Raw genomic sequence first — 115683 nt, 5'->3', positions numbered from 1 at the left:
TTCTGAATCGGAGAAAAGTTGGTGTGTGGCTGATTCTCAAGCACTTGTAGCCTTACATCCATGTTTGATAAGACATTTTGAATTGAAGATAAGGCATTTAGGATGGTTTCGTTAGGCTGAGGCTCAGGACGAGATGCGGAGGACTTCGTTTGTTTGGAGATATGCACTGGAAGAGGCTCGATAGACGAATGTTTCCTTTTTTGTGACGCTTTCCGTCTGGAAGGTCGTGGAGTGGAAACTTCTGAAAGTGGAATAGACTCTTGTTCCTGTGCAGCCGCTAATCTAGAGCTTCGTCTTGAAAGTGGTTGGGCTTCTATGGATATTTCATCTATATCTTGGTTGGATTGAGCTTCTTCAGACAAATCCTCGGAGAAGATGGCATGTTCTTCCGTATCGGAGCAGACCATTGTCGCGCAAATCAAGGTAAGGAATAGGACTTTAATTAGTCGCATGTGGCTGTGTAGCTGACAATGATCTCTGGGGTGTTGTAAATGTCTGTGCGACAGACTGAGTAACATGAATTCGAATGAGCTTAAATACTATAGTTGATTAGAGTAGGTGGAGTTACAAATCAGCTGAGCGTCAGCTGATAACGTTTAGCGATCAGTGGTCTGCCTGAACTACGCTTGAATTCCATTCGATCACTCAAGCTCCATTTATTGCCGGTTTGCAGTTTTCTTTGGAGCTGATCGATTTTTGTTGCCATTTCTTCGCGCTGTCTAGCCCACCCTCGTTGTTCGTATGCTGCCGCTTCGACTTTTGCTCTTAACATTTGTAATTCGTCCGATCGCAATCTTTCAATTTCTTTGATATTTGTTATCGTTCGTTCATTCTCGGCCATTGTTTGGAGGTCGTTACGGCGAAGCAAATAAACAATTGCAGCGGGAATTCTCTTGTATTTTGATTTTGATTTTAGTTGCGCGCCCTTAGCAGAATACCAGGATATAATTTCGTTATTGGCCCACTTCATGTTAAATCCTTTGTAACTTAATTGAAAAAGGAGATCTTGTAGTTGTACGCCTAGTATTCCCATAATTTCCTCATCTACACTACAGCTGTGCTGTCCCTGGAAAGTCATGTTTCACGTCTAATTCTTACACAATATCGGATTTCTACAGTTCTGATCTATACTGGGTATACCGACCCGTTCTATAAATGTGTCTATATGTGTGAGTTGCAGATAAACTTTCCCTCAACAGTTCTAAAAGGCAATGAAATTTACTTACCACAGCAGTTGAAGAAAGAGAAGCTCAAACCTCTTGTTGGTTTTTAAAATCCAATACTTCGCTGAAAAGCTATAGCTAGCGAGCCATACTTCGTTGCTCGTAAGAGAGTTGCAACATCACGTCGCCGGGTCACCAAATTGTAAGGCCGCTAGTCCAGCCTTACACTTGCACAGTGACTACTAGCTGGCCTGTGTTACATATACTTTGGTTATTGTTCTTTACCTACTAAGTTTATATTGTTAATTATTTGGGAATCATTTTCTCCTTGTTTGCTGCAAATGCAGATAAACTTAATATTGCTTTTTTTTCACACAGAAATGCCCTTGGCAGTAAAGCACTGATGATTTTGAGCTAGGATACAGTAAAGTAAATGTACTTCTTTTAAATGCTGTCATCATTTACTCACTCTCGCGTCCTTCCAAACCTGTATGACTTCTGTGAAACACAAAAGAAGATGTTTTGAAGAATGTTGGCAACCCAGCCATTTTGGTTAGGCTACCCTTTGAATATTGTATGAACAAAAAAACAAACTCAAATCATTTTATTTTATGCTAAACAGAAATAAATTCATTTAGCTTTGGAATGACATTAGGGTGAGTAAATGATCACATTTTTGGGTTGAACAATCATATTTTTCAAGAGTTAACACATAATTTAAGTAAGACACTGATATCTACCTTTCATGAGGCTATTAAGTTTCATTAAACCTATTAAAAAAAGTTAATAAAACTTTTAAAGAGGAAAAAAAGCTTTGTCCTTAATTCATGGGATCCAAACTTTAAAGCTGTTTTATAGACTATAGTTTAACTGTAGGCCAGTTTCATTTAAATGGAAGATCATGGTAGTCACCGGGTAAAAAACATAGACTGTACAAACCTTGCTCCTCATTATATGGCTATATGGTTTCTAAAACTATATAGGCCTAAAACATATATAATAAACTACTATATTTGTAAGTAAAAAAAATAAAAAAACACCTGTAGAAAATACGAAAACAGCCTCTATGAAAGTGATTTATTTTCTGCAATATTAATTTAAGTAATATAGCAACATATTTTAATCAGGGTATTCTCACAAAAATGCGTATAAATAGTACGAGTGTGCAATGTCGTGGAATGTATACGCCAAAACTCATTTTGTGCATATGATAGGCATTTTATGGCGTATTATACATACGAACCAGTTCCATGCGCTCAAATACTAATCAATAAATAAATAGAAAAAAGCACCTAATATGGAGGGGAGGTCTCTCTCGCTTCGGCTTGTCAATTCAGAAGACAAACCAATGGGCCGCTGTCACTGCATGTTGTCAGTGGTACAAAAATAAAAAAAATAACAAAAAAATAAAAAACACTTTTTAAACTCTCTTTTCTAAGTGCGTCGGCCCACCGGGCATATGCCCGGTATACCAGATTACCAGTCCAGCCCAGGATAGAGCAACCACTGACTACCATAGAAGGGAAAAAATACTAGTGAATGGTTGCTCTATCTGCTTTGTTTCAAACATTCTTCCAAATATCTTCTTTTGTGTTCAGCAGAACAAAGAAACTCATACAGGTTTGGAACAACTTGAGGCTGAGTAAATGATGACAGATTTTTCATTTCACTATTGGGTGATCTATGCCTTTAAGTGTGAATTTACAGGAGATGTGAAGACATCATCATAATAAATGAGGTGAAAACAGGAACTATTGAGATGAAATAAAGAGTCTTTTCAGCAGCTCTGTTAATATTGATGAGCCTCAGACTATCAACACTCATTCAACAAGACATTCAGGATCATCAGCAGATCATCTCACTTTATTCTGACTGTTTGCTCTTACAAACACATTATTACACTCAGGGTCAGTGGTGGAGGAAGAACTGAATCTCAGTACTTATATATTTAATATATTTACTTCGGTAAAAGTAGAAGTACTACAACGACAACCCTACTTAAATAAAAAGTAAAAAGTACCTGATTTTAAATGTACTTTAAGTATTAAAAGTAAAAGTACTTGCATAAAAATGTATTCTCTTAATGTCTAATTCTAATAATTAAAAAGAAGAAAACAGTATGAGCGTTGGCATTTTAATTGAGTTAGTATTGGGTTAATGTAATTGTTCTTACCATCTGTTGCCCAGTTTACATTCGGACTTACAATTCTGGTTATCTGCAAAGTTAAATGTCATTTTTCTGAAGCAACATTCTCATCAGCTTTGATGTATTTAAATCTTAATCTTTATGATATTTTTACATTTTATAAAGGCCATTTTCCCCTAATCTTATTAAATATAGGCTTTGCTTCAGCTTTCCCTTTATATTCTTAAATTTGATTAATAAATTAAATGAGAATAAGATACAATAGGGTTATTACCAATCAAATTAAATAATTAACACTGAAAAATTACAACTGCACTAAATAATGCTATGAGATTGTTTTAACAAAAAAAAAGTGAACTAAACCACCAGTAGATGACACAGGTGAATCCTTATGAGCAAGTCATTGAGTCGATTCGTTCAAACAGCTGATTCGTTCATAAATGAGGCAGTCGTTTATGAATAGGGCATTGAATCTTTGATTCTGTCGCTGTGCAATACGTTATGGTTCGGATGTGGAAATCTGATCTTGGAAATATTTTCGCTGCTGAGATAGAACAAAAGCAATAAAGCAATCAATAAAATGTAAGTGACTTGATGTTAATTAATTGTTTATGGAACTGTCAAATGAAATCAGTGTCACATTTTCTGTCGTGATGGTATTCAGGAAAACTACACTCATTGGTCGTGTCATGTGATGTTTTTTTAACTGTTATAAAATATAAAAACTAAACATTTTGAATTTTTAATATAGTATGTTACTGAGTTTCTTTGTGTGAGCGGGGCTGATTTGTTTCCATTTCTCCTCGAGAGGCTGCGCGAGTCTCAACAGCGCAACCGTCAATTCATTAGCCTATAACGTACGTACATTATATATTATTATCCGGGCAAGCCTTAATCTCGAGCCCTGAAAGTGATCAGAAAATGTAACGAAAATGTAACGAAACGTTGCCAAAATGTAGTGGAGTAGAAAGTATAACAATTGCTGCAAAATGTAACGAAGTAAAAGTAAAAAGGATGGACTATTTATTCTACTTAAGTAAAGTACAGATACGTGAAAAATGTACTTAAGTAAAGTAACGAAGGATTTGTACTTCGTTACATTCCACCACTGCTCAGGATATATGACAAAACACTATTCAACTGCTTAACTGAAAGACAATACAAATGACATAATCATCAACCACTACTGCTAAGTAACTATAAATCGAAATATGATTTGATTTTATGATAACTACTTTGTTATAAATAATTACATCTTTATCATGTAACAGTTTCTAAGTGCAGGACACTGATCAGAGAGTTATGTTTCCAGTGGCAAACTGTATTCATATTCATCTGTATTGACATTTATGTATATGGCCATTCTGTGTCAAATCTACCAGCGATCTTCCCTAGCTTGATTTTGACCCATCAATATTAACAGAGCGGCTGAAAAGACTCTTTATTTCATCTCAATAGTTTCTGTTTTCACCTCATTTATTATGATGATGTCTTCACATGTCCTGTAAATTCACACTTAAAGCTCATTTCATTGGGCTCAGCAGACTGAGGGGATTTGATGACTACAAATATGTAGTATGTATACATAGTGCTTTATAAATAAAATGTATTATTATTATCATCATCATTATTATTTAGTTCTGTTGTAATGCATTCACCTGTGGCCCGTTTCAGAAAGGAGGTGAAGTGAAAACTCTTGAGTTTGTTAACCTGAAATGAGGGAAACTGCTGGGTTTTCTGTTTCAGAATAGAAGGAATGTTAAACGGGTAAATCAAACCCTTTTCTGAAAGAGGTAAACCATGGTAACTTACTCTGTGAACATAATCTGGCCTGGAGTTTCTTTCGTTCTTTTCCCCCTTTTAAAACGTCAGCAGTGTTTAAATACTTCACCTTTTACCTGAGCTATTTGGGAGCGGTGAGAAATTCACTTTATTTCTATTTGGACTCAAACATGTTATGGTTGGGCTTTAATTCTCTAACAAAGGGTAGTTGTACATTTTCCTTATTTCCTTATTTTCCTTATTAAGATGTGCCAGTTTGTATATAATTAGTATATTATATTATTTATTTTGGCAGATCAGCTCCTCCCATTCTGCAATTCAAACTCAGCAATGCTCTGCCCCCTGCAATTACATCATCAATGAAGCTCCTCCCACATAATTTATTGATGAACTGGTGTGGGAGGAGCTTCACGGTTCATCAATAAATGCTACATAAAGGGCTGAAATCTGCAAAGACTGAGTTTATTAAAGAGGACAGTGAGAACACGAGTGATCCAGAACCTGCAGAATGAAACACACTGAAGATCCTGAAGAACAAAGAGGTTGGTGTTTATTCTTCATTCATTCATGATGCTGGAGAACATTCATGATAGGAAGACTCAACACTTCAGGATATTTAGATAAATATAAATGGGATTTTTGTTGTTTTACCTAACCACCAAGCTGTATCAAGTAAATTAAGTTCAAAATGGTGGACAGGGTATGTAAGCATAACTCAAGCAAATACTGATGTTACAGATAAAGCTGTATTTCTCGTAAATGATAAAAGTCATCCACAGTAGCTTATTCTTCTTACTGTAACTTTGGTAAGAGGGTTTCTGCAGACACTGTAAACTTGAACAGGAATGAAGTGAGAATCACTTGAGCTTGTGTGTCAGTGTCCACATTCACAAGTGTATGAATGGAAGTCAATGCAACGGTTTGAAATTCAGACACTGAGGCCAGGGATACTTGACGTATCTTCAGTAGGATTCTTTGAGGATTGTTTGTGATGCTCCAGTCATCAATTCAACTAAAGTCTCATTGTAGTTTATATACACTTTCCGTGGTCAGTGTTTGGAGATGGAGACAAAGCTGGTTAAAGGCACCATGCAAATGAAGCATTGAAGTGTAGTTACCTGCCCCAGACTCTAGAGTTTCACAAGTCCTAATCCAATCTGCATAACTATTGAAAGAATGGGATGGGCTACACAAGCTAATAAAGACAATAGGTGAGAGTCTCTGTAATCCGGCTCATTTGACTTACAATTTACCAAGTCTTGCACTTTATGACCCAATCAATTTATACTATGACTCTTCAGAACCCCCTTCTGGAAAATGTATCATCTTTTGCAACGTCCATACTCAAATCCATCATGTAACACAATGGTGGACATTTTCAAAAACACATTCCCAAACCACAGTCTTTCTTCATATTGCCAGCTTTAAACAGCCATGTAAACAAGCTTAGGAATCAGGTGTGAAGGTGGAGCTTTCCACCACACATTGTTTGATTTACCTTTTCATCTCTTTCATTTGAAAATAAATACTTACTTTAGCATTACTATTAAGAATAAGGGGCATTAATTGTATTATGTGCATCAAATAATCATTCAACCTTTTAAACAAGGCTGGTTTTAGTCTATTACATCGCAGTTGTTTCATTTCACTTCATCTCTCTCTCTCTCTCTCTCTCTCTCTCTCTCTCTCTCTCTCTCTCTCTCTCTCTCTCAATTATTTTGCTTTACTGACAATAATTATTTTATCTTTGATTTCAGACCTGATGGAAGAGAGCGAGGAGAGTGAAGAACTGAGTGAAGTGGAGGAGGAACATCATGTCAAAGCTGGAGAAAAACCTTTGAGTCGCTCAAAGACTAAAAATACATTTATAAAGAAAAAAAGAGCCACACAATCTTTCATCTGCACGTGTGGAAAGAGCTTCCTCTACAGAAAAGATCTTGAGATTCACATGAGAGTTCATACTGCAGAGAAGCCTTTCACATGTGATCAATGTGGGAAGAGATTCACACAATCATCAAACCTTGAAGTTCACATGAGGAGCCACACCGGAGAGAGACCATTCTCATGTGATCAGTGCGGGAAGAGTTTCATGCATTCATCACACCTAAAAAGACACATGAGGATCCACACCGGAGAGAAGCCGTTCACATGTGAACAGTGCGGGAAGGATTTCAGAGAAAAACGAAGTCTTGAGGGTCATGTAAGAATTCATACTGGAGAAAAGCCTTTCAAATGTGATCATTGTGGGAAAGGTTTCATTGAAAAACGAAGCCTTGAGACTCATGTAAGAGTTCATACTGGAGAGAAGCCATTCAAATGTGATCAGTGCGGGAAGAGCTTCACAATAAAATCAAATCTTAGACTTCACATGAGGATCCACAGCGGCGTTTATAAGAAGGAGAAGCCACATTCATGTTCTGTTTGTGGAAAGAGTTTTGCACTGCTTTGTAATTTAAAAGCACATCAGAAAATACACACTGGTGTGAGAGAGTACATGTGCTTTGAGTGTGAGAAGACTTTTATTTCAGGAAGTGAGTTAAAACAGCACCAGAGGATTCACACTGGAGAAAAACCTTACATGTGTTTACACTGTGACAAGAGATTTAGTCGCTCTGGAAATCTGAAAACACATGAGAAGATTCACACTGGAGAAAAACCTTACAAGTGTTCACACTGTGACAAGAGATTCAGTCGCTCAGGAACTCTGAAAACACATGAGAAGATTCACACTGGAGAAAAACCTTACAAGTGTTCAAACTGTGACAAAAGATTCAGTCGCTCAGGAACTCTGAAAACACATGAGAAGATCCACACTGGAGAAAAACCTTACAAGTGTTCACACTGTGACAAGAGATTCAGTCGGTCATCATATCTGAAAACACATGAGAAGATTCACACTGGAGAAAAACCTTACAAGTGTTCACACTGTGATAAGAGATTCAGTCGGTCAGAAACTCTAAAAACACATGAGAGGATCCACACAGGAGAGAAGCCATTCTCATGTGATCAGTGCGAGAAGGGTTTCACAGATAAACGAAGTCTTGAGATTCATGTTAGTGTACATACTGGTGAGAAGCCGCACACGTGTGATCAATGTGGAAAGAGTTTTGCTTTCAAAGGCTATCTTAAGCAACACATGAGGATCCATACAGTAGAGAAATCTTATCACTGCTATCCATGCTGAGAGAGTTTTGAGACCTTACACCTGTAATCAATGCGGGAAGAGTTTCTCTAAGTCCTCCACACTGAAATCACATCTTCTCACTCATTCTGAAAAAAGATTGTTTAACTGTGATCACTGTGATACAACTTTTGTTGGGCCTCATCCCTGAAGAAACACCTGAAGATTCACACAAAGGAGAAGATTAATTTATAATGTTACAGCAGAAAAGACACGGCGGTGCGTTTCAGTCCAGGAAGTCTAGACTACAGATGATGAACTGAAAGTGCCAGAAGATTCACTCTGGAAACAAACAACACTGAAGTCCTTCACTAGAGATGATGAACTGAAAGCGCACCAGAAGATTCACACTGGAAACAAACAACACTGAAGTCCTTCACTAGAGATGATGAACTGAAAGAGCACCAGAAGATTCACACTGGAAACAAACAACACTGAAGTCCTTCACTAGAGATGATGAACTGAAAGAGCACCAGAAGATTCACACTGGAAACAAACAACACTGAAGTCCTTCACTAGAGATGATGAACTGAAAGAGCACCAGAAGATTTACACTGGAAACAAACAACACTGAAGTCCTTCACTAGAGATGATGAACTGAAAGAGCACCACTGGATTTACACTGGAAACAAACACTGCAACAAGAGATTCAATGTGTCAGAAAGGCATGAAAGGACTCTTGTCATGGATTCATGTCATTCATGTCAATTGTCATGTGTAGGTTGCAATAAAGTGAAAAGATTGATCAATTTACAGCAGTATCATATTTATTAAACATAAACCAAAGTTAATCTTCAGGAGTGTGTTCATTTTCTTGAATTTAATTCTTACTACAGTTTTTTTTATTCGCTTTGGTACTATTATCGCATGTATGTGGTAAAACCTCACAACTGTTAGTACAAAACTCAAAGCAGATTATCAAAAAGTCTGTTTTTTCAAACATGTAATCACATGTTCAATTGACTAAGTACAATGTACAAAATTACACATTCACTTTTTCACCACACTTAATCAGTGTCATCAAGAATTACCTTTCATATGAAGTAATTGTCTTTCACAGTGCAATGCTCACAATACTTTTGATATGCTTCTAATCTGATTTGTGTAAATACATTTGACCAACACTTAATCCAACTGATCTTAATGGTTAATCACTGAACCATTTGGTAATATATTTCTATTTCAGCAATACAGTATATGGATTGAGAACTACAGAAATAAAATATGTGTTTGTACAAACATAAAAAATAACCACACCTGTTGAAAACTCATTCTTGCTAATTGATTTCAGATGGGGTAAGCACAATTGGACATTAGATATAAAAGTCAGGGTGTAAACTTTTTACACTGGCAATTTCTTTCAACATGGACCAGGATAGACAGCAAGGAATTGGAAGAGCTCGTGGACGAGGGATCCATCAGAGAGGTGGGCATGGGATCCGTCAGAGAGGTGGGCATGGGGCCCATCAAAGGGTTGGTCATCGGAGAGGGGGAGGCAAAACTGTTGTCTCTAATGAAGTCCGGGCCATCATCGTTGATCATGTGCAGAGGTGTCAAAAGTACTCGCATTCATTACTCAAGTGGAAGTATAGATACTAGGGTTTAAAAATACTTCTGTAGAAGTTGAAGTATCAACTCAAGCTTTTTACTTAAGTAAAAGTGTAAAAGTACTGGTGTTACGACCCTCCTTTGACTGGTAACAATCTAGGGATTGGAGGAGGGGAACATTTTAAACCCAGTTCTGAGTTACTGTCTGCTATGACCACTGTGTAGTGGTGAGGAACGAGACCACACAAATAACTCCAAAAACAATCATTTAATAAAGAATAAACCCAATAATTAACCACAAATAAATAAACCCATGGTAAAGATAAAGAAAAACATACATATAAAGATGATCTAAGGAGAACCAAGGGAATAACTAAATTGTGCCAAATAAAAGAAAATAAGATAATCAAAATAGTCTTACTAAATGGTTTGAAACTAATCCTTAGTAAGAAATGAAAGAAAAGAAAAGTCTTCAGCGTCTATGACGCCTTAAACTTCCCTACTCTGACTAACAAAAACAGATATACAGGGTGTGGCACAATCCCACTAACCTAGTTTGTCTACACAATTAAAACTTAACCTGCGTGTGTCTATGTATGTCACGTGACATCTAACCTAGCCCCTTGTCTCCATCCAGATTGAACTGCTCTTTAACAGTGTTTAAAAAGGACCTCAAATCTCTCACATTAGAAAATCTTACAGTGTAGACATGAAAAGGCAAAAATGACAACGCAAGATAAGTTCAAACAAAAGAGAACCAAAAACAAAGATAACAAATCATAATCAGAAGAAAAAACAGTCTCTCGCTGTGCAGCAGTACGTCCCTTATGAAGGGTACTCCCAGGTGTTGAGCATCAGAGGTGATGAGAAGAGCCCGCCCTCATGGCAGCACAGCCAATCACATCCCCAGGAATGATTGACAGGTCGAAGAGCCAATCACCACCTGTTTAAGTGACAGCTCAGGAGACAGAAGGAAAAACCTTTAAGAAACAGGGAAGAAACCCCCCCCAAAAACTCTTATGTCCCTAAGGAAGTAACACCCCCACATTTAAGAACAAACTCCACGTTTGTATAAAAAACAAAACAAAAAAATACAAAGCAATGCAGCCCAACCGACGTATAAGCAGAGCCCTAATGCATTCATCAAAATTTAAACTCTAGAAAGAGCATCAGCTAGGACGTTCTCTGACCCTTTCTTATGATGAATTTCCAGGTGGAAATTCTGCACAAACAGAGCCCACCGCATCAGGCGTTGATTTGCATTATACATGCGGGACAAGAAAACAAGAGGGTGATGATCAGTAAACACAATAGTAGGCAAATTAGAAGAACCCAAATAGACCTCAAAAAACTGTAGAGTTAATAACAAAGCTAGAGTTTCCTTCTCTACAGTAGAATAATTTGCTTGGTGTTTATTGAACTTACGAGAGAAAAAGCAGACAGGATGGTCCACGCCAGCCTTTCCCTCCTGAATTAGAACTGCTCCAGTGCCCACTGCACTCGCGTCAACCTCCAGCTTGAACGCACGCTCGAATTGCGGAGCCGCTAGAACTGGACTGGAACACAAAGCCTTAGCATTCTCAAATGCAATTTGACACTCTTCCGTCCATACGAAACTCTGTTTAGGACTGAGGAGATTAGTAAGAGGGGTTACCACCGTAGCAAAGTTCTTACAAAAACTTCGGTAGTAACCAATCATACCCAAAAACCGTCTTAATTCTCGCCGTGTTGTAGGTATCGGGAACTTAGTAATAGCCGCAACTTTCTCTTCAACTGGCTTTACTTGGCCATATCCTACATGCTTTCCTAAATAGGTCACCGTAGCTTGACCGAACACACACTTAGCGAGATTAAGCGTTAAAGACGCATGCTCTAAACGTTTAAACACAGTACGTAACAAAGCCAAGTGCTCTTTCCAGTCATTTGAAAAGATCACCAGGTCATCCAAATAAGCCTTACAATGTGGTACTCCAGTGAGAACTGTCTGAATTAACCTCTGGAACGTAGCAGGAGCGTTTCGTAACCCGAAGGCCATAACATTGTACTGTAGGAAACAGTCCGGAGTTACGCAGGCAGATATGTCAGACGCACGTGAGGTCAACGGCACTTGCCAGTATCCCTTAAGCAAGTCTAGTTTGCTCACAAACCTCGCAGAACCAATACTGTCTACACAGTCTTCCATTCTAGGAAGGGGATAACAGTCAGGCACAGTGACAGCATTTATCTTTCGATAATCCGTACAAAAGGTTTCTTTACAAGAAGACATGGGGAACTCCACGGACTATAACTATGACGAGCTAAATCATTCTCTAAAAGATAGTCAGTTTCTGTCTTCATAGCGGACCTCTTAATCTCATTAACTCGATACGCATGTTGCTTTATCGGTCTTGCATCCTGAACATCAATATCGTGTGATAGCACGCTAGTCTGTGACGGAACATCAGAAAATAGAGCAGGGAATGAGGTGATAAGGTCCATCACATCATGCCTTTGCTCGTCAGATAACGAAGAGAGATGAGAAGTCAAGTTAGACAAAATAACTGAATAATCCAACTTACTACATTGTTGAGGAGTATTCCTTAGTAACAATCCATCCTCATCCACATTTGCATCTACTGCAACAGACAAAACCTCAGACGTTATCAATACAGGTACATTGTCAGTGACTTGCTTAAGTTCGCACTCATCTCGATCGTGATATGCTTTAAGCATGTTAATGTGGCAGACACGCGTCTTACGCCTTCTTTCCGGAGTACCGATCACATAATCTGTATCACTAAGTTTTCCAACTACATGATATGGACCAGAAAATCGAGCAGACAACACTGCCCCTGGTATCGGCAATAAAACCACCACCTTGTCATTAGGTTGAAAAGATCGTACAACAGCGTGTTTGTCATATCGATTTTTCATCACTGATTGTGCATCTTTCTGAGATTTACGCGCAAGATCACAAGCACTATGCAGTTTTGCTCGAAATTGACTAACGTAATTGAGAACATTCGTTCGCTGTTCTGTTTTACTCTCCATCATCTGATCCTTCAGAACCTTTATCGGTCCTCGAACAGTATGACCAAAAACCATCTCAGCTGGACTAAAGCTGAGTGATTCTTGAACACTCTCACGTATAGCAAACAACACTAAAGGAACTCCTTCATCCCAATCCTTACTTGTTTCCATACAGAATTTCCGAAGCATGGTCTTTAAGGTCTGATGGAACCTTTCGATTGCACCTTGGCTCTCTGGATGATATGCGTGGGAAACTCTGTGTTCTATGGACAAAGACTTAGTGACAATATTAATAATATTTATAAAATAAATATTAGTTGATAAGATTGATACTAAGTAATTTTATTTTGTTTGAAAACTTATTGGCTGAGATAAGACTAACCTCTATACTGGGCTTTCTTTCAATTTTCTTCCTTTCTTTTTTTCTCTTTCTCCGTCCCTGTGCATAGGCGGGTTTAGACGCCTCATTTTTGATGAACGCGCAAGATGAGCACTTGCCTAACCTAATGCCTGAACTAATAATCAATAATCACCATCAATTCAATCTAATAATCAGGTTGATAAGTAATAAAACATGTGGCTGAGGGGGCGCCCTCTGATGATCATGTTTAATGAACATGTTGTATTTCGCTTGTTCCGATTCTATGCTTAATGGGTAGTAATGGGCGGCTCTAGAGCGCGCTCGCGCCCCTAACACAATTGTCGCCCTAGGCAACCGCCTAGCTCGCCTATAGCAAACGCCAGCCCTGGCTTCACCTATAACTGGAATAGGATAAAGTGGAGCGGGTGAGATAACCTGATTAGGCTTACCTACAATTTGGCAAGCATGACACGTACGACAAAATTTTGAAACGTCTCGCTTCAATCCAGGCCAGAAAAAATGTTGAAGAACACGATGACAAGTTTTCGTCACTCCTAAATGTCCAGAAAACAAGTGTTCATGAGCCAAGCGCAACACATGCAAACGATATTTACTTGGAACTACGTTCCAATCCAAATCCTCCTCAACCCTAGAACACCACTTTCGCATAAGTAACCCATCATCTAGGAAGTATGCAGTGTTTCTTTCCCTAGCAGTTTCAGAACTAATCACAGCCATGAAACATTTACTCAGTGAAGAATCTTCATTCTGTGCACTGACAATCTGAGAACGACTAACGGGCAAACTCATTGAATCAAAACTCCCCAGCAAATTCTCAGTGTTTTTCACATTAGAAACAGGCTCTAACTTTCTCTTCGTTTCAAACCGTTTCCCACAATCTGCTAACATCGAACCTAACAGTGAGTCAGCCAAGTCAACTTCCCCTTTATTCTTATCTGCCCGAGCGCGAGTAACTGCGCAAGCAGCAAACACCTCAGGATGCGAACTACTGATATCCACAAGTGGACAAAGTACCGGGACATCAGTCACTTCTGGAGCTGCCAAGACTTTGCCTCCAGCTAAATCATTTCCTAAGATAAGAGTAATTCCTTTTACAGGGAGTGACGGACGAATTCCAACTCGCACGAATCCTGAAACTAGCCTACAGTGTAAATGCACATTATGCAACGGAACAGGCACTACCTGCATTTCTATCCCACGAACCAAAACATTTGAGCCGCAGAACGACTCATCTGAGAATGGCAAAACATCAGAAATCATAATTGATTGCATAGCACCTGTGTCACGGAGAATGCAGATTTCTTTCCGATCCTCTTCCCTTCCTGACAATGAAACAAACCCTGACATAACGAACGGTTTGTAGTTTGGGTCAATGACATCAGTACAACACGAGGGCTCAGATGATGATATGGTCTTTACAAAGGCAACACTTTTCGAATTTCTTAAACTTCCATCTTTGCATTTCACTAGGCTTTGGCTCAAAATTATTTTTCAACAAATTCTGGTATTCCTCATAACTCTTTGATCCTGGTTTCTCCGGACTCAACTAATTCCTCATCAGTGTGTACGTCTGTGCTCCAACACTGCTCAACAATACATGTGTCTGTAGTAACACAATGTTTTACGAATCCGTAAACACATATTTTGTGGTCTTTTTTTAAACACATCATTTTTAAGAGTGTGAAGTATTATGTTTGCTTTTTCAGTTTCCTGTTTTAAATTTCTTAATAAAGCTTTGAATTGCCTAATAAACTATAATTTACTCCACGCGTGTCTGAGATTGAATGAGATGGTTGTTTGCCTACATTAGTATTTTTGTGTGTTGTTTTATAGAGGTTGTTGTTTTAAATGGTTTTTGCGTTTTTTTTTTTGATGGTTTAACATTGATCTTGCCTCGGTCATCGTCGAGTGTTCTGAGGAGAGGTGAGGCGTTCACAGTATTGCACAGATATAAAGTGTTGTAAATACGCTTTACACGGTCGTTTTTGCCTTGTTTGAACCGAGTACAGCGCTTTAAGTGTGTGTATTTGCAGACTAGAGCAGCAGTGAGGGAAAAATGTTCGGTTTTGTGTGAACCAATGTTTCAATGTTCGGAGTCTTAATGTTGCTGTTACTGAATGTCTAAGAAAATATGAAAGCTAATTAACTTAAGAAATCTTAAAAATCGAGAGTCCAGCCAAAGTTGGTGTCAGGGTCTAAAAAGAGACTGAAAGATCCAAATGCGATAACTCATTTATTGACAGAACTGCACGAAGCACATAAAGTCCGAAGACCACTGAAACTCAGAACGGGCAGGATACAGGACAGTCAGGCAGGTCCAGAGAACGGTGAAGGCGGTGAGTTGGTCAGGGCTCGTGACGCAGGGGAAGCAGTGGGCAGAAGAGCCGCGGGAATCCTGGAATCCGGAACAGAGACGATCTCCCGGGAGAGAACAACACACACCAGGGACCACAGAGTCTGCAACGATCTGACAATGTTTGCAGTCAGTGCCACGTATATGAAGGGAGCGGTGATGAGTGCAGCAGGTGATAGTGCTCAGGCAATAATCAGAAACCACTACCCCAACACAACCACACAACACACAGTGAGTGAGACGACGGATTGATGAACCGTGACAGTACCCCTCCCCCTAGGAGCAGGAGGTAGTTTGAGGCGTACTGTCACCGGACTAAGAATTTTGGTGACAGGAAACGGGCCAATAAATTTGGGGGCCAGTTTATTACTCACGGAGCGGAGAGGAATGTTTCTGGATGAAAGCCACACCTTTTGACCCACGACGTAGACGGGAGGCTTAGACCGGTGGCGATCGGCTTGGGCCTTGGTGCGCGCACGCACCCGGAGCAGAGTCTCGCGGGCTCTACTCCATGTGCGGCGACACCTCTGGACGAATGCGTGGGCGGAGGGGACCGCGACTTCGGATTCCAGACTGGGAAAGAGTGGTGGCTGGTACCCTAGGCTACACTCAAATGGCGAGAGGCCCGTACCCGACACTGGTAACGAATTATGGGCGTACTCAATCCAAGAGATTTGCTGGCTCCAGGATGAAGGATTCTTGGAGGCTAAACATCGCAACCCTCTCTCAAGATCTTGGTTGGCCCGCTCAGTCTGACCATTACTCTGGGGGTGAAACCCTGAAGACAGACTAACCGTCGCCCCCAGTAATTTACAGAATTCGCGCCAAAATTTCGAAATAAATTGGGGCCCCCTGTCGGAAACCACGTCCATCGGAAGGCCATGTAAACGAAAGACGTGGTCAACGACAGCTACCGCTGTCTCCTTGGCCGAAGGTAACTTGGCTAAAGGAATAAAATGAACCATTTTCGAGAACCGGTCCACGACGGTTAAAACAACAGTCTTGCCCTGTGAGGGCGGGAGGGCGGTGATGAAATCTAGTGCGATGTGGGACCAGGGTCTCGAAGGGACTGACAGCGGTTGGAGTAACCCATCGGGAGGGCGATTAGAAGTCTTACCAATGGCGCAGACTGAACAGGCCAAAACAAACTCCCGGATGTCGCGAGCCATGCGAGGCCACCAGAATCGTTGCTTGACCAAAAATTTAGTTCTATTTACCCCTGGATGGCAAGCTACATTGGAACAATGACCCCATCGTATAACGTCGGACCGAACTCCCTCTGGCACAAATAACCGACTCGGTGGCCCGCCAGGCGGAGGCGTTACCCCTTCTAGGGCCGACTTGACCCTCGACTCGACCTCCCATATGAGTGTGGAGACAACCAGTCTCTCAGGTAAAGTGCACTCGGGAGTAGACGGGCGTTCGGAACGGTCAAAAACGCGCGACAAAGCATAGGGTTTGATGTTTTTGGAACCCGGGCGGTACGATAGAGAAAACTTGAAGCGTCCGAAAAAAAGGGCCCACCGAGCCTGCCTAGAGTTGAGTCTTTTAGCAGATCTGATGTACTCAAGATTCTTATGATCGGTCCATACGATAAAAGGTACCCCTGACCCCTCTAACCAATGACGCCATTCTTCCAATGCAAGTTTGACTGCCAACAATTCTCTGTTACCAATGTCGTAATTGCGTTCGGCTGGGGATAAACGATGAGAAAAAAACGCGCACGGGTGCATCTTGTCATCCGAGGAAGAGCGCTGGGAAAGAACTGCACCTACCCCCGTCTCTGACGCGTCAACCTCCACCACGAACTGTCTAGATGGATCAGGGGTCACCAGAATGGGAGCCGAAACAAAGCGGCTCTTGAGTTTGGAAAATGCAGCCTCGGCTGCACCAGACCACCTGAAGACAGTTCTGGAGGAGGTCAACGCTGTCAGAGGCGCGGCTAGTTGGCTGAAGTTGCGAATAAAACGCCGATAGAAATTGGCGAATCCCAGAAACCTCTGCAGGGCCTTACGAGAATCTGGACTTGGCCAATCTATCACAGCCTTAACTTTGTCAGGATCCATGCGCATTCCCTCGGATGAGACGATATAACCCAGGAAAGGAACAGACTGTGCATGGAACACGCATTTCTCCGCCTTGACAAAAAGCCCATTCTCTAGCAACCTCTGAAGCACTAGTCTGACGTGTCGGACATGTTCCTGGAGAGACGAAGAAAAAATCAATATGTCATCCAGGTAGACATACAGAAACTGATCGACCATGTCTCCCAACACGTCATTGACTAGTGCCTGGAAGACCGCGGGGGAGTTGGAAAGCCCGAAGGGCATAACCAAATATTCAAAATGGCCCCTAGGGGTATTAAACGCCGTCTTCCACTCATCCCCCTCTCTTATGCGCACCAAATGATAAGCATTACGTAAGTCCAATTTCGTGAATACGGATGCTCCCTGTAACCTCTCGAAGGCTGAAGACATCAACGGCAAAGGATAAGTATTCTTTACCGTGATGTTGTTCAACCCCGGTAATCAATACAAGGTCGCAGAGAACCATCCTTCTTACTCACGAAAAAGAACCCCGCCCCCGCTGGAGAAGAAGAGGGGCGGATGAACTCGGAAGCTAGAGAATCAGAAATATATTTCTCCATGGCCTCCCTCTCAGGTAAAGAAAGAGAGTATAACTTGCCTTTGGGCGGAGACTTGCCTGGCAGTAAGTCTATAGCACAGTCATAGGGACGGTGGGGAGGGAGAGAAGCAGCCCGGGACTTACTGAACACCTCCTTCAGGTCGAGGTACTCCGCGGGCACGTTAGATAAATCCGCCGTCTCCTCCTGAAACACAGAACGAGACACAAACGAACGAGCAGAAACAAGACAAGAGGCATGGCACTGATTACTCCAACCAATAACTGAATTGTGTCCCCAGTCAACCCTGGGATTGTGTTTCAGCAACCAGGGATGACCGAGGACAATGGGGATGAGGGGGGAGTCCGTAATGAAGAACTTGATAGTCTCAGTGTGATTGCCCGATATGACCAGAGTGAGGGTGTCAGTGGTGTGTGTGATGGTGGGAAGTGTCTGTCCGTTAAGGGCGTGCACAGCAATGGGGTTGGGGAGGGGGGTGAGAGGAATCTGGAGCTGTGAAGCGAGGTGGCGGTCCAAAAAGTTACCCTCTGCCCCGGAGTCCACCAGCGCCTGGCAGTGATGAGATCCATTAGCCCACTGCAACCTACCCGGAAGGAGAGTCGCGGACGAGGATTTCCCCAACGCAGCTCCACCCGACAGTAACCCCCGTTCTACTGTCGGGCTCGCTCTTTTAACGGACACTGGTTGAGGAAATGCCCCGCCGCACCACAATAAAGACACAAACCTCCCGTCTTCCGGCGATCTCTCTCCTCCCGGGAAAGCCGAGCTCTCCCCACCTGCATGGGCTCGTGATCGATGGGTGGGCTGACCGTGTCGTTAGCCAGATACTCCCGGTACTCTGTTAATCTCCCTGTCTGAAAACGTTGGTCACGGTACTCTAGGCGTGAATCCACTCGCACAGCCAACTCCATGAGTCCGTTAAGATCAGTGGGTAGTTCCAGTGTGAAGATCTCCCGTTGGACACGGTCAGCCAGCCCATGCAGGAAATGATCCCACTGCGCCTCCTCGTTCCATTTGCACTCTGCCGTTAAAGTCCGGAACTCGATGATGTAATCGGAGACGGGTCGATTGCCCTGGCGAAGCTCCGTCAGTTTCTGGGCTGCCTCACGGCCCACTATGGCGCGATCGAAGACCCGTCTCATCTCCTCCGAGAGTGCTTGGAACGAGGAGCAGCATGTGTGTTGGTTCTCCCAAACCGCCGTTCCCCACAGCGCAGCACGGCCCGCCAGCAGATTGAGAACTAATGCCACTCTGGAATTCTCCGTGGCGAATGTCATGGGCTGTAATGAGAAGAACAGTGAGCATCTGGTTAAAAAGGATCTACACAGATTAGGCTCGCCTGCATAGCGTTCCGGCGTAGGGATGCGGGGCTCGTGCTGGCCGCCGATGTTGACTGGGTTCTGGGGAACCGGCGGTGGGGCTGGCGCAGCGGGTTGTCTGAGTTGTTGTAGCTGGTTGGAGAGCTCGGACACCTGCGCCACGAGAGCCTGTACCACCTGGGTGGTAGCTGTCACCTGTTCATCCTGGCGATCCATCCTCTGATTACTGTTAGCGAGATACTCCTGCAGTCCTGCAACTCTCGCTGGATCCATTTGTGGTCAGATCGTTCTGTCAGGGTCTAAAAAGAGACTGAAAGATCCAAATGCGATAACTCATTTATTGACAGAACTGCACAAAGCACATAAAGTCCGAAGACCACTGAAACTCAGAACGGGCAGGATACAGGACAGTCAGGCAGGTCCAGAGAACGGTGAAGGCGGTGAGTTGGTCAGGGCTCGTGACGCAGGGGAAGCAGTGGGCAGAAGAGCCGCGGGAATCCTGGAATCCGGAACAGAGACGATCTCCCGGGAGAGAACAACACACACCAGGGACCACAGAGCCTGCAACGATCTGACAATGTTTGCAGTCAGTGCCACGTATATGAAGGGAGCGGTGATGAGTGCAGCAGGTGATAGTGCTCAGGCAATAATCAGAAACCACACCCCCAACACAACCACACAACACACAGTGAGTGAGACGACGGATTGATGAACCGTGACAGTTGGTTTTGTAATGTTTGCCACAGCTTTGCAATTCAGCACTCCAGTCAAGTAAAGTCAGGTAATGTTAATTTATGTGAAGTTTTTATTAACAAAATTTCGGGAGGAGCATGTGCAGATAATTAAACCTCACTAAACACAAGTGGAGCACGCTCATATAATTAATCCTAATTAAACACAAGTGGAGCACATCAAGCTAATCAACGATAAGAGGGGTGTATATATACAGCAGATTTACCTTCTTTCGTTGACCATTTTCATTTTAGCATGGATGGCTTTTCCAGCTGGTCGCCTCGCCCGCCCACGCTGTATAGATCGCTCAAACAGCTTGAAGCAATTCTACAATGCTAAAAGAAAATTCCTTACAGAATTCTAAGCCATTTCCATTACAGTAAAACCAATTCTGCTTTTCCTGAATGTAATTGCATTTGCTGCGATTCACTTGCGTTTCCGTCTTCTAAAGTCTAATCATTGTTCTAAGGTAAGGTTATGTTCACAGCTGGTTGTTTTAGAAAATAAATAAATAAAATGACGACAGAGTCGCGGCTGTCGCGCTCGGACAGTGTAAAAAGTGCACACCACAGACTTGCTACAGGGGAAACTATATGTAACCGGGTAGGGAATATCCTGGTAGTTGATCAATTTCACCGGTGATTACTCTCATGTGTGTATGACACAGCTGTGTGCGCTGTCCCCTTTAAGAGCGTGCACGCGCAGAGAGAAAAAATGTGCATCAGACTGAGAGCGCAGTGAGAGGAAAAAAAAACAGAGTTGCACAGAGAAAGAAATAGTTGATAAAACTGTTAAAGAGAGACACTCTCCAGTTTAATTTCGACTTGCAGATCTGTGGTGAATGCAATAGTGTGATCGGATTGTGTAGATGGTGTAAAACGCTGTGTATACGAGTGTTGTGTTCCTGCATGCGAGAAATCTCCAGTGGGGGAGGGGAATTCGGACCTCATCAACGGAGATAGAGCGTCAGTTGATCTAAAGTGTTATGGAAGTTGTTAAAAGGTTAAAATAACGCTGTTTATTATATATGTTAATGGAACATGCAGTAATTATTGTTCTTTATACTGTATTAGAGGGGAGAACAGCGATAACGTGTGCCAGCTTTCATGTGAGCTTTTTCTGTGCGCTTCAGAGTCTCAATAGACTCTAAAGAGTGAGTTTTGCTCATTATATTCTTTTGAAGTGTGTTTATGAATAGTATTGTACACTGTGTTAAGCATATACTATTTTATTCAGTCTAGTTACTGACTGGTTTCATCAAAAGGGGTTGAAGTGTAATGTATGTGATGTATTCATGTGGTAAAATGTGACGATTTCTCATTTATGCTGTATTTTATTTATTCCTTTAGGCACATACAAGCCCCTACCGTTGTTTTGCACACCTTGTATTTATTTTTGAGATTATCATTGTGAAGAACCTTTTCTTTTAATTTTTATTTCATTTGTTTTTGTAATTCTGGTACTGGTTTGTTTCCCACTCTCACTGAAGTCATTTGGGTGGTTTGATTATTTTTGTTATATGCCAGCTTCTTTTTATAAATTAGAAGTGTCTCACCAAAAACGTTTTGGAACTGTTTTCTTCCCTAAACAAGAAAAACATTAATGCTGTGTCTCCTTTGAGGCTCAGTCTGGAATAAAAGAATCCTTTTTTTTTTTAGATGTCATGGCTGTGTCCTATTTTCTGATAAGAGAAGACATTGAATGGCCACATCTAATAGAAAAAATGATCTTAAATAATTTGTTACATGCATCAATCTTTCTTTCGATTGCCGCCTCTGCATAATACAGACAGATACTTTTCACACGTGACAATTGCGTTCATCATGGACCCACTCAAGGTGGCTGTGGTGATGAACTATAGCCTAAATATAATGTTACTTGCTGGTAAAGCTAAATCATTAAAAGATGCCATTACAAAGCGCATATTACGCCAAACGATCAGCCACTGGAACCAGATGATAATGTGAGCCTCACGTTACAGATTCTAAGTGTTCTACGGGCTCGCACACCAATGCTTCAGTTCAGAGCAGTGCACAATGAATCGCGCACATTCATGTCAAGGCGAATTCTCATTAAAAACGAATATGTTTTCTTCATTGTGCTAACATTTTATGTCGTATTACACACTTCACACAGAGAGGCCGGATAGCTGGCCTGAATGGTTGCAGCCAAGTGAAGCAAACTCACGTATCAGACTTTCCAAAGGGGGTTATTATCACCGTAAATCCCTCACACACTTGGGGCAGTTAAGCACTCCACTGACAACTGCGTTACTAAACAGAAAAACAAACGGCAAAGAGTAACAGAAATGTAGAACGCATCCATGCGCCTTTCACAGCTTGCGCTTCATCTACTACGGACTGCCTCTCATCAGCGAGTGAGATGAGAGTACGTTCCGCCTTAAAGGAGCAGTAGCTAATTTAACAAGGTAAAGTATCCACTGAGGCTTCTTAAGGGACCGTCTGCAAATTCACAGTAACTCACCAAAAGGCTTTTTCACGTTCCAACGTTTGTAGTACTTTCCTACTGGCCAGACTTACTTACTACAGGTGAAATTAACTGGAGTAAAGCTGGCTTGACATGGTCATTCGATATCCGTGGATCTAGGGACCGTCTCTAAAGTTATATTCAACTTTGGTATAGGACTGCACAACTCTAATCAAATTTCTAATCGTGTTTATGATTATATGTTAAGATTTGATTTTGTTAAAAGCCGCGTTGTTCCATTTTAGCCTGTAAACACAATTTAAGATGTTTTTTATAAAACCTGTGATTTCTATCCCTCCATTTAAGTCCATTCCTAGTGCTGCGGGCATCATTAAGTATTGACGCTAAGGCATCAAGATGGCCAGCGGCGGGACCGTCCATTCTTCTTAAACTTTGTATCAAAAAGATCCAATGACTATCATAAAAGCATTGTAAAGATAACTAATCGAGTGTCTAATCCAAAGTTAAGTCTTCTGAAGAGACACAATGGCTTGATGAATATATTTAACACAACGCACATACTGTAGTAAACATGGACGTTCAAATTATTGCAAGCCATGTGAAAACAACATGAGTTCATGCAGAATTAAAATTTTTAGGTGAGCTAAACATTTATAGTTTTAGGAATAGTCATTTTGACACGCTTTCTTGCGTTCAGAACTGTGACGGATTGCACTGATCAATTGAAGTGCGTGCGCTGCTGGAATGGCACTCCTCAACGTCAAAGCGCAAATATCATTTAAAGCGGCTCTCCTTATAGCGAAAGTGCAAACATCATTTAAATCACCAGATCACATTTTGGTTTAGTAGTATGGTTATCCAAAGCATTTTAGATGGTTATTTTTATATGTGTAGTTTATTAGTAGCGGGAGAGGAGGGTCATAGAGACCGGGAGAGAATGCTGCCTGCATCGAAAGCGTGAGTGACATTACTATATTAAACCACTATTTAATGTGGAATATAATGTATTATGATGCAATGGGGGAATAATTGTGGGTCCAGTTCATTGATAAGGTAAGTATCATGGTTTATAGCGTATAGCGACTCGTGACACAAGTGTATCGTTACACCCCTTATAAAGCTATATTCAAAACATCATTCAATGTAAATTGTGATTGTCGTATTAAATAATGGCAATTACAATTTCAGGGGGAAATATGGATATTTATTTCAATAGGATACTGCATTGGCTCATACAAAAAAATATGCTAGATTTAAAAGTAATCGCTGTTTCCCTCATACAAATGTGGTTCTCCATCTGTCTGCCTAACCTTTTCTCCTCAGACGCAGCAGTGCTGTTTCCTTTGCTCCCGCAGGAGCTCAGTTTCTCTGACTAATTTCACCACTGCCGCAGCAGTGCTGTTTCCTCTGTTCCCGCAGGAGCTCAGTTTCTCTGGCTAATTTCTCCACTGCCACAGCAGTGCTGTTCCCTCTGCTCCCGCAGGAGCTCAGTTTCTCTGGCTAATCTCACCACTGCCGCCGCAGTGCTGTTTCCTCTGCTCCCGCAGGAGCTCAGTTTCTCTGGCTAATTTCACCACTGCCGCCGCAGTGCTGTTTCCTCTGCTCCCACAGGAGCTCAGTTTCTCTGGCTAATTTCACCACTGCCGCCGCAGTGCTGTTTCCTCTGCTCCCGCAGGAGCTCAGTTTCTCTGGCTAATCTCACCACTGCCGCAGCAGTGCTGTTTCCTCTGCTCCCGCAGGAGCTCAGTTTCTCTGGCTAATCTCACCACTGCCGCAGCAGTGCTGTTTCCTCTGCTCCCGCAGGAGCTCAGTTTCTCTGGATAATCTCACCACTGCCGCAGCAGTGCTGTTTCCTCTGCTCCCGCAGGAGCTTAGTTTCTCTGGCTAATCTTACCACTGCCACAGCAGTGCTGTTTCCTCTGCTCCCGCAGGAGCTCAGTTTCTCTGGCTAATCTCACCACTGCCGCAGCAGTGCTGTTTCCTCTGCTCCCACAGGAGCTCAGTTTCTCTGGCTAATTTCACCACTGCCGCCGCAGAGCTGTTTCCTTTGCTCCTGCAGGAGCTCAGTTTCTCTGGCTAATTTCACCACTGCCGCCACAGTGCTGTTTCCTTTGCTCCTGCAGGAGCTCAGTTTCTCTGGATAATCTCACCACTGCCGCAGCAGTGCTGTTTCCTCTGCTCCCGCAGGAGCTTAGTTTCTCTGGCTAATCTTACCACTGCCACAGCAGTGCTGTTTCCTTTGCTCCCGCAGGAGCTCAGTTTCTCTGGCTAATCTCACCACAGCCGCAGCAGTGTTGTTTCCTCTGCTCCTGCAGGAGCTCAGTTTCTCTGGCTAATCTCACCACAGCCGCAGCAGTGTTGTTTCCTCTGCTCCCGCAGGAGCTCAGTTTCTCTGGCTAATCTCACCACTGCCGCAGCAGTGCTGTTTCCTTTGCTCCCCCAGGAGCTCAGTTTCTCTGGCTAATCTCACCACAGCCACAGCAGTACCGTTTCCTCTGCTCCCGCAGGAGCCCGGTTTCTCTGGCTAACCTTCTAGTGGCTGTCCTCTGCTTCTTGCATTTTTGGGGGGTACTCTGGGTTCGGGCCAAATTCCTCCCCCGGCGCCCTCCCCCGGACAGCACGCCAAATACGCATAATCTTTACTCTATTTAATTTGATGTAAGTGTGAACTAGTGAAATAGCACTTTAAACCAAACAGCTTTACAGTATTTCAAGTGGAGAAACAGTGTCACGTTACAATCCAGCTGGGGATCAAACTCGGGTCTCCAGTTTGTGTCTCCTTAACACTAACCACTTAAACACTTGAGAAGGTTGAACCCAAATGCAGAGGAATAATAGACAGTAAAAAGTCTGAGTCTTAATCTTTGCCTTTTTACTTCAGATGGGAAAAGACAAAATAATAGCAACAGTCTTAGTTAACACTTTAAGTTAAATGTGCTACAGGGAAAACTCCAACAACTCTCTTTGTGAGGCAATACAAAAAAGGTAATCCAAACAAAAGAGATCTTTTTAAACATCAGATCAGGCAGATAAATTCAGAAATACACAAAAGGAACAAAAACCAAAGGCTGACAGAGTACACAGCTTAATTACTTGAGTAAATGTACAGATAACCCTTGCTAAATTTTATTCAAGTACAAGTAAAAAATAATACAGTCAGATGTACACTTAAGTAAAAGTACTGAAGTACTTATTTTTAAAAGTACTTGAGTATCAAGAGTACAACAGTACATTTTCTAAATATTGCATTACTACTGTCACAGTTCTGACATTTATGTACAGAAACGTCCTACATGGAGTTATGAAAAACGTTAATGTAAATACTTTGGAGAATGTAAAAGGGATTGAAAGTAAAATCCAATCATTTTCATCTTTTTACCATGTTGCTTTATTTAACATTTCTCACTTACCCACAAGGCAATAGCACAATGGCAACGCTCTGACAAACCTCTGCTAGAGTTTTAATGGATTATTTGCACCCACATTTGAACCTGACTGTGTTAAACACAACGCATACTCAAGAACATCACGAGTTGGCACATTCCCGGGATGGACCAGCATCCATGGGTTCGTCTCTTACCTAAATCTGACCATGGAGTTGACTTTGGCGTAAAGATGAAGCTGATTGCTGATAGGCTGTCCCAATCAGTGGCGCCTGCACAATCCAATCACGTTTGAGAGGGAATACACAAATTGAGGGTTATGAGATTTAATTTTTTTCCTTTTTTAAAATGTTGATTATGGAAAGAAATGCAGTGGAGTAAAGAGTACAATATTTACCTCTCAAATGTACTTGAGTAAAGTCGTGAGTACTCCTCAAAAATGATACTTGACTAATGTAGATTCCTCAAAATTGTACTTAAGTACTGTACTCTAGTGATGTTGTTCTTGAACAAATTGTTCTTTTGATCCGGTTCTCAGTAAGTAACTGGTCAAGCCGGTTCACTTATCGAACTGAATCGAACTTTAGTTCCGTGTTGATGACACAAGACGCAAAAGACGAAGTAGCACGTCCGACTAAAAAAGAACAGATTTAGGCGGTTCAAACATCGAAAAGTTTGCAGAGAATTGGAAATATGCTTATGATGATGACTACTGTTATTAAATAACATTTTATTAAAACATTGAAAAAACATACATTTTACTGTAATTTATTATGCACACAGATTATTGTTAAGTGAAATGTATATGTTTATAAGACTGGTTTATTCTTTCTATATAGCTACTTTAGACTGAAGGGGGGAGTGGGCCAACACCCTTGCCTCTTCATCATATGCATCTTCATCATATGCATCTTATCCTTTTGAATGATTTTTAATAACCTCATGAATTTCATAATCAGTTATTATCCTTTCAAAATAATGAATTATTGACAATCAATATTATTTGATCATTAATACATTTAACTATTATTTAATATGATTTTGACTCTATGTCTGCTGTATGGTGTCTAATTTGCTTTCCAGAGACGGTCTGACAAAGACAGTCTGACCCCTATCTATGTGCCCTGACATAGATAGCCTGACTTCTATCTCTGGGTCCTGACCAACAGGGCCTTGGAGAGAAAGTTAGAACTTCCAAGAGGTGAATCCTGCCTGTTGTTAGTAACCGCAGGACAGGAAGGGGTGGGAGGATTTGAGTCTCCCAATTGTGATTTCTTCCCATTTATATAGTGTGATTTTTTTTTTTTTTTTTTTTCCATTGATCGAAGTACATTTTTGTCTTTATATTTCTTTTATAGAATGAGGTAGATGACATTAGTCATAATTTTCTTTCTGGAGATTGTTTGTCATGTGGTGTTGATATCTTGTCCTGTTGATAAGCTCACTGCTGCGCTAACCTTGGAGGAGAGATGTGCCCTAGAGTCTTGTGTGTGTGTGTGTTACATGTTCTGTGGAGGTCTATGGAATGGATTGGACCGCTTTTCTCACACACTAGACCTCTTGGCGTCTTTCTAGGACTCCCCTGAAGTCAACACTACCCCAATCTTGGGATTGTCTGATGTATACATCCTGATTAACAACAACAACAACATCTCCTATCTATTCTCACGTGACACATTGTTTAGACTTTATGCCAATCAGTAATATTCCACGTGTCCATAATGATGTAAATCATGTCCTTGAAATTGGTATAACTGGTGTGGTAATTTTGTGTAGAGTAGAGTATGATTGAATGATTGATGATTGAACATCCTGACTCCTGGTCTTCATTTCGCATATCTGGTCTATGGGTCAAAACTGTAACCCCTAACAAGACTAGTGATGTTTGGTTTCTTGAATGAATCGTTATTTTTAGCCGGTTCTCAGCAAGTAACCGGTTTAGCCGGTTCATTAATCGAACTGAATTGTTCCGGGTAGATGACGTAAGACTAGGGGTATAACGATTCGTTTTAACAATGATTCGATTCGTATCACGATTTGAGGTTGTCGATACGATTTAAGCACAATATTGGTTCATTTAGAACGATATGATCCGAAAAGATTCAGTGACTTGAAATCGTTTCAGTAACTTTTTAGTCAAAAATTGTAATCAGTGTGACTGTTTTATTTCCGTCAAATCGAATCGTTGTTAAAACGAATCGTTACACCCCTACGTAAGATGCAAAAGCCGAAGTAGCACGTCAGACTAAAAAAGAACCGAAAGAGCCGGTCAACCAGCTGTCGAGTTTGCCGAGGATAATCGAGGATGATTGAGGCATGTGAAAAAATGCTTATGACTACTGTTATTAAATGACATTTTTTTAAAACCTACAAAAACCTTTCTGTAACGAGATTTAAATACATTTTATTATATTTTAAGTTGTTAAGTGAAATTAATAAATTTACAAGACTATAGGTTACTTTAGACATGTAACATATCCACGTTTATGCATATCTGTAATGTGTGCTGTACGTGCAAAACTTTTAGGAATCTTATCAAAGATTTGCATGGGCATCTCAATATTGGTTAGTCGTATCCGACGTGAAGGAACCGCGAATTAATCTGTAAACACAAACACCATTAACTTAAGTGAACTGGTTTTTTTAAATAGACCTTCATTTTATTAAAATATGAAAAAAAAAAATACTATGGTGTTGCACGTGCAGGATTATATGTTAAATCATGGAGTTTATAAGGACAATGAGTTGGTTTACTCGTTCTATGGTAGGCTTTTGGCTACTTTAGACATAAAGAACATATCCGCGTTGGTGATCAGTGCCTGTAATGTGTGCTGTAGTTGTGCAATTTTCTGTCGAACTCGACGTGAAGAATAAATTAATTATCTGTGAACACAAACACCATTAACTTAAGTGAATGAAAGGCAATAATAATCCGCAAAATGCACTCACGCAAATAACTTTATTCGATTGTTTCAATATGCATTGACAGATTACTTTATTTGAATGTTTCCTTGATATAACATGAACAATGAACAATGAACAACCATCATTGCATGATGACGCAGGAACCTATGAATCACTTTTTGAACCGGTTCATTGAGCTGAACTGTCTGAAAAGAACCGGTTCGTTGAAATGAATCAGGCTTAGCATCACTACTTTAGACATGTAACATACCCGCATATGTTGATCAGTGCCTGTAATGTGTACAGTAGTTAAGAGCTTTGAGTGCCTAGAAAAGCGCTATATAAATGTAACAAATTAATTAGTTGCGCAATTTTCATTCGAATCTGACGCGAAGGATAAAATTAACTGAACACAACACAAACCGCATTAAGTGAATGAACGGCGATAATGAGAAAATGCACTCACGCAAATTTAGTTTCAATATGCATTGATACAGATTATTATTTATTTGAATGCTTTTTGAACCGGGTCATTGAGCCGAACTGTCTGAGAAGAACCGGTTTGCGGAAACGAATTGAACTTTGCATCACTACTGTACTCAAGTAAATGTACTCTGTTACTGTCCGGCTCTGACAAAAGCATACCATCCAAGAACAAAGAAGAAGGCAGGAAAAATTCTCAAACCAAAAAGTCTTAGGAATGCCACCTCTTAAGGCCGGAACACACCAAGCCGACGGTCGGCCGTCGGGCAGTTTTTGTGCGTCGGCCAACTAAGTTTCCTCGGTGTGTTCCACACAGTTCCACGCCGTCGGCTGGCGTTGGTCCTCGTCGGCTGTTTTTCAGCCGCATGTCGGTCAGTCGGGACATATGATCGTTCTGATTTGCTGTTCAGCTAGCGAACCAGTGCACGAGAAAATAAAACGGAAGTGACGAAGCAAGTAAACGACAGAGTCAAGAGGGAACACAGAACGCCTGTCTCCTCCATAGACAGTAAAAGAAAGGTGTCGTCTCATTTGATTATATTCCTCATTACGATACATGTTAACACATGTTAATATATATGGCTGTGTAGACCGAGGCAAGTGAAGACAAACAGATCAGCATGATCCAGCAAAGGCCAGCTTAGTATCACACTACGGGAAAATGTTAACGTTATGTCAACTGTGTGGCGAAAGCAGAACTGTGGCGTGAGATCGCAAATAAAGTTGTCATGTCAGGTAAGATTTCCTTTTTTGCAATAGTTTTTTCTTCTTCAGTAGTCCATATTTAAAAAAAAACTGCATGTTAGATTGTTGTGTGCAACTTTCATCTTTGCACAGCAGTTAATTTCACATTCAAAATGCACTAAAGATATCAAAACACTTAATGCATGTCTTTATGTCCAAAAGCAATGATAAATCCACAGTTTAGCCCTCATATATTTCGGTTGTACTAACTGTGTGGAGAGTTTTGCAAAAGTGACCTAAATGTATTGAGAAATGTGTTCTAGCGACTGTAAAAAAAAATGCTGTCATCCAGAATACATCCAGTTAAAAGTAGAACAAAAATGAACATTACAATAGCCATGAAATTGACATAACTCAGCGTAATGTTTTTTTATTTTTTTTATTGTCCCTCAGAGAAAGAGCTCAAGAAGCGGTGGGATTCATTGCGAACCCAGTACATGTGTTACAAGAAACATGGACCCTCAGGAAGTTCTGGAGCTCAGAAGACCCACCTGCAGTTTCTAGAACCTCACACAAAAAGGAAGGAGTGCACCTCAAATCTAACTATCAGGGTACACACACACACACACACACACACACACATATATATATATATAATATGTATGTGTGTGTGTATAATTTATTTTATTTATTTTTTCTTTCCATTTGAACAAATGAACATTTTGCTTTTGGTAAAGTGGCCAATGAATGTTCAGATGGGTCTATTTACAAGTAATTCAACAAATCAACTTCCACAATGTGCATCTGAATAGATCCATTTAGCCAATTTGCAGGGTATTGTTTTAGCTGTGCCCTGTTATTGTTATGGGTTATTGGTGAACAAGTGTAAGAATCTATTGTATCACATTGTTCACATTTTGATTGTTTCTTTAAGGAACCTTTGTCTGAAAGTGAATCCTGTTTGCCCTCAGATGGTACCAACAGTGACACCTGGATTGGCACCCGTGAGGAGCCCAGCTTCATTACGGCTGAGCTACGGCCCAGTACACCCTTGGCTGAATCTACCTATATAGCTACTTTTATAGCTATTCTCTATATAGCTATTTGTGCCCATTGTACTGAACATTGGAAAATAAAAAACTTTGACTTTGGGTACTTGCATTCACAGTTCTTTATGTAAAAAAGGATCACAAAACACATGATGCAGAATTCTAACCCTTATTTTGCAATTTGACATCTAACTAGCAGGGTAAATAAACACATCTGTATTGATGTTTTAATTTAAAGGGGGGGTGAAATGCTGTTTCATGCATACTGAGCTTTTTACACCTTTAAAGACTTGGATTCCCATCCTAAACATAGACAAAGTTTCAAAAACTAATGTTGGACGTTTGATGGAGTATTTCTGTGGTAAAAATACTCCTTCCGGTTTCTCACAAGTTTCGGCGAGTTTTTTTCGAGTATGGGTCGGTTTGACGTTAATAGAGCAGAAGGTCCTTGTATGGGCTGTACGGGCTCTTCTCCCGGTAGGGTGCGCGCGCGCGTGACTAGAGGGAGAGAGAGAAAATGCACGCTGTAAACAGTCTCTCAGGTGCAGATCCAGTCGTCCGTGAACACTTATGACGCGCCGCGCTCCACTTTATTCCTATGGGTGACGACGAGCGACTTCAACGCTTCAGCACAGCATTCCGGGAAGGCAGCGCTGCATTTGAACCGATTTGAACGCAGAAATGACGGGAAGCTTCACAACATCGCTTCAGTCGCGTCTCAAAATGGATTTCCACGGTCACTGCTGTCACAGGACTTCACCAAATCATACCAAAGAAGTGTTTTTGACAGAGCGGTCCTGCTTTGGAAGCAGCCGGTGAGTTAATCAACTTCAAATGTCTCTGCTATTGGCTACCGTCGCATGAGTAAACATCAGTAAACGATACGATCGCGTGCTTCGTCATTCAAATGCGCTAACGGTTACTCCATTGTTGTTCTGTATAACGTTACACTATTCTGACTCTGACGTGCAAAACCGTTTTGCTTGCTACCTCTAAGGTCTAGTCACATACAATAGTCCATAAACCGAATCATGTCCTCATAAACTGCACACAAAGGCCCCTAAATACAGTACATACCACAGAGACGGACATCCTGATGTTGCCGTTTCTCCTGTTCAATTTATTTCAGCCTCAGATTTGATTGTGGATAATTATCTGTATTAGCTGAGATAGATGGGTTTCTCCCGGTTTCTCCACGCTTGAGGACGTCACCGCTTTGCGCTCTTGTCATTCTTTAGCTCCGCCCACACGATACGCCTCCAGGCGCTCGGTTTTTTCCGGAAAGACTCGGTACAGCCCATATTTCTTTTATAAATATGATAAAACTAAAGACTTTTCGGAGATATGAAGGATGCAATACTACTCTATAGGTACTCAAGATTGACATGAGATTGACTGAAACTGAGTGTTTCACCCCCCCTTTAAGAATAAATAGATTTTCAATTAATAGAGACATATTTTCATAATGTGTTACTTCCACAATACAATGTTATCAAAGTGCAATATCTGTAAATTAATAGTTAGCATGGTTACTGTCAGTTAAGTTCAGTGTATGGTTTAGTGTTACATTATTTTCATTCACATTTCTGTGCCACTGGAGATTTCATTTCCAAACTGCTGTTATGTGATGTGCAAGAAGCAGCATGATATCATTTTGAAGAAATGTCACCATAGGCATGTTTCCAATGAAAAAAATATATACAAATTCTGTCATAATTCATTGAACTAACACCAAGCATTGTCACAAACATAATTTACTGTAAATCAGAATGCGTCATACACATATATTTATTTTAACAATCCTTATAAGTGGCCATTGTTCAGATTGTGTCACATTAACTTCCACAATGCATCTGAATGAGCCAATTTGCAGGGTATTGTTTGAGCTATGCCCTGTTATTGTTATGGTTCATTGATAGGTGAACAAGTGTAATAATCTATGGTTTCACATTTTGACTTCAGGTATGGTTTCACCCATTTAGTGAGCGTTCCTCATATTTTTCGCGTCCGCTTCTACCTTTCCTCTTCCACAAGTAAAAGACCAAGGGCTGACAACGGCAATGCCATTTGCAACGTTCTGAAATGCACGAATCCGTCTGTGTGGGGAAACGAAAACGACAGCTGATATCTTTATAGCTCTTCCGGTTTCCCGCTTCGAATAACGAAAACAGACTACTGCCACCAGCTGGGACGGAAAGGTATTTCCTCTAACGCAGGCGCAGAACGGACGCGCTATTGGCCGTCTGATGTCGAGCGTCGGCTTGGTGTGTCAGGGCAACTTTGGACCACTTTGGACCCAAGACGCTGCCGACGTGAGCAAACGTGAGCCAACTCAGCAGTTTGCTTTCGTCGCCACTAGTTGATCGGCGTCGGCTTAGTGTGTTCCTAGCTTTAGGCTAACTTCAGGACTGCCCAAGAACAAAAGGCTGTGAGGCCTTAAATAAGGTTTGTCATTAGGTGTGATTAAACACAGGTGAGAGCATTACAACCATTTAATTAAAGGGGGGGTGAAACACTCAGTTTCAGTCAATCTCATGTCAATCTTGAGTACCTATAGAGTAGTATTGCATCCTTCATATCTCCGAAAAGTCTTTCGTTTTATCATAGAATGACGAATGTGCACAAAGCGGTGATGTCCTCAAGCGTGGAGAAACCCATGGCTATCTCAGCTAATACAGATAATGATCCACAATCAAATCTGAGGGAGAAATAAATTGAACAGGAGAAACGGCAACATCAAGATGTCCGTCTCTGTGGTATGGACTGTATTTAGGGGCCTTTGTGTGTCTTTACGTGCAGTTCATGAGGACATGATTCGGTTTATGGACTATTGTATGTGACTAGACCTTAGAGGTAGCAAGCAAAATGTTTTTGCACGTCAGAGTCAGACTAGTGTAACGTTATACAGAACAACAATGGAGTAACCGTTAGCGCATTTGCATGACGAAGCATGCGATCGTATCGTTTACTGATGTTTACTCATGCGACGGTAGCCAATAGCAGAGACATTTGAAGTTGATTTACTCACCGGCTGCTTCCAAAGCAGGACCGAACCTTTATTGCTGGGACCGCTCTGTCAAAAACACACTTCTTTGGTATGATTTGGTGAAGTCCTGTGACAGCAGTGACCGTGGAAATCCACTTTGCGACGCGACTGAAGCGATGCCTTGAAGCTTCCCGTCATTTCTGCGTTCAAATCGGTTCAAATGCAGCGCTGCCTTCGGAATGCTGTGCTGAAGCGTTGAAGTCGCTCGACGTCACCCATAGGAATAAAGTGGAGCGCGGCGCGTCATAAGTGTTCACGGACGACTGGATCTGCACCTGAGAGACTGTTTACAGCGTGCATTTCCTCTCTCGCTCTAGTCACGCGCGCGCGCACCCTACCGGGAGAAGAGCCCGTACAGCCCATACAAGGACCTTCCGCTCTATTAACGTCAAACCGACCCATACTGGAAAAAAACTCGCCGAAACTTGTGAGAAACCGGAAGGAGTATTTTTAACACGGAAATACTCCATCAAACGTCCAACATTAGTTTTTGAAACTTTGTCTATGTTTAGGATGGGAATCCAAGTCTTTAACAGTGTAAAAAGCTCAGTATGCATGAAACAGCATTTCACCGCCCCTTTAAGGAGAATTAACCTGGGTAGAAATAACGACATCTAGTGCTGAAATCAAGGAACTTCAGATAAAACATTAGTGTCAGTGTCGCTTCCAATCAGAATTTTACTTCCGTTTCTACTGCAAAGTGTCTCTCCAGTGTTCATGTTTTCAATCACAGACGTCTGACCTCGACATTAGACTTAATGAAAACCAAGTCCAGAGCATTCAGAACATCGGACTGGGCAGAAGGTTCACCTTCCACAGGACAGTGACCTGAAGCACACCTAAGACAATGCAAGAGTGGATTATAGATAACTCTGAATGTCTTTCTCTGGAAAAACCTTAAGATGTCTGTCCACCGACGGTCAGACCAATGGCAGAAAATCTCCAAAGGCAAATGTGCTAAGCTTGTCACATCATAGCCAAAAAGACATAAGGAAACACAGGAAAAGAGACCAGAAACAAAGCAACAGAAATTAGGTCTGCACGATTAATCACAATAAAATTGCACCGGATTTGGCAAAGGCAGCGATTATTTAATGTGCATCTCCTCAGTGAAGCATTACTCTGTGAGCAGTAGTAAATGCTGCTCAATCTCAAAGCCAGAGGGCGCTGTCATGCAGAAACTCCAAATGTGCCCAGCAGAAGTACAATAGATCACATTATTCCAGGAAATCCCCATGAACATCATAATATCAGTCAGATGAAGAAACAGAAGACTGAAGCACTTTGATTGGTTGAACAAGACTAAATGCTTCTCATGTTTGAAAAGATGTATGATGAACGTTTAACTTTTCAAATGCTGTTATAAGAACATTTAGGCAAGGCAAGTTTATTTATATAGCACATTTCACACACAATTCAAAGTGCTTTACACAGAAAAGGGAATTAAAATAATCACAAAAGAAAAGCAAGGAAAATAGTTAAAACCTTTATAAAAGGAATTAAAAAAAGAAAAAGATGATATACATATACTTCTCATCTGGTAAAACATTTCAGAGTAATTTATGTTTGTCTCTTATATTTAATTAATTTCTGGGTCTTCCCCATACTGGTCGTCTCTTTCTCTGTGGATTTATTTCAGCGCGTCTAAATAATCTGTCAGACGTCTCCAGCAGATCCGATCTCTCTCCTAAAATCGGCTAATAAGAGCTGGATTATATCAGTCCACACTCTGATTTATCACCCCTGCAGTTTCAGTTTTTACTACTGATCACAGAGCAGTCCTGCACTGACAAACTGCACATAACAGCCTTTGCCATTTCATAATCGCGATAAGCCAAAATCTATTTAAACAAGTTTTTTTGCAATTTCTGTCCAAGTGCCAAAGTGCAAAAAGCGTGTCTTGTTGGCAAGTGCAATTCGCACATAGCCTGACAAGCCAGAGCCACATCAAGATGTTTGGTCTGGAAACTCTCCATTGACAGCTCAATCCGAGGGGCAGATAAACGGTTGTCTTTCAAACTCCCTCTGCACGCGATAGGATAGCGCTACACCAACCAGAGCAACGAAGGTGAAACAGAGCTTGTTGATAGATTAAACATTCGCCGTATCCGGTCGGCTAAACCCCGAACACATCTTCCCTTTTTAAGAATGACTTCAGTGCCGTTCTTTGTTCTTTTCTCAGAGAAAAGCTTAACTCCAAGTCTTCCAGAGTTGCGGTCAAAGCTGATTCGAAAGACTGCCACCGTTCGCCAGTTTCTGTGTTTACTAGAAGCACGCAAACGCGAGTCGGCCGTCGTCATTATGGCCCCGCCCACCGACTCTATACACGATGTGATTGGTCCGGCAATAGCTAGGGGAATACAGCTCTGAAGGGTATTGAGAGTTGCTAGACGACACTCGCGGGCAGATTAAATTTGCTGCCGCTAGGGTGCGTCTAGATTTCTAGGCTATTTCGCACTAGCTATGCCTAATAATGCCTGGCTTTGCCAAACAAGACTTTAAAGAAACGGCCACAGCTCAGTACAATCAGTAAAGTGAATGCATGACTAAAGATCACTGTTTTCAACACGGCTTCGACTCCGCCTTTTGCAAAGCTTGCTGTTCTCTCTTTTCTCATCACAAATCTCATCGGTAAGGCATTTATTTTCTATACAAATTAAGAAAATGTTCTAAATGTGGAAATAAAGTGCCAAACAAAATGTTTAATAATAATAAAAACATTTATGGGATAGGTGTAAGGAGGGCTTTTATTGTCCCTTTAAGGGGGCATTCCATGTAATAATTTAAATAAAAAGAATAATTTATACTGTCATCATTGCATCCTGTTAATGTACAACAATACTGAGGTGCACATTGTATGTATCTGTCAAAATAAATGATATATTACATGTAATTACTATTTATATGGCAAAAAACTGCTGCTTTTATATGGTGTAAATAGCATATATCACTATTTTCACTTAGTAAATAGAATGCAGCTATTTGCACAGTGTAAATATCATCTATCGCATAGAAAATATGTTATTTTCACAGCAACTCGATTCTATTTACATTTAGTGCAAATAACCCATGCCTTAATTTTATTGTTAAATGCTATATTTTATGAAGACCTTTGCATGCCGTTATGAAAGTGGGAATATGTCGTCGACACTGCTGAGAAGATACTTTTCTGTGGTCAGAAAATATAATGGTATAACTTTTTTTCATGACGTTGGCCTTGCTAGTCATGAGAAGAAAGATACTAATAGCTTGCTGTCCAATATTTTGAATTTCGTTGAAAACCTACTTTTTCTGACTCCTCCTAGACCGTTGGTCTGATTTTGAAATTCTGCAAGCTTTATGATGACAGCTTTGGCATATTGACACCAAACGTTGTGGGTAATATTTTAACCATCTGCGCATGGTCTGAAGTGCAGGTGAAAAGGAAGAATTATATTTCTGTGGCCATGAAAAATACTCTTCTCTTAGAATGAATTAATAATCAAGACTGATCACAAGATGAACTGATTGATTGATGGGAATTTTAATGTAGTGATCGACATCAAGTTAATCTCATTAACTGATTCAAATATTCATAATTAATCATAATGAATAGACATAATGTGTTATGAATCATTATTCATATTTAGTGTGATTTAGTGATTCATAACACATTAATAATATTAATGTGTTATGAATCATTATTAGTAATTAGTATACGACCATACAACACGATTTTACCATCCAGCTAGGTCCATATTTGATTACTCCTTCGGGGTCGGTCAGAAATCTTGGAGTAATCTTTGATGACCAGCTGTCCTTCAAAGACCACATCTCGAAGACGGCTCGGTCATGCAGGTTTGCATTGCACAATATCAGGAAAATCAGACCATTCCTTACGGAGCATGCAACACAGCTTCTTGTCCAAGCCCTGGTCATTTCTAGACTTGACTATTGCAACGCGCTTCTGGCTGGACTTCCAGCTTGTGCAATCAAACCGCTGCAACTGATCCAGAATGCTGCGGCATGTCTTGTATTCAATGAGCCCAAAAGGGCTCATGTCACACCTCTATTCATCTCTCTGCATTGGCTACCACTCGCTGCCCGGATCAAATTCAGAGCTCTGACTCTTTCTCATGGATCTTCCACAAGCGCAGCACCCGCATACTTCGACTCACTCCTACGCGTCTACACACCCACCAGAAGCCTTCGCTTAGCTAATGAGCGAAGGCTTGTGGTACCATCACAGAGAGGCATGAAATCCCTCTCTAGAACTTTTTCTTTCATTGTTCCTGGTTGGTGGAACGATCTTCCGTCCTCCATACGCACAACAGAATCACTCGCTTCATTCAAAAGACAGGTAAAAACTCATCTCTTCCATGAGCACTTAAGCTTACATAAAAAAAAAACAACTCTCTCCCCTCTATTTCTCTTTTTCTTCTTCCCTTTTTCTGTTTTTTGCTACTCTAAGTAGTGTACAAATCTTGGTATTTAGGGCACTTTTTGTGTTTCTTTGCCTCTTCTTGATGGATCGCTTCCTGTTCTCCTGAGTTGTAAGTCGCTTTGGATAAAAAATGGACACCCGTAACACCATTCATCTTCGGAACACAAATGAAGATATTTTTTGTTGAAAGCTGATGGCTGAGAAAGGCTTGAGATTGGCCTCCATTGGTATTCAGTACATTTCCACTGACCCACTCACAAGACCCTTAAAGGCACTAAAGACATCGATACAAAGCCCATCTCACTACAGCGGCTGTACAATAATTTGACGAAGCGACGAGAATAGTTTTTGTGCACAAAAAAAAAATCGAAATAATGACTTTATCGGCCAAGTTATTGTCTTCTGTGTAGGTCTCGGACATGAACTCACGTGATAGCGGCGCTCCTCCTCTTCTGGGTCATGTAGCCGAACGGCAGATCTGCGTCATATTCTCGCACATGTGACGAGTTCACGTCAATAACTTAGTGGATAAAGTCATTATTTAGATTTTTTTGCGCACAATAATTATTTTTGTCGCATTGTAAAATGATTGTACAGCCACTGTAGTGAGATGGACTTTGTATCAACGAGGTCTTTTTTTCCCCTCTGCCGTCACACACACCTCTCTCTGCGTCATCTGCCCTGTTCAGTGAATGGCTAAGGGGAGCTGAACGCATGCCGGTGAACGTACACAGACAGCAGTTGACAGACGTGAATGAGCGCGCTATACATGAGCATACAGGGTTGCCACGGATTTCTCACTTAATGATATCTGCTTCTTTTGTTTTATATTTAAAGAAAAATTGTTATGATGAGTTCCATTATTGTGCTTATTGCTTTTAATACTCACTATCACAGAGCTTTATTTCATCCAGTTTCTCAATTCAGATTTTACACATAAACATTTGGTAATTCACTATATCATCATACTCCTATTGTATGCTAAAAAGGTATAGGAAATGAAAACATTTATTGGACAGTCGGCTGTATTATATTATTTTAAAATACAATAAATGAGCATGGATTAGGAGAGAAAACACGTTAGGCAGGCAGAACGCAAGGACTGCATGATGACGTCACGGGTATGCTAATTGACGCATGACGTCATCTAGCGACATTTAGCAACTTTTTGGGCAGGCTTTACATACTTTCCTTGGAAAATAGTGAATAGGTTTTTTTTAGATGAAAATAGTGTCCTGTAAATGCCACCGAATGTATGAAGTCACAACCATTCGTCCAAACTGTGTTCAGATATGATCAGTTCTGTGTGGTTAAGATGTCAGTTCCTCTTCTGTCTTTAACGGTTTCTTTAATAGCCTGTGGTCAAACTAACTGAGCTCTCGCGCTCAGGAGTAACATGTTTCCAAACCTCAACAGTGAGCTCAGCGCTCTGAAAATACACTAAAACATTCACACTAAGTGCCATCTTGCTCAGTTAAAACTAGACCAAAGGTGATGGAAACAGCTCTGAAAACCCCAGAACTCAAAGCCAGAACACAAAGAGGACAAAAGGCAACAATTAGGCAAAAAAAAGTATGTCTTAGTTTGATCTCACTGGTTTTAGATTTTTTTTTAATGATATTTTTGTAATTTAATTTTACACAAACACAATATTTTCCACTAAAATATTTTATAGCTTGACATAACTAGTAAGATTTTTAATTTGCATGACTTGTTAGGTCTAGAAAAATCCACATAAGGCCTCATATATCCAGGCTTTCCAAGACCTTAGGCTGAATTAAAAAATAAGAGATAGCTTTACTTTTTTGTGGTTTTATCTTATTTTAAAGTTTTTTTTTGTTTCCATAGGTAAAGTTTTGTACTTTTTTGATGCTGTCATTTAGGCTTGGGCGGTAATACGGTAATATGGGATACCGCGGGATCTAAAAATAGCAGCGGTATCAGTTTCAATACCATCAAACCGTCATAAAAAAACAATGCACTTATATAGGAGATAAGGATTAAATATTAAATATAATTTATTTAATGCTTAAACATTTGTATGCGTGGTTGTCGTGACAGCGTGGATGAGCGAGAGAGGGGGAAAGAGTCGCGCACCGAGTGATTTAGTCTCGAAAAAGAACACAACGGTAACACTTTAGACTACTTGAAGGGGTGTGCATAAGACTGACATAACACCTTCATAATCATGACATGACACGTGTCATGAATATGAAGGAGTTTTTATGCATGTTTATGACAACTGTCAGTAAGTGTCATTCGCTTAATTATGTCATTTTTAATGCAATGATGACATTTCGGAGTTGTCTTTGTTATGACAACTTGACATAAACCAATACATCATAACCTGTCAGTGTCTTTGTCATGACAACTTGACATTACCAAGACAACATAACCTGTCATAAACATGACATAACAGATTATCAAATTTAAGAAACTTACTTAGCTTATAGGGTTAACCTTAAACTGTTATGTGGTTGGTTTTGATGTTGACTGAGGCCATTATAATGTCATACATTTTTTTCAGTAGCACAAGTTTAATTTGTCATTAAAATGTAATTAGGTGTTAATACGCTGTCAAATTATTTTTTAATAACAGCATCATTAATATTTTTCAGTTCACAATGTTTAATTTTATTTTTTAAGTTTCCTCCACCAGCTTCAACAGAAGGTTAGATAATAGACAATTTCAAATGTCTTACAAAATATGAAAAGGAGTTCGAGAAATAAAATCAATCAATTAATTTTTAAGACCTGCCCTCTTACAGAACTGACTCTTAAAAACACAAGGCATGAATTTATACACAGGTGACCAGCACCAATTAACGCAAAAAGGGGAAAACACGTACACAAATAATGGCCATTACACAAAATAAACATATATATATATATATATATATATATATATATATATATATATATATATATATATATATATATATATATATATATATATATATATATATCAACATCATATACACACATAAACAAACACAGAAAAATAACACTTTGTCAAATGACTTCACTTTATAAATTATCTACCGATGTATATAAATAAGAGGAATAGTCTTTAGAGCCCCACCCCGGGCTGAACAAGGAATGGTTGTGGCTAGATCCTAGGCCGGAACATTATATATAGGGCCAACGTTTCCGCCCGAGCCCCTTTTGACGGTGCACCAGCACACGAGACTCCACCATAACAAAGAAATGGTAAGAATAAACTCAAACTATTCGTTAAAGAGTGAGCGAAAGTTTAAATAAAGTATATTAAACCCAAAATAACGTTGTTGTGAATTGTTTTTACTTACTGCAAACTAAATTGACATTAAACACCTAAACAAACTAACCTGACTGAGGCTCTGTCAACAACTGTTACAGCGTACACATTACCAGTGGTGCCACCATAGACATCATCATATAGGTGTATATGTCTATGCCACTCTATCATTTTGAGTTATATTAATAGTTTTTAATGATTCTGTACGATTTCCTCTATGATGCCATATTTCAGGTCAAGCTAAATATTCATGACACTGTTATAAAATAATTTGACAGAGTATTGACACTTAATGACATGTAAATGACAAATTAAATGTATAAAAAAATCATGACATTATAATAGCCTAATGACAGCCAACGTCAAAACCAACCACATGACAGTTTAATAATAATAATAATAATAGATTTTATTTATAACGCACTCAACATCATGCCGGACGCTGATGACGCTAGCCTGGTGCAAACTTCAGCCACCATGCAGCTCAAGCCCGAGGGAGACCACCAGTGAGCAGCCGACACCCAGAAGAGAGAGCAGCCGCAGCGAGCAACATCAAATGTCCTTCAAACCAAAACCAACCACAAATTCAAACAAAAACAGAAGAGAAGCGGTGAAAAAACGGCAAACAACGTCCTCTCAGTGGCTGCCAGCAATCAGCAACAGTCCCAATAGTAGCTCTGTTAGACTAGTCACAAACATAAGAAAATATAATAAAATCTAAATTTAATAGTAAAGTTAACATGATTTGTGGGTGGAGATGCGGCGAACAGACAACGCCAGCGTCCTCTCCCCCACGTGGCCTAGCAACTAATGTAATGTAAACCCAAAAAGGTAAGTAGTTTCTTAAATTTGATAATTAATCTGCTATGTCATTTCATGTCTGTATATGACAAGTTATGTTGTCTTGGTAATGTCAAGTTGTCATGACAAAGACACTGACAGGTTATGATGTATTGGTTTATGTCAAGTTGTCATAACAAAGACAACTCTGAAATGTCATCATTGCATTAAAAATGACAAAATAATTAAGCGAATGACACTTAATGGCAGTTCCCATAAACATGCATAAAAACTCCTTCATATTCATGACACGTGTCATGTCATGATTATGAAGGTGTCATGTCAGTCTTATGCACACCCCTTCAAGTGAAGTGTTACCAACACAACTTCTGCAGTTTGGCAGCATTCGGGTTTCGACCGAACAAGAAGGGAGAAGCGGTAAATACAGATGAGGCAATTTGTAAATTGTGCAACAAAAAGATGACCATGAGAGATGGAAATACCTCGAACCTAAGGTCGCAATTACGAAACCACCATCCACTCACTGCTGCAAGGATGAGAAACCGAGCGCGCCCTCGGACTATGCCGTAATAATGTCGGGGCCTTTTCACACAGTTGGCAATGTAATGCATGAAAAAAACCATGAACTCTACAAGAAGCAAGTGGACTTGGGACTCACAAAACATAGTCTCTTAACGGTAAGCATAAAACGTGCAGAGAGAGTTCCCTCAGGGGCAGCGGCTCAAATGTAAAAAATAAATAAATAATATTTAAACGTAAGCTATAGTAAAATAGAAAACCTTTTTTCTGTATTTTGTAATCAAATAAATGCAGGCTTGATATGCACAAGGGACTTATTTAAAAAATGTGCATGCAAATTTGACCAAATGGAATAATATACATTGATGAACTTATTTATTTAGGCTATGCATTCATTTGTTTATTTAGGCAAATTAACTCATTCATTCATTAAACGAACTAAACAAACATCGGCTTTTTTTGCAGTAAAAAAAAAAAAAAAAAAAAAAAAGCAGATGCAATGGCAGGTCCCGCATCAGCACCGTTGAGGACCGAGTCGGAGCTGAAATAACAGCATACTGTTCGGAGCCAGTTACTCATCTCAAGGAGACGAGGACCCACTTCTCTGGTGGAAAAATGCTGCCGGGCGTTTCCCCCAGATGTCTCGAGTGAAACGAAAGCCTACCTGTGCGTCTGTGCCACAAGCACACGGGTTTTCAGCACCACAGGTAAAGTTGTCGGTCCACAACGTGCCCTGTTAAAGCCAGACAAAGTAAACATGCTGGTTTTTTTAGCGAAAAATCTTGACTAGATTTGATGCCACTTGCCATTCGTTTCTCTTTCGTTTTTTCCCGTTTATTTTCCCCATTTCGTTTATTATTTATTTAATTGATTCAGGTATTTTATTTGGTTTTCGTTAAAAACAATATTGGAATGAAGACTGGAAATAAGTTGTTTTTATTGAGGCCTATTGCTTTGCAAAAATTTTAATAATATATAACATATTTAATGTTCAGAGTCTCATCTCCCATTCCCTTTAAAAGCCAGTTGCGCTCGCACCATGACGGACTGCGTGTGTCCGCAGAGTGTACACATGTTGTGCACTGCCTATAGGCTAATGTTACAACACGCCCTTTAAATAACTAAAAGTACTGCGCTATTGACTTTAGAGCAGGTTTGTGTTGGTCAGTGGTCAGTCGTTTTCATTTCAATGCTCCTGAACACACACATGGTTTTCAGACCAGACGCCCTTGGGTGAACAGATGCGCCAGTGCATTTGAGAACTGAACTCAACATGAGAACTGCGTCAGGCTGAAACTAGCAAAAACACTTTGCACCATATTGTGCCGGGTGTATGTTAGGCCCCAAGGTTTTTTGTGTCACATCTGCAGAGTCTACACAAGAAAATATTCATAATGATGGAAAATATATTTCACCATAAACATGTTTGACATATAGGCTATTTTATTATTGGCAAATAGAATATAATATTTCAAACATTGCTGAAAGCTGCTGCTCAAATGACTCAAACACCAAATGATCATTCCTGTCATACAGTGATAAACACTTTCATCATCGAGTAGCTTTGGCTGTTCTCATAACTAGTGCAAGCTGAGAGTTAATTCATCTGCAGCAATAGATGATTTAATGAGAACGATCTAAGAGAGGAAAACTGTCCTCTAATCTCTAGACTTTAAACTGGCAGACCCTGAATTAATAATACACACTAGCATTAACTGATCAACAAACAGACAGAAACTATAAAAAACATGTCAAACTGACCAAAATAAGCAATAACTAAAAAACATGGTTCTTCACAGAGGCATAAAGTTGATTGCAGTCCTCCTGAACTCACGCATTCACTCCTCTGATGGAAGCATACGTCACTTTATCATCACAGTGAACCTGAATCAACATCACAGTTATTGTCAAATAAGTTTTCAAAGCCAAAACAGTTTCGACACACAATTATTACAGCATGTTGTTTGAGCTCAAATTAAGACTTTTGAAGAAATGCACACAAGAATAAAACCGTTATAGACCATGGGCTTGCTCACCTTGTTCTTTTTGTCTGTGTTTTTACTGTACCCAGTGACCTCAGTGTAAGTCACATCATCTGTCCGCCCCTAAACATCAATAGAAATATGGCACATCAGAAATATGTACCATCAGTACTGTGTTACACAGATGCTGCAAATATTTCAGGTAAAATAGTGTTTGGGCAATTTCATCAAGTTTTGTGAAAATCTGCTCGTTAACATCAGTTATCTTAAAAATAATGGTCCATCCCCCTGGGTGCTAGTCAGAGCACAAATAATGAGGAGACAGGTGATCAGATCAACTTTGTATTGGTGGGAGAGGGATGAACCACAGATGCTCAACCAATTATGCATGTAGTCTAGAAAATAATAAGTACAATAAAGATAATGAATAAATCAAATATATTAACAATTATAAGCCTTCACTGTTACATAGTGGAAAATAAGTATTCCTTATTCACATCAGTGACATTTCTTTACTAAATATCCAGTTAAATAAACAGAAACACGGTATCTTTACAGGAAATGAAAGCCATAAGCGATCATTTGTAATGAACACCATACAGTGACCATATAAGGACATCCTTTTGGCACATATGAGCAGCACTCAAATAAACATAACGTTCATTTAGGATCATAACAGCTTAACAGATCAATATCGCCTAATCAAGACTTAATTAATAACTTGTAACACTGATCTGCAACATCATAAACTGAAAACTCTCGTGAAATAATACTACCTATCTGAATGACACAGAACAATCGCTACAGGACATGACTGGGCATGCACTGACGCATGTAAGACTGTTCAAATCACTGTCAATATAAATATAAGTGAATAAACTTACTTTAAGGTCAGTGACTAACATCTCGATGTGACATCAGCAGAAATTACCACAAACTAACAGGACTGAACCTCTTTACAGCTGACAGCTCGCACCGATCACACAGAAACAGCGGACAGCGGCAGCACAACTGATTACACTGTTTACTCACTACCGGAATATTACTGCAACTCTGGTTTCAAAATAAAAGTCCCAACTGAAAGAGCCTTCAATACAGCCACCCCCAAAGATGTGGAGCATCTTTGCGTCCATGAAACACAACTAATTGATGAACCAAATGGTTGGGGGCATTTGGTTCATCATTGGGTAAGGCTGGGAGGATGACAGGCAGGCAACCGGTCTAGTGTAGACTTGACCCTTTATCTTCACATCAGCTGACCGGATATGACCATCTGGAATTAGGTGAGTCTTGATGACCTGTCCCACAGCCCATCATTTCCAAGGTAGTTGGGGGGTCTACAATCAGAACAAATGTTTTCTCCTTCCAGTCAGGTGGCGAGGCTTGCCATTTCTGCCAAGTTTGGAGGTTTGGAAGATAGTCCCTTATGAACCTGGACCAGAATTGATCCGCTTGGACCTGAGAATGTCTCCAGGGCCGCCGACTTAACATCTCTGATTCAGGGTAAATAATTTGAGGCAGAGATCCATCAGGCCACCCCATGAGGAGACTATTTGGTGTCACCGGGTCAGTGTCTGCCACATCTGTTGACACATACCTCAAGGGTTTTGAGTTCAGGATGGCCTTCACATCCTGCAATACTGTCATTACGACTTCCTCTGGAACTGACTGTGGACTCAAAACTGTTTACAGGCTTGACTTAACGGATCTCACCTCTCTCTCCCAAACTCCACTGAAGTGGGGGGCTGATGGAGGATTAAAGTTAAATTTGATCCTCTGGCAGGCTAGTTGATGCTGTATGTCAGGAGCCAATGCGGCATAAGCTTCCCGTAACTCCCTTTCATCCCCACGGAAGTTAGTACCCTGATCCGACCATAACTCTGCTGATGTTCCTCTCCTTGCGACAAACCTTCTAAAAGCCATGAAGAAGGAGTCTGTACTCATGATAGGAAGTAAGTATAAATGGATTGCTCAGTGGTCAAACATTTAAAGAGAATACCCCAATGCTTCTCTGTAAGCCGTCCAATCTTGACCAGTAGGGGTCCAAAGTAATCCACTCCACAAGAATGGAAGGCAGGTTTGTAGAGTCGAAGGCGAGTAAATGGACTGCATTTATATAGCGCTTTTATCCAAAGCGCTTTACATATTGCCTCACATTCACCCATTCATACACCGACGGCGGTGTCTGCCATGTAAGGCGCCATCCAGCTCGTCGGGAGCAGCTGGGGTTAGGTGTCTTGCTCATGGACACCTCGACACTTGGTCAGGTGGAGTAGAGGGTAGATCCGCCATCTTAGGGATTGTTGACTGGGCCCTCCACCGTTGACATTCTGGGCAGCTATGCTGGAATCTGCGAACAGCTTCACGGCCACGGAGAACCCAGTGGTGTCGTCGTAATTCCGCGAACAGCCGTTCTGATCCAGAGTGATGTAACTGGTGGTCATAATGGTGAATTATCAAACGGGTGACCGGATGATTAGGATCCAGGACCAGAGGATGTAAAACGGAGTCATCGATGCATGCAAGCCTCCTCAAATGACCTCCTGTCCTGATCAGACCAGTGGATGGATCCATTTCAGGGGCTAGAGTTACCAGCTGACTTCCGGACCGAACCGACTTTCCTGTCCCTAACAGTTTATAATCCTCAGAAAAGGATTCCTGCTGCACCCATTTGAGGATATGGAGCTCAGCCTGGCAGTTGCCCTCAGCCTGTGGAGAAGTCCCTGGAGCAAGGGTAGCACAAAGTTCTTGGGCCGCCATGTCCAATAGTTCCTGCCAGGTGTTGTAGTTCCATCCAGTGTTGGGAGGTAAGGTATTAATCCCACAGAAGGCAGATTTCCACAGTTTTTCATCATCTGCCAGGGTTTTACTCTTTGGTATTACTGGCCACTCTTTGGGATATTGGAGGAGAAAAGAGGGTCCTTGAGACCATCGATTTGGTTCAGTAAGGTATTGGAGAGGTTTCCCGTTTGTAAGGTCATCAGCAGGGTTGTCTGCAGAGCTGACATAATGACAAGAACACTTATTGGACAGCTCTTGCATCTTCTGCATCTCTGCAATTCAGTTTTGCCCCGAAGACCTTGTATCGACAGGACTTGTCCACAAGGAAATAGACTTGATACATAGGGTCAACTCGTTCTCCAGTAACTTTGCCAACTGTGCAGTGATTAGACTTCCACAGAGTTCCAGGCTAGGAATAGAATGAACCCGTTTAGGAGTGACATGGGAGCGTGCTACAATGAAGGACAGGTAGGTCCGACCGTCCTGCTTGGTCATCCGGAGGTAAGCCACCGATCCATATGCTCGCTCAGAAGCATCTGAAAAGATATGTACCTCATGAGTAGCACCATCCTTCCCAACTTCAGGAGGTACATAAGGCCGGGGAAAGGTGACACAAGGAAGGTATCAGAGTTCCTCCTCCCATGCATTCCAAGACTGGAGGAGCTCAGGTAGTAGGTTGGGGTCGTCCCACCCTCTCTTTGTTCCACAGTTGCTTAATGATGACCTTCGCTCAGGTCGTACAAGGTAGAAGCCATCCCAGAGGGTTGTATTGGGTAGCTAGGACCTTATGGATGTTTCTCAAAGTGGGAGTGTTATATACCACAGGTCGGTGTTTGTAGGACAACGTGTCTGTCTGCTAGTTCCAGCTCAGACCCAGTGTTGACTCAGGGATGTTTGACAGAGTTCCACACTCGCAGCTCGGGCATTGGTTGGTAGGTGATTCACTACACCAGAATCATTGCAGGCCCACTGGCGAATATCAAATCCAGCGCCAGGAAGAATGTTCCTTAGTCGATCAATCAAGTTTTGTGCTCTACCAACAGAAGGCAGGCTGTGCAGGCAGTTATCGACATAAAAACATCTCTCCACTGAAAACCAAATCGCCTCATCTGTCTGGGGGTGTTGTCGTACCTAAGTCTCTCTGATCGTACCCCACAGATGCATAAAACAGATTTTGTTCTTCAGCTGACAGTTCTTTCGGTTCTGCGACCGTGAAAGCAAAGGCTAATCTTTCTCACCATCTTGCATAATGACCAAATATAAGTATAATATACCCAATTGCACTAAAAATAGTTAATAACAGTGATGTAAACTCCTGAAGTCTGATGTCAGACTGCGCGTGTTTGCCACCTGTCAGCGCTCGCGCAAGCGTAGCTGGGGCTGATCGGAACCAATGAGAAGTAAATGCCTGTACTTCTGCTGTAGCTGCTTGACTGGGTAAGACAGAAAGCAAAACAGTCCTCTCCGAGCCATCGTCCAGAAGAGCGAATGTGACAATCTTTATAATGTAGTTTTACAGGAACCACCTTGAGCACAACTTGACCCCCGACAGAGGGTTTATTCAGGAACAGCCGATCTGGAGAGGAATTTGTCAGGCAGCTCTTCTCCACATTAGCTGAATCTTCCTTCTGGGATGGACTGACATTCACCTCATGAAGAGGGCGGAGATGGGTACCTTGACAGATGTTGCAAGGCTTCTTAAGGTCGCACTGAGCAGCGTGGTGTGCCCTGGCGCTGCGCCAACAACGGTTGTTACTACAAATCCATGTCCTGACCTGATCGGAGGTAAGCTTATCGAAGTCTTATCACAGAAAGGACAATAACATTTTGATTTAACAGGCTTGGTTTGTGAAACAGGACCTTTCTGAGGGACAGGAGTCTTACCCTGGGATTCTCCAACACCATGCAGTATGGTAACAGTTATTTTCGCTGAGTCTGACTTGGCATGTGAAAACTTGGCTTTAAATAAAATCCTCATTAGTGCCTGCACGGATTGGTTGAATGAGGTATCTATGTACACATATCTATGATCACACAGTTATTTTGACCTTCTCCGGCAGGAGAAATGGCATTGGAAATACTGGATGAGGTCTGTCTGATATGAGGTAAACAAATACCATAAATACTGTTAGGTTTCTCATATTAAAACATCAATGTGTCATAGAGCCACAGAGTTTAATATGGATTTGTATAGCTATGTGTTTTTTACTCTCATAGCGACTCTCATAGAAAAACACCCCAATCGCATGCATTATACGAGCAACGGTTGTGGTTAAAAATCTTCATTTGTATTCTACTGAAAAGAAAAAAAATAACTACATTCTGAATGCCCTGGCTGGGTAATCAGTTAAACATCTAAATTAATTTTGGGGTAATCTTTAACACTACTCAGTGTTTATTAACACTTTAACACTCTTGAGTGTGGTCTTAAATTAACTCTTCAGAAATATACAAATATCAAAACATCAACAAATTACTTGAGATGATCATATTGTTTACTGCAATGAGTATGAAATGAAATGTTTGTGTCATTTTTTCAATCATATGTATTTTTATCTGTTACTTTAGACCAGAAAGAGTACACATTTACTAACTTGTCATTGATCTGAATAATAAGACTTATGAACATTAATAACTCATGGATCGACCTGCAGTACTCACCACAGAGTCATCCGTGCCGCTTCTGTTCCCTGAAAAATAATGTCATGGGAATATTTATCAGACACACAGCCTCTAATGCATATGACTGTCAGTTTGTAAAAGAAGATTTCTAGTGCTATAGAATAGAAATATTATTGTTAACTCATTGATTTCTCTTTACTCAGAGGAATTCTCTCTATATTACACATTTATTTTTATCTGTAAATAGTTAAGATGTCTTTTTGGCTGTTGTTACCAAATATGAGGAACTGTAAAAACTCACCGGCTCTTTTTTTCCAAATCAGCCAGAGAATAAGAGCAGGAAGGAGAAGGACGAATAAAACGGCAACGATCACAATCACAGAGAGAGAGCCTGTATAGAGAGACACGTTCAGCATTACTGTTTAACCTTAAATACATGAAATACAAATAAAGTCATAAATGTCACATTAAAATCATAATTATCCATGTTCCTCATGAAGTAAAGTGATACTTGCGAGGTACAGTGCATCCGGAAGGTATTTACAGCTTTTTCACATTTTATGTTGCCTAATTCCAAAATGGATTCAAACACCCCCCCCCCCCCCAATTTATATATATATATATATATATATATATATATATATATATATATATACAGTCTTGTTCAAAATAATAGCAGTACAATGTGACTAACCAGAATAATCAAGGTTTTTACTATATTTTTTATTGCTACGTGGCAAACAAGTTACCAGTAGGTTCAGTAGATTCTCAGAAAACAAATGAGACCCAGCATTCATGATATGCACGCTCTTAAGGCTGTGCAATTGGGCAATTAGTTGAATTAGTTGAAAGGGGTGTGTTCAAAAAAATAGCAGTGTGGCATTCAATCACTGAGGTCATCAATTTTGTGAAGAAACAGGTGTGAATCAGGTGGCCCCTATTTAAGGATGAAGCCAACACTTGTTGAACATGCATTTGAAAGCTGAGGAAAATGGGTCGTTCAAGACATTGTTCAGAAGAACAGCGTACTTTGATTAAAAAGTTGATTAGAGAGGGGAAAACCTATAAAGAGGTGCAAAAAATGATAGGCTGTTCAGCTAAAATGATCTCCAATGCCTTAAAATGGAGAGCAAAACCAGAGAGACGTGGAAGAAAACGGAAGACAACCATCAAAATGGATAGAAGAATAACCAGAATGGCAAAGGCTCAGCCAATGATCACTTCCAGGATGATCAAAGACAGTCTGGAGTTACCTGTAAGTACTGTGACAGTTAGAAGACGTCTGTGTGAAGCTAATCTATTTTCAAGAATCCCCCGCAAAGTCCCTCTGTTAAAAAAAAGGCATGTGCAGAAGAGGTTACAATTTGCCAAAGAACACATCAACTGGCCTAAAGAGAAATGGAGGAACATTTTGTGGACTGATGAGAGTAAAACTGTTCTTTTTGGGTCCAAGGGCCACAGGCAGTTTGTGAGACGACCCCCAAACTCTGAATTCAAGCCACAGTACACAGTGAAGACAGTGAAGCATGGAGGTGCAAGCATCATGATATGGGCATGTTTCTCCTACTATGGTGTTGGGCCTATTTATCGCATACCAGGGATCATGGATCAGTTTGCATATGTTAAAATACTTGAAGAGGTCATGTTGCCCTATGCTGAAGAGGACATGCCCTTGAAACGGTTGTTTCAACAAGACAATGACCCAAAACACACTAGTAAACGGGCAAAGTCTTGGTTCCAAACCAACAAAATTAATGTTATGGAGTGGCCAGCCCAATCTCCAGACCTTAATCCAATTGAGAACTTGTGGGGTGATATCAAAAATGCTGTTTCTGAAGCAAAACCAAGAAATGTGAATGAATTGTGGAATGTTGTTAAAGAATCATGGAGTGGAATAACAGCTGAGAGGTGCCACAAGTTGGTTGACTCCATGCCACACAGATGTCAAGCAGTTTTAAAAAACTGTGGTCATACAACTAAATATTAGTTTAGTGATTCACAGGATTGCTAAAATGATTGAAAAAAAATGTTTGTACAAAATAGTTTTGAGTTTGTACAGTCAAAGGTAGACACTGCTATTTTTTTGAACACACCCCTTTCAACTAATTGCCCAATTGCACAGCCTTAAGAGCGTGCATATCATGAATGCTGGGTCTCATTTGTTTTCTGAGAATCTACTGAACCTACTGGTAACTTGTTTGCCACGTAGCAATAAAAAATATACTAAAAACCTTGATTATTCTGGTTAGTCACATTGTACTGCTATTATTTTGAACAAGACTGTATATATATATGTATATAAACCTTTTAAAAGTATTCACAGCCTTTGCTGAATGTATTTTTTAAATCTATTTATTATTTTGTATATATTTGCAAAGGTTTCAAACAAACTTCTTTATGTTGTCTTGGAATAAGGCTGTATCCTAACAAAATGTGAAAAAATGAAGCGCTGTGAATACTTTCCGGATACACTGTACTTGTTTCTCTCAGAGTTTATGAACAAGAGAATGAAATAAGAAAGTGATGTAGATTACCAATTAAACATGGCTTGATTCAGAGTGTGTGTTTAGCTGCTCTAACAACTCCAGAGAGGATTCAGGACATTCAGATACTGATTCTAGAGTGAATTTAACCACTGGAATGAGGATGATGTTCATACACACCTTGATTCAGAGAGTTTGGTGGCAGTGATGGTGCTGTAATTAATGATACAAAATATTAAAAACAAAATGGAAAAAGAAAAGAACATATTTTAATGATACATGAACAGAACATCAAGGCATTTCTTTTACAAACTGGGACTGGTTTATTACAACTGCTGTGGTCCAGGGTGTGTGTGTGTGTGTGTGTGTGTGTGTGTGTGTGTGTGTGTGTGTGGCCTGGTAATCCCTACGTTATGGGGAAAAAATGTCCCCACAAAGATGGCAATATCCGAAATCCTTGTCCTTGTGGGGACATGTTTAGGTCCCCATGAGGAAAACATCTTATAAATCACACAGAAGGAGTTTTTTTGAGAAAGTAAAAATGCAGAATGTTTCCTGTGATGGGTAGGTTTAGGGGCAGTGTGTGTGTGTGTGTGTGTGGGGGGGGGGGGGGGGGGTAGGATGTACAGTATAAAATCCATTACGCCTATGGACAGTCCTCATAAAACATGGAAACATGATTGTGTGTGTGTGTGTGTGTGTGTGTGAGTTCTGGAGCAAACTGCTCACACTTACATGGGATGATTTGTTTAATAAATGCTTATTTAAATCATTTAGGATTAAAAAAAGCATTGTTCTTTCAATCACATATACAAGAATGTACATTTCCTGAAGAAAATGTGAGTGGTGCTTGCAGTGGCAAAACTCGTGACTAGGGCTGCACGATTTGGGACAAATATCTAGCGATTGCGATTTAAAATGTGTTGTTTTTTGTTTAGGTTTTTTACAAATGAAAAGTGTGTGTATTACATTTTATGTTTATATATTAACATATGGAGCTAGATATAACATACGGAAATATGACAAAATGATCTGAATTGTTTGAATGAACGTCATGCGTCATGTCAGGCTCTTCAAATGTGGTAACTCACGAGTTTCTACGAAATCCTCGCTCTGAGTATGACTCTTTAAATATTGTTGCTATGTTAAGCCTATGGGATTTTTTTTCTGAATAATCTGCATGTTATGACACGTCATTCATGGGTCTGTGACAAACGCTGTGGGAGGAGTATGTGCCGAGATGTTTGTGGAATATTAATAATAAGTATGGAGAACAACAATAGTTGCTTCACAAGCACCGCCAATGAAAGAGTATATTTACATCAGCTTTACGTTGACTTCCTGTGTGTGTGAGGAAAGTGAATGATTGAGGTCTACAGATTCAATAGTTTGATCAGCTCTTTCTCAGTAATTGGCTCTGTAAACCTCAGAAATAAGAAAGACATGCAGAAATACCTTGTGCAGTAAACACAGGTGTGTGTGTGGCTGTCGTCCTCTCAGAGCTTCGGGTAGTTAATGATTTCTGGTTTTCTGTACAAATTAAAGGATGGATTTTTAGTTCAGATACACCATATTCTGGATAAAGCATTTAAGTGATAAACATTGATCTTAGCCCTGTTTTGACTAGTGTGTGTGTGTGTGTGTGTGTGTGTGTGTGTGTGTGTGTGTGTTTGTAATAGTTCTCACAGCAGCTCATAACAGTCTAGTTATGATTATTGTGTATCAATGTCCTAAACTCACAGCCAGATCTGATTAAAGAGCTACTTTGAGTAGATGATATTAGTGATGATAAACTGAGAGTCAGATCAAAGCGCTGAAGTGAGAGACTGATGACGTGATCATGTGATCATGAACCTTGTGTAGGAGCTGCTGATGTAGTTGAGCTTGATTTCTTCTGAGAGTTTGAGCTGCTGACTGGAATCAGTGTTGATGAATCGACTGCAGAAGATGAATGTTCAGACACATCATCTGTAGGACATTAACATCATATTTTCATACTTGATCATGACATACAGTTTGTGTTCCATCATCACAGTTTACAGTGGCAGTTATTGAAGAGATGTGTTACTATAATAACCACATGAAGATATTTATGCCTTGTTTATATGAGAGAGAAACACAGTGAGCTGCTGCCCATAAACCTTCAGTTTGTCCTGAATCAATGACATTATTAAGCCTGATTATTAATCATAAACCTTCAGTCTGTCCTGAATCAATGACATTATTAAGCCTGATTATTAATCATAAACCTTCAGTTTGTCCTGAATCAATGACATTATTAAGCCTGATTATTAATCATAAACCTTCAGTCTGTCCTGAATCAATGACATTATTAAGCCTGATTATTAATCATAAACCTTCAGTTTGTCCTGAATCAATGACATTATTAAGCCCGATTATTAATCATAAACCTTCAGTTTGTCCTGAATCAATGACATTATTAAGCCTGATTATTAATCATAAACCTTCAGTTTGTCCTGAATCAATGACATTATTAAGCCCGATTATTAATCATAAACCTTCAGTTTGTCCTGAATCAATGACATTATTAAGCCTGATTATTAATCATAAACCTTCAGTCTGTCCTGAATCAATGACATTATTAAGCCTGATTATTAATCATAAACCTTCAGTCTGTCCTGAATCAATGACATTATTAAGCCTGATTATTAATCATAAACCTTCAGTCTGTCCTGAATCAATGACATTATTAAGCCCGATTATTAATCATAAACCTTCAGTTTGTCCTGAATCAATGACATTATTAAGCCTGATTATTAATCATAAACCTTCAGTTTGTCCTGAATCAATGACATTATTAAGCCCGATTATTAATCATAAACCTTCAGTTTGTCCTGAATCAATGACATTATTAAGCCTGATTATTAATCATAAACCTTCAGTCTGTCCTGAATCAATGACATTATTAAGCCTGATTATTAATCATAAACCTTCAGTTTGTCCTGAATCAATGACATTATTAAGCCTGATTATTAATCATAAACCTTCAGTTTGTCCTGAATCAATGACATTATTAAGCCTGATTATTAATCATAAACCTTCAGTCTGTCCTGAATCAATGACATTATTAAGCCTGATTATTAATCATAAACCTTCAGTTTGTCCTGAATCAATGACATTATTAAGCCCGATTATTAATCATAAACCTTCAGTTTGTCCTGAATCAATGACATTATTAAGCCTGATTATTAATCATAAACCTTCAGTCTGTCCTGAATCAATGACATTATTAAGCCTGATTATTAATCATAAACCTTCAGTTTGTCCTGAATCAATGACATTATTAAGCCTGATTATTAATCATAAACCTTCAGTCTGTCCTGAATCAATGACATTATTAAGCCTGATTATTAATCATAAACCTTCAGTTTGTCCTGAATCAATGACATTATTAAGCCCGATTATTAATCATAAACCTTCAGTTTGTCCTGAATCAATGACATTATTAAGCCTGATTATTAATCATAAACCTTCAGTTTGTCCTGAATCAATGACATTATTAAGCCTGATTATTAATCATAAACCTTCAGTCTGTCCTGAATCAATGACATTATTAAGCCTGATTATTAATCATAAACCTTCAGTTTGTCCTGAATCAATGACATTATTAAGCCCGATTATTAATCATAAACCTTCAGTTTGTCCTGAATCAATGACATTATTAAGCCTGATTATTAATCATAAACCTTCAGTTTGTCCTGAATCAATGACATTATTAAGCCCGATTATTAATCATAAACCTTCAGTTTGTCCTGAATCAATGACATTATTAAGCCTGATTATTAATCATAAACCTTCAGTCTGTCCTGAATCAATGACATTATTAAGCCTGATTATTAATCATAAACCTTCAGTCTGTCCTGAATCAATGACATTATTAAGCCTGATTATTAATCATAAACCTTCAGTCTGTCCTGAATCAATGACATTATTAAGCCCGATTATTAATCATAAACCTTCAGTTTGTCCTGAATCAATGACATTATTAAGCCTGATTATTAATCATAAACCTTCAGTTTGTCCTGAATCAATGACATTATTAAGCCCGATTATTAATCATAAACCTTCAGTTTGTCCTGAATCAATGACATTATTAAGCCTGATTATTAATCATAAACCTTCAGTCTGTCCTGAATCAATGACATTATTAAGCCTGATTATTAATCATAAACCTTCAGTTTGTCCTGAATCAATGACATTATTAAGCCTGATTATTAATCATAAACCTTCAGTTTGTCCTGAATCAATGACATTATTAAGCCTGATTATTAATCATAAACCTTCAGTCTGTCCTGAATCAATGACATTATTAAGCCTGATTATTAATCATAAACCTTCAGTTTGTCCTGAATCAATGACATTATTAAGCCCGATTATTAATCATAAACCTTCAGTTTGTCCTGAATCAATGACATTATTAAGCCTGATTATTAATCATAAACCTTCAGTTTGTCCTGAATCAATGACATTATTAAGCCCGATTATTAATCATAAACCTTCAGTTTGTCCTGAATCAATGACATTATTAAGCCTGATTATTAATCATAAACCTTCAGTCTGTCCTGAATCAATGACATTATTAAGCCTGATTATTAATCATAAACCTTCAGTTTGACCTGAATCAATGACATTATTAAGCCTGATTATTAATCATAAACCTTCAGTTTGTCCTGAATCAATGACATTATTAAGCCTGATTATTAATCATAAACCTTCAGTTTGTCCTGAATCAATGACATTATTAAGCCTGATTATTAATCATAAACCTTCAGTCTGTCCTGAATCAATGACATTATTAAGCCTGATTATTAATCATAAACCTTCAGTTTGTCCTGAATCAATGACATTATTAAGCCTGATTATTAATCATAAACCTTCAGTTTGTCCTGAATCAATGACATTATTAAGCCTGATTATTAATCATAAACCTTCAGTCTGTCCTGAATCAATGACATTATTAAGCCTGATTATTAATCATAAACCTTCAGTCTGTCCTGAATCAATGACATTATTAAGCCTGATTATTAATCATAAACCTTCAGTTTGTCCTGAATCAATGACATTATTAAGCCTGATTATTAATCATAAACCTTCAGTTTGTCCTGAATCAATGACATTATTAAGCCTGATTATTAATCATAAACCTTCGGTCTGTCCTGAATCAATGACATTATTAAGCCTGATTATTAATCATAAACCTTCGGTTTGTCCTGAATCAATGACATTATTAAGCCTGATTATTAATCATAAACCTTCGGTTTGTCCTGAATCAATGACATTATTAAGCCTGATTATTAATCATAAACCTTCAGTCTGTCCTGAATCAATGACATTATTAAGCCTGATTATTAATCATAAACCTTCAGTTTGTCCTGAATCAATGACATTATTAAGCCTGATTATTAATCATAAACCTTCAGTTCGTCCTGAATCAATGACATTATTAAGCCTGATTATTAATCATAAACCTTCAGTCTGTCCTGAATCAATGACATTATTAAGCCTGATTATTAATCATAAACCTTCAGTCTGTCCTGAATCAATGACATTATTAAGCCTGATTATTAATCATAAACCTTCGGTTTGTCCTGAATCAATGACATTATTAAGCCTGATTATTAATCATAAACCTTCGGTCTGTCCTGAATCAATGACATTATTAAGCCTGATTATTAATCATAAACCTTCAGTCTGTCCTGAATCAATGACATTATTAAGCCTGATTATTAATCATAAACCTTCGGTTTGTCCTGAATCAATGACATTATTAAGCCTGATTATTAATCATAAACCTTCAGTCTGTCCTGAATCAATGACATTATTAAGCCTGATTATTAATCATAAACCTTCAGTTTGTCCTGAATCAATGACATTATTAAGCCTGATTATTAATCATAAACCTTCGGTTTGTCCTGAATCAGTGACATTATTAAGCCTGATTATTAATCATAAACCTTCAGTGTGTCCTGAATCAATGACATTATTAAGCCTGATTATTAATCATAAACCTTCAGTTTGTCCTGAATCAATGACATTATTAAGCCTGATTATTAATCATAAACCTTCATTTTGTCCTGAATCAATGACATTATTAAGCCTGATTATTAATCATAAACCTTCAGTTTGACCTGAATCAATGATATTATTAAGCCTGATTATTAATCATAAACCTTCAGTCTGTCCTGAATCAATGACATTATTAAGCCTGATTATTAATCATAAACCTTCAGTCTGTCCTGAATCAATGACATTATTAAGCCTGATTATTAATCATAAACCTTCAGTCTGTCCTGAATCAATGACATTATTAAGCCTGATTATTAATCATAAAACCTTCAGTCTGTCCTGAATCAATGACATTATTAAGCCTGATTATTAATCATAAACCTTCAGTCTGTCCTGAATCAATGACATTATTAAGCCTGATTATTAATCATAAACCTTCAGTTTGTCCTGAATCAATGACATTATTAAGCCTGATTATTAATCATAAACCTTCAGTTCGTCCTGAATCAATGACATTATTAAGCCTGATTATTAATCATAAACCTTCAGTTTGACCTGAATCAATGACATTATTAAGCCTGATTATTAATCATAAACCTTCAGTTCGTCCTGAATCAATGACATTATTAAGCCTGATTATTAATCATAAACCTTCAGTCTGTCCTGAATCAATGACATTATTAAGCCTGATTATTAATCATAAACCTTCAGTCTGTCCTGAATCAATGACATTATTAAGCCTGATTATTAATCATAAACCTTCAGTCTGTCCTGAATCAATGACATTATTAAGCCTGATTATTAATCATAAAACCTTCAGTCTGTCCTGAATCAATGACATTATTAAGCCTGATTTCTAATCATAAACCTTCAGTCTGTCCTGAATCAATGACATTATTAAGCCTGATTATTAATCATAAACCTTCAGTTTGTCCTGAATCAATGACATTATTAAGCCTGATTATTAATCATAAACCTTCAGTTTGACCTGAATCAATGACATTATTAAGCCTGATTATTAATCATAAACCTTCAGTCTGTCCTGAATCAATGACATTATTAAGCCTGATTATTAATCATAAACCTTCAGTTTGTCCTGAATCAATGACATTATTAAGCCTGATTATTAATCATAAACCTTCAGTCTGTCCTGAATCAATGACATTATTAAGCCTGATTATTAATCATAAACCTTCAGTCTGTCCTGAATCAATGACATTATTAAGCCTGATTATTAATCATAAACTGACGCTCCTACACGGGTCACACTGGGGTTTAATGACTATTGTCATTTATGCAATATTTCATGTATGACCCATATAGGAGGTCAAATTATCAGGATTTTGTGCATTTTCTGGCTTTGGCCACTAATATTTCACAAATCCTAAATGTATTTTGTAAATAAAGAGTGTTTTCTCACCTGAACTCTTGACAGTGTGTGTGACTGAGGTCTTGAGTTGTTTTCTCTGAGTAACTTCACATCTCCACTCTCTGTTGTGATCTTCATTCAGGAGTGTTGTAGTCAGAGTGATGATACAGCGATCTGGAGCTGATATCTGATATCTGGAGTCTGTCTGAAGATCAACACCAGCCTGATTCACCCACAGCAGCTCAATATCCTCAGTATTGACCAAATCATCACAAGAGTATCCAGGATACAACTGACAGGAGAGAGTCACAGAGCGGCCTGAACTGAGCTCAGTCTGAGAGGATGATGATGATGATGATGATGATGATGATGATGATGATGAAGAGACTGAAACACAACACAAGACACACACATCATTTGTGGAGTTGAAACAAAGAATCTGCCCTTTTTAAATTGACCACATAATCATAAACTCACCATGAAGAACGTGCAGATAAACACGAGCATCAGGTCCTTGTTGATGTCCATTCACATATTGTTGGCAGGTGTATAATCCACGATCTTCTATTGTGACGTTGTTGATGTTCAGAGAGCAGTCAGACCCCAGACTCAGACTCTCATGTCTCTCTGTGTCTTTCTTCTTCATCCCTCCATTAATCAGTTCAACGGCTGCTGATTGTCTGAATCTGTTATAGTGTGTCCATGTGGTTGATGTGCAGTCAGAAAGAGCATTATTACAGGACAGACGGACATTTCCACCAGAACTGATGAACACATGACCATCACCATCATCCACTCCACTGGAACCTGAAACACAGAACATCTGACTGATCATTATGATATTAATAAATGAAAACATACCAGCATAAAAAGCAGAGGATTGAAATAATGCAGTGTTTTCTCCTCACGTAATGCAAACTCACTGGAGAAGTGTTGCTTCACAGCGCTCTTATTAATATCCAACATTTAATGGTATTCAGAACAGAACCAGAATGAAAGAGTATCTATAAACAAGCCCAAACTAATTCATTTAAAGTGGCGTTGGGCTCATGTAGCCGAACTCTCTCATTCGGCACAGATCCAAATGTTTCCATATTTCTTGATGTATTCAGATGCTAAACTATTATTTATGATGTAAACTTCATGACTGTTACAGTATGGACAGAAAATCCTCCTCTTCACTCGCGCTAAAATGAGCTTGGCAACACCTCACGCTGAACACATTCATATTAATAATAACTGAAATATTAATACTGAAATATTAAACTGAGCAGTGCCACTTTAATACGTTTGCTTGACTGTAGTTTATTTTGATCCTGAGGCGCCGGCGCGATCAAACAGAGGAAACAGAAAATACTCTGTCCTTTTGCTCAGATTAGAGTAAGACATTATTCAAAACTGCAAAGTGTTTTAAGTCTTGCGATCCACCCGAGGGTCTCGACCCCAGGTTTGAAAACTCCTGCTCTAGAGAGACTGACTTTCACACAAGTGTTGTGTTGAATGTTTGACTGTCTAACCCTGACCACTAACCTCAGAGGAACAGACTTTGACAGGACAGCGGTTGAGGAGCATGATCTTCAGTGTGAGATCTGAACACTGGCTCAACACAAGACCACTACTGTTAGTTTCTCTTCTCTATTTGAGCAGTTTCCAGAATAGAGTTCAGTTCTAGAAATAAAGAAGATCCGGTCCAAGCCACTCTGAGAAAGAGACAGACAAATATACAGACGCAAGAGAAACGGTGAGAACCGCTTTCAGAATCTGTGAAAATGTTCATGATTTAATCAAATAAGAGGGTTATTTTCCATTTAGTGCTAAACCTACCCATTACACACACACACACACACACACACACACACACACACACACACACACACACACACACACGTGGTTTACAGGGACTCTCCATAGGCGTAATGGTTTTTATACTGTACAAACCGTATTTTCTATCCCCTTACACTGCCCCTGTCCCTAAACCTACCCATCACAGGAAACATTCTGCATTTTTACTTTCACTAAAAAAAACCACATAATTTAGTATGTTTTTAAATTTATTTGAAATATGAGGACATTTGAAATTTCCTCATAAACCACATTTATTGTGTAATACCAGTGTTATACAAATGTGTGTCCTCATAAAACATAAACAGGCTCACGCACTCTCTCTCACACACACACACACACACACACACACACACACACACACACACACACACACACACACACACACACACGTCTGGTTCACTATCTTTGTAGGGACTCTAGACGTAATGGTTTTTATACCGTACAAACTGCGCATTCTCACACAGCCCCTACCCCTAAAGATACCCACACACCTTTTGAAAAGTGGGGACATGGGTAATCTTTATTTCATATCATATGTCACCCTCTCCTGTAATACCTGTGTCATATCATTATACACTTTTGTGTCCTGATATTTCAAAAGAACATGTGGACACACACACACAGTTTTATCAATCAACGGTGTGTAAACTTTTGAACCCTTTTCTTGCCACTGTAAATCAGAAATAAATGAACGGTCATCAAATACAGTACAGGTCAAAAGTTTGGACACATTACTATTTGTAATGTTTTTGAAAGAAGTTTCTTCTGCTCATCAAGCCTGCATTTATTTGATCAAAAATACAGAAAAAAAATATATTGTGATTTATTAAAATTTTAAATAATTGGCTTTTAATTTTTTTTATACTTTAAATTATCATTTATTTCTGTGATCAAAGCTGAATGTTCAGGATGGTTCCTCCAGTCTTCAGTGATCATGATCCTTCAGAAATCATTCTCAGATGAGGATTCATTATGAGTTTTGGAGACAGTTCTGCTGACATATATTTTTTCATAACCTGTGATACTTTTTTATAATACTTTGATGAATAAAAAATAAAAATTAATATGTTTAAAAAAAAGAAGCAAATGTTTTAAAAATAGAAATATTTTGTACCAACAATATACACTACTGGTCAGTCATTTGGAGTCAGTCTTCAATAAATCAATAATTCTATTCAGCAAGGATGTGTTAAATTGATAGTAAAGGAGATTTATATTATTTGAAAATATGTTTTATTTTGAATAAATGCAGTTCTTTTGAACCTTTTATTCATCAACTATATTAGGCAGCAGAACTGTTTCCAACACTCATAATGAACTGTGGCACTGAAGGAGTATCAGAGGCTTTTGGGACGGATGGCGGCGGCCGCAACGGTCTGTCACTACGGGCTGCTTTTCATGCGGCCCCTTCAATTGTGGCTAAAAAAGCGAGTACCGAGAAGAGCTTGGAAAATGGGCCGTGCCCGCGTTGTGGTCAAGCGCAAATGCTCGACTGCCCTGAGACCATGGCGGAATCTGGACCTGTACCTACGCGGCGTCCAGCTAGGAGCGGTGACGCGGCGGAAAGTGGTCACGACGGACGCGTCGACGATGGGCTAGGGAGCCCATTGTGACGGCGTGCCAGCATCGGGCTTGTGGACGGAGAAACCCATATGAAAAAAACCTATATGGTTCATATATAGTGACCATATATGTTCCTTACTTAAATCAGTCAGAATTATCTTATATGTTTAATGTAAGTCCCATATATGTCATACACAAAATCAGACCGTTTATGGCCCATTTCATACTAAAAAACACACAGAAAACTTTTGGGTCATGTATGAATACTGCAAAAATCTTATATGAGTTTTACATGTAAACTGTATGCAATGGTATATGGTATTAGTAGAAAATACATGATATTCATATACAAATCATATAAAGTTCTTATACTGAATCATATGCTAGTCATATTAAATTCATATAGGATTTATTTATATTTTGTGTCATTTTTTTATATGCTTTTTATACAGATTTCATATTTTTTTAATAGGGAAATGGTGTGTTAGCTCTTCAAGTTTATATAATATACATATAAACTACATATAATAATCATACATGATTTCAGTCAATATTACAACATCTCTGCATATACTAACCATATATGATTTCAATCAATGACATACACACATTTGTGATGGAAACACTTTTATTTCAACACAAAATGAAACACTCAAATTATTCTCCACATGAGTAATTTACAATTCCAACTTGATAGCAAACTGAACTTTGCTGAGGAAAAAAACAACAACAAAATACACTGAACACAGTGTCATGGCCATCGATCAAAGTTAATTAACGGATTAATTCACCCCAAAATAAAAATTGACTGATAATTTACTCACCCCCATCTCATCCAAGATGTTCATGTCTTTATTTCTTCAGTGGAAAAGAAATTAAGTTTCTTGAAGTAAACATTCCAGGATTGTTCATCATATAATGCTTTTCAGTTGCAACCAAAATGTTAAAGGTCCAGATCAACGCCGTTTCAAAGGGCTTCATAGCCTCTGTGTGATCCCGGATGAGGAACAGGGTTTTATCTAGTCAAACGATCAGTCATTTAAAAAAATGTTTATACTTTTCAACCTTAATTGTTCAACTTGCTCAGCTCTGCGAAGTGCCAAGGATGACGTAATCACGTGTAAATGGTCACATAGACAGAAGTCCCGCTCTCGTGTTTACTGAGCACTCGTGTGAAGAGCAAAAACACTCAATTTTCAACTTCAAAATCATCCAATATCGTTGTTTTATCTTTTTTTTATTGGCTAGAGGGCATTTGTATTACTCTTCACATGAGTGATTTGTAAACACGGAGGTGGAACTGCATTGATTTGGACCTTCAGTATTTTGGTTGCAACTAAAAACCATAATATGATGAAAAATCCTGGAATATTTTCTTCAAAAAACGGAATTTCTTTTCGACTGAAGAAAGAAAGACATGAACATCTTGGATGACATGGGGGTGAGTAAATTATCAGGACATTTTAAAAAATCATTTAAAAAATATCCATATTTTTGACTTTAGACTAAAATATCTTCCGGCAGTCAACTGTGCGTGTCTACTTACAACAAAAGAGTGACCTCTGACCTGAAGCATGATGTATTGATGAATGCGGTTATGCAGAGAATAGAGGAAAACAAAACACTGGTCACAAATTTGAATTTAAAGAGGATTCGATAAAAGAGAAGAGCTTGATTTTGTTGCCCAGAGAGACATTGAAGCTTACGCTACTCCTACATCGCATCACTCAGGTCACTCTCTGGACGCAAGTCGTCTGTCATGAGCTTGTTATTTTAGTCAATAAGGTTATAAATATGGATATCTATATCAGTATCTATATCAATTACTATATTAACTTATTTCACAAAGTAATTATAGTACACATATTAAAGCTTTATTTGTTGTGTTCTGAAAATAAATGAACGTCTTATGGGTTTGGAACGACATGAGGGTCATTTTAACAACATACATTTTTGGGTGAACTAAACGTTAAAAATTGACAAAGTTTAATAAATACTGTAATAATGTATTGCGCATTGTTAGTTCATGTTAGTTAATAAATTACAATAAAGTCTCATTTGTTAACATTAGTTCAAGTCTTACAACTCACATTACATAAACTTCTTCAACACTTCCCCTTCAGAACTGAACCAGTCCTCATGGGATGAAACAGTCTGTGGCTGAACCTGTTCTTCTTGCGTGGTCTTCAAATGTTTTCATGAAGATCTTTCTGTGGAAGAAAAAGAAAATCTTCTTGACCACCCCATTTACATACAGGAATATTAGAAACACGTTTCAATATAACGTTTTTTTTTTTCAGTATAACAATATATTCTTATACAGTAACTTACTTTCTATTACAAAATTGTAATATTATACATCATTTAGATTCATATTTGTTGCAGTTACATGAATGCAAATGATAGAAGTTTATATTTTAGCTATATTTTAACTACATTACAGCAATTTGCAAACTCAAGTTCACTAAAACATTAACTCTTTTAAAGTGAATTGGCACAAAATAGACTATTAATGATCACAAAAGGAACATACCGGTAAACAATTCACATCACATTTATTCTAACTTTTGCTTTTTGTCAGTGTCACACAGCTTTCATTGTCACACAATCGTTGTATAACGTTATCTATGCAAACCATGAGCTTTAGGGTTTAACTTAGTTATCAAATGACATAGTTAAACAACTAGAATAGTCGTTTTTTACATTTGATCATTTAGCTTTCATTCAAAGGGACTAACAAATGAGGAGACCAATCATATAGTTTAATAACTTTAGTACAAATATAAGCATTTTTCACTTGTTTTGGTAGATTAAATACTTGTAATTTAATTTTTGCACGTGCGCGCAGCATAATTAGGCTTAACGTTACCTGTACATTACCTAACACTAAGGCTGTGGCACCGACATGATAACAGAAACGAACAATTTACAAATCTTTTAGCAAATCTTGCCATTAAATAAGTTATCATTTGCATTGAGAACGACATGACAAACACAAATCTTACCTGGAGCTCGACACTTCGCGGTCCCGCTGGGAGGCAATCATATCACGGAGACAACAAGAACCCGCGATTGATTTCCGCCTGGCCGCGGCGCGTTGACGCATGCGCAGTTTGCGATGACAGAACTAAGGCTATTTTTAAGTGTTTAATTATTATTTTTTAAATATTGCTGATATTACTGTTAACAAAAAGTTTGTATAGGTAGAACATTACGAAACAAATATATGGGAATATACTGCAATTATATGCAAAATAGCCTATATTAAAGGAAATATAAAGGAATAAAGGAAAATAAAGCCTTTTTTAATATAGCCACTGTAATGTATGCATATTGACTATATTTATAAAATATCGCTATATTTTAACACATACAATATTAAGTAATTAAGATATAAATAGTATTACATGTAATATCCATTAAGTTGTATCCTTTATTGTGTAGCCTTACTGTAGATTGAATTTCCCATATTAATGTGAATGCATGTACACACATAAACACTTTTACAGAATGAGTTACAACAAATTTCTACTTCCCATCATGCTTTACTTCTGATTTAAAGGAGGTTAAATGTTAAAATAATTGTTATTTCATGTGTTTTTGCTCAATTTAATAGAGGGAGATAGGTTGAAATAGTGGAGATAGTGAGGTTGACTTTTGGCCAAAAAACAATAAAACTGTTACTTTTATTAAAAATAATGTCGGTGCACTTTTCAGCAGTTACAGCTCTTTGCTAAATATTTAGGAACATGCCGGTGTGCTTGACTTAGAAATATATATAAAACTCTTTGTAATTGTTAACATTTTCATAAGTAACTGTATTATAATAGCACTTTTTTTCTCAGTAACTGTAACGGACTACAGATCCTTTTATTTTGTTCAATATATGTTTGGGTATATCATCAAATGCACATCAAATACAATAACATACATAAATATATTGTCCCATATTTTTCTAATTGAAAGCAGCAATTCCTCATGTATTATTAAATATTGTAATATATTTATCCTGTATATTTTTAATATGCAGTTAAATAATTTAATATATTTATCATTCACATATATAAGGAAATATTTTCTTTGCATTAGGGTTACCCATTTTTATTCGTTTTACTTGCTAATTCATTTACTAAAGTAAAATCTCACTGATTTGCAGGGGTTGTATTTAACACAATCCACCATATATATTTTTTACAGTGTAGGACATATATGATTGAACATACATGAATATTGTACAATTTGTATATGTGGTTTTTGCAGCATATATGATCCTTATAGTTTTCTGTTGGAACATATAAGAATCACACATGTTTTTAGCGAGACTTTTCCATATGGGAAACTTGGCACATAAATCGTGTGGAATTGCGAGCGGTCCTGTTGGCTTTCCAAAGTTTTCTCACGCTAGTCCAAATCCAAGGGCACCATGTGCTGATTCGCACAGACAACACATCGGTAGTGTCATACATAAACCGCCAAGGCGGGGTACACTCGAAAGCCCTGTACGAGCAGGTGGTTCACCTCTTACTGTTGGCCGATCGCCATCTGCTCTCCATCAGAGCGGCACACGTTCCGGGCTACCTGAACAGCGGCGCGGATATGTTGTAGGGAATGGAGACTCTCCCCTGGGCGGGGATGCACTCACGATGCAGTGGCTGAACACCCGTCTATATGCGTTTCCCCCCTTGAAAATTTTGCTGCAGGTGCTGCACAAAATCAAGGAGGAGAGAGCGTCAGTGCTGCTGGTCGCCCCATTTTGGCCGAACAGACCGTGGTTTCCCGATCTGATGGAAATACTGCCAGCCCCCCCCGTGGATGATCCCGCTGAGACGGGACCTCCTGTCGCAGGCAGGCGGCTCAATATGGCACCCCAACCCCAAATGGTGGAAACTCCATGTGTGGGCGGTGTGCGGGAGCCAGTAATAGGGGATTCGTTTTCTCGCCGTATTATGAACACAATTACAGAGGCTCGAGCCCCCTCTACAAGACGCCTATACGCTTCTTAATGGGCCGTGCTTGTGAAGTGGTGTGAGTTGAGTGGTTGCGACCCGGAGAACTGTTCCGTGTCGGACATTCTGAATTTTCTACAGCAGTGGATGGACGGCGGCAGTATGCCTTCCACTCTTAAAGTTTATGTTGCTGCTATCTGAGCCTTTCACGTTACTATCGACGGACGCTCGCTGGGTAGGAACGGCCTAGTTGCAAAATTTTTGAGAGGCACGAGACGGTTGAGACCTTCTCGCCCCCTACGGTACCGTCGTGGGACTTGGCCTTAACCCTCTGGGCTCTAGCGCACCTCCCTTTGAGCCGCTGATGTCTGTAGGCTTAAGGGAGCTTTCGCTTAAAACCGCACTTCTGATCGCACTCGCCTCGGTTAAGTGCGTAGGGGATTTACAAGCGCTCTCTGTGAATGCTGACTGAATGCAATTTGGACCAGGTGATTGCAACGTCACTCTACAGCCCAGACTAGGCTACATGCCTAAATCGCTTTCTACATCGTTCAGAGCACAAGTGGTAACACTCCCAGTGTTGACACTTGACACTTTCCAACATGTGTTATGCCCTTTGCGAGCCTTACGAGTTTATGTCAACCGCACAGCTCGGTTCTGGTAGTTGGATCAATTGTTCATGTGCTTTGGGGGCAACGCTAAGGGACAGCCTGTCTCTAAGCAACGACTGTCGCATTGGATAGTTGAGGCGATTGCTTTGGCTTATTCTAGCAAAGGAATGGAGTGCCCTATTGGTATTAGAGCACATTCAACAAGGGCAATTGCCTCTTCATGGGCATGGTCTAAAGGCGTCCCAATCAACGACATTTGTATGACCAGGTCGTATAGTTGGAATTCGAGACATGGCGTAAGCCGCCGAGCTCACAGTTCAGATCTGCTGTACTCTTGTCAGTCGGAAGATTCTGAGCAAATGCCGCCAAGACGATACATTATATAGCAGTTGGGCTCCGCCCCCTTTCACTGTCTTGACTGGCATTGGCCAGTGACAGTTGCAACTTCACTGGCATTGTGCAATAATATTTCAGTAATGTAGGAAGGAAGGGAGTCCCCAAGCGTCAGCTTCTGACGCCATGTCCCGTTCCCGTCTCTCAGGGAACCGAGGTTACGACAGTAACCGGTGACGTTTTCTCTGTCCTAAAAACGGCCTGATGATTTCCTTGTTCTATGAAGTTCCTCCTTCAGAAACACGTAATGAGTTCTGATTGGGCTAGCGCTTCCCGTGTTGTGATTGGACAGCAGCTTAGCGCACTTTGCCCGGAAAGGTCCTGCCTCTTACCATAACGGGGCGATGCAAGCGCTGAATGCGTGCTCTTCTCCACATGGGAGAGCAACGAGACCACGCTCCCTATTTTGCGTGTTCTTGTGGGCGGAGTCAACAAACGGTTCTAGTGACGTCATTACAGCAGGAAGTGCAGCGGTGTAGTCCAAACCGGCCGTTCGCTGTAGGCTTTGAAAGGGAACTTCTGTTTAATAAAATATCTCGCTTGGCATTGAGCTTTATAATTTTACAGGTATTATTTATGCTCTAACAGCAACATTACACACTAACTAAAGTTTGAAAGATGGAATCACGAAGAACGGGACCTTTAATACAATCTTTAAACAGTCATGATTGTTTCTATAATTCATATAATGTTTAATTATCAGGTATAAATAGCTGAAACATCTCTCTGTGAGTAAATGAATGATTGATAATAAATGAAGAGCTTTACATCAGATCTGAATGACACTATGACACACATTATAACAAATATCAGTGCATTCAGGAATAAAACACAACCAAACGCCATGACATGACTTTCAGCAACAGTTTAAACTTTTTACCAAACACTTGCCACAATCAGTTTTTGAATATGTTCACATCATACAGATCTTTATGATATCTTATAGATAAACAGATGTGTTTACCTGAGAGAAGAGAAGAGAGAACGATCAGTCCCAGCAGACACAGATCACACTTATCAGCCATTTTCTGTCTCTGTCAGTCTTTCTGTTCTTTATATAGTCACAGCTCTTCCTTTATCATCATCAGCTCCTCCTGTGGTTGTGAGCCTCTTCCTATCTGACCAGTGTTTAGTGCTGACTCTATGATGAAGACACACGCATATTCGTTCAGCTGCATTTCCTTAGCTCTTCCTCTGCCTCTCTTACTCTCTTGCTTGGCCCCTTGTTTCATTCGACCGTTTTGCACCTGTACCGTTACACTCCTGGAGTAACGTATGCGAGGGGGTGCCACTACATTGTGAACATTTTCAAAGGGTGCCATGACTGAAAAAAGGTTGGGAAACACTGGAATCGACAACAGCTTCACTATACTGGTATTTGCAGCAATTTTTGGTCAACAGTACAGCATAGTGTGCATTGATTATTACATCAACCGCATTTACAGTGTCATTTTAAAATGGAGAGTGATGGAGTGATCCAGAAAAAATAGACAGAATTGCAGAATCCTTTCATAAAAAATGTATTAACTGTATAATGCAGAATATGTCAAGCTTTGGAGGAATAAATTAAGTTACTGGTGCTCTTCAGTCATTTCTGACCGAAACATTTTCTGTTTTAAAATTTTAAAAGTCACAGCTTCATCGGACATGATTCGAGCATGCTAATTGGTCGGAAAAAAAAAAAAACAGCGTTCATTGTCTTCATTGTCTCTTTATGACCGACCATAGGAAATTAATGGGAAATCGGCGAAAACACAACAATTCTCTGAATATTTCTGTGTACAATCTACAAATCAGCCACAATACAGAAAAAAGTACACAGCAGTAAAGAGGTGACACTCTAAAACATCAAGAGTGTGATATTGAAACATTCACTCTCACACACACACACACACACACGCACACACACACCTATGAAAAATTGAACCTATGAACCACATTTTGAATTTTTAAAAATCACCGCTTCATCTGAAAATGTGTTTGAAGTTTGTGTTCTGAAGTTGAATGAAAGTTTTAAATGATAAATGGACCACAATGCAAAATGTGTTTTAGTGAGTGTGAATATATTATCGTTCAGTAGAACAGTTTAGTAGTAGTTTGTCATATGTCCTGACAGGAATAATGTTTTTGTAACAGCAAATCAGAATAAAGATAGATAATATGCTGATCAGGCTTGTGCACAATTCTTGAACTTGAATTGATTTAAATTGATGTCAAAAACAGGATATAGAATTACAATTCGAATTTGAATTAAAGGAAGCAGAATTTAAATTCAAATTATTAAATAATAATTAAATAATCAAATAATTCAAAGAAAAATTCAAAGAACTTCATATACATGTCCATGTTGCCATATTATCTTCTTCTGCACCTGTTGAGAGAATCTTTAGTGTTTCTGGAAATATCTTCCGACCAGAACGGTGCAGACTCAATGATAAAACACTTGAGGAGCTGTTGAGAATTAGATCATCAGTGTTGATCAGTGAGTTTTGCATTTGAATTAATGATAACTGCATTAACAACAACTTTGTGTTATTTGATTACTTTGAAATGAAAATAACATTGGAACAAAACTAATTAAACAATAATGAGGGGGTAATTTATTTCAATTGATCATTATCTGTATTTTAGAACAAAATGTATGCAGGGTTGAGGAGTGACACTGTAAAAAATTAATCAGGGGTCTTTTTCACCAAAAAAAAAGGTGCTTATTAAAAATAGTGTATATTATATTTTATATATTATTATTATTATTATTATTATTATTATTATTATTATTATTATTATTATTATTGTTATTATTATTATTATATATTATATATTATTTATGAGAAAATCGTGGTGGTAAAGATATGTTGTAAAGAAATAAAAAAAGAAAGCCCTACAAGAAGAAGCGGCAAAATGTTGCAAAATCACAGACCTGTTCAGGGCTTCAAGTGCAGCTAGGTTTCATCTGTGAATATACTGCAGCTTTTTCGTTGGTAACTTGAATTTAGGAACTGATTAATAAAATTAAGGAAAAAAAGGTTATTGTTTATTTTAAAGGGGTACTTCAGCGCTGGAAAGATCAATCTGTATTTTAACTGGGTCATTAATGTAGTAGAAATGTGAAATTATTTTTGAATTTGGTGCCTTAGACTGAGAAAAGACATCTCATGGGGATGAAAGACTACAATTCCCAGAATGCTTCGAATGCAGCACCAGCATCTGTTGTGCCCCTTAATCCAATTCTGCCTCTGAGATTTAAAAAGTTGAGAGAAATTGGTGCAGTTATTCAAAGAGTGTTTGCTGTTATCACATTAAAGGCAGTAAGGCTTTGCCATTGCGGTCCTAATTCTGGCAGGTGATGGAGGCATTGAAGGGAATTTCTTAGTGCTGAGTAGAACTTCTGTCCCTTTGTGGAATGGTTTTACCTTCCTTGGTGGGTCCCAAGATGGCCTGGTCAAGTTGCCTCAACCAGAGCAGCTTGCATATCTTGTGGAATCCTCTTGAACTTGGATTTCATATTCTAACCTGAGTCTAAGTCTGAGAAATCAAGAAGATTAGGAATCTTCACATATAATAATAAAAATAATAATAATTTGTTCGATTTATATAGTGCTTTTTAAGGCACTCAAAGAGCTTTACACTGAAAGGGGGAATCTCCTCAACCACCACCAATGTGCAGCATCCATCTGGATGATGTGACGGCAGCCATATTGCGCCAGAACGCTCACCACACACCAGCTGATTGGTGGAGAGGAGGCCGAGTGATGAAGCCAATCAGGAGAGGGGGATTATTAGGAGGCCATGATGGACAGAGGCCAGTGGGCAAATTTGGCCAGGATGCCGGGGTTACACCCCTACTCTTTTTCCGAAGGACATCCTGGGAATTTTAACGACCACAGAATTTCAGGACTTCGGTTAAACGTCTCAACCGAAGGACGGTGCTCTTTTTCAATATAGTGTCCCCATCACTATACTGGGGCATTAGGACCCACACAGACCACAGGGTGAGCGCCCCCTGCTGGCCTCACTAACACCATCACTATACTGGGGTGTTAGGACCCACACAGACCACAGGGTGAGCGCCCCCTTCTGGCCTCACTAACACCATCACTATACTGGGGCGTTAGGACACACACAGACCACAGGGTGAGCGCCCCCTGCTGGACTCACTAACACCATCACTATACTGGGGCGTTAGGACCCACACAGACCACAGGGTGAGCGCCCCCTGCTGGACTCACTAACACCATCACTATACTGGGGTGTTAGGACACACACAGACCACAGGGTGAGCGCCCCCTGCTGGACTCACTAACACCATCACTATAATGGGGCGTTAGGACCCACACAGACCACAGGGTGAGCGCCCCCTGCTGGCCTCTCTAACACCATCACTATACTGGGGCGTTAGGACCCACACAGACCACAGGGTGAGCGCCCCCTGCTGGCCTCACTAACACCATCACTATACTGGGGTGTTAGGACCCACACAGACCACAGGGTGAGCGCCCCCTGCTGGCCTCACTAACACCATCACTATACTGGGGCGTTAGGACCCACACAGACCACAGGGTGAGGCTTAACACTGAGCTATTCACTAGCATTAATCAAAGCCACCTGCTGGAGATGGGCAGAGCATCTTTGCCTTGCTGTTTTGACAGCGTGCTCTGACATTGGCTGATTGCCAGAGCTAGTTTCACAGACAAAATTCAAAATACAGGTCACAATGGGACGTTCTTTTTAATGTGACGTTCCGGTGAGGAAAAGGAAAGAGGAGAGAAAGAGTAAAGAGAAAAGAGAAAAGAGCTGACTACGCCACCCAGGTCACAAGACCAGGGAACTATCCTAATAAGGACACAGGTTCGATTTCCCCGTTGACATAGACTCAGAGACGTGGAGTTACAAAAATACAAAATCTTTATTAAGCCAAGATAAAAATGTTAGAGTGAATAACTTGTATTTTGAACACCCAAAAAGGGCGAATCACTGCTGGCACAGACACGCCACAAGAGTGACACAGGCGATAACTCACAGGCTCGTGGTTACCAGAAGCAGGACGAGCTAGTGCCACGCGTCGCTAGAGTCGACGATGGTCAGGGAACACCCACACGTGCACAGCACTTCACACACGCACACTCACTGCAACCACCTAAACCATGCTCTGTGTCTCACAAGGACCCACCACCAAAAGAGCAACTAGCCCTCCTGCTCCGGACCCACGGCACCTGGAACACAAATTACCAAACAAAATAAAAGTTCAAAAGAATTCAACAAAAGGTTTGTTACATAAAGGGGGGTACCCACTTTATAGAAATAAATATACAGACAACAAAATTAATCAACAAAATTAACAAAAGAAAAACCACCAAACCACTCAACCTGCAACCATTGGGTTGAGAGAGAGAATATATGGAGCACTGCCACAGGCCGGGTAAAATTACCGCGCTACTACCTGCGCCGTGATACAGCAAAGAGGGTTACAGTGGTAAAACTAAAGAAAACAAAAACAAACAATGACTACAACAAAGACAAAAACCCAGTGAAACAAACAAACAAAAATGTCAAAATTACAATTTCAAACAAACTCAATTACCATAAACAAAAGTTAATAAAGCAACAAATAAACTTAACAAAAGAAAACAACACACAGGCATGCACCATATATAACAAACACATGGGCATGCTGAGCAAACAAACAAACGTTAATGAAACAATATTAAAGTAAATAAGAACAAAAACTAGGAACAAGACAGGAGCAATAAACGTCCTAGGCCAGGCAGCAGTCCTCAAATGCCCTTAAACAGGCGAATTAATTCACCTACAAGAAACTAAATGTGAGCTGCAATATCAACCATGGACACCAATCCATCATTATACCATGGTCTCACATACCATGCATGCGAAGATCACGTCATTCATCCGGCAGCCACAGATAATGAGATAACAGACGAGCTGGAATACAAAACTTCTCACACACACATACTAATAAAATAAATACAGCCCCAAAACGGGAATGAACCTACCATGAAGTCAAGCAGCAATTCATCAGCGTCGTTCAGAGCACTACAACGGGCACTGATTGTTAGATGGAGACTCGCAACAGCGAAAGCAAACCTTCTGCACGTTGTGCACTTTATCAGCACAACGCGGGTAGCTCTGCACAGCATGTAACAGTTAAAATCATGTGAGCCCAAACATAAAATCACAACCGGAAACAGCACTCACCTACAACAGAGGAAACCAGGGCACCGCAAAGACGGTCGCACAATGGCGCCGCCCTTGGCAGCACTACAGCCACCCTTATATACGGTTGATAATGAGATGCTGATTACCTGTACCTAGGGAAGAGTAATCGATCCCACAGAGGATGGATAGCACTAGATAATGGCACTTCACTACATTAACAAGCATACCTTAATATACACATGAAGATCCACACAGGAGAGAAGACGTACTCATGTGATCAGTGCAGCAAAACATTTATTGATACATCAGCCCTAAAGAGACACCTGAGAGTTCATACGAAGGAGAAGCCACATTCATGTTCTGTGTGTGGAAAGAGTTATTCACTGCTGCAAACTCTACAAACACATGAGAAAATACACACTGGTGTGAGAGAGTACATGTGCTTTGAGTGTGAGAAGACTTTTACTACAGGGAGTAAGTTAAAACAGCACCAGAGGATTCACACTGGAGAAAAACCTCACGAGTGTTCACACTGTGACAAGAGATTCAATCAGTCAGTAAATCAGAAAACACATGAGAAGATTCACACTGGAGAAAAACCTTCAAGTAATAAAGTATTCTCGTAAGTTTATAATATGCCATTGAAAATACATACGGGTGAGGGTTCGGATGGCGGTCGCCATGTTGCTCCTCCATATTGAAAGTACATTTGCCAAAGAAGGACATACCTGTAAATTCAAGCTTCGCTTTTCGCGTTTTAAAACTCGACGGCACTGTGTCGAATGTGAAGAGGGGGAGGATTGCTTGAGGCTGCTATATGATGACGGAGGATCACTCTTATTCTCGAGGATATTTGCCAGAGTCACCAAGGAAGCGGAAAAGAGAATCAAGACGGCAACGCAACAGGCAAATCAACAAGACAAAAGTAAATATTGGAGTGGCCTTTCCAAGATGGAAAGAGCTCATGAGGAGCAACTATTGTAAAAAGAACGCCGACGTTGCCTGCTTTCTTCTCGACAGGTAATATTAATTCAGCCTATTTGTGTATATTGGAGGTTTTATTGTTGCTTGGCTAATTATTTCATGGTGTGCTGTGCATAACACTAGAACGACGTCTAGGATAGTTTTCCTCGCGTCAATTAGGAAAAAGTAGCTATTGTTTACCTTATAACATAAAGTTAAATCCGTGTTCTATGACGGATAACATGAGATTAATATTTTAAATGCATTATAATTTGTAGGCTATATATGTAGGCACTTTAAATTTTAGTTATTTTTTCATTTATTTTACTGTATACACAATTAATGTAGTCTAATCTGATAATGCTAGTGTAAGTTGTTTCTAAGCGAGAATTTCACCTTTACTTTTACATCTGTCCAATAATATTATTCATTTAAGAGGTATTATTGTACGATGTAAATATATTTCACACTATGACACCTTATTATGACTACACCTATGAATGGGGCACTGGTAGGTCATTAGACCTAAGACTAGAGTAAGGGTAGACCAGCCCATTGAGAATAATCATAAGGAATTATCAGTTATAATAATAAAATACAGACAGAACTATTTTCATTGAATTATAGGTAAATTATATACTGCTTAGGAGATGAAGGAAGACATGTACCAAAAATACATATGTTCTTCATTGTCATAATATATATATATATATATATATATATATATATATATATATATATATATATATATATATATATATATATATATATATATGACTTCTTTTATATCTAACCAGATCAACAGCAGACCTGGAGTCATTCCAGAATCATATATTGATGTATGCCAGCAAGCACTTTGCTTTCACTCCCCCAGTTAATGAGGCAAGAGTTCTCCTGGCAGCTCTTGATTACAATTTCCACCGCAACAAGCCAACAAGTACTACGTGTGAGGGCAAACAAATGTAAGTTTAATATATGCAGTATTGTAAACAAACAGGCACACAATGTTTTGGGATTGATAAGTGCTCTCATGTTTGTCAGTAATTGACTTTTAATAGTTGACCGTTGTTCCATTACAGTTTACGACGACTGTACAACAAACATGCAAGAAGATACAGCTTGTACGCCCCGAAATCGGAAAAAAACGTACAAATACATATCGGAACTGCAGGCGAACATTCTAAACCAGAGATTCACCAGTGGAGTTGGGATGCCTCGAAGGAGGAGCCTTCGGCCCAATGACCCAAGAGCATGTGGTGTCGTTCCCCCTGGACCTCCACCACCCATATCAGAGCTGATGCAGACACAAGTCAGCAGAGGTCTTGGTATGTGATGCACATGTGCATGCCATAAATTTGAACCTTATTACCTTTGTCTGTAATTCAGTGGAGGTGGGTTAACAATGTGTTTTGATCAATAAAATAGTGTGCATTTCAAATGACACTGCATTTCTTCCACAGGATCAGCTTTCCAGGAGGCTGCGAATTTTGAATGATCCCTATTACTTCAAAATCAGCATGAAAAAAGTATGGTTTGTGTGTAAATAGCATTAAAGATAAGTACTGTAAATAATAAAGATATTTCAAATAACATTATTGACCATGGCACTGTCAATTTTTGTTTCATAATTGAAAAAGTTTTTCATAAGTTTATGAATTTATGTAATGTATAAGAAAGACAGCATAAACAATGTCTTATCAATTATAAATAAATGTTTATTTTTTATCAGATTACAATATGAAAGCTGGAAAAATACATTTAATTTAAACAATTCAATACAAGAACACCAATAAATAACTATTTACAATAACACATTTTAGGTAGATGATTTAAATTCCAGGGTTGAAACCGGTGTACTGTCTCTGAGGGTCAGGGAACTTATCCCTTATCTTACACACACAGCAACTAGGAATCACTCTTCTATTACCCTGCCCTAGAGATCCATGCTGCCAGAAGATGAAATGCCTGTAAGCAGCATATCTGAATTCCTGGTTGTCATCACATGGCTCTCTTATATGGCCTAATGCTGTGATATCCTCCCTGTACTGCCTATGAATCCGGAGAACACCTGCATCAAGGCAGTACTGATTGAATTGTATTAGTAGGCTCACACAGTTGGCTGGGTTTTGTCCACAGCATTTTTTTTCACGATCAGTTGGCATGTCCCTGCAGTGTTTACAGGTACACCATGATATATCTTGCACAGGAGGGGGGAGGCCATGTCTGCGCTGATGCTTCATCAATGCATCAAACACCAGACCTGGCTGTCTTTGTAATAACTGTATGGTCAGGTCCCAGTGCTCTTGCAGACTCATTCCAGCTACAAGTCTCTAAAGAAATAAAACACAAGAAATGTGATAAATATGATAGACTCGTTTATGGTTACAATGTTTCATTGTTAGCAAAGTAGTAATATTACTACAGTAAGTTGTCAAGTGTTTACACAAAAGGATGAAGAATAGTATGTGTACAGACAATGAAAATTAGAAATGTTGTGTAACTACAGTCCATCGTGATTTATCTGGCAAACAACTCACGTCATGCAGTTGTAACACAGACTAGAATACAGACAGCACAGCGGCGTTGTAAAACGATGTAGATACTAAGAAATCATTTTAGTTTTATTGACATTGTTCATTCTGCTAAGATGAAAATATAATATAGACACAAACCACTGTTGCTTCTCTCCTTTGGGTTTGAAGGGCTTCCACTCTCTCCTCATCATCTTTGGAAAGTGCTTTTCTTTGCCTTGTTGGAGGTCTCAGCAATTCACTGGCACCTGCCCTGTTTTTATTCTTTCCTTTCCCTTTCCCTCTACCTCTACCTCTCCCTCGCACCTCCGTCACATCATCTGATCTCTGCTCATGGAGAAAATGATATAGCCTACAATGTAAACTTTGCCTTATGCTAGTGATGTCGTACAATATACAGAATAACGATAGCACTGATAAAAGTTACTTTACTAAGATTAGCTTGCATTCGTCTGGGAACCTGATAGCTGATGTTAGCAATGAACTGGTTAAAAATAACGAAAACGTAAAACTATTATTCATTTTACATAGATTAATTTGATCATAGATCATTTGGCAAATTAAATAACTGTAAATTATAATAGTTTTCAAAAGTAACCTCATCACTTGAAGCAACTCTCACCGAAGAGGTGGAACTGTAAGCCATGACTAATCGGCCACTGTAGGAGTTGAAACGAAATCGAAATTGAGAGGAGCAGAAACTATTATTCACTGGATGGTCATATACCTTTACACCGCTAGATGGGGGAAAATATCACACAGTGGAGCTTTAAGTAAAAGTAGAAGTACTACAACGACAATCCTACTTAAATAAAAGTAAAAAAGTACCTGATTTTAAATGTACTTTTAGTATTAAAAGTAAAAGTACTTGTATAAAAATGTATTCTCTTAATGTCTATATTCTAATAATTAAAAAGAAGAAAACAGTATGGGCTGTGGCGTTTTAATTCAGTTAGTTTTGGGTTAATGTTGGCTAATTGTGCGTATCATCTGTTGCCCAGTTTACATTCTGACTCACAATATCAGGACGATCTGAAGAGTTAAATATCAATATTCAGAAGAACATTTCCATCAGCTTTGATGTATTTAAATCTTCATATTTATGAGGATTAATCTTAAATATAGGATATGCTTCAGCTTTCCTTTTATATTCTTAAATTTGATCAATAAATTCAATTAGAATAACGCTATATGGTTGTTAAATTAAATCATTTACAACTGACAAATTACAACTGCATTAAATAATGTTATGAGAAACGTTGAAAATAATGTTTAAACATGAAACTAAACTACCAGTTCATACATTAGACTATTATTATCCATTAATTATCCGAACAAACCTTAATCTCGAGCCCTGAAACTGATCAGAAAATGTAACGAAATGCTGTAGAAATGTAGTGGAGTAGAAAGTAAAAGATTTGCTGCAAATATTTTTGCAAAATGTAACAAAGTAAAAGTAAAAAGTATGCACTATTGATTCTACTTAAGTAAAGTACAGATACGTGAAACATGTACTCAAGTAAAGTAACGAAGTATTTGTACTTCATTACATCCACCACTGGTTACCACTGACATCACGGTGCTCATACGTCATTGTCACGTCACGAGACAGTCTCATGAAACAAAATCACGGTTAACGCAGTAACGCAGCCTGCTTATGGGGAACTAACTGTAATCTAATTACTGTTTTTGCAATTTAAATCCCTTACTTTACTCGTTACTTGGAAAAATAATCGGATTACACAGTAATTGGTTACTTCTAACATGTTACTGCCCATCACTGCCGCCCACACTCTCGCAGATGCAGAACAATTAATTGTGTTGATTTAAAATAAACAGTTATTGAAATAAACAGTTATTATGTAGAAATTAAAGCTAAAGCTCCAATCTCCTCCCGAAAATATTGAAAAAGTTAGTGTGTGCCTCAGTGACAACTTCCCTCAGAGAGGCCTGTTATGTCCGTTCAGAACGGATTCATCTGTGCTCATTTGGTAATGCCTTGCTGCGTGTTTAGGATGCAGCTGTTTTGGTCTGAAATAGTTCATTCCAGTTTTCTGAAAGTAAAGTGAGTTGCGTGCATAAACCTCTTGTCCAGCATAATTTTTTTATATACAACAAAGCCGACAATCATGACGTCAAATAACTAACTATAACTAAACTTATTTAAAGAAGGAACACCTGAAATGAAATCATTATGATAAAAACTGCCTACAATGACAGAAACCAACTTTGGGGAAAAAATATTTGAAGTATTACTTGATTGTTAAGTTTGTCTCGCGTCCATTAGAAAACAGCGGGGCAGGAGTTATGAGCTATACTGGGACCGGCCACCGGGGGGCGATTGAGGCTTCAGTTTCTGAGAGGAGTGCTACAGGCTTGGTTTAACAAAAGGAGTTCAAGTGTAATGTGTGTAATTGTAAGGTAGTTTGGAACCGACGAACGCGGGCAGTCCCTCATGAACGATGGACACACACACACACACACACACACACACACACACACACACACACACACACACACACACACACACACACACACATAATAAAACATAAACAACAAACAACTTCAAATCCAGACCTGGGGTGTAGAAAGAAGCAAGGTAGCAAGGTAGACCAGAAAGCAAGGTAAACTTACCGTCACACACCTTGAACTCTTGGTTGATAAACCCAAACCTTGCTTACTCGAGGTATGCTGGTTCCAGAAACGAGTCTGGGAGTAAGTTCAGACAACTCAGAGTATGTTCCCGGTTACCTTACAAGGCATTCTCAACAGAGCGACAGATCAATGGTTCGCCATGGAAACAAACGCTAAGAAAGAGCGCGCCATTCTACTTCCTCTTCTTGTGTTTAATGGCGATTTACATCACATACTTAATACACATTGCCACCTATTGGGTGGTTGTGCAATAATTTGTTTCCCATGTTTTATTTTAATAAGTAATCTTTATTCACTGAGAAAAAGGGTTATATTGTTTGCTTGATGCTAATTGTGAGATGACAAAATAAATAATAAATATATTTGAATTGCATTAACATTGACTTATTTTCATAATTATAATATGTTAGAATTAATATATAATATTGTATATTATATAACTGAAACAAATTTGGTTATATTAATAACTATATTAATTATATGACAAACATCTAAAAACCTCTTAAGCAAACAAACCCTGGAACATAACTTACTCCAGAGCAGGTTATGTTCAGAGAGTGAGTTGCCATGGTTACTTACATACCCTAAAAGTTACCTCAGTTTTTGGAATCGAAAGTTGAGGTTATCCGTTAACTTACTCTTAAACATACCCGGGTATGGCACATAATCTGCTTTCTGGAATAACCCCTGGTGCTCTCTCGTTCTTCACTGTCGACGCTCCTCCTTTTATGAGACATGAGAGAGTGTGGTAAACATGGTATTCATGTGGGACAATGCACAGATTTCTCATGTATGCTGTGTTTATTACTTTCTTTAGGCACATACAAGCCTCTACTGTTGTTTTACACACCTATTTATTTTTGAGATTTTCATTGTGTTTAGTAATTCTGTTACTGTTTTCTGCACTCACTGGAGTCCATTGGGTGGTTTGATTATTTCTGTTATATGCCAGCTTCTTTTAATTGGAAGTGTATCCCCAAAAGCTGTTTTTTTCCTAAACAAGAAATCATTAAACAGCACTAGGTAACTTTTCAACCTTCATAATATATTTTCACGACTCTTGTGATGATACATCGACTTACAATAGGTTGAATGACACGTCTGCCATAGCCTGACGGGGTCTGTATCGTTTTCAATCGTACTTTTAAACTTCGGGTTTCGGGTAGTAACCCTACAAATTACAAAATTCGACTGCTTTACGGCATATACGTCACTTCCACCAACACACACACTTCCTTACAGTCGGACGTGCGAGCCCAACTTTGTTCGTCGGATAATATAGTCATGTCCGAAGCAGCACAGACAAATAAGAAAGAAAAGGTTTTGTTGGAGGAAAGCAATAAGAGGAAACGAAAAAGTGCTGTGATTAAAGGCAGGACGAGGATCAACATGTGACCAGCGTTTGCTCGTCGGCGTGAGCTGAAGGAGGCGTGCCCGACCGATGCTGTCCTGCTTGTTATGGTGATTACCGACCACTCAAACACTGAACTGAAGTATCATATAGATTCTGGAAAACGCTAACCAATAGACTACTATAATGACGCTGGCTTGTAAACGTGAGCATCGTGATTATTTGGCGTTTGAAAAAAATAAAACCCATGAAATGATATTCCTATGACATGCTGAAGCATCTGCCACTGACTGTACCTGGGATGAAGACATTTCACACGCGCCGCCAGAAGAACACCTGCATGTGAACTCCTCCTGCAGTGTTCAGGGGAACTGTTAGTGCTGCACCGACCCGCGGCGCCGCTTTTATGAAGTTATTTGGCCCGCCCCGCACCACTGTATATATTTTTACAACCCGCTGCGCACCCGTATCTTAAATAGACATACGGGGTCCGCAGGTTATGAGACGAGCCACGCATCACTAGTTCAGGGCTATCAGGGTTGTCATGTCAACAAATGCACGCGCGATGGCATCCCCTGATGTAGGAGGACAGAGTTTACGACAGTAGTTGAGGACATTATTTTTTCCCAACTGTAGGGGGACCCCGAGAGCAAAAGTTACCCAGTGCTGCTTTAATGCTGTGTCTCCTTTGAGTCTCAGTCAGGAATAAAATTATATTTTTTTACTTTTAACAAACATCTCAGGAAAGGAGACATATTAAACACAACTGTAGAGGTTTTATTAAGAAATTTCAAAATAAGAAAAAAAAGTTAACAACAGGAATGAACAGATACAATAATCATGAAATCAGCTCCATCACACAGAACAGAGGGTTTTACACACACATTCTGTCCGTTACTGTATTTAATATAATATTTAAAGCAGTTTATATCCAAACCACAACAAAAGGACAATAATCAGAATGAAATATGAAAATATTTCTTCAGGCTGCTCAGAGTTTCTTCTCTGCTTTCTGAGAAGAGGAAAATCCAACAATGACCAATCCTAAGTTTGAGCTATTTGTAATATTGTTGCAGATTCGCTCAAACTCATCAGTATTTTATTGTCATATTGTAGGCATCTCTATTTCCTCTGGCCGCTGCGAGTCCTTCCTCCCTGTAAAATAAAGCCATTGACTAACCTCTGACCTCTCCTGTGTGTTTTTATCATGACTGCAGATTGATCCAGATCAGATGAGTGTGAAGGATCAGATTGTGTGCGGCTCAAACTCACCAGCTCTTCTTGCACAGATGATCTGAAGAAGAATCACAGTAGGAGCAGCAAACACTGCCATCTCAACAATACTCACAATCACTGCAGGAAACACGAGAGGAAGAGAAGGAACTGAAGTCAAGGGGATTCAACTATGAACATTCACAGACTGACTGATAGTTTCAGTGATATAAAGCTGTCAGAATAAATCAACGTGTCGTACCTCTGATTAATAATCCAGCAGCCATACTGACTTCAGTTTCTCCTGGATCTGTGGAGAATAATAATATTAATGCTTTTCTATAGCCTGACAAACCAGACCCACATCAAGATGTTTGGTCTGGAAACTCACCATTGACAGCTCAATCTGAGGGGCGGATAAACGGTTGTCTTTCAAACTCCCTCTGCACGCGATAGGATAGCGCTACACCAACCAGAGCAACAAAGGTGAAACAGAGCTTGTTGACAGAATAAACATTCGCCGTATCCGGTCGGCTAAACTCCGAACACATCTTCCCTTTTTAAGAATGACTTCAGTGCCGTTCTTTGTTCTTTTCTCAGAGAAAAGCTTAACTCCAAGTCTTCCAGAATCACAGTCAAAGCTGATTCGAAAGACCGCCGCCGTTCGCCAGTTTCTGTGTTTACTAGAAGCACGCAAACGTCGTCATTATGGCCCCCCCACCGTCTCTATACACGATGTGATTGGCCCGACCAGAGTTTGGCGATTACAGCTCAGAAGGTTATTGAGAGTTGCTAGACGACACTTGCGGGCAGATTAAATTTGCTGCCGCTAGGGTGCGTCTAGATTTCTAGCTTAGCTTTTCTAAGTACGCAAAGCACTTTACATTGAAGAGATTAATCTCCTCAACCACAACCTGATGATGAGACGGCAGCCATGTTGCACCAAAAACGCTCACCACACACCAACTGATTGGTGGAGAGGAAACCGAGTGATGAAGCCAATCAGGAGAGGGGGATGATTAGGAGGCCATGATGGACAGAGGTCAATGGGCAACATTGGTTACACCCATACTCTTTATCGAAGGACATCACTAACACCATCACTATACTGGGGCTTTAGGACACAAACAGACCACAGGGTGAGCGCCCCCTGCTGGCCTCACTAACACCATCACTATACTGGGGCTTTAGGACACAAACAGACTACAGGGTGAGCGCCCCCTGCTGGCCTCACTAACACCATCACTATACTGGGGCGTTAGGACACACACAGACCACAGGGTGAGCGCCCCCTGCTGGCCTCACTAACACCATCACTATACTGGGGCGTTAGGACCCACACAGACCACAGGGTGAGCGCCCCCTGCTGGCCTCACCAACACCATCACTATACTGGGGTGTTAGGACACACACAGACCACAGGGTGAGCGCCCCCTGCTGGCCTCACTAACACCATCACTATACAGGGGTGTTAGGACACACACAGACCACAGGGTGAGCGCCCCCTGCTGGCCTCTCTAACACCATCACTATACTGGGGCGTTAGGACACACACAGACCACAGGGTGAGCGCCCCCTGCTGGCCTCACTAACACCTCTACCAGCAGAAGCCTAGTTTTTCCAGTTGGTCTCCCATCCAGTACTGACCAGACTCAGTCCTGCCTAGTTTCATCAGGAAACCAGTCTTATGATAGTTCACCACGAGTGTTACTAGTTCTACTTCTCCCCTCAGTAAAAATCGTGGTAGAACTCTCAGGTTAGATCAGGTCTGTGTGTGTGTGACACTCAGTTCAGAGCAGGTGTGTATGTGTGTGAGACTCTCAGTTCAGGAGCTAAATCTGCTCACACTAACATGGGATGCCTTGTGTTTAAAGTGTCATGAAACCCCAAAACACTTTTTTGAGATGTAAACAGATATGTATAGGCTGCACATCATTAGAAAACACTTAGGGTACTCATTAATGGTATTCATATGTGAAAAAATAATTGTTTTTGCATTTTTCAGAGCGATTTATGTCTTCCAGTTTGAAAAGCTGAGTCGGAGCAACATCACAAATGCTGACGTCAGCGTGTGCTTTTCGGCCCTAGAATGGGCTGCTGGGGACATGTCAGGAGTGCAAAATAACCGATCTATAGGCTAATGAACAATATTTTTGATGAAATATCAACAAGAATCAAAAGCCACCTTTTCGTTTAATTTGTGGTCACAGTGAAGGGGGGAGTGGGACAACACCCTTGCCTCTTCATCATATGCATCTTATCCTTTTGAATGATTTTTAATAACCTCATGAATTAAATAATCAGTTATTATCCTTTCAAAATGAATAATTATTGACAACCAATTTTATTTGATAATTAATACATTTAACTATTATTTAATATGGTTTTGACTCTATGTCTGCTGTATGGTGTCTAATTTGCTTTCCCGAGATTCGGTCTGACAAAGACAGTCAGACCCCTATCTATGTGCCCTGACATAGATAGCCTGACCTCTATCTCTGGGTCCTGACCAACAGGGCCTTGGAGAGAAAGTTAGAACTTCCAAGAGGTGAATCCTGCCTGTTGCTAGTAACCCCAGGACAGGAAGGGGTGGGAGGATTTGAGTCTCCCAATTGTGATTTCTTCCCATTTATATAGTGTGATATTTCCCATTGATAGAAGTAGATTTTTATCTTTATATTTCTTTATATTTCTTTATAGAATGAGGTAGATGACATTAGTCGTACTTTTCTTTCTGGAGATGTGTTTGTCATGTGGTGTTGATATCTTGTCCAATTGATAAGCTCACAGGACGCACTAACCTTGGAGGAGAGATGTACCCTAGAGTCTTGTGTGTGTGTGTGTGTGTGTGTGTGTGTGTGTGTGTGTGTGTTACATGTTCTGTGCAGGTCTACAGAATGGATTGGACCACTTTTCTCACACCCTAGACCTCTTGGCGTCTTTCTAGGACTCCCCTGAAGTCAACACTACCCCAATCTTGGGATTGTCTGATGTATACATCCTGATTAACAACAACAACAACATCTCCTATCTATTCTCGCGTGACACATTGTTTAGACTTTATGCCAATCAGTAATATTCCACGTGTCCATAATTATGTAAATCATGCCCTTGAAATTGGTATAACTAATTTTGTGTAAGGTAGAATAGAGTCTGGCCTGACACCGCCCTGAGAGACTCTGAAGCTGACTCTACTGATGAAACTGCAAACTATTCTTCAGTAAAATTCTCTCCGATGATTGAACATCCTGACTCCTGGTCTTCATTTCGTATATCTGGTCCATGGGTCAAAACTGTCAACACTTAACAGTTTTTGGTGGAGGATGCGCGGGCAATAATTCCTTGGTGACACCCCTGGCAAAACAACAAATAAGGTAGTATTTATTTATTTTATTGTTTGGATAAGGTTATCTGAATGGAAGATTGGTAAAGGGGAACGAGAGAGCTTCACTTCGATAGGAGTGAGGAGTTAATTATGCTTGTGTGATAGTATAAACCAAAGTCGCTGATGGGATTGTTACGGTTAACGGTAGAAGGCAGTGCATTGAAGCGTACTTAAGAAAGGGGGCCCCGGTGGGCATTGAGTGCAGTCACTACCCCTACAGGAGTACGTTCCTGGAACGGTGTGTGAGTCCAGAAGGCATCGCAAACCTGCGCCAGTCTCTTCCATCTCAGATAAAGGGATCCCCTTGTTTAAACAAGTAAAATAGATTCAGGAGTTGTTTGCCAGGGGTGCATCTGGAACGATACCGAGTAGAATAAAATAAGACCCAAATTGGTAAGGACCAGTATATGTGACCAGGAGTAAAAAGGTACTTTGGTTTCATGAGTAGAACTCACTTCTATTCTATTAAAAACTAATTTGAGGATAAAAATAAGATTCATTGCCTTACGCTGCTAAAAACCTTCTTTGTGATCAAGAAAAGATTGTTTAGAAACCAAATACCCTAATTTATAGCCGTTTGTGTTCGCTGTAAAATGGGAGGTGTACCAATGAAATCAATCCCTAATGGGGCTAATGAGTGGTACGACCTGGATGCACGTGACAGAATAGCAAAATTAAAGGAAGTGCAGGTGGGCCATGCTCTGGGAAGTTTTAATAAGGGGCTGGGAAAGTCTTGTGACAAAGTAGAAAATGCTGCCAGGTCTCTTCCTCCCTCAATCCCAACTGACTCTTACCAGGAAGTGCAGGTGGCCCCCACTCAGGGATCCACCCCGCTTCCTGATAACAGAGAGGAGGGACCGCATGAAAAGGCACGCCCAATATTGAATGCACAGGTTGAAATCCCTCCCCCATACAACCCAGAGGTTCTTTCCGCACAAGCAAAAAGTAAATTAACCACAGGGGTCAAGAATATCAGATTGCCCTCTGTTGAGGCATATAAACCCAGAAAAACAGTCTTTGCCGCCCCAATTCTTTATTTGGAGTGGGACGACCAGAACACTGAAATGGGGGCTGGACATGAATATGGGTCATTGACCAGACTAACCCCAGCTGAGAAAAATAGTTTGCTTGCGGGGAGAGAACCTTTCAAACTGTACAGCCCAAATAAAGTTTTATGGGAAAAGATAGAAGCCATTGCCAGACAACAAAATCTGGGCATTGCTGACATACAAGCACTGGTGGAAGGATTAATCCCTACCAGTAAACTGAAAGCTGTACAAACAATTAGACCCCACCCCTTCATTCCTTCAGACTGGACTGAGTACTGTGAGGCCTACACCACTTACAAGTATGAGGTTGAAGAACTGTTAGGTCAGGGGTCATACCCCTGGACCAGTGTAACCCAGGTCAAACAGAGAGGAGGGGAAAGCCCTTTAGAATATGCTGACCGTTTTCGCATAGCCTATGAAACTTACTGTGCTGTAAACTGTAAGCCTGAAGATTGTGTTTGCTTCATTGTCTTTGAATCTGCCACAGGTAGCCTGAACGTGCTTCCCTTATCTCAATCTGGCCACCATTGTAAACAGAGATGCGCAGTGACTGATGTTGACAAAGAGACTGAAACTCAACCTGAGTGGAAGTTTTTGATTTCTAAATTTCCTGATGTTTGGGCAAAAGATACATTTGATTGTGAGCTTGCCCAAGTTCAGCCACTGAGCATCCCAGGACCCATGCATGTAGCCAAACGACAAAATACCCGTTAAGAAATGAGGCTCGAGAGGATGCGAAGAGTGTGGTAGACAAATTATGCAAACAGGGTATCATAATACCATCCACCTCTCCGACAAATTCACAGATATGGTCCATGAAAAAGAGCGACAACTCTTGGGGTCTCCCGATAGATTACACCCCGTTAAATGCAGCTTCCGAAAAGATGCACCCCCTTGTCACAATCCCCGCCATGATCCTTTATGAAATAGGGTCTGAACACTGTTATGTCACTGCACTGGATATTTCTAACACTTTCTGGACTTGCCCTCTAGCCAAGGAGGACCCAGGAAAATTTGCTTTCACCTGCAGGGGTCGCCAATGGACATGGTGCCGGTTGCCACATGGATTCTGCAACTCTCCAACCCTGTTTCATCAGGTAGTGGCATCCTTCGTTGATCCGGTAAGAAAGACTTTTGAAAATGATGGATCATTTGTCCTACATTATGTGGATGACATTCTGATTGCCAGCCCAAGCAAATTCAAACGTTTAACTGCTGTACGAACTGTTTTGAATGCCCTGGAAAACGGGGGATTCAAAGCCAACTTGAATAAGGCACAGCTGGCACTGCCCGAAGTGACTTATTTAGGGCAGATTGTCGGGGTGCACGACCGACGAATCACTCCAGAAAGAGTCAAAGCCATCGTCGAACTTCAAAAGCCAAACATGGTTACTGGTCTAAGGCAGGTAATGGATCTTCTGAATTACTCCCGCCAGTATGTTCCTGAATACAATGAACTGTCTTAACCCCTCACAGAATCTCTTAAAGGGGGAAAACCTGGATCTGACCTGATCGACTGGACGGAGGAGATGGAGGAGGCGTTCGTGAGTATCAATGAAACTCTCACTTCCTCCCCAGCACTGAGACATGCTGACAGCAGCCAACCGTTTCACCTGTGGACATGGGTGGGAACCCGATCATACTCCGCTGCCCTCGGCCAGAGAGTTCCAGGCCGAAATTCCTACGGAATGGTAGGATATTATTCTGATCCTATTCCTGTTTCTACGGCAGGTCAGCACGCCTGCCTGCTGACATGTGACTGTGCAGAATGGGCTGTGGAAACCACGGAGGACATTGTGACACATCAAAAGGTGATACTGCACACAAGACATCAGATTTTGAAGTTACTGACAAACACTTGCCTGGACTCTTTTTTAAATCAAAGACGAGCACAGGGGGAAACCACTCTTCTGAGTAAGAATGTGGAAATTCAAATTGACAATGAAAATGCTGTAAACCCTGCCTCCTTGCTTCCAGAAGAAGGAACTGCCCACCACTGTGTCCATATGATTGAGAATGACAGCCAGAGCCCTCTCCAGGCCGAACCAATATCTGATGCCATGAACCTGTTTGTTGACAGGTCCAGTTTTCATGAACAAGGACAACGCTTCACAGGCTGGGCTGTGGTAAACGAACATTATGAGACTGTTGAATGTGACTCTCTTTCAGGGGGAGGGGGTCAGGTGGCAGATCTGGCCACTCTCACAAGTACACTTAAATACAGCAAGGCCTTCAGGACGGTCCATGATTTTGGACCTGTGTGGAAACAACGGGGGTTCCCTAGCACCCCTGGTCTACCCATCTCTCATCAAAAGCAGGTACAGAAACTCATGTCTGCCTGAGATTTTCCTTCAGAAGGAGCTGTTATCAAAAGAACAGGACACTCTACTGATAACGCCCCAGAATCCAAGGGCAACCAAGCTGCTGATGCTGCTGCCAGGCTGGCTGCACAACAGACTGAGACATGTGTGAGTGTAATGGCTATCTCTCCCCAGGAGAGTGAGCCACCCCGAGACATTTATGCGAAAGATAAAGATCCTGAAGAAACAGAGCAATGGACAAAACTCAGTGCACTGATGAACTCAGATGGACTTTGGAAACTCAATGAACGTTTTGTCTGCCCTCTTTCTGCTCGAACCGAGCTCATGTTGTTATATCAAGGGTTGGCACATGCTGGGCCTGAGAAACCATATGCAATGATTTCTAAAACATGGTGGTGGCCAGAGATGAGAGCTTCTTGCAGGGATTGTTGCAGATGTTTATTTTGCTTTAAGGTTAATTCTTCAGCTAAGCTAAATATCCCCTTAGGTCACGCCCCATGTCCCCAGGGTCCATGGACCCATCTTCAGATTGACCTCACTCTACCCCCTAGTGGGGGCTTTTCATACATCTTAATGATTGTTGATTTGTTCTCCAGATGGGTAGAGGCTTTCCAGTTGAAGAACTGTACTGCAGATGCAACTGCCTTGATGCATCTGCACATGCTCAAACTAACCATTGACATAACTGTTTGGATGTGTGTGTGTTCGTTTTAGTCTTTTCTATCTGTGCAGGTCCTCTTGCTGAGGAGCAAGCTGAATCCTGCCGAGGAGGACAGGAGGATGCTGACACTAACGGAAAATCTGAGAAGCGAGCTAACAAAGAAATATGTTGCACCCCTAATGTGAGTGGAAGGTGTGAGAGCCTCGGAATGGGGACTGGTCTTTTTAGTGGCCAGCATGTCCGTGATGAGGTTAAGAGACAAGTGTGACCCGTCAGGGAAGCATGAGTCACCCCTCAACCTTTCCATAGAGACCTCACTTGTAGACCAGACGTGGTGGTATTGGACCCCACATTGGTCTTAAAACGGGGGAATGAAGGGGGGAGTGGGCTGACACCCTTGCCTCTTCATCATATGCATCTTATCCTTTTGAATGATTTTTAATAACCTCATGAATTAAATAATCAGTTATTATCCTTTCAAAATGAATAATTATTGACAATAAATTTTATTTGATAATTAATGCATTTAACTATTATTTAATATGATTTTGACTCTATGTCTGCTGTATTGTGTTTCTAATTTGCTTTCCAGAGACGGTCTGACAAAGACAGTCTGACCCCTATCTATATGCCCTGACATAGATAGCCTGACCTCTAGAGTCTTGTGTGTGTATGTGTGTTACATGTTCTGTGCAGGTCTACAGAATGGATTGGACCGCTTTTCTCACACCCTAGACCTCTTGGCGTCTTTCTAGGACTCCCCTGAAGTCAACACTACCCCAATCTTGGGATTGTCTGATGTATACATCCTGATTAGCAACAACAACAACAACATCTCCTATCTATTCTCACGTGACACATTGTTTAGACTTTATGCCAATCAGTAATATTCCACGTGTCCATAATTATGTAAATCATGTCCTTGAAATTGGTATAACTGGTGTGGTAATTTTGTGTAAGGTAGAATAGAGTCTGGCCTGCCACCGCCCTGAGAGACTCTGAAGCTGACTCTACTGATGAAACTGCAAACTATTCTTCAGTAAAATTCTCTCCGATGATTGAACATCCTGACTGCTGGTCTTCATTTCACATATCTGGTCTATGGGTCAAAACTGTCAACCCCTAACAACAGACATGCACTAAACCACATGTGTTCGGGCTCTTAGTGAAACAGTGTGCATATTTGGACAAATATAGATTTAGCTGCTGAGTGACAGTGCAGATCGCCATGGCAACCCAGCGCGCGTCGCTTCAGATGCGCGGTCAAGACTATGAAACCTCAAACCCCTTTGCTTTTACCCCGATCTAGAATTATGCTGCCTTCACCTGTCATCGGAAATTTGATAGTTCTGACTTCTGAAGTCGTGATTACGAAATCATTGCATTCAAGTTTCAAAATGTGAGGGCCTTCATGAGCAATTTTTACCTCAGGAAACTCGTATTTACGATAATTCCTAGAGCTCCTGAAGGCATCATTACACCTCTTTCACGAGTTCACAGCTACAAATAAGTCAGATAGAATAAATGGTATGGTATGAACGTGCTTCTCCCGAACTTAGTTTTTTAAGAAACATCATATCGCGTTTGCTAGCATGTTCGTGGGTGGTTCATGTTCTCTTATCACATCGGCGCGTTGTTCATCTTGCCAAACAGCGTGCATATTTGGACAAATATAGTTTAATTATCACGTTTGTAAAATACTTTGTCATACAGATTAACATTTATTTTCATTTCTCACTGAATTATGCTGGTTTGAAGAGCTGAAAAACTTGCGATCTCTGCTGCACGCCACTTTATGTCTCAGAGCTCTCTCATTCGCTGTACTTATCCCTCATTTAATCTCACTGTTGTAAACAATGCTAACGTGAACCAAGAACATGTCTCAGAACCGATCGCTAATCTTAATGCACCTAATGAAACTCCCCTATTTATTTCCACACAATACCCATCCCACCTTTTCACAGTCGACCACTCCCCTTTGTGGAAGCCTTTTCAAATCGAAGGTGTGAAAAAACACTGCTGCAGCAGGGGGGTTTCATGACCCTTTAATAAATGCTGATTTAAATCATTTATGATCAAAAACTTAGTTATTTCAATCCCATACAATGAAAGAGTATATTTGATATAAGAATATATCAGCTTTACATTGACTTCCTGTGTGTGTGAGGAAAGTGAATGATTGAGGTCTACAGATTCAATAGTTTGATCAGCTCTTTCTCAGTAATTGGCTCTGTAAACCTCAGAAATAAGCAGAGGTGGAAAGAGTAACAAAATATTCTACTCAAGTAAAAGTACTGTTACTTCAATGAAATTTTACTTAAGTACAAGTAAAATTACTGGTCTTAAAATTTACTCAAGTAAAAGTAAAAAGTAGCTCATTTAAAATGTACTCAGAGTAAAAGTTACTTAGTTACTTTTTTTACAGTGGGGGTGGGACTCTATCCTGTAGGGTTGTGATAGAATGAGATTTTCACGATATGACAACTGTCTCAGAAAACATCAATTAAACATTTACTGTACCTATTATTAAATGATGGTTATTATCACTAGTTAAAATGATGTTAAATGAATGAAGAAGATTGGTCTTTTTTTATTTGGTTGAACAAATGCTTTATTATAACAAACTTAAAACCATTTGTTTATTTTGTTTATCAAAATTTCAATAAAACATGTCTAATAAACTAAATTCAATAAATTATTATGAATTAGATTAACAACTTATTTTTATCATTAATTCGTAAAAATGTTTAAGAATAATAGAGTCCATATGTAGTAGACGGAGCAGCTCATTCACAGAGAGAGAACAAGCAGATCATATATTCATATAGCATTCAATGACTACGTTTACATGGACAGCAGTAATCTAATTATTCACCTTATTCTAAATAAGACAATATTCTGATTAAGGTGTTTACATGAGTTGCTTTTAGAGTACTCCGTTCATGTTCCCGTTTTACATGTGATAGAACATAGATCGATTATGGCACGTCATTACGTCCCCAATGCCACGCTATGTTCTCCAACATCCAATCATAGCGTGACTTTGGCAGGTGTGTTAATTTTCTGGGCTCAGGAAACCCGCTAACTTCACCTGCGGGTGTCGCTGTTGGACAGTGTTACTTTACATTAAGAAGTATAACAAAACATGCGTTTTTATAATGTTTTATATCTACATTTACGTTGATTTATTTTTGTAATATGTATTGCCTCTTTTTTTTTTTTTTTTTGAAGAGACACTGCCCCTCTTTCCTCCTTATTGACAGCCTACATTTAGAATAATAGCTTTGATTAATTATGAAAAAGGTTTAAAAATCATGACTCTTTAGATTGTTTTTCCTGCCGTCGAGCCACAGGCGTTCACTGAATGACCCATCTGGTTTGCGATTACAGATACAAACTTATTGTATATTACTTTTACAATGAGCATAATAATTACAACAAAAATAAAAATAGAGAGAGAGGACGCAGTGTTCACAATGAAGAGTCAAGTAAAACACACACCGCCCATAGCAACGACGTTTATGGCAACGACTTTTCAGACTGACAGATCCGTAAAAGATAAACGCGACTTTTCCACTATTTGTTACTGTTTTGTACACGTTGTTATATTAAGTATAATTCCAATTATGTTTTATTGGCCACAATATTATCGCTGATTGTTGAAAGGGGCACTTTTGATTAATTTTCAAAATGGGCAGAGGCTCCAACCCACAAAGCCTCCCCTCTGCACTCCCCTGTTGTGCGTAACGTTATGTGTCCTGTCACAAAATGCGGTGAAATCTCCGACATGACATTAATAGTTAGATTAAGGTGTGTACATGTCTCTGATAATGCGACTAAAATAGGCATACTCCACATGTCTTAATCCGATTTATGTTTAGTTAGATTATGACTTTAATCAGATTAAGGTAATTAGAAATCGCTGTCTACATGGTAGCCTCTTAATCAGAGTATTGTCTTAATCAGATTAATATCGGAGTATTGTTGTCCATGTAAACGTAGTCAATGTGTAACGAGTAGAAATATAGTGTGGCCCCTTTAAGAGCTGCGCGCTCCCTGAAAACGAGTTCTGCATCTTGTGCGCACTGAGTTTTGAGCTCCCATGTGTGGGGATTATTCTGTTTTTCTGTTGCTAACAGTCAGTTATTTTGTTTTATTGAGTAATGCTGTGGACGGAAATGGAGTTTGTGATGAGAGTTCAGCAGGAAATAAAGCGCGATCTGTTTGACGTCAATCGCCTCCGTGTTTGCATCCACTCCAGATATATATAGTGAGCTATCCGCATTTTTAACCCGGACACAAGCGTTACAAATGTTGTGCTTTAATGTTCACAGACCATGTCGCGATTTGATTTATTTCTAAGGCCTACAGCTCTACATTCGATTCTTCATTTGCATCCACATTTTGTGCAAATTTGATATCCTCCAGGACAACACCACATTATTTTTTTCTATATCCAAAGTATTTCCATACTAGCCAAGGGTTCACGACGGCGTTTTGCTTTCACCTGGGTCTGCGTCACTGACGTCTTGTTCGTCTCCATCTGATATTTGCACGCATGTTCTCTCCCGCGCCCTCTATTCAATATTAGTCATTTCCGGATCGCGGTCTTTTTCCTCCTCTCTTTGCATTAATGATTTATTTTTACTCAGTAACGGATGTGGTTTAAAATGTAGCGAAGTACAATACTTTAATCAAAATGTACTTAAGTAAAAGTAAAATTACAGATTTTTAAAACTACTTAAAAAAGTAGAAGTACACAGAAAAACTACTCAATTACAGTAACGCGAGTAAATGTAATTCGTTACTTTCCACCTCTGGAAATAAGAAAGACATGCAGAAATACCTTGTGCAGTAAACACAGGTGTGTGTGTGGCTGTCGTCCTCTCAGAGCTTCGGGTAGTTAATGATTTCTGGTTTTCTGTACAAATTAAAGGATGGATTTTTAGTTCAGATACACCATATTCTGGATAAAGCATTTAAGTGATAAACATTGATCTTAGCCCTGTTTTGACTAGTGTGTGTGTGTGTGTGTGTGTGTGTGTGTGTGTGTGTGTGTGTGTGTGTGTGTGTGTGTGTGTGTGTTTGTAATAGTTCTCACAGCAGCTCATAACAGTCTAGTTATGATTATTGTGCATCAATGTCCTAAACCCACAGCCAGTTTAGGACATTTAATCCATTAATCATAAACCTTCAGTTTGACCTGAATCAATGACATTATTAAGCCTGATTATTAATCATAAACCTTCAGTTTGACCTGAATCAATGACATTATTAAGCCTGATTATTAATCATAAACCTTCAGTTTGACCTGAATCAATGACATTATTAAGCCTGATTATTAATCATAAACCTTCAGTTTGTCCTGAATCAATGACATTATTAAGCCTGATTATTAATCATAAACCTTCAGTTTGACCTGAATCAATGACATTAAGCCTGATTATTAATCATAAACCTTCAGTTTGTCCTGAATCAATGACATTATTAAGCCTGATTATTAATCATAAACCTTCAGTTTGTCCTGAATCAATGACATTATTAAGCCTGATTATTAATCATAAACCTTCAGTGTGTCCTGAATCAATGACATTATTAAGCCTGATTATTAATCATAAACCTTCAGTCTGTCCTGAATCAATGACATTATTAAGCCTGATTATTAATCATAAACCTTCAGTTTGTCCTGAATCAACGACATTATTAAGCCTGATTATTAATCATAAACCTTCAGTTTGTCCTGAATCAATGACATTATTAAGCCTGATTATTAATCATAAACCTTCAGTTTGACCTGAATCAATGACATTATTAAGCCTGATTATTAATCATAAACCTTCAGTTTGACCTGAATCAATGACATTATTAAGCCTGATTATTAATCATAAACCTTCAGTTTGTCCTGAATCAATGACATTATTAAGCCTGATTATTAATCATAAACCTTCAGTTTGACCTGAATCAATGACATTAAGCCTGATTATTAATCATAAACCTTCAGTTTGACCTGAATCAATGACATTATTAAGCCTGATTATTAATCATAAACCTTCAGTTTGTCCTGAATCAATGACATTATTAAGCCTGATTATTAATCATAAACCTTCAGTTTGACCTGAATCAATGACATTATTAAGCCTGATTATTAATCATAAACCTTCAGTTTGACCTGAATCAATGACATTATTAAGCCTGATTATTAATCATAAACCTTCAGTTTGTCCTGAATCAATGACATTATTAAGCCTGATTATTAATCATAAACCTTCAGTTTGACCTGAATCAATGACATTATTAAGTCTGATTATTAATCATAAACCTTCAGTTTGACCTGAATCAATGACATTATTAAGCCTGATTATTAATCATAAACCTTCAGTTTGACCTGAATCAATGACATTATTAAGCCTGATTATTAATCATAAACCTTCAGTTTGACCTGAATCAATGACATTAAGCCTGATTATTAATCATAAACCTTCAGTTTTTCCTGAATCAATGACATTATTAAGCCTGATTATTAATCATAAACCTTCAGTCTGTCCTGAATCAACGACATTATCAAGCCTTTATGCAAAATTTTTATCTTTATGATGACATAACACTAGGTGGGCCCGCCTTCACGTGACTATGATTGGCCAACTGATAAGCCTAAATCTGATTGGCTAAAGAATACGACTGCTCCGGGTGGGAGGAGAGCGCTGCCAGGAGAGTCTCAAAATACACACACACACACACACACACACATACACATCCAAGGCGATTCACACGCGAATGACGATTTGCACATTCACATTCAAGGACAAACTTGTAAATTTTAAACATTCAAAAGTTTTTATGCAGTTGTAAATCTACAATTTTTTTTTTTTTTGCATTTGTGAAATGTATTTTATGAATATGTAGTTTTATTTTGTGCACATGAATAGTTTTCTGTGCACGTGAATTTGGTTTCATGCATGTGAAATTGTCTACACATGTGTGCATTGTGTTTTTTGCGTGAATTATTAATGAGTCTTTTCTGCTTCCATAAATTATTAATCATAAACTGACGCTCCTACACGGGTCACACTGGGCTTTAATGACTATTCTCATATATGCAATATTTCATGTATGACCCGTATAGGAGGTCAAATTATAAGGATTTTGTGCATTTTCTGGCTTTGATCACTAATATTTACGAATCCTAAATGTATTTTGTAAATAAAGAGTGTTTTCTCACCTGAACTCTTGACAGTGTGTGTGACTGAGGTCTTGAGTTGTTTTCTCTGAGTAACTTCACATCTCCACTCTCTGTTGTGATCTTCATTCAGGAGTGTTGTAGTCAGAGTGATGATACAGCGATCTGGAGCTGATATCTGATATCTGGAGTCTGTCTGAAGATCAACACCAGCCTGATTCACCCACAGCAGCTTAATATCCTCAGAACGGACCAAATCATCACAGGAGTATTGAGGATCTGAATACAACTGACAGGAGAGAGTCACAGAGCGGCCTGGACTGAGCTCAGTCTCAGAGGATGATGATGATGATGATGATGATGATGATGATGATGATGAAGAGACTGAAACACAACACAAGACACAGATCATTTGTGGAGTTGAAACAAAGAATCTGCCCTTTTTAAATTGACCACATAATCATAAACTCACCATGAAGAACGTGCAGATAAACACGATCATCAGGTCCTTGATGATGTCCATTCACATATTGTTGGCAGGTGTATACTCCACGATCTTCTATTGTGACGTTGTTGATGTTCAGAGAGCAGTCAGACCCCAGACTCAGACTCTCATGTCTCTCTGTGTCGTTCTTCTTCATCCCTCCATTAATCAGTTCAACGGCTGCTGAATGTCTGAATCTGTTATAGTGGGTCCATACAGTTGATGTGCAGCCAGAAGGAGCATTATTACAGGACAGACGGACATTTCCACCAGAACTGATGAACACATGATCATAACCATCATCCACTCCACTGGAACCTGAAACACAGAACATCTGACTGATCATTATGATATTAATAAATGAAAACATACCAGCATAAAAAGCAGAGGATTGAAATAATGCAGTGTTTTCTCCTCACGTAATGCAAACTCACTGGAGAAGTGTTGCTTCACAGCGCTCTTATTAATATCCAACATTTAATGGTATTCAGAACAGAACCAGAATGAAAGAGTATCTATAAACAAGCCCAAACTAATTCATTTAAAGTGGCGTTGGGCTCATGTAGCCGAACTCTCTCATTCGGCAACGATCCAAATGTTTCCATATTTCTTGATGTATTCAGATGCTAAACTATTATTTATGATGTAAACTTCATGACTGTTACAGTATGGACAGAAAATCCTCCTCTTCACTCGCGCTAAAATGAGCTTGGCAACACCTCGCGCTGAACACATTCATATTAATAATAACTGAAATATTAATACTGAAATATTAAACTGAGCAGTGTCCGTTTGCTTGACTGTAGTTTATTTTGATCCTGAGGCGCCGGCGCGATCAAACAGAGGAAACAGAAAATACTCTGTCATTTTGCTCAGATTAGAGTAAGACATTATTCAAAACTGCAAAGTGTTTTAAGTCTTGCGATCCACCCGAGGGTCTCGACCCCAGGTTTGAAAACTCCTGCTCTAGAGAGACTGACTTTCACACAAGTGTTGTGTTGAATGTTTGACTGTCTAACCCTGACCACTAACCTCAGAGGAACAGACTTTGACAGGACAGCGGTTAAGGAGCATGATCTTCAGTGTGAGATCTGAACACTGGCTCAACACAAGACCACTACTGTTAGTTTCTCTTCTCTATTTGAGCAGTTTCCAGAATAGAGTTCAGTTCTAGAAATAAAGAAGATCCGGTCCAAGCCACTCTGAGAAAGAGACAGACAAATATACAGACGCAAGAGAAACGGAGAGAACCGCTTTCAGAATCTGTGAAAATGTTCATGATTTAATCAAATAAGAGGGTTATTTTCCATTTAGTGCTAAACCTACCCATTACACACACACACACACACACACACACACACACACACACACACACACACACACACACTCACACACATGTTGGTCTATGTGGTTTACAGGGACTCTCCATAGGCGTAATGGTTTTTATACTGTACAAACCGTATTTTCTATCCCCTTACACTGCCCCTGTCCCTAAACCTACCCATCACAGGAAACATTCAGCATTTTTACTTTCTCAAAAAAACACCATTTAGTATGTTTTTAAGGCCATTTGAATTATGAGGACATTTGATATGTCCTCATAAACCACATTTATAGTGTAATACCCATGTAGTTATACAAATTTGTGTCCTCATAAACCACATAAACAGGCTCACACACACACACACACACACACACACACACACACACACACACCCTGTATGATTTATAAGCATTTTGAAAAGTGGGGACATGGGTAATGTCCTCATATTTCATAGGGTCACTGTAAACCCTAATGTTGTCTTTACTTAAACAAATAAAGTAATCTTGACTTAATATTACTAGTTTAGTCCAAAAACTCAAAAATATAAGTTAGTTTAACTTATTAACCTACAAAATACATAAACTTAAGATTTCAAGTTGAATGAACTCAAAATCATAATTAATTGAAATAGCTCGCTCTGGTCTTGCTTTGACGTGATTGGCCATGCCAGGAGTTCTGCCTGGCAACAAGAACTAATTCACTGATTGGAGGACATTTACAAAAGGCGGTCCTTTTCTGTTGCTGGTTCAAATTAAGATGGAGACTTTTTCATTGTGTGCAATCTTATAATCGGTAAGTAAAAATTTGTAAGTTACTAAACATAATAATAATATGTGAACTAACTTATAACTAACCAGACTGACTTTATTTCTGTTTTAATGGAAATAATAGTTTCGTTGGAAGTCACCATGATGGAGATCAGTGTTTGCTTTAGTTGGGCTCTTGACCCTTGGCTGTATAATATTATAATGTAATGTTTCTCTGGCTGATTTGTGTTTGTGAGACACATTTGTGAAGGAACACAAAGTCAAGAGAAATATCATCAAGTGATGTTGTTTAATCATTGACGATGAGAACATCATCATGTATTGGCAGAATCCTTGAATTCACGCAGAATCTAATGCTCTGGTTGTCAAAGCAGTTATTAATAGTTTTGAAATATTAATACATATATCCATGAGATTCTTTACTCTTGTGGTAATTGAACAATTTATTATTTTATTTTTTGTGCAAAAAAAGTTTAAATTTGCGGCATTAGTCAGACATGCACAGACATCAAGAATCTGTGTATGGCTCTCTACAATGGTGACAATTATTTTTTTATTTTTTTTATCCGATAAACAGATCAACTCTGAACATAAACCAAGCTACAAAAAAAAAAAACAGAACAAAAGAGCAAAAGTAAAAGCAAATAGTAAGAATCAAAGAAAATGTGTCACAATTTAGATGTATAATTTATTCATGCTGCAATGTATGCTGAAGTTTTGATTGGTTGTACCCAGCATGGTGTACTGAACTTCTGGTGTACCCAGTTTGGTGAACTTAACAATTTAAGTACAGTGAACATGAGCACCAAGTTAAGTGAACTTAAATATACAAGTTTTGGGAGACTCCATTACTCAATTGAATGAATTGAGTTAAATCAACTTATTAGGGTTTACAGTGCTCTCCTGTAATACCTGTGTCATACCCATGTCATTATACACATTTGTGTCCTGATATTTCACAAAAACATGTGGACACACACACACACACACACACACACACACACACACACACACACACACACACACACACACACACAGTATTAACAATCAACAGTGTGTAAACTTTTGAACCCTTTTCTTGCCACTGTAAATCAGAAATAAATGAACGGTCATCAAATACAGTACAGGTCAAAAGTTTGGACACATTACTATTTGTAATGTTTTTGAAAGAAGTTTCTTCTGCTCATCAAGCCTGCATTTATTTGATCAAAAATACAGAAAAAGATATATATTGTGATTTATTAAAATTTAAAATAATTGGCTTTCAATTTATTATTTCTTTAAATTATCATTTATTTCTGTGATCAAAGCTGAATGTTCAGGATGGTTCCTCCAGTCTTCAGTGATCATGATCCTTCAGAAATCATTCTCAGATGAGGATTCATTATGAGTTTTGGAGACAGTTCTGCTGACGTATATTTTTTTCATAACCTGTGATACTTTTTTATAATACTTTGATGAATAAAAAATAAAAATATATTTAAAAAAAAGAAGCAAATGTTTTTAAAATAGAAATATTTTGTACCAACAATATACGCTACTGGTCAGTAATTTGGGGTCGAGAAGAGAGTGGAAAATGGGCCGTGCCCGCGTTGTGGTCACGCACAAATGCTCGACCATGCTGAGACCGTGGCGGAATCCAGACCTGTACCAACGGCGTCCAGCTAGGAGCGGTGATGCGGCGGAAAGTGGTCACGACGGACGCGTCGACGTCGGGCTGGGGAGCCCATTGCGATGGCGTGCCAGTGTCGGGCTTGTTGACGGAGACGGAGAAAACTTGGCACATAAATCGCCTGGAATTGAGAGCGGTCCTATTGGCTCTCCAAAGTTTTCTCACGCTAGTCCAAGTCCAAGGGCACCACATGCTGATTCGCACAGACAACACATCAGTAGTGTCGTACATAAACCGCCAAGGCGGGGTACACTCGAAAGCCCTGTACGAGCAGGTGGTTCACCTCTTACTGTTGGCCGATTGCCATCTGCTCTCCATCAGAGCGGCACACATTCCGGGCTACCTGAACAGCGGTGCGAATATGTTGTCGAGGGACGGGATCCCTCAAGGGGAATGGAGACTGCACCCCGGGACAGTGAGGCTGATCTGGGAACGGCTCGGGATGGCAGATGTGGACTTATTCACGACAGAAGAGAACGCGCATTGCCCTCTGTTTTCTCTCTGTCTCGCTCTCCCCTGGGCGGGGATGCACTCACGATGCAGTGGCTAAACACCCGCCTATATGCGTTTCCCCCCTTGAAAATTTTGCCTCAGGTGCTGCACAAAATCAAGGAGGAGAGAGCGTCAGTGCTGCTGGTCGCCCCATTTTGGCCGAACAGACCGTGGTTTCCCGATCTGATGGAAATACTGGCAGCCCCCCCCGTGGATGATCTCGCTGAGACCCGACCTCCTCGCAGGCAGGCGGCTCGATATGGCACCCCAACCCCAAATGGTGGAAACTCCATGTGTGGGCGGTGTGCGGGAGCCAGTAATAGGGGATTCGCTGTCTCGCCGTATTATGAACACAATTACAGAGGCCCGAGCCCCCTCTTAAATGGGCTGTGTTTGTGAAGTGGTGTGAGTTGAGTGGTTGCGACCCGGAGAACTGTTCCGTGTCGGACATTCTGAATTTTCTACAGCAGCGGATGGACGGCGGCAGTATGTATTCCACTCTTAAAGTTTATGTTGCTGCTATCTCAGCCTTTCACGTTACTATCGACGGACGCTCGCTGGGTAGGAATGGCCTAGTTGCAAAATTTTTGAGAGGCGCGAGACGGTTGAGACCTTCTCGCCCCCCTACGGTACCGTCGTGGGACTTGGCCTTAACCCACGGGGCTCTAGCGCACCCCCGCTTCGAGCCGCTGATGTCTGTAGGCTTAAGGGAGCTTTCGCTTAAAAGCGCACTTCTGATCGCACTCGCCTCGGTTAAGCACGTAGGGGATTTACAAGCACTCTCTGTGAATGCTGACTGAATGCAATTTGGACCAGGTGATTGCAACGTCACTCTAAAGCCCAGACTGGGCTACGTGCCTAAATCACTTTCTACATCGTTCAGAGCACAAGTGGTAACACTCCCAGTGTTCGCCCCGGAGTCAACAGTTGACACTTTCCAACATGTGTTATGCACTTTGCGAGCCTTTAGAGTGTATGTCAACCGCACAGGTCGGTTCTGGTAGTTGGATCAATTGTTCATGTGCTTTGGGGGCAACACTAAGGGACAGCCTGTCTCTAAGCAACGACTGTCGCATTGGATAGTTGAGGTGATTGCTTTGGCTTATTCCAGCAAAGGAATGGAGTGCCCTATTGGTATTAGAGGACATTCAACAAGGGCAATTGCCTCTTCATGGGCACGGTCTAAAGGCGTCCCGATCAACAACATTTGTATGGCGGCTGGGTCGTTTTCACAGAATACCTTCGCCAGATTCTACAATTTGGACGTGTGCTCAGTAGCCTCTCAAGTCCTGGAGGTAGGTCTGAGCCCTACTCTGCCTTCGGCTTCTAACCGCTAGACATGCGGGGGGTTTCGACCAGGTCGTATAGTTGGAATTCGAGACATGGCGTAAGCCGCCGAGCTCACAGTTCAGATCTGCTGTACTCTTGTCAGTCGGAAGATTCTGAGCAAATGCCGCCAAGACGATACATTATATAGCGGTTGGGCTCCGCCCCCTTTCACTGTCTTGACTGGCATTGGTCAGTGAGAGTTGCAACTTCACTGGCGTTGTGCAATAATATTTCAGTAATGTAGGAAGGAAGGGAGTCCCCAAGCGTCAGCTTCTGACGCAATGTCTCGTTCCCGTCTCTCAGGGAACCGAGGTTAATACAGTAACCGGTGACGTTTTCTCTGTCCTAAAAACGGCCTGATGATTTCCTTGTTCTATGAAGTCCCTCCTTCAGAAACACGTAACGAGTTCTGATTGGGCCAGCGCTTCCCGTGTTGTGATTGGACAGCAGCTTAGCGCACTTTGCCCGGAAAGGTCCCGCCTCTTACCATAACGGGGCGATGCAAGCGCTGAATGCGTGCTCTTCTCCACATGGGAGAGCAACGAGACCACGCCCCCTATTTTGCATGTTCTTGTGGGCGGAGGGTTAGTCAACAAACGGTTCTAGTGACGTCATTACAGCAGGAAGTGCAGCGGTGTAGTCCAAACCGGCCGTTCGCTGTAGGCTTTGAAAGGGAACTTCTGTTTAATAAAATAGCTCGCTTGGCATTGAGCTTTGAGCTTTATAATTTTACAGGTATTATTTATACTCTAACAGCAACATTTAACATTAACTAAAGTTTGAAAGATGGAATCGCGAAGAACGGGGCCTTTAATACAATCTTTAAACAGTCATGATCGTTTCTATAATTCATATAATGTTTAATTATCAGGTATAAATAGCTGAAACATCTCTCTGTGAGTAAATGAATGATTGATAATAAATGAAGAGCTTTACATCAGATCTGAATGACACTATGACACACATTATAACAAATATCAGTGCATTCAGGAATAAAACACAACCAAACGCCATGACATGACTTTCAGCAACAGTTTAAACTCTTTACCAAACACTTGCCACAATCAGTTTTTGAATATGTTCACATCATACAGATCTTTATGATATCTTATAGATAAACAGATGTGTTTACCTGAGAGAAGAGAAGAGAGAACGATCAGTCCCAGCAGACACAGATCACACTTATCAGCCATTTTCTGTTTCTGTCAGTCTTTCTGTTCTTTATATAGTCACAGCTCTTCCTTTATCATCATCAGCTCCTCCTGTGGTTGAGAGCCTCTTCCTATCTGACCAGTGTTTAGTGCTGACTCTATGATGAAGACGCACGCATATTCGTTCAGCTGCATTTCCTTAGCTCTTCCTCTGCCTCTCTTACTCTCTTGCTTGGCCCCTTGTTGCATTCGACCGTTTTGCGACCATTTTGGCGCATTTAGTGTGGCATAAGAGTTAAAACCAGAGCAGTTGAATAACAGAGTTGCGACACGCCTTCACCTCAGTTATTTTACATTTGATTACTTTATTCCATTTCTCTACCTAAAAACCTGAAAAGCATTGTTTATTTTATTAGTATCTTTGCTCAATAGTATTTATTTGTGCTGCTGCTTCTATTTAATTTATTTGTTCTTATTTTCTTTATTTTTATTTGTCAGTAGTCCTTTTCCCCCTGAACATAGCAGATACTGAACTGTACTGAAACCGTGAACCTAAAGCCGTGATACAAACCGAACCGTGAGCAATCTGTACCGTTACACCCCTAGAGTAACGTATGCGAGGGGGTGCCACTACATTGTGAACATTTTCAAAGGGTGCCATGACTGAAAAAAGGTTGGGAAACACTGGAATCGACAACAGCTTCACTAAACTGGTATTTGCAGCAATTTTTGGTCAACAGTACAGCATAGTGTGCATTGATTATTACATCAACCGCATTTACAGTGTCATTTTAAAATGGAGAGTGATGGAGATGAACATTGTAATGTTATGCTCTTCTTGTATTTAGCTCTGAGATATTCCTTACTATCATAGTCAAATGTGACCGTACACCTTAACTATTTTTCAATGAAATAAATGTTATGAAATAATATTTTAGTTTAGTAATATTTTGAGGAGATTTTTGGTACTAAATGGTATTTGTGCAATAATTATGGTCTATTATTGACCACTTAAAATATTTTTCTTCTAATATTTATATTATTTATATTATAATTAGTGTTTAATTAAGGTTAAAATCAGACGGCAACCTCCCGCGATCTCTCTTGAAGCCAATACGGAAATAATGTAAACTGCAATTCCTCGACTGGCCACTAGGGACAGGCTCCAGAAGGAGCAGAATGTCATTGAGCCTCATGTTAAAATTCCCAAATTTAAAGCAGAAAAAAACATGTTTACAGCCTGGTACAAATTGTGGTTTTGGTCTATACGGCTAATTTTGACCTTCATGACAACTCTGATGGGGGTGAATTTTTGTATAACTCATTTGTTTACGTTATATAAAGCCTTAAAGTTCTGCATAATTAAGGGTGTGGTTACTTTGAGTGACAGGTGGATAGCCATTAATCCGCCTTCTATAGTCTATGCGTCACCTAAGCTCCGCCCACATCCCACCTTTTTGTTCATTTTCTGTTATCTGGGAGTGACACGCGTTGACTCGCTCGCAAGACGGCGATGCCCAGCTAAGTTGTATGACCCACAATTTAAGGATCTGGAAGTCTTAAATGATATGAAACTTGGTGACTTTTTTAGCATTAGGTATGTAAACACACAGAAAAATTAGGGTCATGATTCGAGCATGCTAATTGGTCGTAAAATTTTTTAAAAAGCAGCGTTCATTGTCTTCGTTCATATTTTAGCACAAAAAAGTACACAGGATGACAATCTAAAATATCAAGAGTGTGATATTGAAACATTCACTCACATACACACACACACACACACACACACACACACACACACACACACACACACACACACACACACACTTATATACACACACACCTATGAAAAATTGAACCTATGAACCACATTTTGAATTTTTAAAAATCACCGCTTCATCTGAAAATGATAAACCTTTGTGACTTTTCTAGCATTAGGTATGTAAACACACACAAAAAAATGAGGGCATGATTCGGGCATGCTAAGTGGTCATAAAATAAATACTTCCACTTGTGCTCTTCGGTCAAAAATGACCCCCATAGGAAATGAATGGGAAATCTGCAAAAACACAAATATTTGCAGAATATGTGTGTGTACAATCTACAAATCGGCCACAATGCTGAAAAAAGTACACAGCAGTAACGGGATGACACTCTAAAACATCAGGAGTGTGATATTGACACATCCACTCACACACACATGCACACTTATACACACACACACACACACCCATGAAAAACTGAACCTATGAACCACATTTTGAACGATTAAAAATCACATCTTTGTCAGAATGATATGAAACTTGGTGACTTTTCTAACATTAGGTATGTAAACACACAGAAAAAATGTTGGGCATGATTCGAGCATGCTAAGTGGTTGTAAAAAAATACTCCCACTTGCCTCTGGTCAAAAATGACCACTGTAGGAAATGAATGGGAAATCTACGGAAGAGGATTAGGGCCAAGATTAAATTGAGATCTCGAGATTAAAGTCATTATAATGTGAGATTAAACTCGTTAAATTTCGAGAAAAAAAGTCAAGATACAATCTCGAGAATAAACTCCTTAAATATTGAGAATAAAGTCGTTCTGTTTCGAGAAAAACTCGTTATATTTCGAGAAAAAAATTCAAAATAAAATCTTGAGAATAACGCATTTGATCAGTGTTCATTGCATAGCGTACTGATAGAGGACATGACAGAGTTGGATCACTTAGTCAAGCTATATTTCAGACTTTCTTTCAGTAACAAAGAAATACTATCAACTTTAGCTAATTATGACAAAATTATATTAATGTCCTCTATCAGTTTATTCTCAAGATTTTATTTCGACTTGTTTTCTCGAAATAAAACGTGTTTTTTCTCGAAACAGAACAACTTTATTCTCGATATTTAATGAGTTTATTCTCGAGATTGTATCTTGACTTTTTTTTTTCTCGAAATTTAACGAGTTTAATCTCGCATTATAATGACTTTAATCTCGAGATGCTTTTTTTTTTTTTTTTTTTTTGCTTGGCCCTAATCCTCTTCCGTAGCAATCTCCAAAAACGAAGAAGAATTTATTATTTAAGAGTTTTATTCAAAGAATAAAAAAAAAAAAAAAAATTTATGTAAAAATAGTATTTGATATTTTTAAAATAAGAGACCTCTAGTGGATTACACCCATGGTTGCATAATTTCTTAAATAATTCTAAAAGAGGGCGCTAATCTGTCTTCATTTTCTTTTTCTTTTTTTTGAAGGCCTAGTCTCGATTTTAACCTAAAATACTGCAATAAATAAAAAATATATATATATTATCATTTTAAATGGCAAAAATAGACAATAATTATTGCATAAATATTAAAAAATATCATCAAATCATCTCAAAATACAAAATTAAAAAGAAAAAAATATTATTGAAGAAAAATAAATTGCATTGGTTTTACTGGGGTGGAGGAAGTTTAATGTTTAGGTCATCATTTCTTCTCATGTCATTCCAAACCAGTCAGACTTTCCTTTATCATATAAAGCCATCGAATCTCTTCAGAAGATTTCATATGGATTCGTTTTACGATCTCTATGAACTCTTTGAAGTGTCAAATCTCCTTTATTTATATAGCGCTTTTATAATGCCAATTGTTTCAAAGCAGCTTTACCGTGTTAAACAGGAAGATAATGCCTCAGCATTTGATTCGGCGGTACAGCCGCTGTGGCGAGAACAGTGATGTCATCAGCTCATTTCAATGATCATGGAGTGACAATGGGGGCAGTAATTAAGTGTCAAAGTTGCTTAGACTGTCAATGGAGGGACAGAAATCTTTTCTGTTTCATTACACATCTTCATTTGTGTTCTGAAGTTGAATGAAAGTTTTAAATGATAAATGGACCACAATGCAAAATGTGTTTTAGTGAGTGTGAATATATTATCGTTCAGTAGAACCGTTTAGTAGTAGTTTGTCATATGTCCTGACTGAAATAATGTTTTTGTAACAGCAAAGAGTCAGAATAAAGATAGATGATATGCTGATCAGGCTTGTGCACAATTCAGAATTGAATTGAGAATGAGTCCCAAATTCCAATTCAATTCTTGAATTTGAACTGATTTAAATTGATGTCAAAAACAGGATTGTTTTTTGAATTCACAGCATTTGAATTAAAGGAAGCAGAATTTAAATTCAAATTATCAAAGAATAATTAAATAATCAAAGAATAATCAAATAATTCAAAGAAAATGTTAAAGAACTTCATATACATGTCCATGTTGCCATATTATCTTCTTCTGCACCTGTTGAGAGAATCTTTAGTGTTGCAGGAAAGATCTTCCGACCAGAACGGTGCAGACTCAATGATAAAACACTTGAGGAGCTGTTGAGAATTAGATCATCAGTGTTGATCAGTGAGTTTGGCATTTGAATTAATGATAACTGCATTAACAACAACTTTGTGTTCTTTGATTACTTTGAAATGAAAATATCATTGGAACAAAACTAATGAAACAATATTGAGGGGGTAATTTATTTCAATTGATCATTATCTGTATTTTAGAACAAAATGTATGCAGGGTTGAGGAGTGAACTGTAAAAAATTAATCAGGGGTCTTGTGATTTTCACCAAAAAAAGGTGCTTATTAAAAATAGTGTATATTTTATTTTATATATTATTATTATTATTATTATTATTATTATTATATATTATTTATGAGAAAATCGTGGTGGTAAAGAAATGTTGTAAAGAAATTAAAACTTGAATTTAGGAACTGATTAACTGAGAGGGAAAGGGCAAAAAAAAAGAAAGCCCTACAAGAAGAAGCAGCAAAATGTTGCAAAATCACAGACCTGTTCAGGGCTTCAAGTGCAGCTAGGTTCATCTGTGAATATACTGCAGCTTTTTCGTTGGTAACTTAGTATGAGCAAATGTTTGCTGTAGCGTCCCTATTACTATCTATCGTTCGTCACTCAAAATACTTTCTGTATGCTAAAGTAGATTAATATTATTTAGCGTCAAGTAACATTAGTAATTTAGCAGACATATATTAACATTTATATGGGTACTGGGAGCAGGGAGATCGAAGTGATAGTGCAGACATCAACAAAAAATAATGCAATAAAATGTTATTAGATAATTTAGATAATTATGTCTGCCCATTTGTGAGGTTTAAAACTTTTTTTCCTTTTTTATCAAATGAAGGTGGTGGAGACAGTCAACCTAGCACTAGCTATGATGAAATGATTCCGCATCAGATTCAGCCAGGCAATGAGATGACAGGTAGAAATAAAATATTATTCATTTTAATTTTTTTACGTATTGTATGAAATATAGTGTTGCTAAATGTTGGATATTTAAGTAATTTTAAGATAAAATCAACAACATTTTGTCATAAATATAATACTTCAATTTTTACTAAAATAGGTAGATAGGCAAACAAATTACAATAAGGTGGTTGTTTTGTACCAAGGTGGAGAAAGTTCTGTTGTTAACATGAGGCCAGAAGAAATGAGAGGTGAAGAAGAGACAGGTACAAGAAAAATACACACACTTTACTCATGCACTCACTCTCTCACTCACTCACTCGCTCACTCACTCACACTCACACTCACACACACACACACACACACACACACACACACACACACACACACACACACACACACACACACACACACACACACACACACTGCCCCTAAACCTACCCATCACAGGAAACATTCTGCATTTTTACTTTCACAAAAAAACATCATTTAGTATGTTTTTAAGGCCATTTGATTTATGAGGACATTTGATATGTCCTCATAAACCACATAAACAGGCTCACACACACACACACACACACACACACACACACACACACACACACACACACACACACACACACACACACACACACACACACACACACACACACACACACACACATTCACAGTAATGTTTTAGTTTAATTTCCAATAACACTAGTGCTCCTCTTTACTTAGTGTATGAGGCTGATGATCCTGGTGGAGGGGAGAGACAGAAAGATATTAGGGAGAATGAAGAAAAGGAAAAGGGAAGTGAAGGCACTGTTCAAGAGAAAGCCTTTCATTATTTTTTCATGGCCCCAGCCTAAGGATTTAGACAGTTTTTTTCTGTTACCATCCACAGCAAAGCCCAAAACAGGCCATTCCTAACATCTTCTACAGCAAAGATAATATAAACAGGACGTGGTTGACATACTGTGAAGAGTCACATTCTTTATACTGTTCCATTTGTCTGGCATTTGCCAAACCCTCAGCTAGTGATAGTTCATTTATCAAAGGTGGAATGAGTGCATGGACGCATGTTCATCAAAGAATTTCTGAGCACGAAGGGAGCAAAATCCACAGAGAGAGTGCAGAGGCCTATTTTCTCAGGGAAAACAAGGGAGATATAGGTAGTCTAGTGACAGAAAAACAGATATCAGCACATCGAGATCAAGTAAGGAAGAAGCGACAGGTCATGGAACGTGTGATTAATGTCATCAAGGTCATTGGTAAGCGGGGCTTAGTTATCGTGGTGATGAACACGAGAGTGCTTATTCCTTAGAAGACTTGACTTTAGATCATGGACATTTTTTAGAATGAATTCTGCTGCTGAGCGAATATGATGCCTGTCTGCAAGGACATGTCAGTGAATGCATTGAAAAGAGTAAAAAGCTGCATGAAGGTGGGCGTAAAGGAAGAGGATCCCTTGGGACTTTGTTGTCAAAGGCAACAGTTAACAAAGTCATTAGTGTTATCAGTCTCTTAATCCAACAAAGCATTGCTGAAGAAGTTAAGGAAGCTGGAATGTAAACATGATTTGACATCGAAGAATCAGTGTGCCATTGTACTCAGATATTTGACTGATGTCATCAATGAGAAACTAATTACTGTAATCGACTGTCAGTCCTCTACTGGAGAAAATCTGGTTGTTTTGCTGAAAAAAGTTTTGGAAAAAACTGGCATTGACATTAAGAAATGCATTGGCAACTCAACAGATGGGGCCTGCAAACATGCAAGGGCAGTACAAAGGATTTTCTGCACTTCTTAAACAAGAGGCACCAGCACAAGTCCATGTTTGGTGTTATGCACATATTCTTAACCTTGTGTTGGCAGACACAACTGGAATTGTAGTGTCAAGTGCATCTCTTTTCTCCCTGCTAAATGACATCCCCACATTCATACGTGAGTCCTACAAACACATGAAAGTGTGGGAGGAGGTCAGTGAGGACAGAAGACACAGACGTATTTCTCAAATAGGAGAAACATGGTGGTGGTCCAAAGACCAAGCCTTACGCAACGTTTTTGGACATTTTGGAAATCCTGAGGTGGCACTTTTCATTGACCTTGTTACCACCATGGCAAATATGGAGAAAGACAATACACTGCAGCCGACTGTGAGAGTGAAAGCCAGAGGTTACATGGAGGCATTACTCAGATATGAAACCATACTCACAGCGCAGATTTGACTTCGAATATTTGCTCAAACTACACCACTGTCAAAGTACCTTCAGACGAGTGGCATGGACATTGTTAACTGCTCAACGCATGGTAATGGGAGCTGAAGAAAACTTGAAAAGGTTTGGCCGGGATTTTGAAGGTGTTAAAAGTGCAGCAGATACATTTGTACAGTGGGCAAACAGCAATCTACAGGAGCAGGATGATTGTGACTTTGAAGTTCAAACTGCCCTCCCAGAAAAAAGGCAAAGAAAAAAGAAAGCCATGCCAGGTGAGATGGCAGAGGATGAGCCACTTTCAGATTCTTTGAAAGAATACAGAGTCAAAGTCCACAACATCATCATGGACTCTGTCCAAGATAGCATAAACCGCCGATACACAGCAAGTGCAAGTCTGTGTTCAGATTTTGCCTGCATGGATCCTAAAAATGTTGCTGAAATAAAACAAAATGGGCTCCCAAAATCCGCTCTAGTGGAACTAAGCAAATATAAGCCTCCATTGGCATTCAGTACATTCCCACTCACAAGACCCACGAAGGCACTAAAGACATCGACACAAAGCCCATCTCACTACAGTGGCTGGACAATAATTTGACGAAGCGACGAGAATAGTTTTTGTGCACAAAAAAAAATCAAAATAATGACTTTATCCGCAAAGTTATTGTCTTCCTACACGGTCTCGGACGTGAACTCACGTGATAGCGGCGCTCCTCTTCTTCTGGTTCATGTATCCCAATGGCAGATCTGCGTCATATTCTCGTGCATGCGTCGAGTTCACGTCAATAACTTGGTGGATAAAGTCGTTATTTAGATTTTTGTGCGCACAATAACTATTTTCGTCGCATTGTAAAATGATTGTACAGCCACTGTAGTGAGATGGGCTTTGTATCGACGTCTTTAGTGCCTTTAAGGGTCTTGTGAGTGGGTCAGTGGAAATGTACTGAATGCCAATGGATGCCTATCTCAAGCCTTTCTCAGCCATCAGCTTTCAACAAAAATATCTTCATTTGTGTTCTGAAGATGAATGGTGTTACGGGTGTCCAACGACATGAGGGTGACTAATTAATGAAATAATTTTCATTTTTGGGTGAACTAACCCTTTAAAGAAAGAAGAGGAATTAGCATCTAAGGGTGTGTTTTTAATGTGTTGGAAATGCTAACGTTTTTTCTTAGCATTCTTGGAAAGTTTTCACGTTCACACGGATCCACAGAAATGACTAAAGCACTGTATTATGAATGCAGGCCATCAGTTGGCAATGTCTGAACACGTTATACAAATGCACAGGACGTCACCATTTTCACACATTTGCATTTTTTCTAGTTTACACTGAGACGACTCTTTTTTGCATTGTCGTGTAAATGGCTGGACAAATGTTTTTTAGTGAAATAGTGTCCTGTAAATGCCAACGAATGTGTGAAGTCACAACCATCAGTCCAAACTGTGTTCAGATATGATCAGTTCTGTGTGGTTAAGATGTCAGTTCCTCTTCTTTCTTTAACGGTTTCTTTAACAGCCTGTGGTCAAACTAACTGAGCTCTCACGCTCAGGAGTAACATGTTTCCAAACCTCAACAGTGAGCTCAGCGCTCTGAAAATACACTAAAACATTCACACTAAGTGCCATCTTGCTCAGTTAAAACTAGACCAAAGGTGATGGAAAC

At 39.6% G+C, this 115683-nt stretch overlaps 3 protein-coding genes across 3 annotated transcripts; 1 reads left to right on the top strand and 2 right to left on the bottom strand.

Annotated features, from left to right (window-relative positions):
• The first annotated feature begins 5599 nt into the window (after nt 1-5599).
• Nucleotides 5600-84870, top strand: LOC137048106 (zinc finger protein 665-like). The gene is made up of 6 exons (XM_067426113.1): nt 5600-5633; nt 6849-8242; nt 8277-8346; nt 76310-76678; nt 78115-78344; nt 84790-84870. Exons 1-6 carry the CDS (start codon nt 5600-5602, stop codon nt 84868-84870), a joined length of 2178 nt encoding a protein of 725 aa, XP_067282214.1.
• LOC137090349 (serine-rich adhesin for platelets-like) lies at nt 44729-70978 on the bottom strand. Its single transcript, XM_067454299.1, has 10 exons — nt 70863-70978; nt 61018-61347; nt 60592-60927; nt 54999-55112; nt 54600-54674; nt 53325-53357; nt 50963-51052; nt 50701-50729; nt 45313-45381; nt 44729-45160 (listed from the first exon to the last, which is right to left on the bottom strand). The coding sequence occupies exons 1-10, from the start codon at nt 70921-70923 to the stop codon at nt 45107-45109; spliced, it is 1191 nt and encodes a 396-aa protein (XP_067310400.1). The 5' UTR covers nt 70924-70978; the 3' UTR covers nt 44729-45106.
• A 7379-nt stretch (nt 84871-92249) lies between the features above and the next one.
• Nucleotides 92250-100207, bottom strand: LOC137048098 (uncharacterized). The gene is made up of 4 exons (XM_067426102.1): nt 99850-100207; nt 99420-99761; nt 97047-97121; nt 92250-92557 (listed from the first exon to the last, which is right to left on the bottom strand). Exons 1-4 carry the CDS (start codon nt 100205-100207, stop codon nt 92250-92252), a joined length of 1083 nt encoding a protein of 360 aa, XP_067282203.1.
• Between the last annotated feature and the right edge of the window lie 15476 nt (nt 100208-115683).

This window comes from Pseudorasbora parva, chromosome 2 (assembly GCF_024679245.1).
Source record: "Pseudorasbora parva isolate DD20220531a chromosome 2, ASM2467924v1, whole genome shotgun sequence".
NCBI lineage: Eukaryota > Metazoa > Chordata > Actinopteri > Cypriniformes > Gobionidae > Pseudorasbora > Pseudorasbora parva.
The sequence above is the reverse complement of the archived record's forward strand: the minus strand, read 5'-3'. Positions and strand labels throughout refer to the sequence as shown.

Coding starts and splice junctions, on each gene's coding strand:
- LOC137048106 (XM_067426113.1), top strand. CDS start 5,600: ATGAAACACACTGAAGATCCTGAAGAACAAAGAG. Junction 8,243..8,276: donor AACACATGAGGATCCATACA/GTAGAGAAATCT, acceptor ATCCATGCTGAG/AGAGTTTTGAGACCTTACAC. Junction 78,345..84,789: donor CAGAGCTGATGCAGACACAA/GTCAGCAGAGGT, acceptor TCATGACTGCAG/ATTGATCCAGATCAGATGAG.
- LOC137090349 (XM_067454299.1), bottom strand. CDS start 70,923: ATGGCTGATAAGTGTGATCTGTGTCTGCTGGGACTGATCGTTCTCTCT. Junction 61,348..70,862: donor TCTCTCTTCTCTTCTCTCAG/GTAAACACATCT, acceptor TCTGTGTTTCAG/GTTCCAGTGGAGTGGATGAT. Junction 50,730..50,962: donor GATTTGGAAAAAAAGAGCCG/GTGAGTTTTTAC, acceptor ATTATTTTTCAG/GGAACAGAAGCGGCACGGAT.
- LOC137048098 (XM_067426102.1), bottom strand. CDS start 100,207: ATGATCAGTCAGATGTTCTGTGTTTCAGGTTCCAGTGGAGTGGATGAT. Junction 97,122..99,419: donor ACACACTGTCAAGAGTTCAG/GTGAGAAAACAC, acceptor TAATTTGTACAG/AAAACCAGAAATCATTAACT. Junction 92,558..97,046: donor ACCTGTGTTTACTGCACAAG/GTATTTCTGCAT, acceptor CCCCGTTTTAAG/ACCAATGTGGGGTCCAATAC.